This window comes from Cupressus sempervirens, chromosome 1 (genome assembly GCF_028749045.1).
Source record: "Cupressus sempervirens isolate cs-2001-9-10 chromosome 1, ASM2874904v1, whole genome shotgun sequence".
NCBI classification, from domain to species: Eukaryota; Viridiplantae; Streptophyta; class Pinopsida; order Cupressales; family Cupressaceae; genus Cupressus; species Cupressus sempervirens.
In genome coordinates, this window is record NC_143118.1 from 668,602,736 (window position 1) to 668,746,914 (window position 144,179).

Genomic DNA, 144,179 nt, shown 5'->3' on the forward strand with positions numbered 1-144,179 from the left:
CATAATCAACATTTAAGGACATGTCTTTGGTTAATATGATGAGAAAAAGAATTTCAAATTTGAAGCTTATAAGGTCAATAATGATCACTTGACAAAGATAAGAGATACGTAAGTGGCTTGTAAAGAGTGCTCAAGAATTTATAGCACTGACAACTCAATCTAAGAGAATGAGCAAGAAGCTTGATAGCAAGTAGCTAGCATAGAGAGGTAAGCATATTTTGACAAGTCACCATTAATGACATTTTTAGCTTACATCTAATAGAATAAACCCATATTCTTAACTTAGAATAGTACCTAACATGGAAATTTCATACCAGACTTGGGTAGGATGAAGTAACTACACCCCTAGATCAGCTAAGATGCCATTTTGACTCCATTTTAGAAGCAAAAAAAACAAGGCGATATTTCTTAGAGAAGAAGATGATATTTGATCAATAGAATATATCGTATGATAGAGTTTATAGTAGCTAAGCGATACTTTTGTTTTAGATGACAATTTTTCCTAAGAAGGGTGATAGAGTTTATAGCCTCAATACGATATTCAGGTGATACTTTCTCTAGTACAAGATATTGTATGATATTCCTCAAAAGACCATGCAATAAAGGGTCAATGACCTAAGAAAAGTGCAGTTTAGAGCTTGAAAATCCTATGTTTTGGGTTTCTTTTTTGAACATTTCAAACTATAGGGTTGTGTAGACAACATAGAACCTCAATTTACAGCAAAAAATATCATGGTTTGAAAACAATAAGGGAAAATTTACATGTCTCAAATAGTTGGACAAGGGACAAAGCAACCTTGCCAACATGCAATTGGGATATCAAAGAAAATTGCTACGAATGCTAACAAGATTTTTTGCTTATGAACATTTATAATAGTCTAGAACCTTCAAAAATATATGCCAAGCACTACTACCTAAGGTCACGATTTATTACTCAACAACCTGGCCCATGTTTGATGCCCCTTCACCTCACACCAAGTGGTCACCCATGAGAGATATTGGCTTTGTCATGGAATCACCATTACGTCAACCAAGGGGACACAACTAGTTAGTGTAAAATCTTGGGGTGATTTGGGTAATCCACTAGGATTGATCCTTGCACCAAGACTTTGAGTGGAAAGATAATGTAGTTTCTAACCTAGGGTGTTTAGAAAGGGCTTATGTTTATAGTACTCTAGTACCCAATTACTAGACACCTTGCCTTGCAGCAAGTAACAGACCTCGCAGTCACAAGAGTACCTTAAGAATTCTTGTTTAGATTTTTTCACATGGTCCCGATTCCATAAATACTCACACTAAGAAAAGATAAGCACTATGTCTACCAAGATTTTATTTCCTTGATAATCTTGAGTTTATAGTGGGTGGGAATAATCGGTTTCACTTGTCCCCGCTTGGGTTGTTCCTTTTGATTGCTCAAGAGCAGGAGCTTTAAAGGATCTAACTACAAAAAATAGATCTGCTCTTGGAGATCAAGATTTATAATCCACCACAAGGGTGAAGAGCATACTCTCCTATTCCAATCATTTCCCCCAAACACACCAAGAAGCTCAATTACCCCATTTACTTTCAAAATCTAAAGGTGGGTCAAGATTTTTGGTGAAGAGCATACTTTCCTACCACCAAGAGATCCTAATTACAATTTTTAATGTGCCTATGAAAGATAAGAAACTAGTAATATTGTCACACATGAAAATAAGGGAAATACAAGCACTTTTTTGTAGCCCTGCAAACAACTATTAGTATCCTTTTTGCATTTGAAGCTTTGATACGTGTTCTTTTTAAAATAACTTTGCAAGTGTTTAGAGTGACCCTATAAGCAAAACATTAATCCAATCGAGAAGGTTAGTCCAAAATAATGCAAAAAGGATTGTAGTAAAACCTTTTTCAGAAAGCAGTAAACCCAAGAAATCTAAAAAATAGAATGTCCAAGACCTGGAATTGATAAAACAACTCAATCAGCAACAAGTTTCAGGTTGAGCGATAGTTTTCTACTAACAAAATATCATACAATACTTTTTAGTATAGGGGTACGATACTTCTATTATGTGTGATATTTCTCCCTATAGTTGTACAATAGGACTTTGTATGTTGGTGTGATGTAGTTTTTTATAATTATATGATACTTTTGTTGGAAAAGTATTGCACAATAGTACTAAGAACTATCATGTGATACTAATAAAGTATCGCATGATATTCGTGATTGCTAAAAAAAATAGATAGAATAGCAAGCATCAAATACAAGATAAAAGTACATATTAAGAGGCAAAGCTAGAATAATTTTCCCCATAGTGGGTGCCAAAAATGTACACTAAGTGTATTCACTTCTCTAAACCCTTCTATCCAAGATATCTCATAGATTGGAACACTCAAATGTCAACTTAGAGCTCCCTAAATATGGAGTGTAAGAGGTATGAAATAAGCATGGAGTGAGATCTCAAATGAGTCTTAGAGATGCAACCCTTTCTAGTAAACCATGAAATGGGAGGTTCTTGAGACAAAAGCAACAATGAAAGTTTCCAAAAGAACTCCCAAATATACAATGCAAGAATGAGCTATGCTAACATGGAGTGCAAGAATGCAACTAAACTAAGCAAGATAAGCATATTACAACCATTTTAATTAAGCTGTGTGATCTATGCTAGTGTAAATAGAAAAGATAAGCTATTGCAAATGCAACTAAACTAGAATGAGGATGGAAATGAGAGAATGAGACAAGCAGAAAGAAGTTCTCCACAAATCTCTAAGAAAACTTGTCAAGAAACCTACAGCATAACATTAGCTCAAAAATAGGAACCTTAGAGAGGGAGAGAGCTCTCTCTTTTAAAGAGATGTGGATGTTTGAGATCAAGATCAAGAAGTGAATGATCAAGAGTGGGGATTGACTTTTTCCATGATCCATGTGTAAGAGCAAGTCAACCAATGAAAAGAAGTTGACTTTTCATCTAAGACAAAAAGCATTTTCCTTAAATTTGTAAATAGGGAAAAAAGGCTTTATGTGCACACATTGAGAGGGTTAGAAGAATGGGATCTTTAATTTAATTTTAAAAGGAACATGTTCTTTTAATCAAATATGGACTTAGGATAGGCAAGAGCCTACAACACAATGGTAAATTGTGAGCCTCTTATTTGGGAGGTCTTGAGTTTGAATCTATTCAAGATTAACAATAAGACAAATAATAATTAATCACAACATGTAATAATAATTAATCTTGGCTTTAGCCTCTAACTGATAAAAAAAATGGACTGGGGATATTATTGTCAAACTATAGGTTAAAATCAAATAAATTGATTTTTAGCAATTTGGCCTAGGGAAATAATTAATTAATTTAACCAAAATGTTGAGAAGAAGAGTAATAATCTAGATGACCATTTTTGAGTGATTACACATATTAGGGACATAAGTTCAAGGTACATCTAGAATTGACTTATAAGGGTTCACAAATTTGGATCAACCTCGAAAAAGAAAAATTAGGGAAGAGGAAAGGGTAGGAACAAAGGCACTTCGGATTACCTAACCGATGCTATGCTAACTCAATATAGATCCTACCATAGGAATATGGAGCACCAAGTGACACATAAATCAGCAATAACAATCTAGAGTTGAATATATATATATATATATAAGAATCATTAAAATGAGAATTAACCCTAAATCTTTGACAACTTAGGCCAACATCATATGCAACTGAAAAGAGAATATTGTTAATCAATGATAATTTAATAACTTAAATAATAGAATGAGCTAATAATATCATTCCTATCTCTTTGAGGAAAAGAGTAAGATTTCGTCCATGTCTATATTATGTTATTTGTCCTTAAGATATATACATAAGATCTCAAAAAGAAACAAAAGGAGCTCATCAAAGCTAAGCCTTGCTAAAAACCCACCATTTTTCCCTTATAATTAGATACATTGATGTATAATATGTCTAGAGAAAGCCAAAAAAGACCTACTATACCTAGATAAAATCCTGCCCTACCCAAAATGGACAATAGTCAAAAATTGGTCCTACTACGAAATTAATAGGTAATAAAGTATCTAAAGGAACTATAGATAGACAAACTGGGAAGGAACAACCCACATAGAATTTCAAATTTTGGCCTTCAACCTTCCACTATACCATGATGAGGTTATCAACCTCGTCAATATCAAATGCCCTTGCTTCTAGTGACAAGATGAAGGTCAATTTCTCCTGGTTGGATTTTTTGTACTTTGGTGGAGAAAAGTCTATATTGTCAAAGTTAGAAAAGTCAATGTCTAGCTTGATGTAGGAGTCATAGATCCTAAGGTAGTTCAAGAGACTATCTCTATTATAATCTTCGATAATGCCCCTCCACCTGGGCAAGAATGTGGTGTCTTCTTTCATTTTCAGCCATTCGTTGTTGAAAAGGGTTTGATCTCTAATGTGTAAGATAGGGTGCCTAGGCACAATGGCATGAGTTAAGATACCAGGGGGTATGACATGTAATCCTTTGGATAGGTAATTTTCATATTCTTATTGATGCTAAGGACCGCATGTTCTAGCCCTTCTAACCAAGTTGGATCAAACCAATTGTAGCAAAGTAGTATGATTTCCCATTGATCAATTTGAGCTCTAGCTAAGAAGGCTATGAAGGAACCTAGAATATATTTATTAGTACTCCATGTGAAATCCTAATTAAAGGTTTTCTCTCCTAAAACCATATTATTGGCTACCCTAATCATATCATCAACATGGTTAAGTAGCATATTCCAACATTTGGCTTCACATTTCTCGTGAATGTCATCATTCTTATTCCAATAGCATGGAATAGGTTGATAACTAACTTCATCCTATCCTACTATTCTAACTTCTAAAACACCTGTCATTGTTACTAGTTTGTTATGCCAAATGTTGTGGTTTTTAGAAAAAGTGGAATAATTCTTCTATATGTATTTGTGTTCTAGATGTTCTTAGAACCATCTAGATGATATTAAGTTCATCAATCATAGTGTGATGCTTTCTTCATAAGTAATTTGTGATAATAAATATTCTAGATTTGGAGTGTGTATCAAGCCATATCTTTTAATGATTATGGTGGAGTTGTCCTAAATCTCTTAAATGATTAATTTGAGGGCTAATGTGGGATTTGTGTGAATCATAAATATACTAATGTAGGTTTGGACTAATCCATCCTCAACCTAGTGTTAGACTAAGTTGATTTATTCGTTCAAGTCAAGGAGCTCCTTTATATTGAGAACTTTGCGAATAAGGAAAGTGTTAAATCTTTTATAAAGGTGACTAAGAAAGGTTATTTAATTAAGTGCTTCTTAATTTAAATTTCAATATGAATAAGATATGTGATGTGATTCAAGGTTCTAAAGTAGTATCTTCCCCCCATAACCCCATTATTGGCTAAATGATCAGCTTCTTTATTTCCCTCTCAGTAAATTTGTTGGATTCTAATCTCTTCGAACTTGTCTAAAAGTGACAATATTATTTCAAGCTTAGAATTGATGCTCCAATTTTGGGTGGTTCATTTTCTCAAAGCATTTAAGATCATTCGGGAGTCTCCTTCAATTAATAACTTCCTTATACCTCGTTCCAAACTTAGTTTTAAACCTTCCTTAAGAGCTTCTTATTAGGCTTTGTTATTTGAAGAGATTCCAATAGGTTTTGATCATTTTACAATCTATTTTCCATCATTTGCATGTATGATATCGCCTATTCCTGCCTTGTCTGGATTACCTTTTGATGCTCCATCAAAGTTGAGCTTTGTCCAATCTATAGGGGGTGTGGTCCCACATGCATTATTTTCATTGCAGGGGGTTTCCACATGCATTTTAGTATACATTAATGGTAGGTTAACTAGATTAGTCCATCTTTTCTTCATCTTTGTGTCTCATTCTATAAATGATCCCTCTTCTAAGGTAGTCTTTCTTAGATAATTGTTCATTACTTCTAGAATACATTATTCTATTTTATTAAGGATGGAAGGGATATCCATGTTCAAATTATGAAAAAATTCCCTATTTCTTTTCTTCCAGATTTCCCATAATAGAATAGATGACAAGATATTTCATAGTTTATTGTATGTTTTTTTCTTATTATAATTAGGCCATCTTTTTAGGTGCTTCTCTCAATTTTCTAGGAGTAGAGAAACCCAATTAATTTTTGCACAAGCCACTCTCAACATTGTGTAGTGTAAGGGAATTGATATAACAAATGTTTTGTATTTTTTGAGTAGTTTTTACATAATCTACATCTTGACAGACCTTTGAATCTCAGTTTTTCGAATCTACCTATAGTTAGTATCCTCTTCTATATGTCAGCCCATAAAAGGATTCTTGTTTTGGGCAAGCATGCTAGATCTCAACATAGATTAAGAGGAATGTAGGTGTCTTCTAGGTTGTATGTATTGTTTAAGATCTCATATCCTTTTCTAATGTTGAATTCCCCATCTTTAGATGGTCCCCATATTAATTTATCTTGTTTGTTCTTAAAGGAAACTGGTCTTTGATTTAGATGATTTGTGAATCCTCTATTTCTACTTGAGAAAGGATGGTCCTAATGACCTCCATTCACATACAGGTTTCCCATTCACCAGATTAATATTCTATAGTCAGATACTTGCTTCACCTAGAATTGTACTAGAGTGCTTTTTATATTCCTAGATAAGTTATAATTATCAAGAGAGGGAAGACCATCCCAAGAATCTTCCCAAAAGAGAGCCTCCTCCCCTTTTCCAAGATCCCTAGTTATGTTATTGCTAATGAGTGGACCACATTTAATCATAAAATTCCAAGTGGTAGACCCTTTTGGAGGATTTTTTACTCAAAAAAGTGAAATAGGATTGTTGATACCCAAGTATTTATGATAAAGGGTTTTTGTCCACTTACTTTCATTTTCTTGATACATGCGCCAAATTAATTTTGCTCCAAAAGATTCAATTTTCCAACTTGATATATTCCTAACCCTCTTAGTTATTTAGGCCTACATATATTTTCCCATTTAATTAAGGCTAGTTTTTTCTTCTTGGTTGTGTCACTTCTAAAGTATTTTTTAAGTTTACTTTCTAGTTGCTTAATGTCTTTAGGGAGAGGGAGGTAAGAAATTTGATATGAAGGGATGGCAAAGAGAACAAATTTACTTTTTGTAGCTCTACTATCTTTGGTTAACCATTTCCCTTTCCAATTAGCAATTTGATTGTCAATTTTTTCTTACATCAAGTTCTAGGTTGTAGGGTTTCTAGAATGCTTTTCTAATTGAATACCCAAATATTTGAATGGAAATGCACCCTTTTCAAAACCCATTAGATTGCAAATGTCATTTTCAAATATTGGCAAAATGTTAATAAAAAAGGTTTCTATTTTTTTGGCATTTACCTTCTAACCTAAGGCTTTTGTGTAATCTAATATGATTGTTTTGAAGTTATGGGCTTCTTCTAAGGAGCATTTTCTAGGTAAGATCGTGTCATCTATAAATTTTTGATGGATTTTATTAGGGATATTCTCTATTACTGTGCATCCTATAATTTTTCCTTTTTCTTGAGATTTTTCTATGGCTCTACTGAAGGCTTCAGCTAAAATGATAAATAGAAAAGATGAAATCAGGTCTCTTTGTCTAATTCCTCTCAAAATGTTGAAGAATCCTTATGGAGTGTCGTTTATGAGGAGGGAAGTTTTGGGAGTGGAAATGCAGTTAAAGATGGGGTTTACCCATTGGTGTGAGAAGCCGAAAGCTTCTAGGGAAACCTCCAATCTACCATATCATTTAATTTTTGGATATCTAGTTTCATGAGCATACACGCTTCTTTATTGCATTGAATTGAATGAAGGATTTCTTGGATAATAATAATTCTGTCCAAAATGGATCTTCCAAGAACAAAGCCCATTTGTTATTCTAATATGAGTTTAGGGAGAACTCTTTATAATTTGAGTGCTAGAGATTTTGATAGAATTTTACAAATAGTATTACAAAGCGCTATTGGTCTAAAGTGGCCTAGTTCATCATAATCTAATTTCTTGGGAGTAAGCGTTAGGAAAGTATGGTTGATTTATGCTAGCAATGAGTTGGCATTTCTAGTTGCTTCTATAGCCTTCCATTGATCCTCTCTTATTATCTCCAAACATTTTTGGTAGAAGAAGGCTTGAAATCTATTTAGGCTTGGTGATTTATCCAAGTTCATCTTAAATAGCATTATTTTTACTTCTTCCATTGTAAAAGGTTTATTTAGCATTTTATTGTCTTTGTCTAAGATAATTTTGGGGATAAAACAAAGCATTTTCTTTTGTGCTAGAATATTTTAACTCTAAAAATATTCATGAATATTTTTCTAATATTTTGCCTACATTTCAACTATTTTTTTGGGTTTTCTTCGTAGATTCTCTTGACATTTTTTATTTTAGCTATTCTATTGGAATTTATGTTGTTTAGTGTACTATAATGAAACCATTTAGTATTTTAATCCCCCTTTGATAAACAAGTCTCTCTTGATTTTTGTTTCCAATAGGTTTCTTTTTTGGCTAAGATATTTTCCTGTTTTCCTAATAGTGCTTTTTCTTTTAAGTATTTTTTGTTATCCATGTCATTTCTTATTATGTCTTCATTTTGTTTTGTAAGTTCTTTTTCGGTGTCTAATTTTTCTTTTAAAATGTTATTAAAATATATTTTGTTCCATTTTCGTATTTTTTTCTTTGAGCATTTTTAGTTTTGACATGAAATGATACGTTTTGGATCCTCCAAATGAGTCTTTATTCCACCATTTCTTTATATTTTCCATAAATTTATCATCGAAAAATCATATTTTTGCATTTAAAAGAATTTCTAGACGGCCTGATTGAATCCAAAAATTCTAGTATGGTTGGATAATGATCTAAACTTGTGTGGGGGAAAATGGAAGCTTGTACCATTTATTCCATCATGCTAAGGTCTCCTTTAAATAAAAATATATCTAATCTTTGGGCTATATTGTAAAAGTCTAATCTCCTATTGTTCCAAGTATAAGAACCATTATTGGTGGGGATATCCATTAAATTATAAGTGTGTATCCACTCTCTAAAGTCAATAGATGCTTGAGATACAGTCTGAGATCCTCTGAATTTTTCCTCCAAGTTTATAATTGCATTAAAATCGCCTCTGATTAGGAAGTTATCCTTAGGCTTATCTTCCATGAATTTACTAATTTCTAATGACAATTTATTTTTTTCTATTGTATGTATAGGTCCATAAACATTAATGAGTGTTAATTGGATATTGTGCCTCAAGCTTTTAAGCTTTCCCCCATCTAATTTATGGTTGTGATTAATTTGATGTATTCTATTTTTCTAGGATTCTATATGATCTTGATTCCTCCTGAAGCACCATTCAATTTTATTTTTTTTTCCAGTTTCTTGATTTATTTTCTAATTTAGCTCCTTCATCTTTGTTTGGTTTGGTTTCTTGAATTAGTATTAGTTTTGAATTGAATAGAGTTAAATTGCGCTTTAATTAGCTCTTTTACTAGGGGCATTGAGACTCCTAGCATTCCATGTAGTAACCTTCATTTCTCTGTGGGAAAGACCTTCCCCTTCCCAACATTTAGAACATTTTTTATCTTAATCTGGTTATTTTCTTGTCTTATTGTATTTCTTAGATCTTTTAGGGACTTTCTACCTTGCTTCATCTTTTGTTTGCCGCAATTTGGAGTCTTAAGACCTTATTGGTTCATTGAAATGCCTACATTGTTTGTGTTTGCTTGAATATTTTCTTTAATTGATGAGAGAAGTTATTCCTCTGATATGTCTTCTTCAACCTCCAATTCTTTCATTATCTGAAATCCAATCTATGTTTTTGATAAATTTGAAATGCTTTCCTCTATTTGCTGATTTACAAATTCAGGATTCGTATTGTCTAAAATGTCATGTTCAAAGGTTTCTAGAACTCAAAATTCTTCACAAGTTTGATTATTTTCTAAATCATAATCTTTCTCTGATGATGTTGTTTTGGAATTTTCTTGAACTTTTGCTTCTACTACTCCTATCTTATTCATAATGGAGTCAATTTCTACTAGAATGTAGAGATTGTCCTCCATGGTTTCCCTTCTTTGTTTCCAATCTTGATCTAGATCTTCAAAAGGATTTTGTCATTGTCTAGTGTTTGTCAAAATTTTAATGCTCTTTTATTTGCTCTCTTCCAAATTGTGATATTATCCCAATGCTCAGATGTGGATGGAGGGATTCTTGATAAAAGATATTGATCATCTTTATTGGGGTCTATTGTTTGATCTTCTTGTTGATCTTTCATTGATGAGTTAATATTAACAACTTCTAGACTCTAACCAATTAATTGTTCTTCATTAATGTTTATAAATTCCTTGTTGGTTTCTTGTCTTGATCCTTCTTCATATATTAGTTGTGCTTTGTTGCAAGTTGGAGTATTGTCTGAGCATAGATTACTTATCACCTTGTGTGTTTCTATGCATCCATCAGTCTAGAAGTAAAGTTATATTTTCCATTGTCCTTTTGTAAATCTATTTGTTTTTCTATAATTTGAGGTTGCTTAGCATAGTTCTCATCTCTACTTCTAGTACGTTTTGACAGATCTGCATACTTTGTATCTTGGTTGTGAGTAAGGTGATCCATATGATCTGCATATTCCATTTCTATCTTGATCATATATGTTGTTCTGGATGAGAAATAAAGAATGTGATAAATTATGAAACCTTTTCATACTGGAATTTAGGTCGAAGAGAAGATCCAAATTTTCCTAAAATTGATTGCACTATTTTAAGATACTCATTTTGTTGTCTATATCATCCTTGATCTTTTTATGGTCACTTTCTTTCCATTTTTTCAATTCCTCCTAATCTATCATACTGATTTGTATAAAATTTTCTTCAAGATGTCTATTTTTATCATTAGACATCACAGTTTCTCCTTATGGATTGATTCTATCTTGGATATGGTATTCTATGTTTGTGTCTCCCACTTTTTTCTCTAATTATTTTGTTGTCTCATAATTTTATTTTTTACTCAATTTATATATCTTATTTAGAATTAGTTTGAGGTTAGAAGTTCTTTCTATCTGATAAGTTTCCCTATTCAAATTGAATCCAATGATATTTTTTATTTCTTTGTGATATCTATTAAAATCTAGGTTATAAATGGATATGTTACTAATAATATTTTTTATTTTAGTTTCTTTATGTCCTAGCTCTAAATTAATGAGAAAGTTGATATTGTTGGAATTTCTTAGGTTGTTTTCTATTCCTGTTAGATTACCTAGATCTAGCCCTATTTTACTAAGAATATGCCTATGGTTTAATTTAGGAGGTATGCTTTCACATTCATACCACAAAGGAGCTTCAATTTTTCTTGCACAATGTTTGCTAAAGTTAGGTTCCCAAGCTATAAATTTCACATAATGTCCTTTATAAAAAAAATATATGATGCTACAATCAGTTCATTTTTAATTTCTTCATTTTGACAATATAAATATAACAAACTATCTGAAAAGATAGATATACTTACATGTTTCTTGCATAAATCCTTTAACCATCTCAACATTTTCTTGAATTTGTTTTGAGTGCCATTCTAGAGAGTGAATACACCCAAATCTTAGAAATCCTTCCATCTAATTTCAATGTCATCATTGTTGATTATCAAGATGTCTTTATATGGGTTTTGCAAAGATTTGGGTGGATCATTGATTGAATTGCTAGTAAGATGTAGCTGACTATTGCTTGATTCCTTGCGGAGGTGGAAGAAACCATTTAATTTCCAATGAGGAGGGATATATGCTTGAGATCTTTTGGAGATGGAAGTACGGTTGATGGGTTTAGGGCTAGAATCGAGGTTAGCGGTGATCTTCCCAGAGCCGATAGGTATGCAGTTTATTACAAAAAAAATTGTGGGTTTAATCGAGATCAGGTTTAGATTTCAATCTATGGGGGGGAATATTAGAGATTGGCTTTGACAGAAAGTTAAAGAAATTGGCTTTGACTACCTAGTGTAGTGGAAAACCTCTTTTTGTTTACTGATATGCTTGTCTTCACTATAACCTATGGAAGTTGGTCTATGAAGCAAATCATTTAACTTAGCTTTATGTTTATTTGTATTTTGTCACCTATTTTGATTTCTTACCTGAAACCATCCCTCCTCTGTATTTTCTAAATCTATGCTTTGTTTATCTTTTATTTTACTGGCTCCTCTATTGTTGGAATTGTGTAATCTGACTAACACTTCAAATGTGTACATGGTTTTATTGAACAATGTTGTAGGATGCTCCTTTTCTGTTCTCTTACATGGATCTAGCTTGGAAATCTCATGTATGTTTTGATAGTCAAGTTTGTTTTTCTTTTGCTCTGAATAAGCAATTTTCCCTAGCTTAATGGGCTTAATTGATTCTGTTGCTGGAAGATTTATGTCGAATGTCGAGTTAGGGTTTTGACAAAACTCTTCATATAGTTCTGGGCTCTCCTCTAAATAGACATTTAGGATATCAAATATGTTTGTGATAGTAATGGAGGTAAGGGAAGCATATTTCAATTTTGAAAAATGTGTTGCCTACTTTTTCACTGGGTCTATTGCTTTTCGTGGCAGACCCATAATTTTATAATTAGTGCTTAGGTAACTTAATTTATTAAATATATTTGTGCACACACAAAACAATTTAGTTTAGAATATTATTTTCTTTCTTTTCTCCACTTTATTTATTTTGCGTGATACTTTTAAAATTATTATTTTTTATTTTAATTATTAATAATAATTAAAGCTCATTATTTAAATGCAATTCTAATTTTATTGTTATTAATTAAACAATTATAATAAATCAATATTATTTTACTTTATTTTTAATTGGTAAAAGGCTTATTTTCCTATATATTATATTTAAAATAAATTATAAAGATTTTCCCCATTCATAGTGTGGGAACCAGGGAAAAGGAACGTAGAAAAAAAAATAGTGTTGCCCGAAACATTTTTGTCTTCTCTTCATAGTACATATGTCTTTGAGTTTTTCTCAAAGGTCTCTGAAAAGGCATACCCTCCCTTACAATTGAATCAAATTTAATATTTGCATTATCCCAATTCTTCCCTTAGCAATCTTGAATTAAAATATGGATACCCCTTAAGATATGGAAACATGGGAAGGAATACCTTCCTTTACAATTTATGTACCTTTTAGAGGAACTTTTAATATCTTTGAATGTGTCATTAACAATTGTTTTGACTTCAGAATATATCTTGATATCCCCCATGATTCCCTACAACTTTAACATGAATTCCAACTTGCAAAATAGGTTAGTTAATTAAATCAATCTACTTTATTAGCTAATAGTAATCCTTTCATATGTGTTTAAGGTTGCATCTTTCTTGTTATCCAATATTAATTCCAAAGGTTATTAGAATGTTTTTTATTACTACTTCCTTCTATCCTTGTAGATATCTATAATTAATTTGATGAACATTTCGAATCTTCTTGCTAATTTTGTCTAAGAATGTTCAATTATATAGGATTACTTTACTATTAGAATCTTCTTGTTTGTTTTATTAATTTACTTAATTAAAATAGCATAATTTTTCACTTTCTTTGACACACATAAAAAGTAGAAGTTTTGAGCATTGAGTGTAGCCATTGATAGACATCAATTTTTGTTACTTATGTTGTTCTATTTTTTTAATGCCAATTTGTGGGAGATTGGTCTTTATCCTTGCTTATTGTCTTGAGATCATTGTTTTGGACTTTATTTATATCTGAGTTCTTCAAATTAGGTATGTTACTTCAATTCTGCCTCTTTAAAATATCATCTTTGTTGGTTGTTGCAGAATCAAAATCTATGTTTATTCACAGTATTCCCTTACTTTGCCAATTCATTTTATTACTGAATAAGATTTAGGATAATCTTGTATCGACCTTCATCTGGAATCTTACTCTACCTTTGAAATTGCATCCTTGCTAAGCGATAAATCACTTTAGATTCATAAAAAACAAATCTTGCTCTTTATAGAGCAGATGTAATTTAGGGAGATCACTACGTAATTCTTGTGTTAACCATGATATATCACTATGAAAAAAGGTTGGTTTCTTCTATTTCCATTTACAATCTACTCGATGCCAACGAGATTTAAATTGAATTTTTGCAGTAAATCCCCTGAAAGAATATCTCTCAATTACGCACTGAAAATGCTGTATATATTCCCTTCTATTAATATTCTTAGTATTTACATAACCGTAAGGTAGAGAGAGATATTTGCCAACCATACTCTCAAGACTATGAAAGCTAGTTGATTGCTGAACCATACTATCTACAGAGCTGCGTCATTATACATAATATAGTCTATACATTCCTATTCCAAAGCAAGGGAACACTTGCTCAACCTAAGATTGGAAACAAATTGCTAATTCTTAAGTCAGTGACTTGCCCCTAAAATGTCATTTCCCTCTTCCCATGCCACATGCATATTGGAGTACCCATACCTAATTCACAATACACTGCACCACTCTACCTGACGACTAAAGCTAAAACTGCATAGCTTTCTATGATCAAAAGACAAGCTTGAGGGATCGTTTAAGTAAGGAAATTGTCATCATGTGAGCGACATCAGAGGAGTGTGCATTAATGATCTATTTTCTTTTCTGATCTTGTTGTTTACCACACCTTAATTTTATTACTACTTTTTGTACTTCGGGCTTGAATGAAACAAATATCTTGGCAATTTAATGGTTATCTTGTTTAATCTTTCATAATGTTTATGATTAATCCACATATGGGAAAGTTTATTTTTAAAATTTATGGATGTAAGGGCCATATATAATAATAATGATTAGCTTCCATATCACTTCTGACTCGTGATAGCTACATATTTTTAGACTTAGAATTTTGCAATTTTGAGTTTAGATCCATCCTAGCATCTCAATTATGTGACTTTTATACTTCTAGATTTTCTAAAAGTATTAGGATTACCCTAATTTTAAAGGGGTTTTCTAGTGTATCAAAACAAGTAATGATGGATTCTATAGGGGACCTTACTTCAGAAGAGAACACTTCATTTAGACTCCTAGCAATACCTTCTCTTTGCTCACGTTAGATTTTCTTGCTTGGTCTTTTTTAGTAAGGATGTCCTTTCCATCTACGCCTAAATTGGTCAATTCATCTACTATTTTATTACCTTCTTCGTATATATGTTGTAACCTAATTTCATGAAATTTTCTTATTAAGGATAAAGCTCCTTCTAATCGTGAATTCAATTTCCAATTAGGTGTGTATTTACTTCTAATAGCATTTAGAATAACTTGTGAGTTGCCTTCTACGATTAGTTTCTTAATACCTATATTCTGACTCAATCTATGTCCTTCTACAAGGATCTCCATTTCTGCCATGTTGTTTTAAAAAAAAAACTATGTATTTGGCCCATTTAATTTTCCAAAAGTTATGTGTTTTATGTATAACACATCCTATTCTTTCTTTTTGTGGATTACCTCTAGAAGCTCCATCAAAGTTTACCTTTGCCCATTCCTGAGGAGATGATTCCATCTATAGTATGGTCTAGCTTGTTTTCTTTCTTTTTAACAAAACATTAGGGGATTAAAGAGATTTCTCCATTTTTTTCTTCTTTTCTACATCCCATTCCAAGAAAGTCCCTTATTTAATTGAATACCTTAAATCACTATTTATTACTTCAGCTATCCAAACTTTTATTTTGTTGAGGGAAGATGGAGCTATTTTCTTTGTTTAGGAATATTCTCCTATTTCTCTCCTTCCATATCTCCCAGAGGAGGGTGGATGGAGCTATTTTCCAGGTGTTACTCTATATCTTGGAGTTTCCATATTTAGACCAGCTATTTAAACGATCCTATAGATTTTCTAAAAAAATTGTGAGCTAGTTTAGTTGCAGACATAACCATTGCCAACAAGATTTTGTATAAGAACATTGGTATAACAAATGTTCGGTTGTCTCCTTATTACTTTTACAAAGTGGACATTTTGAGGGACCCTCAAATCCAAATTTTGTGAACCTTTTTGCAATTGGAATCCTCTTTTGTCTGGCAACCCAGAGGAATATTCTTGCCTTTCGAAGACATTCTTTGTCCTGACACAAGTTTAGTGGTTATCTATTTGATTCTATCTTTGAAAGCTTATTATCAATTTGTAACCCTTTTGTGCATTGTATTTTCCATTTGGTGGAGCTGCCCAAATCAATCTATCATGTCTAACATTGTGGTTGACTTGTCTTTGGCTTATAAGATGATTATATAAAGTTTGTTCATCTTCAATTAGGTTTGTTTTCTCTATAGCTTTCCATTCTGCTATTTCATATGATTGTCTTCTACATAATAAAACAATATTTACTCTTTAGTATTTTAAATCTCTTTTTACTCAATTTTTCAATTTAAATTTTTTAATTAAAACCCGCATTTAATTTATTTCTAATAAATTAAATATCATCATATTTTAATCATTTCTTTTTTAAATCAAATAATATTTAATAATTTGAATATCATAAGATTAATCAAAGCATTGTATTAAACTATTTATCAAGTGAATCACATAGTCAAACCCACATAAAAACAGCATAAAAGAAACTGACCAAAGTCAAAATCAAACAACACACAAAGAAAACTCACGAGTTTCAAAAGGGTAGCATGTCAAATAAATGTCTTCCTTCTCAAGACAGGTAATTGGGCTTTGGTTGGGATTGAATATAAACACTATCACCCCATTCTTACCATTGAGTTATTGCAATAGGGCAATGCTCAAATTGACAATTCAAGGAAGTTGATGTCTGGAACCTACAACTTGCATAAAAGACGAGCATGTACATGTGCATATACATCTATGCTAAAAAGGAAATGGTGGAGAGTGGTACATCATGTAGATCTCAACTAGCAAGTGACTACAACTCCCTCTCGCAACCACATCAAGCACATCAGACAGAAATATAAAATAGACATGCATACCATACACATGCAAGTATGGGGTAAGTATAATCAACAAATCACAAGTATTTAGTACCATTATGTTCTAATATAAACAACTTGTCATCATCGTTTGAACACATTACATATCACATCATTATGGAAGCAATTATATTTACTAATAAGAGTAATTAAAGCATCATCATTATGAAGGTAATCATAATCGTCAAATAGACACATAAAAGTATCATTGTTGCAAGTAAGTAACCATTACTATCTGGTATAATCAATTACCCTATATATCAAAGTATTATATTTCAAATATCACTTAAGGGTTAACTTGTCCATAATAGAGTCAAATAGAACTTTAATAATGAAGTTTACAATTATAGTAAAGGAGGGGTATTACAGAGGTGGAGATCTTCATTAGAGGAGCTAATGTAGTCATGCACCTAATTTTGAAATTTTCCCTTAGTTGTTGCTAAAAAAATTTGGGTAATTTTTATGGCTTTTAATCCTATGGAGGTGTTTTCAAAAGAGGAGTTTATTGGGGTCTTGCCTCAGAGCTGGATGGTTCAAGATAGAACATGGTTCTGTGGCTTGTGTTAGTGCATTTTATTGTTTATGAATTTTATTTTCTATTATTCTTGATCCTCATGAATTAGTTTGTATTGTAGAATTCATTAGAGTCTCTTGATGTTCCTGCAAAGTCTCATTTTGATGAGGAGAGTGATTTTCCAAACTCTAGACAGAGTTCTAGATTTCTTTTGGTATAGGTTTTTGCTAGTGTTGTAAGTTGTGACTATATAGATGTTTTAAGGGGCATGATTTGACATGTCTAAAAGAGGTATGTCTAGCCTTGTTTCTCAATCATTTGTGTGCAATGTTTGAGCCTAGTTGTAAGACTATTTGACTCTTCTTGTGGGTTGTTTTTGGTTTTCATCTTGTGTTATTAGTTGCTTGTTGGCTTGTGTGTTGGTGTTGGCATGTGTAGCTTCTATATTATCTAGTGGCATCTTGGCCTACGTGTATGTTGTTAGTAGCCTTTTTGGTTGCAAGTTTCTTTTGGCATGTTTTCCATATGTGTAGGAGTAGTTTTTTTTGTTGATGTGTTGTCAAGGTATTGTAATTTTGGTTTCTTTAGACATTTTCGAGATGAGATGTTGCAAGGAACAACATGCTAATTTCAAGCTACCTCTTAATATCAAAAATATTAATGATATAGTATCATCACAATATATAAGCAAGTAATATCACCAAAAATATTTTATATTTTAATTTTGGTTTGATTTTTCTAACTTTAAGTTTTAGGGTTGGGGGGAATCTTTGAAATTCAAATTTTAGTAGAATTAGATTACCATTCCTATCATGTTAGCTAATTGAGAATTCTGAAAATTCCCTCATGACACTAGTATGTTGATAAAGTTTATGCATCTTTACTACCTACAATAGTTGTAGTGCCTGCCCCTAGTTTGCATTTCTGCTATCATTGTCGAGCTCTATTAGGCCAGTTTTATGTGTGATTACTAGTAGTATTATTTTGAGATTATTAGATAATGTTTTACATTCAGTTGAATATATGATGAGATTACTTGGTACTCTATATTTCATGTATGCATCATGATTATGGTAGTGCTCTCAATTATTGATGATGATTATTAGATGGTTTATTATCATATGTGTTTTCTTATGGATACTTACCCCATACCTGCATGTGTATGGTGTGTGTGTTTGTTTTCTTTATGTATGGTGTTTTTGATGTGGTTAAGGAAGGGAGTCGTAGTCACCTGCTAGTCGAGATCTACACAATGTACCACTTCCTGCCATTGTCTGTTTAGCTTAGGATATTGTGCTTGTACGTGCGTGGATTTTATGCAGGTTGTAGGTACCGAGTATCGACTTCCCTGAATTGTCAGGATGAGGTACCTTATCGCATTAGCTCAATGGTAAGAGAGGGGAGATAAATTCTTGAGTCCAAATCCTAAACTTTTAAACCATTTGTCGTAACTGATAATTAGGACAAGTATCTGAGTCAAGTACCCTTCGAATGCATTGAATGACGTTAATTCATGATTTTAACCCTTTAGTTTGATTTTGTATTTGTTGTTCTATGATGGGTTTTCGTATGTTGTTTTATGAGTCTTTGGTAAAAAATTTGTTAATTAAGTCTAATTAAAAGATTAAACTAATGATTTAATTTAATGAGAAATTATTATGATATTTAATTATATTTAATTGATTGGAAAATAATTAAATAAAAAGAAATTAAATTTGGAGATAAAAGTTATAAGTATAAATTTAGAACTTGATAATATTTATTTAGTTTAATAATAATATATTTAAAGTTCATTTTTGAATAACTGCTAAATATTATTGTTATTTAAGTTAATAAATATTTATCAAATTAAGTTTTGAAAATAAATTTAAAAGTGAAAAGATATTAAATTATTAAACATTTTAAGTTTGCATGATGCAGGCATGAAATTAAAATATAAGAAATTAATTAAAAAGATTAAACATTTGAATTTTATAAAGGTATTTAATTTCATTAAGTGCGCATGAGATTAAATTTAATAAATTAATTTAAAAGTGAATTCAACTGAAAAATCAAATAAAGTAATTTAATAATTCATAAATGTGCATGAAAAGATTAAAGAAAATACATAAAAGTTAATTATGAGTTAAAAGTTGTGAGTAAGGAGTTCTCTCGAGTGAACGCACAATTAGTGCCCCGATTTAAGAAGAGGGCTCTTTATCACAATTAGAGAGTTCATTTTTAAGGGGAGATGAATTGGGATGCGAATTTTGGAAGCAATTCATTGAAGGGAAATTTTGGAAAATTGTGGGAGAGAAGTCCTTGGATAGAAGTGAATTCTCTCGTGAATCTTTTGGGCGTTGCGATTATAGCATTAGAACCAGGTAGGTTCTTGAATTTTGTTCACCTAGTTAAAATTATGATTAATAGATAATCTTGTTTCTCCGTGATTGTTGAAAATGACTCTTTGAATCTTGTGTGAATCTTTCACTCTCTTTTCTGAATCCACGAATATCATCTGTATGATATGATTGAAAAAAAAAAAAATCAATTTGGAACCTTGTCCATAGGTAAAAGAAAATTAGAATTATATTCAAGAAGGGTTTGATTAATATGAAAATTTTATATTGAAAAACTCAATTGGTTCGCTATATTCATCCTATTAGAATACAGATGGGGTTTTATGTCAAACAAAAAGAAGAGAAAAAAATAAAGTATATAGACATATATATTAGGGGGTTGGATTGTTTATTTATTAAAGAAAATTCTTTTCAAAAAAAATAATAATACATATTACATTGAGGGGGATCAATTTTAAAAAATAATAATAATAATCATTAAAAATTTCATGTGGGAGGGTGGTTTGTTTTTATTAAAAATTAAATTTAAAAAATATATAATCGGAGGGCGAGGGTCTTAACCTCACCCCACCCCTTCTTAACTCTTGCCAGCGGCAGACTGCTGACGTAGTCGTACCTGCATCTATGGTCGCAGGGCTGACTGCAATAACAGCCGTCAGCATGGCCCTTTTAATTTAAGGCAGTGGCTTTAAAAGCCTACGCCCATATGTATATGCGACTTTGTTTTTTAAATTTTTAAAAAAAATTATTAAAATTTTGTTATGAATTTTTAATTTATTATAAATAAATTATATTTAATATAATTTGTTAAATGTTAATATTATTTAAATTGTATTTAATTTAAATAATTAATTATTAATGTTATTAAATTTAAGTTATAATGAATTCAAATTGTTAATTATTAATATTGTTAATAAGTTTTATTAATACATATTAATAATTAATTAAATAATACCGATATAGTTTTATATTTAATAATTAACTTAATTAAATTTAGTTTAATTAAGGGTAATTAATAACGAATGTTGTAGAATGAAGTTTTTAATTTATTTAATTGTTATTTAATAAATTAAATAAATTATTAACTTTGAATGTTTTGGAATAGTAGATGCGAATTATATACCTTATTAACTAATTTAATTAAATGTAATTTAATTAGGATTAATTAATATGGGAAGTTGTTTAACTTAAGTTTTAAATTTATTAAATCTTTATAATATGGATTTAATTAAGATCGTAGATTATTTTTCCTTGGAAATCAACAAGCATTATTTTATTAATTTAAATAAATATTTATCTTGGGATTATTTAGGAAACCAACCTAAAACCAAACAGGGATAACTTTGTAAGTTATTTATAAACAAGAATGGGTTAATTATAAGGATGAAAGTATGAAAGCTATCTACTTGAAAACTTACACTGAAACGAAAATTGGAAATTTAATCCTTACTGTTTATCTCAACTACATGTTTTCAAACTCAAACCAAATAATAAGATTATTCTGTTTTCTATGTGATGTCTATGCTTTGGGGCTTCGGGTTGACCAGTTTAGGTTGTTACCAAAGGCTCGAGGGCTGTGAGATTGTGATGTTATGATGTTTTGGTCTCGATCTTTTTAAAACCCAACCATGGTAATGTGATGGCATGCTCTATGATGTGTGTGGATTATTGATTGTTATTGCTTTCCAGTCTTCTTGTATGAAGCTGAGGTGTATGTTTATGAGATACTTGACTTAACCATCATTGAGTCATCGATCAGTTATATTTGATTGCCTTCCAGCCATTTTGAGAGAACTGAGATGTTTTGATTGATTTGTTCTTGATGATGTCATGTTGTGACATGTTTGACTTGACCATTTTGGAGTCTTCGATCAGTATTATTTTGGGATGCTTTCTGATTACTCGTTGAGAACCAATCAATATTGTGATTTACTTTGGGATACTTTCCGGTTGCTCATTGAGAACCAATGGATATTGTGATTTATTATTTGATGTCTTTCAGTTGCTCATTGAGAACTGTTGTCATCATTATAATTATCTTTTGGTGCTTTCCTGTTGCTCGTGGAGAACTGGTGTGATTATTGTGGATTATCTTTTGATGCTTTCCAGTCGCTTGTATAGGGCTGACATGATTTTACTATGATTCTTTGATTTGTGATTTCATGAGCTTAGGGTAGGTTATCTATGTGTAGTGTCGGGAAGTGGCTTGCAATGGGGGCCAAGGCCCTAAGAGGCTACTAGGGGAAACCCATTGTAAGTTGTTTTAATAAGTGAAAACATTTACACTAAATGAGAGAAAAATGAACCTAACAAGATAATTATATGTTCTCTCCCATGCCTCGAGTGCTAATACAAACTAGGGTGGGAGTTGGGAGAACGCTTGGTTACGACCTTGCATTCCGTAGTATGCCTCGTCAGTACGAGAGGATACTAGTGGCCATATAGGGATCACTAGGGACCCTAGAGTCCTAAGCTAACTGCCAAGGTAACTCCTACATGATTCGTGCGATGACACTTTTCCGCTTACATAGTAGGTTTCTTACGTGTCTTATGTGAATCTGGGTCTAGATGTCGATCTATGTGTTGGAACCTTTGAGTTAGTATACTTTTAAGATTTCCTGGACTTAGAGAGTATTTTTGTTATGTGATTTGATATCTTGTTTGGGACTTGAGACTATCTCCTCAGTGCGGTGGGAGTGGGCCGTTTAGGTCCCATGCGGTCAGGTGGTAGTAATTTTTACTTTTACCATTGAGATATGTTCGTAGTCACTGTGGCTGGAGCTTCTTGGGATGCTTGTTTATCATGTTTAGGTGATGTTATTTACTGATGCATTTCCTTATATTGATGATTATCATGTGATAGGTGATGTTATCTACTTTGTAGGATCATCTTATGCTTTATTCTAGTATGTTAAATTTCCTTATGTTTATGTTGTAGTATGTTTAGTAGTGACGTCCCTATTACTATAGTACCGATGATCTGATCGGTGGCTTGGGATGTTACGCGTGGGGGATAACTAGGGCCCACGATGGTCTAATGATGCTATTGACGGTTGGGAGGAACTGTGTACTTAGTTAGTTATGTTTTATGATGGATAGTTGTATTTCATGTTGGATGTTTATATCTTTTATGATGGAGGGATGTATCATGTATGGTAGATGGTTTCATTTACTTTATTTTACTTGTATCATGGATCCGAAGTGGATGATGTATTTCTATTTCTACATATGTATATTCTTTTAGCCTTTCGTACCCTGTGACATGTACAGTGGATGATTGAGCATTCCAAATTACTTTGCCAAGAGGCATTCGGAACAAATGTATAATATGGACATTGGATTTTCTAATTATTCTTTCATGTGGTAGTTGTTAGACTTAGAATTAATTAAATATAAATGTGACTCAACATCATGGGATCCTTAAGGAATGTAACCTATTATGTATGCTTATAATTGATTATATGTTATTGCTTCCGCTACTATGTGTTTGATGTGCATGTTATACTGTCTTACTTTTTAAAAAAAATGTTTGGCAAACTTAGTAAAACTTTAGGTTAATTCTTTTGGATCCCTTGGCGAGGTGTTACAATAGTCATTGCTACATTTAAGAGCATCTACCAAATAATTAATGAGAGCTTACATTAAGGAACATCTTTCAATAGTTTAAGTCAACATTGGAGTTTGAAGTATTTTATTTGCAATTAAATACATGTTGATGCATGATCTTACAAGCATGCAATATATGTAGGGGAGGGTACTTTAGCACCTAGCTATTTTTCATCTAGTTAAGAATATCCTTTATCATGGAATTAAATTGACCAAAAGTAGATTATGGTACCACAATTCATGGGAAAAATATAAAAATACAACTCTATATCATATAAATTTAGTTTCTAGAGTTTTTTTGTATTTAAGAAGCCATAAAGAGTAGTGGGTACATAAAAAAATTTAATGGTCTTTACTAAGGTTTTACAAATCAAGGTTGAGTTTTCTAGGTTCTTGTAAGTTTTGGAAATCTACATTGAAATTTGTCTTTGATTTTTTATCATATTCTAATATGATATGAAGCATTTAATTAAATTATACTTATTTCTATTTTTTTGTCATTTCAATTAGTCTATGTGTTCTTGAAATCGTACTTAAATCTTAGTTTCATGTTATTTTACTCAAAGGAACATTCATAATTTTGTGTTCATTTTTCTCCTTGCCTTTATTTTCTTAATATGTTATCAATTAGTGGTTTTAGTCATAATGGGGAAGTGGGTATGTGATTGTCTTGTCCAAATTCCAAAAGTAGAGTTTGAGGTTGTTGGCTATAATGATTGTGAGGTGTTTTGTTCCCAATTTCACCACAGTGAAAATTGGAGATAACCCTGAAGAAAACATCCATTTTTGTATTCTAAGGCTCTTGGCATGCACTTCAAGGTGTAATTTTAGGTTTTAGGGGAATTAATGCACCATCATTGCAAGTAACTTGCATTACAACTTACAATGTCAAGTCCAAGACCCGACTTTACGAGTAATTTGCCTTGATAACATGTCAAAACATGTTTCTAAATTGTTAGAGCAAATTGTGTTGTATTATAACTTGCAATTTGGGCCCTAGGGCTTGAATTGCAAGTTCATTTAAGTTGCACTTGAGGTCAACTTCCAGGGACTCAAGGTTGTCGAAGTCCATGTTTTTGTTCAATTATTTTGTTTTGCACATGAAATTGGGTTTTAGAACTACCACTTTAAGTGTTTGCACTCATCCCTTTGTCAAGTTACTAAGCCACTGGTGCAAGTAGTCTTACAAGTTGTCATTACAAGTGCATAAAATGTCAAATTGGGTCTTAGACCCATCACAAGTCATGTGCAATGTAACGTGTAACTCAAGCCTCAAGACCCAAACTACACATGTACTTCGGGTCCTTGAGTTGCTTGTATAAGTGTCTTAAGATTTGACTTGCAAGATCATCTCCTTAGTAAGTTGTGTTTTATTACAACTTGCAATGTGGGTCCTAATTGTAAGTCTACTTAGGTTGCAATTGTAAATAAATGCTCACGTCCTTCCCCACTTGCAATTTAACTTCCAAAACACAAAATTTAACTATGACCCCATATTTTATTTCCATCATTTCCTTGTAATTCTTGATTGCACACACATTCATCCCTCATGAATAATAAGGCATGGGCCTTTTTGGCAACACTCTCAATCTAAAGAAAGTGTCATGGGTTCTCAAAAAACACATGATGATGTTCTAGCTCTTTGGACTTCTCACCTCAACTTCATGGAGAAGACTTCCCCTAAAGAACCAGTACTATCCCATACAAGAAGATGAGGTTTCATTTCATCAAAGATCCAAGATGGTGTTCCTAAACAAAGTGCCTTTGTTGAATATGAATACTTCAAGTATCAAACTCTCCTATAGTAGTATGAAGATTTAATAAAGGATGATGTTGATAGGAGTCATATCTTACTAGACATTTAGTTTGCTTTTAGTTGTGCATATACAATTTAATTTTGACAAATTACATGTAAAATCAAAAAATGTATTTAAATGTGAGCACATTACATGAAAAGATGTAGCTTGTAGTTACGTATAATCTAATTGCTTGTTAGAATAAGTTAGGCTTTGCAATGTTAAATAAGTCAATGGCAATTGATAACAATACTCCCACTATCTTCTCACCTCTTCTATAAATACAAGAGGGCTCGATGTCAGTAAATATCTTTTGGAAATGCAATAAAATTATGCCAATTTGTTGAGCACCTTAAGACTTTGAGCATTCAACAAAAGAGACAAGTTACTTTCAAACGTTGTGATGATTCAAATTGATATGTGACAATGTTTTCTAGAGATTGATTGTGAATTTTGTTTGTTATTAAATATTTAAACTCAATTTGGCAAACTTTGAACTATCGATTGGTTTAAAGTTTAGTAGGTTTTCAGACTTGATTTTGTAGACTTTAAGTTGCTTATCACAATTGAAATTAGTGTATAATTCTCAAGTGAGGAGATAACTTGCAAACTTTGTGTTGCTCTTTTTTTTTGTGTTTGTAGTATAAGGTGAAAGTATTGGAGACTTTGAGCTACACATGTTTTATCTTTGCTCCTAAATTCACAAAAGAAGTCATGGAAAGACATTCATAAGCTTCTAAGTTACTAAAGTTGCAGTTACATTTAAGGTTATTATTATGTCTAATCTTTTGTTTATTAAGATTAATACTTCAACTAATATTTTGCAAGTGAATTACACTCGAAATTAGAGAGTACTATAAAGGTGACATCTATTCTAAAATGAGAGAATAAGATGAATATTCTAGCCTATTTTAACTTGTGTAAATAGAAATAGTAACTATTTAATTGGTTCTAGTTGCAATAAGATAAGCAAGTCTTCCCGTGGAGAGACTAGGTTCTAATTGCAATAAGATGAGCAAGTCTTCCCTGGAGAGACTATATTCCCATGGAGAGACTATCTCCCACCTCACACAGTAAATAGAACCATTGTTTTGCAATTGATCCCAAAATTATTGGTTACAAATTATCCACCCAACAAAATTTTAAAAGGACTAATGATGGACCCTGAAAAAAAGATTAATGTTTTCAGAGCCCTAACCGTGATTTAAAAAGGAAAAAGTGAAAGGTTTTCATATTTCTCAAAACTTCGAATCAACAAATCAAAGTGTCTGGCATGCTCAACCTATTCCAAGAGATCATTTGTTCTGCTTTATTCAATCGATGCTTCCCTGAAAAGAATGAAATTCATTAAATACTCCACCTTCAAATCAAGACCCACTACAAAAATAGGTTCATATTTCCATTTGATTAATGTGAACTAAAATAGGTACATTATTTTTGTACATATAGGTCTGTTTTATTAACATTAGTAAAACTATTTTTCTTTAATTTTAATTTATATCTATTAAGCTTGAGTCATAAACGTATGAGAATCTCTAAATTTCACATTTTAACAAATTTAACGTCTTTTATCTTTATTTTGGTTATCCCATTAGGTGGGATGGCATATGTAGGACACCGCTTCAATGAGGGTCTACTTATGCTAATCATTCCCTCCTACAAGAGTATCTATACCATTTCAAATATGAGGAAATATTTGTAAAGGGTAAATTTGACTAGTCCAAGTCAACTTTGAAACTTGGAGCACTCCATTAAGTTCTAAAGCCATTAATTTTGCATGTTGCCAAATGCAAGGGACGGTGTGGACTAACTCATTTTGGCTAGTGTGTAAGATTCTTCTCCATGGAAAAAGTTGCATTTGAGTGAGAGCAACTCTTCTTAATCCACTTAGATGCATTGACAAGTGTAGCTTCCAAAAATAGTTGTGGTTTGAAGAGGGAGATGTTGAGTTCATTTTTAGCAAGTAGCTAAAAGCTCTTATTTGGTCCATATATTTGATACTATTTTGTAGGTTTCAACTAAATCCTTTTGGCAAGTGGGTAAGATTTTCCTTCGTAGAAAGAGTTGCATTTGAATGAGTGTTACTCTTCTTGATCTTCGCACCACTTGAAAGCAGCAAACAAATTAAAGTTTACATTGACAAGTGTGGCTTTCAAAAAAAGTTGTCGTTTAAAGAGGGAGGTGGTGAGTAAATTATCTGCAAGTAGCTAAAAGCTCATATTTGATCCACATATTTTATGCTACTTTCTAGGTTTTTGCAAGACGAGTGTGTTACTATTGTTGTTACAAGAAGTGTGTTACTATTGTTACGAGGAGGTTGTAATTCATTTGACTCTTTATTCTTCGTTATGGAATTTTATATTGTTAAAGAAAAATGCAATAAACACAGCCGCCAAAGCACTTCGTGCAAGCCCACCTATAAAATTTACTATAGTAACAAAATTGAAGATGCCGAACATTTCCTATTAACTTGCCCCCCCATCAATGATTGAAATGAGATGTTTACCTTTATTTTTATTATTTTAAAAAGTAAAAAAAAATCATATCCTTCTTTTGCTTTTAAATTTACGGCTACTATCATTTCTCTTTTCCTCTATAGATCATTCCACTCACTGGAGGAGTCAACTGCGATGAAGAACGATGACGAGTAAAATATTAAGAATAAAGATATCCAAAAACAAAAAGCATTAAAAATGTGTAATCAAATGTTTTAATAGGCCGTACATACCAAGTTGGTCTCAAGGGAGGTTAAAGCTGCCGCCGTAATTTTTATTTTAGGTTGTTAAACATACTCGTTCAACCATCCCCTCTTTCCCCATCTTTAAAACTCCAAATAATATTAGAGTCTCCTATATGTGTGTATACATATATATGTATGCATGCATTCATATTGGCTTCTCTTGCAAGTACCCTTCCATTACCTTATTTTTATATAAATATTCAACTCTTATATGCTTGACCATGTTTTGCATTAATAAATTATGCAGTATCTCATCTTCTCGTGCAATAGTTTTACATCGTTTTTATTACAAGCAAATACGATGCTCTTGTATGCTTGAAAAGTTGTATTTTTATCCAGTAGCAATGTCTATGGAAAAGTTAATTGTAATAAGAACTTAGAAAACAAAAAATTATCATTCAAGTATAGTTTTATCCAGTAGTAACGTGTCTATTGGTATTCATCGATGTGTTCGAGTACGGCAATCGCAGGTTCGAATTACTATTTGTAGTAGGCTCTTGCCCATTATTTTATCCAGTAGCAATGTCTATGGAAAAGTTAATTGTAACAAAAACTTAGAAAACAAAAATTATCATTCAACTATAGTTTTATCCAGTAGAAACGTGTCTATTGGCATTCATGATGTGTACGAGTCAGGCAATGGCAGGTTCGGATTACTATTTGTAGTAGGCTCATGCCCATTGCTAAAGAGACTTTCAGACATAAGCACAAACAGATATAAGATATTTTGGGAGGAATGTCTGCTGCAGAACCAGCCATTTCAACAATGTTAAAATCTTGGATAAAATATACATAAAGATGTACTGTAACCATCTTTGTATTTGGCTGTGCCAACCTATATCTTTAGTCAATAAGTCACACCAACTTAGATACGAACAACAAAACCTTCAATTTAAAAGTTTCATTTTACAATTAGCTTCAATTTCACGCCCCCTCTAAAATCAGCACATTAGGTCATATTCAAAAAATGAAAAAGAAAAAGAACCCTCAAAAGCTCAAATCTCCAAATGAGAAGATAACACCAGCAAAATCAAACAATTGAAATTAATGAACCAAATCATTCCCACTAAATCTACATACTCTTTTGAGTTTAGGGCAAACCTATGACAAACATGAAACCTTTCAAAATTAGAGTAAACTGAAGTTGCTATACATCTGAAGGAGAACCAATTTTCAACTCTCAAACTTTGACAGCAGCCCCAAAATCCGCCCAAGCAAGTATGGTATGCGTACCCGTGAAGTTGCCATGTCAGCATACATCAAGAAACTTTATCTTCAGAGCCTGATTTTGCAGTCATGTCCCTGTGAAAGCATTAAATTTAGAACCATACTTGAATATTTACTTTCAACTAAAATACAATAAAAATAAGCAAGAAATTTAAGCACACAAAATTCTCAGCATCAACACATTTTTGTCTAAGATTGCACCTAACAAAAACAAGGCATTCTGCTAATAGAAGCATGTGCAAATCTTACATTTTTGTTACAAAACGTTTTGTGATTATGAAGAGCTGTTGTTGAATGAAATTATAAATATCACCTAAATTTCTCCGAGTATAAATATCATACTTCTATAATTATTCTCAAACTAATCCAAGCAAAATATCATAAATTTACTAACCCACATCTTGTACAGTGGCAGAAAACATGACCTCCATCATGCCATCATCTGTGGATAATTGCTGCAAAAAAGACAGTTCCCAGTGAGCGATCAAATCATTCCTGCATGTGAGATTAACTGTAAGTTCTTATTATCTTTACAGCCACAGTTGTGGTAGTTATTTTAGCAGAGGCAGCTAGGTACAAGTTGGTAACCCCACTTGTGACCTAGTAACCTCTCGTTAATTTTTTGGCCTTTAAAGAAGACTGGATATTTATGAAAATGGTAGAAAAGTAGGATGTAAAACCGGCCTTGGTTTTTTGAACATGGCACAAAAGCGAAATTACAACAATAGATTTTTTTGAGTATATAGAAGAGTGAATAGGAGGAATTTTGTTACTTGTATTCCAATGAATTTATCAGAATGCAGAAAGGAGGAATCTCCTGTGTCAGTACATGAAGAATGAACCCCTAATGTCAATTGGAAAGCTCTTAGCCCATTTCTACAAGTGAATTGTTAATGACCAATGAAACTCCATATATGCATCTTCAACCCACACTTGCTGAATGCATTCCATCAAAAATCAAGCACCAAATGGTCATCCTGTTTTGAAACTAAGCACGTAGACAAGCATATAAGATGACTCTAGGTAAAAAAGCACTTTGGTTAAAAACATAAAACAAAAACTTGGAGTGAAATTGGATAGGATCAGTCATCTGACAGAGAGACTTTGAAAGTTAAGCTTCAAGATAGTGTGCTACTTGAATTATATTAATGTGTGCTACATCTCCTGAAGGCGCCAATTCAAACTTGTAGACAGGTCATAATCGCAGTTACGATGGTGACAGAAATGATTCTGTTTGTCTATATAGCTCAAGCCCAGAGGTCCTGTCAATAACTATATAATGTTTAGCACACAAATTGTCCTCTTCAAAATATTACCTATCTCTCAACTCTCTCCGTCGTAAAAAACTAATTGATGATTATAATCTACCAACATTGTGTGGGCTACTCTATGGGAATAAAAATTATCGAATAATAACCAGTTGCAAGACAAAGGAAAACATATACTTTATATAATCACCTGAAGTGCTTCAGTCTGCTTTGAAACATGGTGAAAGGGACTATGTATTGCACTCCAAGCTCTTCAAAATAAGTTTGTGCTCTACAAGTTTGGAAATCAAAGAGCAACACAAGGAGGAAGACCAGCAGTAAATAGATTAACGAAAATAAAAATAAACAGAAATTGGCAGAAGCCTGTCCCTGTCGCACAAAAACTTATTATATTGAACACCTGATACAGCAATTTTTTCCTTGGGTACAGGTATGGCAATACAAAATGCATATATACACACACACACATATATTACCACCTCCCAGGTAAGGATTTTGTTGGTTTCTGATGTACACTTCTCATCCTGAAGCACTGGAACATAAACAATCTTTTATTAATGCAATCAGATTTCCACAATCCATAGTAGTTATTACTTAGTTTCTGGATTAGATTGTGTAACGATTTTTGCCATCAACGTTTCGAATCACACTACGTGATCCATCATCAGGATGAAAGAGCAAGAGATGTAAAACAGTGTAAGTTACAGATTTAACAAAGACTCACCATATAAAGGAGACCAGGGGGAAGGGATTGCACAAACCCCAAGGCAGGAGAAACAATAAAAACCTAAAAATAAAAATAAAACAAAACAATTGGGGTGAGTGACTAAACCAAAACACAACTCACAAAGCAAGTTAAAAGGTGAAGGAAAGGCTAAAAAGGAGAGAAAAAACAAAAAACCAAGAACCAATCTAGATCCCGCTGAAGTAAGCAAATAGATTAAGAAGGGAAAAAGAATATAAATAAGCTATATATATTATAAGTATATAAATATAACATATAAAACTATAGAATATTACATATATATATATGTAACATGTGTAGCACATATATATAGATTATATATCATAAATATGTACATATTAGATATATATATATATATGTATATCTACATATGTATATATGTATATATGTATATATGTATATATGTATATATAATATTCTATAGTTTTATATGTTATATTTATATACTTATAATATATATATAGGTTATTTATATTCTTTTTCACCTTCTTAATCTGTTTGCTTACTACAGCGGGATCTAGATTGGTTCTTGGTTTTTTGTTTTTTCTCTCCTTTTTAGCCTTTCCTTCACCTTTTTACTTGCTTTGTGAGTTGTGTTTTGGTTTAGTCACTCACCCCAATTGTTTTGTTTTATTTTTATTTTTAGGTTTTTATTGTTTCTCCTGCCTTGGGGTTTGTGCAATCCCTTCCCCCTGGTCTCCTTTATATGGTGAGTCTTTGCTAAATCTGTAACTTACACTGTTTTACATCTCTTGCTCTTTCATCCTGATGATGGATCACGTAGTGTGATTTGAAACGTTGATGGCAAAAATCGTTACACAATCTAATCCAGAAACTAAGTAATAATCTTTTATTACTTCCAGACTTCCACGATTGTTGCTATCGACTCCACTTTCGGGTGTTTTGGTGATTTAAGTGCCAGCAAGAATCACGCAAATCCAACAGGGCAAAGCAGAACATTTTTCTGTTCAGCTATAGTTCATCCTCAATATTGATGGCACTCCTTTCAACCCACATAGTTATTTCTAGAAGCTTTTAGAAGTTTCTTTGAGAATTCTCAAGTTAAGTTTCACTTGAAGCCGCAACAGGTTGAAACTATTCCTGAAGATGTTTCTAGTGATGTTCCTAAGCAAAAGCCAACCACAACTCTTTTAATTCTAACATCAGAAAATTTCATAACAGCCAGTCTTTCATTACTCAAAAAATTGGCTGTAGCTTTATACTATAAAATCTCGGTTGAAAGTTAGAAAGTATATGTGGTACATCCCCGGTTTACCCAAGGTAACCCAGGTGCCTATGTGGCATCCTGGATGAAACCTGGGGACACACATGAAACAGAACAGGACCCAGGTCTAATTTGGAGACACACCCAGCCTCCGCTAGCCATACCTGGTAACTTAGCAATAGCATAAAAAGAATGGGACGGTCAATAAAAATCATCCTATCCCACTGGAAAAGGCTCACTTATTTTTGTTTGGTCTGCTCACCTTAAAATTTGTCAAAAATAAAACTGGCTAAAGTGATAAGAAGAAAGAGGGAAACAGAGCAACTGTAGGTCAACAATAGAGGGATGTCCTATAGATTTGGTGTGGGTGTGCAAGATACAATGCACCACTATCAGCAGGAGGCACTAAGGTCTATGAGGTCCTTTTAGCAGTGTCATGACCTTTCAAAGGATGTTAGTAATCTCTATGGCCGTGGGCATGCTCTTCAGCAATTTGTAGAATGAGAATCTGCGTCTAAAAACCTTACAGCATTAGCTGACATCCCTTTTTGCCCACACACGAGCAACATCTGCACACATGTAGAGTTGTGGGATCCATATATTGAGTGTGATTAACTGACCTTGTGCTCTTTCTTCATGACTTTTACCCACAGGGATTGGTTGACCTTCTTCCTTAAAGAGCAGACCTTCATTTCTGAACATGATTTGAATAGAAATATATGAAACTTCTCTATAAAGTTAAAATGTTCATTTGATTAGAAAGATATGTAAATTTGTATCAACCCATGCCTAAAATAAATTATTACTACTAGGTTCATTTTGTGCCTGAAGGATAAGAGACTTAGCATCTAACTCTGAAGATTTTCCAGTAAGAAAACATATAACAAACCTGTTCCTTTGATTATTGTAGCATGATATGTTTACCATGGTTTCTGTTTCCATACAACTGTAAGAATCGTTTTGAAAAGGCTTAGGTCAACCACACAAAAACAACATTAAAAGTTGTATTAACACCCCAAGGATTTCAAAAGTAAAGAAGTAGATACCAGAGCCAGAAAATTCAGTAATGTGTTACAGTAAAGATTTAACTGTAAATTGGTAAAAAGGAAATTTCAGAAAAAATCAGTTTGAACTAATGGTAGATCAAGAAATGAGGGTGTGGTTCAATTGATTTGAAGACTTTATGTTTTGATACCTTGCAAATGCATGTATGCTCTCAATTTTCTTAATGTGCGTACTGTTCTTGTTTCTCTTTTACTTTCCTTGCTATGAACATATTTAAAAGCCATTGGCTGTACAAATTGAGCCTCTCAAATGGACTTTGATAGCTCTCCCCTGCTATGTCTCCCAATAAGACATATGCTCCTCCCTATTTGCTCATTCTAATGGAGTTAATTCCCTACTTGCTTTTTTCAACAGAATTGACCTATAAAGGCGATTTGGGAGCATTTTTGGAGGTACTGATCATACTGGTGAATAAAATTCAATATCTGTATAAGCATCTTATTCGCAAATTATGCGGCTACTTAATCCAAGAGTCAAAGCACAATTCCTTAACACTGCACATAAAGTCTGTCCTCTTTATGTTAATCAAATCTATCATTCTTGTAGGCCCTTTTCCCCTTTTTATTGTGGATGCTGCTGTTTTCTGTAAGTTTTTCTGCAAATTCTGCTACTAAATCAGATTGAGATAATACCTTCTTTACTGCTGGATGTAAACTTTCTGCAAATTCTGTACTAAATAATTCAGACTTGTATAATATCCTTTGTTGCTGAATATGATCTTCTTAATATTCTTAAGTATGGAGGAGTTGTCAACTTTAATTCTGATCTGAATATTATTTATCTCTGCAACAAATTCGAACTGGTATTATTGCTTGAGGAAGCAGACTTGTGATTATTGTGTGTCCTCAAACTACAATAACACCCTCCTTTAATATCATGACCAAAGGGTATGTCCCTCAAAGGGACATGACCCTCTCTAGGTCGGCTCAAACTACTCTCCCAGAAATCGGCAACTAAGAAGATGTTTTAACTATAAACAATAACTAACACAATGTGTTAAGTTAGTGTTAATATTAATCTATCTCAGAAATTGCCGCCCATCACAAGAGGTGTAAGGTTTATATTTAATGCCTTAAATGATACTAGAAAGGAAGAAGACTAGGTGCGGTCTGCACTCTCAGACCAGTAGATTATCACTGTTATAAACTTAACACTCCCTCTTAACTTGATAATCATACTGAGAGATAACATATCTAGCATCATCAATTACAATGAATAAACATAGATTGATACTCTATATCTGTCTAAATCTTCTTGAGAAAATAGCATCATGGAACACATGATACTGAGTCATATAACCATCCTGTGATATGACTCATCACTTATACTAGTGATGTCATTATTGCATATAATGCAATACAATACACACAAGATAAAATCCGAAGAATGATTAAATTCTTCATTTATATAGGTTGTGACTCATTGGAACTCGCAATCCTACATCACAACTTGATCTTGAGTTAAGATATACCAAAAAACAGGATAAAGTATGAAGAATAAATTTAAAATTCTTCATTTATCCAAGTTGTGATGCTTATATCACACATGATCTTGAACTCATCTAGATCTAACAGTAGTTTTATATTGTTCAATACATTATCCGTGGGATCGTCATCTCTCATAATGTCTCATAATGTCTTTTATACAAGTATTCATTACCTCAAAGATCGTCACCTCTTAAATAATGAATACAAATGGTGGAGCCCATAACAGTCAATAGCCTAAAAAATAAAATTATTTTATTAATAATTTAAAGAATACAAATGGATTACAGTTCAACCATACCAAGTCTTCTCCTAAAGTGATCTATCTTCACCCTAGATAGAGGCTTGGTGAGTATGTCTATTGTCTGATCTACAATGCAAATGTATTCTAATTTTACAATATTCCTGTCTACCATATCTCTTACATAATGGTAAGGAATTTCAATATGCTTGGACCTGTCATGAAAAACTGGATTCACCAAAAGCTTGATGGAACTCTGATTATCACAATGAATAATCGTAGGATTCATGGCTCGCCCAAATAATCCCACAAGTAACTTCCTTAGCCAAATTGCTTCTCGAGAGGCCATCGCTGCTACAATGTATTCAGCTTTTGTGGAGCTTTGAGTTACTGAAGACTGCTTTCTACATATCCAAGATATCATTGCTGATCCTAAATTGAAATAACATCCTGAAGTACTTTTCCTATCTTTAACACTTCCACCCCAATCTGAGTCAATGAATCCATGTAAATCTAAGCCAACTTTCTCATATTTGAGCCCAAGATTAAGAGTGCCTGGTATCTCATAATGTGTTTGACTACAACTAGGTGAATCTCCTTTGGCTCACACATAAACTGACTTAAGGCATTAACAGCATAGCAAATATCAGGCCTTGTATTTACTAAGTACATAAGGGACCAAATCATATGTTTGTAAAGAGTAGAATCTATGGAAGGTGATTTTGTTGCTGTTGATTAGTCTGCATTGGAGAAGACATAGACTTTCAATTCCACATTCCAAATCTCTTCAAAATATTTGATGTGTACTTCACTTGATTAATTATAATGTTGTATGAATTTTGTCGTACTTCCAGTCCTAGGAAGTAATGAAGGAGTCCCAAGTCTTTCATCTCGAATTCTCTAATTAGATCTTTCTTGCATTGATCTATGAGATGACCATCACCTGTTATTAGTAAATCATCAACATACAATATCAGAATTACCATATCATCTTTATCTCTTTTATAATATAAATTTGGATAAGTTTCATTTTTGGAGAATCCTAAGCCGGTAATATACTTATCAATTCTTTCATACCAAGCCCTTGGAACCTACTTAAGCCCATTGAAAGCTTTCTTGAGCCTACAAACAAAAACGTTAGGATCATGAGTTTCAAATCCTTCAGGTTGCTCCAAACATACTTCTTCTGTAATCTTTCCATTTAGAAATGTTGTTTTTACATCCATCTGATGTACTTTCCATCCCTTCAATGTTGCAATTGCTAGGACTGCTCTTACAAAGGTATATCTAGCAACAAGAACCTGCTCTTATAGAGGTATATCTGGCAACAAGAGCAAAAGTTTCTTCATAATCAATCCCTTCTTTCTAAGAGAATCCTCTGGATACAAATCTAGCTTTATATTTCTCAATGCTACCGTCAGCAACATGCTTTATTTTAAATATCCACTTGGAAAAAACAATAGATTTTCCATTAGGTCTTGGAACAATTTCCCAAACATCATTCTTCATGATAGATTGGTATTCTTCTGTCATAGCTTCTTTCCAAGATGTATGTTTAATAGCATCTGAAAGATTGGTTGGTTCTGTTTTGGACAAATCATTCACGTTTGTTGTATAACTAGAAAATCTTTTGGGTCTTTTGCTTTCTCTAACTGTTCTAGAAGGTGTAGCGAAGTCTTGTGCTTCCTTGACTGTTTTAATGGCCCAAAGTGGTCTTTTCTTTGAATTTTGAGTTTCTCCAAGATTTAGATTTTGAATTTCATCTTCAATTTCTTCTATGTTCTCCCTCTAAGACTCAAACTCAATATTTCTTTCAGAACTAGGTAAAGGAGAAGGTCCTTCAGAACTTAGGGCTCTTTTGAATGCTACATCTTCATCAAAAATTATATCCCTACTAAGTTCAATACTTTTATGTCCAGGTATCAAATCCTATATGCTTTAGATGTTTCGCTATACCCTACAAAAATACCTTTTCTCCCGGAGGGTTCTAATTTAGTTCTCTTTTCTTTTGGAACATGGATATATACAGGGCACCCAAAAATCCTAAGATGACTTATATTGGGTTTAACCTTAGTAAAGACTTCTTCAGGAGTTTTATCTATAAGGTAGGAGTGAGAGCTTCTATTTTGAATATAGAGAGCAGTACAAGAAGCTTCTGCCCAAAAATAATATTCTAGAGTTTGATCAAATATCATAGTTCTAGCGGCTTCTATAATTGTTCTATTTTTTCTTTCTGCTATCCCATTTTGTTCTAGATTATAAGGAACCGTGTACTCCCTCTTAATTCTTGTTTCTTTACAAAACCTTTTAAACAAATCTAAGATGTATTCCCCTCCATTATCAGTTCTAATAGTTTTAATTTTATGTCCTGATAAGTTTTCAGTTAATGTTTTGAATTCTTTGAATTTTAAGAAGTAAATCCATGTTTTCCTAGAGAAGTCATCTATGAACAAAATATAGTACCAGAATCCTCCAAGAGAACGAACAAATATAGGTCCACATAAATCTGAATAAATTAATTCCAAAACATTGTTGGTTTTTCTAGTGCTATCATGAAATGGACTTTTTAGTGTTCTTACCCAAAGCGCAACCTTTGCATATGCTTGAGTAGTCTTTATTTAGTTTAGGTAAACCAGTAAAGATCTTCTCCATAGTTGATAAGGTTTTGAAATTTAGATGTCCTAACCTTCTGTGCCATATTTCACTTATGTCTGTAGCTTCATGAATTAAAGCTTGAATAGGTTGACTAGGTTCTCAATTTAATTCATACAAATACCCTTTTCTCTAACCAATCAACTTCGCTTTCTTAATTGAGAAGTTCTTTGCCCAGGTTATTACTTTATCGTCCATGAAAGCAACATTATGTCCATCATCTTCAAGTGTTGTAACCGAGATTAGATTTCTTTTTATTCCTGGTATGTGGAGTACTTCTTTGAGAAGAAGAGAATTTCCTGATTTTAATTTCAAGGTGCAATTTCCAATTCCTTCGACAGAATGTGCTAAATTATCACCAATGGTGACTTCGCCATTAATCTTTTCTGATATTGAGTCTAGTGCTTCTTTGTATCCTATTATATGTCTAGAAGATCCACTATCAATTGCCCATGCTTTACTTGAGATTTCATTTGATAGTGACGAATACAGTACATGATTCTCAGGATCATAGTTATCTTCTTCCCTAGTAACATTTGTACAATTCACTTGTTGTTTAGAATTCTGAGGACAATTAGATCTGTAGTGTCCAAACTTTTCACATCTGAAACACTTTATTTTGGATAGATCTTTCTTGGGTTTGCCATTCTTTTGATTTCCCCTTTTCTTCTTGAAATGCTTATGCTTGCCCTTATAGGAGATAGTATTAATAACATGAAGTTCTTCATCTTCTGTTTTCAGTTTCCCTCCTTTCTTTAATTTTCTGGATTCTTCTTGAAGACAATCCCCCTTAAGTCTGTTGAAGTCGAGAAGTTTATCTCTAGCACTCATTCCTTGTGCAAAAGCTTCCCACAAATCTAGTAATCCATTTATAGCCATCAGTTTGAGTTCCGTGTCACTAATGATGGTTCCTATACTTGAAAGTTCATCTCTTATACTGGCAACCCTTAGGAAGTAAGAATTCATTGATTCTCCTTTCTTTATTTGTATGTGATTTAATTGCCTTTTCAGTGCGAAAACTCTAGTTGCATTATTGACCTCATATGCATTTAGTAGTGCATTCATCATAGCAAATGTTGTTTGATGTTTTGTAAGCATGGGTACGATATCATTTTTCACTCCATCTAATATGATTTGAATGGCTTTCCTATTTCTTTTGATCCAGAAGGATTTGAGGTTCAACTGTAGGTTGTCTGTATGCTGATTCAACAAATTGTTTTACATCATTTTCTTCAAAAATCATCATAATTCTAAATTTCCAGGCATCAAAGTGTTCTTTCCCATCAAACCTGTCCTCGGGTCTGATTGTGTATGCCATTGAAGATAGGAGAATGATGCTAGATATATTTAAGGTCTGATTACTTAATTTGTAGAGCCTAGGTTCGACTAACAGAGCTTTGATACCATGTAAACTTTCTACAAATTCTGTACTAAATAATTCAGACTTGTATAATATCCTTTGTTGCTGAATATGATCCTCTTAATATTCTAAAGTATGGAGTTGTCAACTTCAATTTTGATCTGAATATTATTTATCTCTGCAATAAATTTGAACTGGTATTATTGCTTGAGGGAGCAGACTTGTGATTATTGTGTCCTCAAACTACAATAACACCCTCCTTTAATATCATGACCAAAGGGTATGTCCCTCAAAGGGACATGACCCTCTCTAGGTCGGCTCACACTCCTCTCCCAAAAATCGGCGACTAAGAAGATGTTTTAACCATAAACAATAACTAACACAATGTGTTAAGTTAGTGTTAATATTAATCTATCTCAGAAATTGCTGCCCATCACAAGAGGTGTAAGGTATATATTTAATGCCTTAAATGATACTAGAAAGGAAGAAGACTAGGTGCGGTCTGCACTCTCAGACCAATAGATTATCACTGTTATAAACTTAACATTGGAAGATGATGTTTTTCTTTATTCAGACTTGAAGTAAATTTTCAATAGTGTAAATAATATTCTGAAAATATTATTGATCTGCAAGGATTCGAATAAGGTAGTAATGTAGAGGAGCAGACTTAAATTTTTTGCATGCTCTCTATCCTCAAACTTACCCTATATTTATAAAGAAACCAAAAGACATGTTCTTTCAAAGGACATGTCTCATCTAGGTCAGTCCACACAGTTATCCAAGATCAGCGTCCTTTAGGAGATGATTTAAATAGTTAACAAACAATGCAAACTAAACATAAATAATACTCCTAAATGAGATGCCGATAAGATAATAACCTAAGGGTTATAAATAAGCAAATCTTCCAAGAGAATGTCCATGCTTTATCTGATCATGTACGATCAGATATTCAGACCAGTATATTGTCGAAGTTATACAGAATTAACATTTTCTAGTGCCACTTTTGAGGTGAAAACAATGGAGTTCCCATATCCCAAACCCAGTGGCGTTCCAAGGACTTAAAAAAATGAAGACTCTGACTAAGTCTTCTTGAAGCCTTAAGGATTTTCTCTTCGCGTGTTCTTAAAGATTGGATTCTCTTTTTTTAAATGCTTGACAACTACCACATGGATGCATATCTCACAATTCCTCTGCTAAATGGCTTCCCTCTCTACATTGGAAAGAAAGAATGGGAGACTTCTTGTTTATAGGAAATAGGAGTTTGTTATTTATATTGATATCACTGATTACATTGCATTGCACAAAGCATAGTTCAAACCATAGAAGTCAAAATCGTTTTGGGAAAATTTTGGCAAAACTAAATAGTAGAACTTTTTGAAAAACTCGGGAAAATTTTGGGAAAAAATCGGGAAAAAATCAGATTTGCAAAAAAGGTAAAAACTTGAAGTAAAACAGTAATTTCCTTTTTCTTCTAAATTAAAGGGCATTCCGCATCATGGATATATTGAGAGTAAATAAAATATAGATTTAACTAGTAGATTGTACATAATAGATTATCACCATTTATAATTTTATATAGATATCGCTAATTTCATCGCACAAAACATACCGCAATAGCATAAAAGATAACTAGATGAGACAATTGTCAAATGTCAATTACAATATAGTTTGTGACTATGTACAAAGTCAACCTATAAACTAAGCACAAAGTTCCCGAAACTCAAAAGTAGGCAATGGCATGCTAGGCCCTGTTGATTAAATTGAAACAAATTGGCACTCCTTAGTAATAAAATAGTCAATTTTATCCAAGAACACAAGGTCTCAAGGAAACATGAGAAGAGAACTTCGCATCTACATAATTATTAGTAGAAAATTCAAATTTCTCTGCATTTCCTGAGATCTTACTAAAAGGACATCCTTAAAAGGGTTGAAGAGATGGTCAAACACAAAACAAGATATTAAACACGTCTAGTTTTGGCAAAAATTAAAATATAGATTTGTAGATTCCTGAAATTTTTGTAAGTGCTAGCTCAGGCCCATTTCACGATAAGCATGAGAACTTAAGTTGGCTAATTAACAATCCTCTCTTATCCTGCAATTATATTCTAGAGGCTTAATGTGTATCTATATCTCCGATAGGAAAAAGGCTTTAATATAACTGATATTATCTTCTTTTTGTTAACTATAGTTACAAAACTTACAATTTATCATAATTGACATATTTATGGTGTTGATGTCTAAATTATAAATGATCATGACTGACTCCACGTGATGTTCGCAAAACTGTTAGCTCGCTGTATTTTTACTGCATAATAGATGAGGATTTACATAATAAACAAAACATAATAAAATATAGCAACAAAAACAAATACAAAAAATATACGTCAGAGACAAAAATTTACAGCTAACAACTGCCATGTTGTAAACTAATGTATATTATAGATTAACAATATAACAAAAGAATAAAATTTATTGAGAAAAAATAATTCCCAACCTAGCAAAAATTTGATTAGTCTGGAGTCGATGGGCTTTTCTCTCACCACAAACGCAAACAAGAAGCTGAAAGCAATTGGATTCTCTCGTAACCAACAAATGAACGATTTTATCCCTTTATGGCTCCCATGACAAACAAATTATTTACTACAACGGCTCCCATTGAAAACAAATGATTTAATTCTTGTCTACAATAGACTCCCAAGACAACTGAAGATATGTCATTCAAAGGTCATGCGACAACATTAAATAGAAAAAGAAGACTTTCAATTGGCATCATTTAGATTTTCCTGATAGCAAATTTGTGCACACCTTCAACAATCAAGGAAAACTTATACAATAATAGCTAATGTATAGAAATTTAAAATATTAAATATAACCATATATAGTATATATGGTTATGTATATACTTCTGATTCCCACTGATTACACAGTTGTCACTAGCCTACTTTCTTTTCATCAAAATTTTGAAGGCCAATGCCAAATTGAAGCTCCAAAGCATCACACTTGATAAGCATCTGACAAGGAAATTGGTCCCAACCTAAACTTAGAATCTAAACAACCTTGGTATTATTGTGGACGGGTCAAATGATAAAATTCTTCTCAATAGTCACAATCTCAAGATACAAGAAAACAAACCTCTTTAGGTTGATATCACGCCAATAGAGTTTCAATTAAATTTGTTCTATCTTTTTATATTTACTTTTGGCAAGTACTCTATCAGGTTCAGATATGTAAAGAAGTTAGGAAAAGAGCTTACTTAGTATTTATGATTGTCTACCATTTCCCACAAAATCGTGTCCTTTGGATTTGTTCACATGTAAAACATTACTATGGGCCTAACAGTTTTGAAGAATATTAAGGAAAAAACAGCACATCTCTCAACTGATCCATGATAATATCCATAGTAGCAAATGTAGAAGCATACCCAAAAACATGTCTTTATTTTAACGTTCTTAACATCTATCTTAGATATATGTCTTTTCAAGGTTGCATACCAGCGATTTTCCTCAGCAACTTGATTAAAAATGGTGAATCTTTGATGGTGAATCATGTCACAGTGGCTACCACATAGTTCCATGCTAAAAATCGATGAAAGAATCCGGTTAGATAGTGATCTCGTGTAGTTAGGGTATCATGAGAGGTTTATCTGTAATAAATGCATTTCCCAGGTGATTTTTTTCACTTTTTTTATTTTACTTTTATACCTTTGATTATCAATGAATATTGTTGAAAATCGCGGCTGAGTAAATCAAGATTGTTATGAGAAAATATCATTTCGGTGGAGGATTTTTTTAGAATCACGAAAAATTGGGATTTTTTTGAAGATCATGCTTCTCTAGGTTGCACAATAATAGGTTATATTTTAGTGTAATTATAAAAGGTGTTTTAGAGTAAACCAACCAAAGTATCGACATTCATAGTGCAATGTGCATTAAGTATATGGGATATTGCCCTATCTATCATTCATTATCTATGTGCAATAGTGATAATTAGTATACGCCATGTACCATCTATCATTCATTATAAACACAATTCTAGATCACCCATCCCCCCATGTCCATAGGATGTCTATTCAATCAGCATGTTGAGAGGAGTTAAAATAAGCCATACCATTTCTACAATATGAGAAAAGAATGACATATATATCTTACTGTGCAACTCAAAATACTACAAGACTAATGTTATATGAATGTAGGCATGTGCTAATATTTCTTGAATTACGGCAATTGCCTTGCAATTCATGACAAAGGCTCCAATTGATAACTGTTGTTCTCAAAGATAGTTTTGGAGCTTAATAGTTCATTACATTAGTCCTGAATAGATCTCTAAATTCTCAACCAAAATCCTTATTTTCCAACTTCCAAATTGTAAAATTTACTCCTTGCTTTATAACTTATCTGTTGTTCCAAAACACCAGTGAATACAATTGCTCCTCCATGAATTTGTTTGTTGGATTTTATGCTAAACAAATACCATCTGACAACTACAAAGCCATGAAAATGCTTAGTGTCACCCATTAACTTCTACAACCCACTGTCCTATTTTAGGCAGCGAATTCATCTGATCTACCTGACAGACTCTTCCTTACCAGCCAGACAGTTAAGTTCTCCATCCTGTCAAAAGATGTCCATAAACAAATCTCCTAACTTGACCTTCAAGTCTTGCAAACACAGCCTGATCCTACATTCTCCAAGTTACAGATACAAGATTAAACACCACCATCAAAATTAACAACCACTGTCAATGGAATCTCCTCTATATGTTCCACCATACAAGGCTAATTTTCAATTAAGCAATCCCATGGAATAATGTTGAAAACGTAACAAACCTTATTTACAACTTCATATATAATTAGTGAGCTTTCCTTCTCTATTCCAAGGCTTACTAGGATGTATCTTTTTAAGGCCAATCATGCCACGCTGTAGAATTTTTAGAATTTATGGTTCATAGAACTATGTTATATTTAAACTGAAAAGTAAATCTACAGCAATAGATTCATCTGGAAAGTACTACTTCTTGTATTGATAGTCATTTGTAACTCTATAGTTCATAGGTTTCGCCGCCAGCTCTCTAAGGATCGAACCAAATTGCTTGCCTTTATCCTAAATTGTCTTTTCATGTCAAGTTGGAGATTTTCTAGATTGCCTGTTACCATTATTTCTCCTCCAGAACTGATATCTCAGCCAGATCCTAACTGCCAGTTCGGATTATGTTACAGATGCGGATTTGAGATTCCGCTTCAAAATTCATCCAAAACTTTTTAGAGTTGGGTTTGGATTTGTTTTGGGTCTGTCCGTACAATCTTATATGTGTGCGTGTGGGCGTGTCTATGTATGTATGTATCTTATATATATATATATATATAATATCTGTATGTATGTATGTACAGCAGCAAATAAATTCATACACAAATTGAGGCAAGAAGTTTTTCTTTCCATTCACAAATGCACAAATGACATATAAAACAAACCATGTGGTCCTTTCGGTGGTCACTTTTAGGGTTGAAGGGTCGAATAGACCTAAGTTGGCCAGGAAACTTTACAAAAAAGTCAACGAAAATGACGTTCTCAGTCAAATTCACCACAAATTTGTTATGGGTTCCTCTGTTCAAATCAGTCTTCCAAATTCATCTAAGAATCTTACAGGGTCCTCCTCGGAGAATTTTGAGGAAATTTACCAGACTGCCAGAATTTTGAGCGAGTTTGAACCGGATCCGACTTTGCAATGAAGCGAATCTTAAATTCTACCTTCCACTAGTGAATCTGGTAACTTCGACCAGATCCACTGTATTATTATTAATTCTCACATAAAGATGGCATCTTTGTTGCATGTAAAAATGTAGAAATTAGAACTGCTATAATAGCTGTTCATTGCACTTGAATTCAAATGCTTTGTTCATGCTAGGTAATCAGGCCTCACTATTGCAACATTCAGCAAATGAGTAAATGAAACTACGCTGCATAAATAGTGACAGAATCGTAATGGCCATTACGCCATGCTCCACCATGTTTCCGGGACAGCAAGAGATGGGGACGGCGGGGTGTGTTTCAGGAATGGGATTTTCCAAGGGCCTTTTTTTAGGACAGCAGGGGACGGCAAGGATTTTTCATGTTCTATTACATATTTGTTTTAAATACAAGGAAATTTAAAATATTCATATGACAACATTGATAAAGCATTCACCAAATTGACATATAAATTATAGAATACTTAAACACAACAAGAGAGTTAAGATGAGAGTCAGACAAATTAATTGCTAGAATGGAAACACAGAATTGAAGGAAGAAGTTAAGAATTCAATCATAGAATTTACATACTTGAGTTTTGAAGGAACGAAAGTTAAGAATTTAGTGATAGAATATAAATACTTGCATAATTGCTGGAACGGAAATAGCATGCAATAAATCAACAATTCAACAAGTGAAGAAAACAAAACAATATAATAGAATACGAGAGACACAAGATATACTACAAAGAAAATGTGGGAAACTCCAGCCAAAAGTAGGGTTTTGTCTCCTGTCAACTGGGATCAGCACCAATTCTCTCACAAAACCAACCAGAAACATGTGACTAACTCATCTGCCTATCACATTGGCAAAAACATTTCTTGGACTTCACTCAGCAAACCAGAACATAAAAGAAAATTCAAGTAATCAGGAAATTAAAAATCATTGAAGATTTTAGAGAAACCAAGTACAAATGCCGTTTTTTAAAAGTCTGCAAAATAAATGGAAAAAAAACATTGCATTTTTTTTCCTCAGCTCTGGAAGATTAGGGAGGGCCGGCAGCCTCCACTCAATCCCCCTGCTGTTTGGCCATTTCGGATATATTTCCAGGAATCTGGTGTACTTTAAGAACAGATGGGAAATGTCCCTGAGCTATCCACCATCCCCAAACCCAAAGATGTCCCCAGTGCGGGGACACAGGTGAAAAAAACCAAACAGGCACCCACATGTACCCTTGCCATAATGGCATAATTCTAGCAATCTAATTTAAATGTGGACATTTTATTCAGTAAAATACTAAAAGAGCTTCAAGACAGACAATAATCTATACAGAAGGTAAAAATTATGTGTAATTTTCATGGTTTTATGTGTCATATTAGCAATAGCTTTAAAAAATTGCAGGTTGCAGCAGCAGTTTCAAAATCAAGACCGTATAGAAGAAATCCGTGCAGGCAGCAAAGTCATCAGAATTGCATCCAAGAATACACTAATTACAAAAGAAAGATTGTAAAAAGTAATTGTATATGTTCTGCAAATCTAAGAGATTTTAAAGAATTATCATATTCTAAGTATACTGACTGATTGCTTACTTATTGCCAGGCAATGTCCTATCTCCTAAAGCTGCAGCTGGTAGATCTGGCATGATTTCCCAATTCTCACTTCTTCTCCCCCAACTAGACTTCCTAGGATGTGATCTGATTCTGGTGTCAGAGCCCTCTAATGAAAGTGGTTGCCCTATAGCTCGTGTGAAAGCATCTTCATAGCCATCTTTGATGTCCACAGCAGGGTCATGACCATTGCTCTTTCGGTTATGTAATTCCTCACAGGCTTCTCTTTCTGGATCAAATTCATCTCCTATTGCAGCTTTCCTACCTGCTTCCAAATCCACACTCATTTTTGCAGGAAGATCTCCAACCACATCTCTAATTTCTGCAGTTTGAGAAATAACTCCCATTTGTGTAGATGAATCCTCTTGAACCTTGGCACGAAACTTGTTCTGAGAAGGTTTTATCTTCGTGCAAAAAATTGCATTAAAATTATTGATGATCCCTTCATTATAAGGATTAACTTTGTTGTCACATCTATAACGGAAATTTTCATAAGTTGTCTGCAATAAGAACAAAAGTTACACAAATTAAACTTGAATGAATGCAGAACCAAAGGCATCAATAACAATAATAGCAATATTTCTTTCACAAATTTTTTTTTACAAACCATCATATTGACATTATACTAATTATTGAACATATAATAGTTGTTAAAATCAAAAAGCAGTCAAAGTCCTTCCAAATATGTGTTTCGAATCAATAAATCTTTATATTGTCAAAATCTAACCTGCACCGTGATGAATCTTGAACAATAGTGACAAATGAAGCAACCCAAAAATGTGTTTATCTTGTCGTATACACCAAGGCCATTCCATTAGATATAAAAATGAGGATAAATAGTTGTTTACAGCACCGTGGATATCAAGGACATTACATTATATATACAAATGTGGATATTTTCCTGATCTAGAAGAATGGTTCAAGTACCACCTGGAAGTTCTCTTGCCATGAAAAAGGCTAGCTAGTGCAAACAATTTGGATGGGTTTTATACAACCTCAGCATTCATATAAATTCAATATAACAATTATTTATGACAGAGAGGTGTGTAATTCAAAAGAAAGAAATGTAGAGTTGCAAGCGTGAAATAAAAAGAGAACAAAATCAGTTATATTACTATCCATGAAAGCCCAAAGGAGGTCAATGTGATTTAAAGGTACAGAAAGTCACCATAAAGTGTCAAAGTGAACTCAAAAATCTAGAGTACCTTAAGGGGACAAGCTAAAAGAACAATCATAAAGAATTCTAACCAGTGTACTCTGGGGACACATCTCCACAGTTCTTTACCCATCTGCTAACATGGGGGCATCCCCATCCTACCATAACCCCATGCAGAGACCCCAATAGCAAGCCATTCACTAGATGTCTTTATAGTTTTAGTTTATATATTAAATGCTCACAAATTCAAAGCTTCAACCTGTTTTCATCTAAGTTGCCAACTCCAATTTTGGTACGGATGCAGGTTCAAGATCCGGGTTCGAAAGTTGTCCAAAAGTTTTGGGGGTTGGGTTTGGATTTGTTTTGGGTTTTCCCGTACAAGTTTTTCAAAAAATATGTGTGTGTGTGTATATGCAGCAGCAAATAAGTTCATACACAAAAGGAGGCAAGAAGTTTTTCTTTTCTTTCACAAATGCACAAACAACATATAAAACAAGCCTTTTGGTCTTTTTAGCGGTCACTTTTAGGGTTGGAGTGTTGAATAGACCTAAGTTAGCCAAAAAAAATAACAAAAAAGTCAAATGGAAATGACGTTTTCATCAAATTTGCTCTGAGTTCATTTTAGGTACCTCTATTCCAATCAAAAGTCTTCCAAATTCATCTAAAATTCTTACAGTGTCCTAAGAGAATTTAGAGTGAATTCGAACCAAATCTCAAATTCCACCTCCTGGAAGTGAATCTGGTAACTTAGGTCTCCATTTGTCTAAGTTGGTATTAGGTGTTATTTCCACATTTACTTTTAATAATTTAAATATTATCTTTTGTATAATATTCTAACAGCCATATCCCCCTTTTGTCCCAAAATCCAGAAAAAAGTTTGCATAGCCACAACTTGAACAAGTGCAATTCTAACTAGGATAAATCAATCTAAAACAGGTAAAAATAAACAAGTCAGAAAAACAAAGGTCTAAAATACCAGTGCAATACAAGCAGAATTAACACCTTGCATACCAGGAATTGGTCGTGATGTTGTGGACGACATGAGGATAGAGATGATAAAAGAGATAAAAGGGAAGGGGGTTGAAAGCATAAAAAAGAGATGCACCTTTCAGACATTCCCTTTTTTTTTTAAACTTTCAAAACAATCAATATACAGGATGAGTTTCAATTTTTCTCTATCCCTGAGTGTTTTTCATTGTCCTATACAAATTGCACCATCCTTCCATTCAAGTTGTGGTAGGGTAGTTGCCAGTTTGGTGATTTCATGCACTGCTGATTAAATTTCACCAGGCTCGATGAAGAGTAAATTACATTTTATTTCATGTTTTTCCTCCTCCAAGAACTAGTCGATAATGTATTTCTAAACTCTTCTTTAAAGAACTTCTAAGTTGATAATGAATTTATGAATTCATTCTTAATTAAAATCTGAACTCTTCTTTTGTGTATAACTGATTTACTCTATTTTGGAATAGCATACCAATAGGTCTCTTGTTAATAACATAATCTGCAAGGTTTGCACCCTTTACACATGCATTGGGTCCAGGTGTGCAGAAGGTGCGCCCCAAGTGCATTTGGTGCATTGTGGATACCCTCCTGCATACCCAGAGCGTACTTGGGGTGCTTGATGCACACCTAGGCCTACGTGGTGACATTTTTGGAGTACCTACAATAGGTAGCTCTAGTGATCAATGTCTCCTGAAACCAAATTGCCTGTATCTTTTCTCAGAAAACCTCAAAAGCTCACAAATATATATAATTGCTTGCTCATAGAATACTTGAATACACAAGTATAATATGCAGCCATTGATATTCGCCAAAGGAACCGTCTCATCACTGTCTTCTGAATTGATAGGTTTCATGCCACCATGACTATTATTCCGATCATAGTCATGCACAATGATTTACTCATGTCGTGCTTATTAAGTCATCAATCCCTATGAAATAGAAATGAGCAGTGACTTTTTTTTTTCCCTGATATCAAGAATATCTCCACTTCACTCTTTGGTGCCAACGATATCCATAGTCCTGAATCCAATAATAAAGTTGACGTTGCATTTTGGATTTTCATGCCCAATTGATAATTATCATAGTGACGGATTTCATAGATAGTATGTGTACTACTTCCACCACCAAGTGATTCTCTATGAAAATATCCTTGCTACAAATATTTATAGCTAGAGCGAGAACCTTAAAATAAGAATTGATGTACTGCGAAAGTTAGAGGGACCAATATTTCTTCAAAAATTAGTTCCCATAAATCTTTTAACTTCAGCACTATTAAAAACTCCAACAGCTACCCATGAATGGGGCTTGCCGGGCTAATTCCTCCTCTCTTTCTACTCAAAACACTAATCCAATGGGAAAAACCACAAGAAGGATGGTGGAAATGCAATTTTGACGGTGCCTCAAAAGGGAATCCAGGACCATCTGGGGAAGGTTTCGTAATCAAAGATGCAATTACAGACCTTATAGACCTTATGGAACTAATCATGTTGCTGAAGCTGAAGCACCTTTGTTGGCTATTAGAGCATCAAAGAAGTTGGGGATTGAAATAAAATTGTTGAAGGGGACTCGTTAATTATTATCAACACCATCACTAAAGGGGGCATGGATGCATGGCATTTACAAAACTACATCCACAGTATAAAATTTGAGCTGACCACCCTAGAGGACTTTAGAATCACACACATAAAAAGAGCTGGAAGCAAGGAAGCAGACAAAATGTCGAACTAGGCTCTAACTCCCAACCATGTCCGAGATTGTTGTGGAAGATTTTAATTATGTCAGCCAGGAAGATTAAAGTTTAAACATCCCTAACATTTACTCTATTCCACCTCAATCAGACACAGCTACAAAATCTTTAATGCAACATGCAATCGGGGATCCCGCCTTTCCCAAGTAGTACTGCGTTGTATGTGACCGGCATTTATTACATTTCATCATTCACCACCCTTATTTTTAGTTATGTGAGCTTTCCTTTTATGCTCACATGCTCCTCCAGTTGCAGAGCATTTACTGTTTTAGATTGTTTGGTGAAGTGAATATGGAGTGTTCCTTCACCCTGCAATGGTGAAAGCAACAAAATCCATTCCATGGCTATAGTAGGAGAATTAGAGTGGACAGATGTTTAAATTCATCCACCCCAGATGGGCAGATGTGGTTGACTGGCTTTACGGTGAAATGCTTTATCACTTGTGACCTAGAGGACCGTTACAGAAAAAACACAGACATCTACTCAATGGTTTTAGCTTGGGCACTACAATTGGACAAGAGCAAGGACATTGTGTGTTTTGTGATGCATCAATTGATACCAGTGGAAGCCTTGATAGGACTTGAGGAGATCTTAGCCACCGTTGATCTTGGCATTGGGATTAATTAAGGGGAAAGGGCTACTGGCATTGAGAAGATCCCAGGCACAAAATACACACCCTTCATGTGGAGGTTTGTGGGAAATCCGAGGCAAAAGCGTTTTAAAGAAGCAAGGAAGGCTTGGTTTCCCCTAAAGTTATTGGTTGTGCAGGACATCATTGATCAAGACATCTCTCAAATGAAAGCTAGGGTTGGATGGACAGCGGCAGATGAGGCTCACCTTGGCGAGTTGCAGAGAGCTCGAGAGGAACCAAACAAGGCAGAGGAAGATGGGTCTGAAGCCAGAATCATCGCAATGTTGTGAGCAAGGATTGAGGGCTTCATCCACCCCCTCTCCATTGCCTTGCATTGATTGTTGGTGGGGTTGTGGGTAATGTGTTTTTGATTATCTCTTTTTCTAAAAATGTTCTGTCTCTGGTGGCGTGGAGGGTTAGTGGTTTTCTGGGTTTTGCTGGGATGCTGCCATTTTAAGGGCAGTTGTTAGAAATGTTAGTTTTGAGGCCAGAATTTGGGGAGCATGGATAATAGAAATCCTATAGGCGAAAGCATGAATCTATAGCGCTCTCCTCTGTTTCAACTTTCAGGGTAAATAGCAACTGGCTTTTTGTTGTAATAATGGCAGACAATGTTTTGTGTAGGGTGGTAATGGTTTCAGTGTACCTGGTGGATGATTTTGTACTCCCTTTGATTTTCAAGTAGAATTCTCAACATGCACATGTGTCTGCAATTTTTGGGGTTGTAAACATGGTTAGGTGAAAAAATACGTTTGAGCAGATTTGAAGACCAATTGAATCCAACTGGACACATTCTTGGTTCTTGTTTTTGTTGATGGAATTCACTGGAAGAATGGCAGTTATCAGGACATGCAAAGAACATCTCATATTGGAGTTACAGTTATGTTTCCATGCATTGTCTCTTTTGTTTTATACTGGTTTTGATCCAGAGGTGTTAATGCTCCTTGGCTTTATCCTTTTCTGTTTTGAGGAATTTTCGCTGGCTCTTTGTATGTTTGTAAGTTTGTAAAGATTATTTAAAAACAGTTACAGGCATTGGTTATTGAGCCCAGAAAGATGGTTAGGTGGTAGAGCTCATTTAGGATGGATTGTTCACTAATGAAATCTATCGTACTTATACTAGCTTCTTTTGATGTACTCCCTTATGTAATGTTCTTTATGCCTCAATAAAATCAACTTGTTACTGAGAAAAAGAAAAAAACTTGAATGACCCTGACACAAAGTAATATTAACTATATAATTGGGCTGCACTGTATCAAATATATCAAATCAGCCTCCCAAAATAACACTCCTTGGAAACCACATACAGAATACCCATGATAATCTTGACCAATCATATTATTCCAATAAATTCATCAATCATATAAATCGAATGCCTCAACTTTGTGTCTGTAAAATAATAAAATACAGTGATCACACTTCAATTTTACAATTCCATATATTTCTATAATTTGTTGTATATATTGAAACATAATATATATCCAGTGTACACACACGTACCCAAACACAAAAACAATTTATTGTACCCATGTACTGGGTTCTCGTACCTGTACCAGGAACTTTGTTAATAACAAGACATCAGTCACTGAAGCTATCCTACCATAGATTATACCTGGTGATCCCAAACCTGAGCGAGATCTTCTTGGTCTTATTTCAAGTGAGGAAGCATATCTTGATTCCTTTTAACACTGATCCATGTCAAACAACTAGCTAACAAAGGCTTTAAGATTAATGTCTGGTAGAGACCAGGCTGCAAAAACTTAGGATGAGTGAAGTGCATTTTCTTATCTCATAAGCTATGAGAGTAGACAATTAAAAAGGATAAACTCACTCTAGCAAAGAAGCCCCATATAACAATTGAAATTACACAAAGGCCCAATGATGCTGTGGATGCTTAACATTAACCTTCTTTGGCATGTTGCTAGCTCTTCTTCTGTTGAGAGGAAATAGCACACATATAGCTTCATTTACTCTACCAAGACAAACAAGCTTACCTCCAGCAAAGCAGAAACTCTTTTTTTTTTTTGTACTGCCTTGGGCCTTATGGATTGCAAGAAAAGGTCCGAGACTTGCACACAGTATCACATGATCGAAAAAAATGAGATCCCCATATATATTTAAACTTTAAAGAAATCAAGTATTGAAGTGTCATCTCACAAGGTTTCCCAAGACACGACTAAATAAAAGAAAATTAGAATGTGATATAATGTCTTAGATGTGTGTGTGTGTACACATACATACATGAATAGCAAATGCCATTTAAATGGACCTCAATAAGAGTAAATAATACTCTACTGATAGTAGCATAGTGTAATGGTTAAGTTCTAGGTTGTTATTATTACCTAAGTCACAAGGTTTGAATTCGCAATCAAGTTTGGCAACAACAAAATTTGAATAAAATTCGGCAATGGAGACATTCAGAGAAGAAAAATGGCATTAAATTCACCTTTTATTAATTTAACTATTTTAATTAGCTTTATAAAAGCTAAATTTAATTTATCAAATGATAATATTAAAAGAATAAAGAATACAAATAAATATTCAATTTATAAAATCAACTTAATATTAATAAGCTCATTTAATTAAATATTTTAAAGTGCTAATTTTATAACGTATTAAATATAGTATATTTGATATAGACATTAATGAGTAATCAAGGATAGAGGAAAAAATGTATAGACTCACAAAAGACTTGGAATCCAAATGGAAATGATTTTCTTCGATACACAATTTGGCACAAACAATTTATCAAATGAAGCAAGCAAGGATGTGGGCATGTTGGAGGAATTAGTTAAAACGTTTTTCTTCGATACACAATTCGGCACAAACAATTAATTTATCAAATGAAGCAAGCAAGGTTGTGGGCATATTGGAGGAATCAGTGCACATTTGCCAATTCATTCATCCAAGATCTGAAACAAAAAAAAATTAAGAGGTTGGGTTCATGAAAACTAGAAAACAAAAAATATGATCAAGTTCCTTCCCAGAGGTTTTTTCGTGGATTTCTCTTGACAAAGGAAAGGAAGCAAATGCCCGTAGAGTCTATGGAAAATAGGCAATTGAACCTCCAACTAGAAAGCCAAAGGAACCTCGTAAAGGAATTCATTCCTCATCTCCGAGGAGCCAAACATCAAAAGCGATTGGTATTGATAGATTCTTTGGGCCAAAGGGAGATTCTACCGGTCTTATTGAAATAGAAGGAACGGTGATTGGAGCAGATTCGAAAGCACAAAGGTGGAGTTCCCTGGAATGAGGCAAGCCCTAGGACAGTGAATGAAGCTCAACAAACTATTTCAAATAGGGTAGTGAAGATGTGATATGTGGTGGAAAATACACCAATCAACAACAACCAAGTTGAGGAAGTTGAATAGACCGAGAAGGCAAATTCAGAGGTGGATGAATCGGAGGACAATTCTATTGATTTTGATGGCTTGGGGGCAATCGACACTAGATCACTAGATGTATAAGTCAGTCAGGAGCTAGGGCATTACGAAAAAACTCAAGGGAGAGAGGAAGAAAAACAAAATAATAAGAAAAGGGAAGGGGAAGCTAATGAAAATGGTCCCCTTAGTATCACGAATTCCCTTCAATTCAAGGGAACCAAGCTCTCCCTTGGAGGGCAATAAAGGTGGCCAATGGAATGTCAAGGGCTTATCATCCCTAACAATGTTTGATTAAGCAACATATTGACAAGCCAACAATAGACATCATTGTGCTCCAGGTGCAACGTTTTTTAAATTTTTGTCCTCACTGGGCAAGCTCCTTCCATAATGCTTGAGGTTGGGCCAATGAATTAGGGATTCTGTGGTCCCCAAATAGTGTTGATATAAAAGTATTAGAAGTCGACCACAACTTGTTGAAACAATTGATTAATTGTGTATTGTCCTTGATGTTACACAAAATGTCATATCATCACCAGTTAGTGTATGTCGAGCTCTCTCGAGCATTGAAGACAGTTTTCTATGTCTGTCGAGCGTTCCAAAGTTGGCCTAGTTCAGAAGGCAATATCTACTGAGTTCACTCGAGCGCCAAAGGAAAGTTTGCAGAAGATGAGTGTTAACTGAGCTCACTCGGTTAATGAAGGAAATGTTGGATGGAACCAGTGTTAACCGAGCTCACTCGGTTACCAAAGGAACTTTGCGAATATGCAATGTTGACCGAGTTCACTTGGTTAACTCAGGAAAATCGTTTATGAGTTAGTGTTGACTGAGCAGGGTCGGCTAACGAAGGATTTTCTTGTTTGGCATATTAAGTTCAATTGATTTATCTGTTGGTTCTAGCCGACTAAGGAGATGAATATTAATTATTTGAAGTTATATTCTAGCCGACTTGACAATATGAAAGATATAAATATATGGTCAAGTTGAGATTGAAGACGTGTGAAGGCATGGAAGATAATTGAAGATCTAATGATGCTAAGAGGAAGCAAATTAGAAGGATAAAGCAGATTATCCTTGTGAAGCTGAAAAGATATATTCGATCAAGAAGGATCAAGTATACAAGCCAGAATTGAGATCTGTAATCAGCAATTCAATTGCATCAGAAATTAAGTCATCTCATTGTTACTCTCTAACCATTGTAGCAGTGATCTAAATCTCTTAACAGAGTTCGCTTAACAGCTATTTGTAAATCCTCTAACAAGGTGGCATTTCTATTTAAGTGTCTAAAGACCTCTAACAAGGCCGCTCCTAACAGGATGATTAAATCATCTAACAAGGTCACACCTAACAGTGTGTTTTGTAACCTTTAACAAGGTTGGCTCCTAACAGGGCTCACTTCAAAAGAGTGAAAATCAGTAACTAGTTGCAATTGGTGATTTTGCCCAAATTGGGTTTCCACGTTAAATCCAGGTGTCAAATGTGTTCATGCTATTTCTCTTATGTGTTTGCAACTAAGTTAAAAATAATATTAATCACAATTAACATCTTAAGATTTGCATGTTAAGTATTTGCTGAGCATTTCTTAGTGTTTACCGAGTTACAACATTTTTGTGTGTTTGTCGAGCATCAGCAGAGTTCAGCTTTCATAGTTAATTTTGTAGTGACATCCAAGGGATCTAGGATTTATTTTAGTGGTAATTGATTCACCCTTCCCCTCTCAGTTACTCCTCTTATATTTCCAACACAACTACATTAAGTGTTTGGTTAAAAGTAGGATTCTAGATATTCAATTCCCCCTATTCAATGTTTATGGCTAAATCTAGAATGAGTAAAAATAAACGACATGGGCTTTATCAAATCTGGATCTGCAACCTAAACAACAATAAGGGAATTCTTGGAGATGATTTAAATGTCATATTATAGCTAAGCAAGAAAAGTGGACTAAATAAAGTGATATTGCACTTCAGAAAAATTATTGACAATATCATGGTGGTAGATAGTATCCCATAGGAAGGAAGGTATACCTAGACCAATGGAAGAGAAGATTTTACAAATATTTTAGAGCATTTGGATAGATTTTTGCTTGGCCTCTGGTGGATAGGAAATGATTACTATTTTGAGTCAAGCATGTTGCCAATTTTTCAAACCACTTTCCTGTCCTTTTGGATTTGTGATTAAGTTTAAAGCAGGCCAAAGCCTATTTAAAATTTGAATCTATGTGGTGGCAAGACCCTTCATTGGTCAAAAATATCAGGCAAAGCTGGCAGGAGAAAGCCAAGGTGATTGGCACTGTTAACTTCCGTTTTATTTATAAACTGCAACATATAAAAGATAAGCTCTAAAGCTGAAACAAAGACTGTTTTAAAAACATTTCTTTTGAAAAAATAATTGGAAACGAAACTGGGAATTTTAAATGACAAAGTCATCAAATATAAGATAATAGAAGATGTCTACTAACGATTTCCAAACAGAGAAAGAGCTTAAGGCTAAATATGCAGAATGGCTCACGCATGAACAGCTATGTTGGCAAGATAAAGCTCATAAACATGGCTAAGTGCAGGGGATGCCAATTCCAGATTCTTCAACACACTAGATCTAGGCAAGTGAGAAACTTTGTAGATGAAGTTAAATTAGCAGATTAAAAGGTAATTCAAGATAAGGACCAAATTAAAGGGGAGGGAATACATTATTTCAGTTCTCTATTGGCAACACAGGACCCCGCACTTCATGAGAGGAACATGAAATTCTATCAAAAATCCTGTTGTATATCAGAAAAGAGAAAAATTGCATGCTCAAAGCCCCTTTCTCAAAGGAGATCAGAACAGCCAATATCATCTCAATTTTGAGGGGATCCCTGCAGAATTCTATCAAGTATGCTGGCATTTTCTTAATGAGGATGTATGGCATTTGGTTGAGAACATTAAGAAAAGGGAAAGATTTCTGAGAGATATTACTAATACCGCTGTTAACATGACATATTAGATGGTAGCAAAAGCACTGGGTAATTGACCTAAGAAGCTACAGGGACTGGTCATCTCAGAAGAGAAAAATGGGCTGATACTAGAAAGGGAGATCACTAATAGTATTATTGCTGCCTCTAAGGCCTTCCACACAATCACTTTAAAAAAAGATAAAATGTATGCTTATAAAGCTTGACATCAGCAAAGCATATAAAGAATTCATTGGCACTTTCTAATGGCTATCATGAGAAATTTTGGTTTCAAAAAAGACTAGCTGGATATCACTTACACTTGCATTTTGATCCCTTGTTATTCGATTTTGGTCAATGATTTGATGTGTTGTTTTTTTGAAGCCACATATAGGGCTTCAACAGGGGGATCCATTGTCCCCATTTCTCATTGTAATAATGGCTGAGGCCATGGGATGCCACTTTAAACACCTTGGCTCAGCAAGAATATGGAAGCATACAAGGATTGTGGATGGCATCAATTTTTTCACACATGACCAATTTGCAGATGACACCTTGCTATTGAGGGAGACAACTTTAAAAGAGATCGAGGTTGTCAAATATAATTTGCAGACTAACACTTTGGTGTCAGGCCAGATATTAAATAAGTGTGAAATCTTTTTCTTCAAAACCAAAAGGTGTGACTCAAAAAAAGATTTTGAATCTATTGGGATTCCTAATCTCAGAACTTCCCTGCAACAATCTGGGAGCTCTTTTATTCAACGGTGTTTCCAGGTCAGTGCACTAGGAGGAGACAATTATTAACAAGAACCAAATAATAGCATGGAGAGTCAAATGGCTTTTAATAGCAAGTAGCATCCTTATGCTTAAATCCTTGTCCTAATATATGTGATGTCAAGTTTCAAAATCACAAGCCTGTGCAAGCATGAAAGATTACCTGAAGAAAATTCTAATGGGCGGGTCTAAGGATGCAAAACAAATACCGTTAATCCATTCCAATGACGCTTGTAAAAGTAGTGTTGGCACTGGAGTTGAGGAATATAGAAAGACAAAATTTGGCTTTGGGGGCCAAGTTGAGTTGGAAAATGTACAGGGAACCCGAAATACTATGGTGTAGCATTTTGCAAAGAAAATATTTGGATAATCTCAAGCCCTGAAGGATATTGCAATAGCAACACAACGAATCTCCCATTTGGAAGTTTCTACAGGACATCCAAAAGGTGATCATTGAATATCTCTCATGAAAAATAGATAACAGAAAAATGGTTGATTCTGGTATACTCATGGAAAACTTGTGCTCCATTTTCAAACTCCTTTGTCTCAACAAACTGGATTGGTAATGTAATCCAGGTGTTTGGGACATAGGTAATAGATTATGTAATAAAACAAACAATTGTACCAAGGATAATTTTGATTGGAAAAGTTTTGATTGTCTCACAATACTGGAGAATGATAAGTTGATTCTTTCCCAAATTTTAGCTGAGTGTAGACTAATGATATTTGAGGATGAAGATGAGGTAATCTAGTGTAGCTATTAAAAACGTACAAGGGGAATTAAGTGTATGGCCAACAAAGCTGTGTTAGCATAAAAGCATTTTGTTGAAAGTTGGAGCATTCTTGTGCATGATGCTCCACAAAAAGATTATTGTAACATATCAAAATTCAGAGGTCAAACAGGTGTATACTTTGTCAAGAGAACGAAGAAACTACAAACCATTTATTATTGACATGCCTATCGAAGTGGTTGAATTGGATACAACAGTAACTCGCTTGGAGCATTCTGTGGTATGTCTCGGTCTGCTAGAATTTTTTCTTAGTTGGCTGTGTAAAAATGGTAGAGATACCTTGTGGATTAGGAATCAAGAGAATCAATGGGTTGGTCTCAACCACATTGTGAGATAACTTGGTATTCCCTTCTCTGTTGAGCCCTCTCTGAAGGACATGTGGAACTGGGTTTATAATAAGATTGAGAACAAACATTTAAAGTGGCAGACTCGTATGTTGTCAATTGCTGGGAGAGCTGAAGTTGTTCAAAAGGTCCTTTCCTCTCATACTGTCTACTATGATTCTTCTAGGTTGTTTGCCAGATATCAGAGTGAAATTTTTGAAAAGACTCTGAGACACTTTCTCTGGTTGGATGGCTTGGGGAATAAGAAGAGACACGGTGTGAATTGGGAATGGTGTTGCTACCCTAAGATTCTAGGGGGTTTGGGCATGACAGATATCAAAAAGCAAGGAACTGCTCTGGCTGCCAAATGGATTCTCAACTCTCTTGTTGGCAATGAGCCTTGGAAAGTCTTGGTTAGAAACAATCTAGTTAGGTGTGTTATTAAGAAAGGTAAGCACTGGGGGAATGTTCCTTTGATAGACATTGCTCTAGGGGATTCTGAGGTTAGAGTGGCTGGCTCAAAAATCTTCCAATCTATTTGGAAAGCTTGGACCTAGGTGAGACTGTTGATTCATCCAAGGTATGTTGTAGGCAAGAATCCATATTACTATTCTGTCAAGGACAGATCTTTATGGTGGGCTGTTTATCTTAATGATAAGCCTTTGGTCTTAACTCAATGTTGTTCAGCTAAAATTTGGAACAAAAAAGGCATTTCTCTGCTACAGGATGTTATTATTAGCAACCAGATGGGTTCTTGGGAGGAGATTCAAAGCAAATTCAATATTCCTAACTCTCAAAAGAAGACCTATACTCTAGTTAGTAAAGGTCTTGGTTCTCTTTTTCCTGGTAAAAGTCTCATCATTTTTTGGAGCAGGTTCGTTGGCAAGATGGTAAACTTCTTGGTGAATTTTCTAGCAGGCAGATTACAAACTTCTTAATCATAGTTTGGATATCCGATAGAATTAATCAGGTGTGGGCTATTGATTGGTCATGTTCTAGATGGCAATTTATTTTTTAACTTTTTTGGCACTCACATGTTGAACCTAAAAAAGTCTGTTTCAGAGGGCTCCTCATACTTTAAAAACTTCCTTTGGGATCTTTCCTTTCTAATACTGGTAAACAGTCCATTGTTTGCTCCTTGTGTCATTGTTTTGAATCTTTTGAGCACCTTTTTTTGAGTGCAAATTTGCAGGTAAGGTTTGGTCTCTCTTTTTTGGCAACTCTTTTAACTGGAATCATAAGCCGGGTCCTTCTTGGCATGAAATTCTTGCTGGTTCTGTTGAGGTATTTGATATGAAGTTAAATGCTTTTTGGTTTGCTCTGTGGTTCATATGGAAGCAAAGGAATGAGGAAATATTTCAAGGAAGACAACGTGACCTTACTGGTTTTTTTTGAAACTCACCCATACTCTCATTACCTCACAGGTCATTGCCGTAATAGAAGTGCCATGGAAAGATTCCTGGAGTTGCTGAGAGAAGGCAACATGTTGCTGTTCAAAGAAGACATCCAGATGTCCAATTCTGTCTCTCAGGAGCAGGATGCTGATACTGACGTTGCCACCAGACCTACTCACCTTGGTGATCTTTCCAGTCATGAACACCCTGTCACTGCTCAGCAGGAGGATACTCAATTTGATTACAACAACTACGAGGAAGTCAAAACCAGCAACCCAGTGGAAAGTGCTTTCTATGGAGATGGTTAGAATTTGAATAATGTTAGTTTCAGAAGCAATGTTAATGATGGATGGGACTGATTGTTGAGTTTCTTTCGTGAAGATCTTTTTGCCCTTTATTACAGACATGTACAGTTGGTCTTTAGTTGTCACAGTGTAATTACTTACGCCTGTAACTATTATAGTGTAACTGCAGTACCATTTTATTCATAAAGGCTGTACTTGTTGTTGAAGTCTCTTGTCAGGATGCTAGAAGTTGCTAGATGTAGTTTGGCATCCAGTTTTTGAGTTCTTTGCATCTGTAAACAGTTGATTCTCTATCTCTAATAGAAAAAAAAAAATGGTAGAGATAGTTGAGGAGATATTTAACTAGTTGTCCCTTTGATGCTTGTATGGCAGATTTGGAAGGAGCTTAATAGGTGGTTTCCGAAAAATTGAAAAGGACATTTGTGAAGTGGTGAAATCAAACGTATTACATAAAATTAGACACATTCAACAAGCTGGGATAATATGATACAGAAGAGATAGGGCAAATTAAAACCTTTTTGGAGGGAAACATATTGAACAAAGCCTCAAGAACAGATGAGGCTAAATGGATTGTGCCGGATGAAGGGAGATAAAAACTCAATTTTGACGGTACAGCTAAAGTCAATGTATGCCCTGTGGGAGCTGGTTTCATCATCAAGAACAAAAAAGGAGAATGTTTGTGGACCTTGTCCAAAAAATGAATTCTTTAACAAAAGATTTGGCAGAGATAGTGGATAAGGAGAAACTACTCTCTTGCAACTGATCTTAGTCTAGCTATGAAAAAGCTGTCGTGGCAATGTTGGGATGATCCAAATATTTTGTGCACCCCGATCAAGATGCCAGTGGGGTGACAAGAATTTCTTGGGGCTGCATACTGTCCATTTTGGGCAGTCATGAAACTGCTATTTGGCTATACACAACAGCCATTCAAAGGCCAATAATGTTGGATAGTAAGTGCGTTCTCTCCTACCCTTTGTTTAACCTTTAAACATGTACTCTTGTTTAAAGAGGGCAGAGGCAATAGGACAATGATTGGCTGTAAAATATTAGGTATTTATTATATCTGCCATGAGATAACAATGGAGCAGCAGTTCAGTAGGTAGTTTAAAACAGAGGAAGAAGGAATAAAAATTACAGTAAAACAGGTTATTGGAGAACAGTCCCTTTGGGGTAGAGCACATTCAAGATGGAGTGTTAATGGAGCTTCTCTTCACAAACTCCACTTGAGCCACAGCATTTATACATTGCACCATGGTATTTCCTAATTTCTTGGTCAAGCTAGAATTCATTCGGGATGTGGTAAATGCCATATCCAATTAGTTTCATTGCAAGTATATTTGATGCTCTAGCCATCAAGAAGAAGCAGATAGTTGTGCAAGCTCTTGAGCTGATTAGTGAGGGAATTGGAAAATGTGATATGTGAGCCTTTGGCAAATTTATGGGTCTATGGAGATTTATTTTCCTGATTTGAGATTGAAAAAGTTCAAGAAATGGCAGATGGAATAATCTCCATCACATGCAATGTAGCATTTTTTTCACAAATTGATATAGAGAGCTACCCCTTTGGTGGTCCATACCCCAAAAAATGTGTATTTCATATAGATGATAAATTTATTTTTGAAACAAAACAAAAATTGATAGGTAATGGGCCAAAGCCTAGATTATTTATTATTTATTTTTTATTATTTGTTGAGATTAATTATTATTATGTGTTTAAGCTTGAGTAGACTCAAACCCAAGACCTGCCAAATGAGAGGCTCACAATTTACCGTTGTGATGTAGGCTCTTGCCTTATTTTAAATATATTAAATTATACATAGTGCCCTACGTCTCGGAGACCAACAGAGCCACCAGATTCCGCCACCTCCATCAAGGATAGGAGGACGTCCCAGTGTTGACTATTTACTCATTCAACTATTTATGTTCAATGTTCGATGTTTCAATTCAATGCAATGTTCAAGTATTTACTCTTTTACATTTTTATGTCTTATATTGCAATACATCATTTCATAACTAGCATTTTAACTACCATATGTATAGTATATAGTATATACAACCCTTCCCGTCCCCCACCGTCCCCAAATTAAGGCCCCTTTGTCCCCCTATTCCATTGTCCTTCATTCCCTAGGGCAGTGTAACTAAGATTAAATATTAATATAATTGCTAAATTTTAATTAAAATACTTTATATTTATTAAATTTTATATGTAAAATAGTTTTAAAAATAAGATAATCATTCCACCACGCCCCAAAAGGGAGAAATTTTACCTCATCGAATTTGCACAAATTGTCAAATACGTAAGAGAAATTTGAAAGAGAGAAGTTGTGCCTAGATGTTACGAGAGAATATAGGGTTGTGTGGATGAGATATTTTGTAACAAGCAATTGCAATGAAGGACAAAAAAGTTCAAAAAGACATCGCCCTTAAATGACATTTAAAGAATTTGACACAAATAGAAATTGATTGGGACTAACGAATAATGATGTCACCATTAATGATCTAAATAATGCCTTGGTACGGAAAGGTTTGCTTTGCACTACCTTTAACAGCATTGCAAAAAATTGTTTTGCCCAATACATATTTCAAGGTGTTGTGAAAAAGGCGATAATGGACACGCTCGTGTATTTGGTCTATACGAAGACACAGATGACCTTCATTAAGGAGGTCATAGAGAAGAGTTTGAAATGTGTCTTTTGTACAAAGCATTACTTGGTTCTCCTTCTTGTTAAAATGGTTTTAGGAGAGGAGCTTCTAAGGAAAACTCATTGCTATCATGTAAATACAAATATCTTTGTGACGTTTTCGGTGAACTTGCTAAATGTTGTTAAGTAAAAAGACATGGCAAAGTTCTTTGCCAAGGGATCATCCAAAAGGCATTTTTGGCAGAAATTGGCAAGTATTAGACAATGTGGAAGGCAAAGCCATTCAACCGCCAAAAGACTATTATATAGTAAGGCTTCAAGGCAAAGTGGTAGAGATAATGCCTCTCAACATGGGCAAATATGGCACTTAAAAGAAAACCATGAAAGATTAGGACTCATGCAACAAATGTAACTTGATGATGCTCTACTCCTACTGATGGCTCAATCTTCTTCACACAATGTCACTGCATCTTATTTTCTACAACCTTAAAAATACTTTTCAAGATCCCTTCAAAAAAGACTTTCAAAAAACTATTTTAGTAAAAAAACATGTTACATGCTTTTTGTACAAATCTCCAGCTAAGTTTAACATTTTATATATCAGTTTAATGTTTGCCAAAATTCACATTTCATGCTTGAAGCTTAGTGAATCTTGTGACATGGGTTCATTCCATCAAGTTTCATATCCTAATGGGTTGTTATAGTTTAATTGTATATCATGGATGACACCCACAAATTGTGACCTCATCAGTTCATAGCTCTACGAAAGAAGTGTTTAGCCGTTACCAAAAAAAAAACACTGAAGAAAATAATTCTCAAAAACCTCAACCATTTCCATAGGCTTTACTTGAGCTATTTGCAAACCTACATACCATGATAACTAGAAGCACAAGATTCAACATAGTATGACTCATAAAAAGGGCCCCCAACAAATTGCTTGAACATGGCATTCACCTAAGGATTCATAGATTATGACCAAGTTAACTCCAAACTAATACACAAAACTTACAAGCCATGCACCAACCTTAACTACTTTAGTAAATTCATTACATATTTAGGTTAGGAGACTAAAATTCTCTCTTCCATCTAAAATCATGAGTACAACAATAATTCTAAATAAAGCCCAAGCCTACATCCAAAAGACATTCTACAAATCAGCCTCAAGAATGTGTATAAAAGAGATACTATATGTAATAGTAATCTTGTCGTCAACATAGAGCACACCAACAAGCACGATACGATTTTCAAAGTTTGGAAATGGTGCTTCCAAGCTGTGTGAAGTCTTTAGAGCTCACCAATAGGGTTTGGGTGGTGATCAGAGGGCGTATAATGGCGGACAGGGACCTACAGAGGAGGAGTTAGACAGCAACTAGAGAAGGGTTGGTGGATCGTGGCCGAATGGTAGACTAGGTTAGTCTTAAAATCCACATGGAGAAACCAAGCCTTCAGTTTTTGAAAGGGGATTCGTCCAGGGCTGAGTGTCGGCTTGTTGCTGACCTTGGGTAGGGTTGGAATTTTTTGCAACCGCAAATGGAGGGGGTGGTGCACATGTTGGGTTTGTCAGGCAGAAGGGGCAGTGGCCTCACCACACAGGCATTGCGATTCAACCAAGATTAATAGACCTTATGGCACTGTCAAATAGGAATGCAATGTTGGGCACAAGTTATGACCACTGCACAGGCAGGTCGGGGCTACAAATGGGCTTGTAGGATAGTAGATCAAACTCTTCTATTCATTTGTCAAGGAAGAAGATATTGATAGATGTAAACGTTGAGGAGGCGTCAATTATACATAATCTCTCTATTTTTTCTGAGTTGGGCTTAATAGGGCATTTCCAAGACATATGGGCAAGTCTGCAAGCACTTCATAATTGGATTTCAAAAAATTGGGAGCCTATTTTGGATCGGGATGTTCAAATCTACCATATGGCGAAAGGATTTTTTTTGTTGTTGTTTTTGAATCTACTCAGGACAGAAACAAGATTCTGTGTGAACATTTCTGGAGTTGGGAGAATAACTTTGCTTTGATGTTGAAACCCTCGCATCCGAACTTCTGTCTAGTTAGGGAGAATTTTGATAAGGTTCATATATGGGTTTGTCTCCCTAATCTATCTTTACATCTCTGGTTTGATTCTCTTCTTGAAACTATTGGCAATTATTTGTGTGAGTTTTTTATGATAGATGATAGTTCTGCAAATCTCCTTCATTCTACCTTTGCCCATATTTTAGTGGATATGGATGTTTTTGAGGGCTTTCTGGCAAAAATCTCAACCAAATCTTTAAAGGGATGCTGGATCTAAATGGTGGATTGTGAAGGGATTCCCTTCAGATGCGAGAGGTGTTTCTAAACAAGGCATGTAGCAGCATAGTGCTTGATGGAGAGAGCTATAAAGGCATCTTCATGGTGGAAGAATGCATCTATTCAGCATTACACAATGGGAAAGAAGACCGGAAACAACGAAGTTTCTCTAAGGTTGTTGTGGAGGATAGATCACAAAATTCAAAGGCTCCTCATGTTCTTCGTGTAAGGGAATTAAAGGAGAGCGGCAACCCTTCCGCATAATATGGGTATGACTGTTTGTGGACACGCCTGCTAGAAGAGAGAAATGCAAAGTGAAAGATCAAACAATGCAGGAGAATCTAATGCAAACAGATAGCGCTAAGGACGAGGTGGTTTCAAGTGAAGAAAATGATGGTTTTTGTTTAATGCATTGGCAATCAAAGGCTGCAAAAGTTGAAGAGGGTTCGCAAGTAGTCAAGCAAAAGAAGGATAGATGCCCAAAGAAATTGGGAATGGTCCTTAGGTCACATTCTAAGATAGGCAAATAGATCTTATTCGTTTTTTTTTTCTTTTGTTGGGAGGGGTGGGGGGGGTGTCTTTATGTTCAATTTTCAGTCTTTTATGGACTTATGATAGGATGATAGAACCCTTGTTTCCATCCTTGCTTAGGGGCAAGCCCCTCCCAGTCTTAATAAAATCAATCTTATTGCAAATCAAAAAAAAAAGCATGATACAGTCATCACATTTAATGTGTACATTATGGACCGTCAAACTTTCACTTGGGAAAGCCACAAAATAGAAAGGAATTACATACCTTGCCATAGCATTCTCACGGTACTAACTTCACCCCGTTCACTGATTTCCTATGCCTTCACAAAAGCTTCAATTCTCATGCTTCTCAAATCCAAGTGGTTATTCCTTATATATCTCCTCCTAAAGATCAGCACTTAGCAAAGTATACTTAAACATCTACCAGATGCATCTCCCATTCAAATCCAACTACAAGAACAAGAACAATGCAAACTCATCGTGTCCAAATAACAGAGGCATGTATCCCAATAGTCAACACCTACTTTTGAGAGAGTCAAACAGAAACCATACGAACCTTATATCTCCCAATATAGTCATCTGAAAGAATTTGCTCCTGCAAAATTACTTTGCGTTTAACAATTATTATCTCCTTGCAAATATTGCTCCAACTCCTAGGTATCACACTTTATCAAAGAACTATGTTTCTCTTTCATAGTCTTTTGTTCATCTCTATTGTTGATCTCCTTATAGCATTGTGGATCACAAAACTCAATAACCCTAATAAAAAGTGCATGATTGATCATTAATTTTGCACTTTTTGATACTCCATGCAGTACTTTCATTCTACACCTTGTGACTGATAGCAACTACATAGGAAAACTAACATACCCATAGAATTTGAGTCATTATGGCAAGAACATAGTTTTAAAACTTGCGACTTGGCAAATGCCAAAACTAAAGAAAACAAATTGTCTCAAGCTCAGCAACCCATTTAAATCTCATTGATACTTGGCATTTTTTTTAAATACTCATTCATTAAAGAAAATCTATGCAAAATAAAATACAAACATATGATAAGCGACTAGAGAATGCTAGGAAAATGTTTTCTATTATATTTAAATAAAAAACAGCGCACCACGGCGTCAACATTAAATACAGCAGTTGACCATAATGTTATAATTTCCAATGTACAATCATGATAAGATTTTATTATAGCTTTTATCAAGCATGAAACAAATAAAGCAAAAAAAATTGTATAGATTATTTCCAAATAGACAGCAACTCGATATATTACAATACATTAATGGAAGAATCAATCATTATCTTTTTGTATTCATTTCATTGAACATCAATAAGCAAGCAAGCAATGGCTTTGAAAACTAAAGGAAATATTCCACCTCGAACAGCGTGCATTCAGAGAAGAATTTAAGATGAGCATAAAGATTTTTTGCGCAGACATAATTGCAAACCTGATTTGTGCTTATGAGGTACAGATGAAAAAGGGTAAGTCCACCAACAAACCAAACAGCAACAAATGTGTAAGCCATGAGAACAACAGATGCTGGAGAGTGTTTCAGAGCATGCCAAACGCTGCGGTGATCATCCTTGAGAAACTTGATATATAATGCCGACATTGCAAAGACATAAATGCACAAGACAGTGGACGAAGAAACAAACATGAAGAAGAAGCGATAATTCCGCTGTAAAACAAAAGATTATAAATATCAAAACATGAATTAAACAAAGAACAAACAGGCCAAAAATTAATAAACGTGAAATTGCATTAAAGATGAAGATTCTTCCTTCGTTAACTTCTGCATCCCAAAAAAAATATCATATGAAGAATCAGTAAATCGCTAAATATTGCACATTGTACTCACTTTGCTAGGCTTGGGGTATAACAAAAATTACAAATAATTAATGATAATCCCTATATTTTACTTCAAATTTTTGGAGACAATTAGTTAGAAAAACCAAAAATCTTGACCACAATGTGATAAATGCTAGCTCTAAGCAACTTGAAATGCACTAAACCATCTAAACATTCATGAGATGCTCAAAAAAATACAAAGATGCCTCATTTTAAGTACATACAAAAACATAGGTCAATATCGATTTGTCAATTTGAAATTTGAACATGTTCATATAAAGATGCATTAAATTACAAGGAAAAACAATGAAAGAAGGGCTCCATAAAGCATTCAATAACAACAATGGCAGACCCGTTAATGGGCTCAGCTGGGTGCATCCAGCCTCTAAGGTGCGTGATGATAATGAAATCGAATGGATTCATCCTGATGAGGGTTGGATAAAGATTCATTTTGATGGTGCCTCAAAGGGCAACCCGGGACCATCTGGGATTGGATTTGTTGCTCAGAATTGTTGAGGGAGCATCTTGAGCTTGGAAGCGAAACGTATCAGGGATGGGGCAGATAATATAGCTGAGGCTATGGCCACACTACACGCTATTTGAATGGGATGAAGGATGGGTGTCAGATGGTTACACTTGGAAGGGGACTCTTTAGTAGTAGTAAATGTGATCAATGCAGGATCAATCCAAGCTTGGCAGCTCCAAAAATTTATCAATACTATCCAAAGAAAGCTACCATACTTTGAAAAATTCAAAGTTTCTCACACACTTAGACAAGGCAATGAAGTGACAGATGTACTATATCCAAATGGGCTCTAACTTTTGAAGTAGGCGAGTGGTGTCAGAAAAATTTCCATAATCTCAATTTTGCATCGGGCAGCGATGGCATATATCACACCAATGATGAATTTAATGTGGCAGAGGGAATGTAATTATTGAAATGCAATTCTCAAGGCATACAGGTGATGACGTTTTCTGTTGTTTTAAAGGAATTTTACCTTTGCATGTCTCTGGTCTGGGTGTGACAGTGAGGATGGAAACCACATTTACCCTGCTAACAACTAAGCAGCAGCAAGGATTCTTTCGTGATGTGAAGATGCCAAGGCTGAAGCGAATGTGTCGACGCAAAAACAAGGCAGTTCTGAAAGTTCTTTTGAAGCTGTTGGGGGAGGAATTTGTCATGGCAAAGCACAGGTATTGCATCAACCTTGACATCATCAGTCAGGTGTTTGGTTGGCCACTGGTAATTGCAGAGGACGCCATGTAACCAAATGAGCATCGTAGAGTTTAGTCATGGAGGACATGCTCCAGGGGATTGAGCACATTTTCGAATGGGCGGTCCCAGGTCGAGGTTTTGATGTGTCGGAGAGCATAGAAGATCCTCAGATAGCACAAGAAATTAGGCTCATCCCATTCATCTGTTGGCCTGTTATTCTGAACAAGAAGTACCTCCAGAAAAGATGGGTCATAGAAGATCCTCAGATGGCACAAGAAATTAGGCTCGTCCCATTCATCTGTTGGCCTGCTATTCTGAACAAGAAGTACCTCCAGAAAAGATGGGTGGCATGTGAGGATTTGAAAAAAAAACAGGAATAACCAGCTCAGGGCACTGGAATGGCAAACAGGGAGGTTGTGCAACCAGTGGTGCCAGGGCGAAATAGGACTTGGCGTCGCAATGGAGTACGTGTGCATCTTGCAACTGAAGCTGGAAAAGGTGGTGAAGAATGATGATGGGTGTAGAGGCAGCAATGGTGTTTTGTGGGTGGTGTTTTGAAGTACTGTATTTTGGAATGGCAAGGGTAGACAAAGGTGGCCCTTAGGCTATGGACAACACTAGTGTTTTTGGTAAAAAATTTGCAACTCTGTATTTTGTTCAGGCAGATAAAGTAGCCGATGGTGAATAGGCTGCATTTTGATATGGTACGTGTATGTGGGGATAGAAAATCCCTTTCTTTGTCACTCTGGTTTTTGCTTAGTTGAAAATCTGTATCGGGATGGTTTTGGGTGGCCAAATAGTGCTACTGGTTTACAGGGGGGTTGAAGAAAACCATTAACAGAGCACTAAGTGTATTGCTGTAATGGGGGTTAGGGTTTAATCTTTAATTTCTGAGCTTGGCAATGTACAAAATACTACATATTATTATAATATTATAATCCAATTATTAATATTTTAATAATAATCCAGTTATTTAATACTACATATTAAAAGCAAATTTAATAATGGATTATAGCTCTCACTAAATTTTTTCTGCAAGTAATGCTCATTTAAGATTATAAAGCTGCCATGCAGCTTCCATATTTAAAAGTGATCTTTATGTATAATCTCTTATATTTATACCATATAAAAGTTACCCGACTATTTTCTCATCTCATATGTCTTTATTATCCTTGTATGTCTGAATCACTATGATGTCTAATCCTTCCATCTCATTCAGGAAAACCACTATGTAATTAATTAATATTTATCAGAATATTAAATGAAAATAATAAATACAATTTCCTAGATATCAGGATCTTTGAGAAATGTCAATGAAAATTCAGTTCAAAAGATCTTTCAGAAACAAAAACTACTTTCTCTAGAATATAAGTGGTATCACTTTCTTTTAAGAAATCTGTACAGGTAGATGGAGTATTGTCAACAGTTCACCTTGTTCTAAATAATGCAATTGGAAGTTGGTCACCATCTTTCTTGACGTCCTATAACTAAATATTTACTTCAATCAGTTCCTCTTCTACCAACAATGATCAGTCCCTTTTCACATGCTAATCTACAATTATTTCACAAACTTCCCCTCCAAACCTTCAGATGAAGTGACTCAACAAAAGAAAAAATCCATGATCCTGATTTCTACATGATATGGTAGATGTAAGAAATTTGTTCTTAAATTTGTCAATAAAAAGGTTTTCCTATGTTAAGAACACTCGGTTTATTCAGAATAGGCATTATCTTGATCAATACCCAGATGACTAGTTCAACTGTATTTTGATCTAATAAAGAAATCAACGAGTGTGCTGAACAAACAGAAGAGAGTTTCATCTGCTTTTCATGCAAGTAAAAAGGCGTCAGAAAAGGTAAGCATGTAATAAGGCATACAAGTAGTTCCTTAAGCCAAAAACATAAAATTCTACCAAATTTTAAAACATGAAAAAATTAAAACTAAAAAACAGAAAGCGCACTTTTTAGCATGAGAAGTAATCATAAGACTAAGAGTGTCTAATAAAAGATGATAGTGTCCCTTAAATGTCAATTGACTGGCCAACAATGCTAGTTGAGGTCAAATACCTGTCCAATGCATTGCCCAACCCAAGGACAATGGTGGTCGAATCTTTCAACACAATTATTACAAATTGAACAATGAGAGCAACGTGGTGGGCGATATAGCATACAAGTATCACAGTACTTGACTTTGACAACCACCCCATTGACAGGCATGTCCTTTGTTCGAGGTAATCTTAATCGTGGTGTCTGTCCACCACCCCATTCAGCAGGTGAATTTGCAGAATCCATAACATCTTCAGGTTCTGGTGGATGTGGAGCACGTGGAACAATACCAGGATCTCTAGCAGAGGTAAGCATCAGCACCACCAGTACCTATTTAAAAGACCATTCGAAGTTATAAACAGTTTATATAAGTACATGCTTACTGCCAATGGAATCATGAAAAACTTAAATATAGGCAACTTGGGGTCACTTAAAAATAATTGTTTAATAGCACCGAAGTGTTTTCAAGTCCTAACTTCACTGAAAAATTATAAAAAAGGTATTCAAGGCCATGACTGTGAATAATCAGAATTCTGAATAGAAAAGACCCAGCCTTTAGCAGCATGAATCCAAGAAGAACTAGATTGTATTCTAATTGCTTATAAACAACATAATATAAAAAAGTAAATTCCTGAGGCTAACAAAATCATACATGGAACTTTCACAGAGTTCGTAAAATCAGAATGAAGAGCTTGACCACACATATTACAGATCATATTATCTAATGTTGACAGGCTCCTTGTGCCTTGTTTTTTAATATATTTTCATTAAAAGATTGCTAATAGAAGTGAGTTAAAAGAGAATCACAGTTGATAGTGTGAGGTTACATTATTTTTGGGAAATCATCTATCAATTCATTTGTCATGACCCTTCTTGCAAGAGCCTGTTTTTAATTTTTCACGAAAATTAGTAACAGAAAGAAGCAATGCAACACAAACACAAGTGTTAGAGAAACAAATACAAATAGCTATGTGGATGGAACAAAATCTAAAAGAAAAGGCAGATGAAGACAAAAAGGATAGGATAAAAATTTCTTCAAATAGGGCTTCAAAGGGATAAGTTTTTGTTGCCATCATCAATCACTATAGTAGGACCGATACACGATCTGGTAATGCTCATCAAGGAGTGTCAAAAGCTTGAGATGTCCAGGCATGGTAGCACAATGAGGGGGTGAAGCAATCCCTCAAGAATCTCTCACAACATCCAAGGCCAATGTAACTTTTGTAGTGGTGAAGAAGCTCCTAATGTGTCTTTGAGGTCGAGGGGAAGTTGCGAAGAAGCAAAGCCATGTCATCAAGGAGCAAAACAACATTGTCAAAGGGGAATATGCAAAGGCATGTAAGTAGAAGTGGTATACTAGGAGAAACAGTCTCTCAGAAGTCAGTCCACCTCCATGTGTGAAATGATATGCAAAAATTATTTACTGTTTCAATCCCTTGAATGGGCTAAGAGCAGGTGGTCAACATGGGGACTCTTGGGCCAACAAAAATTCCCTATAGGGATTCACTAAAAATCTCATAGCAAATGGGACACCTAAAAATGGAGTGTTCCTCGGTCTTTACCTCCTAGAAGGAGCAAAAGCAGCATATCTGATCCTAGCAAACATTATGATGATCAATTTAGACTTACAAATATGGAAAGCATACCCTCAATCAGCCAAGTCAAAACCACAACGTACAAGACCACTCCATCCACCATTTGTAGGAAATGTTCAACATAAGAAACCCATATGCACTATCTATGAATTTCCTCTTATGAATTTTTAATGGTGAGCTCCTTCAAGGGAAGGAGTTGACAAGAAGTTTCCAAGGAGTACATCAAAGGAGGTAGCCTATAAATAGACAATATGATACATTAAGGAGCAAGCAACACTCATAATAATGTTAATGTCTAATAAGGTCCAAATATGCAATCATCTCTAATGACAATGAGCTATGCATAAGAATATATCACAATTTACAATAGAATCTCCCATAGATATAAGTTCATGGATGTCAAAGCATGAAGGTAATCTCAAAGCATATAGAGGTTGGGTGGCATCCTGGTTTAGACAAGTTCACTAAGGAACAATTCACTTGCAATACAATGTGAAGTGCAACATGAGAGTTTTGACCCTTACAATATGATCCTAACCCCAAACTAGGTCCCCAAAACTCATACACATGTAAAAGGATATCTTGAAAGCACTCCTAAACAAAAAGAGAGGCACCTGGTATATCCCTTGCAAAAGTGTGAACAATAAGCAATCTTCATGCTAAACGATGGACCAAAAGGTGATCCCCAAGTAGGTGTATGTTGATGTGACTCCAAAGCTTCCTTGTTATAGAAGAGATCTACTCTGTAAAGAGAGAATTTGGAGATGTTTAATACCAAGAACTCAATTTTACTAAGGTTTACAACAAGTCAGTGAATCTCACCAAAATAAACAAGATTATCAAGTTCTCGTCATAAGTCGTTGGCAATGAAAACATCATCAACAAAAATTAATATGGTTTAATTACCCTGTATAAAATACAATAATCATCAATGTCAATATGTTGTCAAAGAAACTCATCAACCTACATGCTAAAGAGGGTTGTTGAGACAAGAGAACTCTGCTTAACCCCAATGGTACTCTTCATAAAATTACAAATCTTAGGAGAATAATGCCTCCAACTTAGGGTAAGGAGAGAAACTAGAATGTCAACACTACACAATTTCTAGACAAGAGGGTATCTTGAAGCTAAGACAAAGGCCATTTTAAGGTGTATAAAATAGGAAAATATTTTGAAAGATTGGTTACAAGCCTCCTCATAAAAGGCTTTGTCCAAATGTGTTCAATGGTCTAGTACTCTATTCTAAAGTCAATCTACTCACCAACTTTGAGATTACCTCTCTACAAGAGCTCTAAAATTTGCATGTTTGACGCTAAGGCATAAAGCTTGGCAAACATATGCCCAATCATAATAGTACTATACTTGTCAAGGTTGGAGACATCCCTAGATTAATGAATAGAATGGATTATGCCTTACAACTAGTATGAAAGAAAACCTAAAAAATGCCTAAGGGAAGCCAATGGGTCCATGTCATATTTGAGGAGCTCAACTTCGAGAGCCTTTACAATCTACTACTTTTGTCACACAACTTCAAAATAGCCATGTTGATGCTACAACTGGAGAAAACAATTGCCGATGGCAAAATAAATGGGACAATGATAGTAGGTTGGTAAAGAACCTCATCGAGAGAACTAGGATAGTAGATCCTATGGCTAGAAGACAACAAGCAATTAATATAATACATTCAATCTCGATTTCACAACTAGCTTCAAGATTGGAATAATTGTTTCAATAGTAAAAATGGTTAACAAGAAAATTTGTTGCAAGATCTAGACAAATTGAAGACCAACATTTATATCAAGTGGAGGCCCATGCCATACTTGTGAATGGTTAAGATAGGATAAGATAAGATAACGATATTAATGTCCAACAAGAGACCAACAAAAGGATCCAAGGGACTGGCAGATTACAACAAAAAGGAAAAAAACAACCCAGTAAGAGCACCAAATGGTGTCCGAGAAAGAGCAAACAAGAAAGCAAGGAAAGAGAACAACAACAGACGAGAGGACTAGATATCCTTTTTCAGTAAAAAGATATCCAACATCAAAGGATAAGGCTCGGGACAACCAAGGTTCTAGGCACGTCTCTAAGTGACACTAGAGATAGGGAGTCGCTCTCTGGTGAAACCATGACGAGGTCTAACAGATCAGGTATGCCCGGAGACGAGTGTAGCAAACGGCCACTTCATGCCCTTCAAGTGGGTCATGGACGGGGGGAAAGCGGTGATGAGCTGATCCGAGCCCTGGCTCTAAGGAAACATGAGCTGTAAAGTGTGGTCGCAAAGCTGTGAAGTCTCCCGGAAAAAAGCGCTAAACATCGTTGGTCGGAATAACTAAAGAAGGTCGAAATGGATCTGCAATCTCTAAATAAATAGTGGAACCTACCTCTGATCTCATAGTAAATGGGGCACTGGAAGATGAAATCGATCTCAGTCTTTATCTTTGACAAAGTGCAAAGGCAACAAGTCTAGTCATCTCTAGTCAAGTGGTGATCCGTCTAGCACCAAAGCCAATGAGAACCAACTCTGAAAGAACCCAGAGAAATGCAGAGAGCATGACTCCAACGCTGTCTCAAGTAGAATGGACGCGCAATAATCCCATCACAGATCTCTAGAAAGTGCTCAGAATAGAAGGCTATTTGCGGGCACAGACCCTAAGGAGGGTTAATCCAAGAGGGTTAATTTATATATGTCCAGTCTGACATGCCCATTCAACTTTTGCTACGAGAGGAGACAGGTGGGAGCATCCAATGAGAACTAGTAAGGCAAGAGACGATCAATCTCAATCTCGATCGAGCCTAACAAGGTAGTGGCTTGGGTATAGCAGCAACGAACCTTGGTCACCAAATCAGAGCTGGCAATACCCACAAAGGAGCAGTATGTGAGGTAGGAGTATTTGTGGCGACCCTCAGCAAAGTCTGCAAAGCCCTTGAGGCGATGAAGGAACCACATCAAATCGAAGATAGCGTTAAGCTTGAAAGGGTAATCCTAAGCTCAACCAAAATAATATTGTGCAAAGTGTACCAGTGACATCTGATAATACGACCGAGAAGCATCTAGACCCGCTCGACCGAGGCCCAATCCGAATCCAGAAGGGAAGGCCCCCAAACCACAAAGTCGTATGAAACTGTCAGTCTGACCAAAGAGTCCAAGAGAGATAACTTTGCCTCAATGTCCTAAAAGTGATGTCGGAAGCACTATCTCTAAAAGGGTAAGGGAACCCATCCCCTTGAAAACCCTAGGTAGGTAAGCGGGCCTCATGCTGAAGTGGGGACCACAGAACTTGACCCCGAGATAAGTCTACAAAAAGAAAATCTCGATCAGCTGACCTTGATAGCTAAAGTGAAGATGTGAGGTTTTCAAACAGTTGAAGACCATAACCTGAGTGTTGCTCGAGTTCACAACAAACTGGCGTCAATCATAGAAAGACGCCAACTCGTCAATAAGCCTCTAGATCCCCCCAGGAGATATAGCTAAAAGAACCACATCATCAACAAAGAGGAGAATGGAGATCAAAACCTGACGTAAATAGCAACCATCTCCGGAGAGCGAAGCCTAACTGAGGAAGGCCTCGAGCTCATCAATATAGATACCGAATAAACTGGGGGAGAGCGCATCCCTACTGCACCCCAATGGTGCTCTAAATTAGATCGGAGAATCCCTCAGGAGTCCTAAAATTACCAAGCACTGTCTCATAAAGTCTTATAATCGTTGTCCAAAGAATGTTAGAAATACCAATGTCTCTAAGCCTCTGGTATAGCAACCCTCGAGGAATGGAGTTGAAAGCCTTACAAAAGTCTACAAAGTAGCAGTAGACTTTTGTAGCACGATGTTGAACCTCCTCAATGATAGCTCGTAGTGTCAATATTTGATCCATAGTTTGGAAGTTGCTATGGAACCCGGACTGACCGAAATGTCAAGCTTAAAAAGCTCTACCTGAAATCCCTCTTCATCGGCAACTTTGTTGCATCTCATGACTATGATGACCTTGCAAACGAAGAAGTAAAAAGATGGCAGTTTGGGGGGAGGAGAGCGGAGGGGGTGGTAGGGTGAAAGGGTAGCTGGCCAATGGACATCGTAAAGAGTGGAGGTAAGGGGCACCAGAGAGTGCCAGTCAGGGGTGGAGGGCGGGAGATGGAGAGGAGGGCGGACTCCCAACTACCGGCAACCAAAAGGTCAAACAAGGAGGAAGCCTAGGAAGAATATGAAAAGCGGTCAGGAGGGAGAAGTCGTTTGAGGTGGAGGGTGAAGAGGTAGAAGTCGCACTCAGAGAAGCAGAAAGTGGTATGGGGGCCACAGAACAAGGATGGGGGATGGAGCGAGGAGGGTGAGGGTGGGAGGCGAAGAAAACAATGAGGCTGAGGATAGAGAGGGTGGCTAAAGGGAGATGGGTGATGGTGAAGCGGCTAATTGAGGGGACCAAGGAGGCCAATGCAAGAGCATAGTCGACCACACTCACACCCCCCCAATGGGACTAGCACGTTAAGTGCTTCAAACTAGGGAAGCAAGAGAGGTCTTTCAGGATCAACAAATCGGAAGACTCACAAAGCTAGAGGAGATGGTGTGCATAGCATGAAAGAGGCCCAAGGCAATCCAAGAGTGTCATTGAAAACCCATATTGGCGATCATGGAGAGGTTTCTAAAGATCTCTAGTCTATGCATTGAAGTCACCCAAAATGATGATGTTGTCCAAGCTTGAAAACTTGGAGATGCACTCCTATCAAGTCAAAGAAGGGATCTCCATCCCCCAAACTATGAATGGCATACAAAGAAGTTGCCGGCAGGAAATAGTGGACTGCTAAAAAGATGTTTGGGTGATCTAGATCCACAAAAATCTAGCTGAGGTGTCAGAGTGAACCACCACTGTAGTACTGACAAGGTCGTCTCGAATCAAACAAGCCATACCCCCAAGAACCACAAACACCACTAGACGCCCAAACCTTCTCTCTACAACCAAATACCCACTGATATCCAGGAAACACCGAGAGACGGTGGATCAGCCTCTTATGAGTCTTCGTGACAACCAAAATATCCGCAGAACCAAATGCATCCGAAAACAAACCAAGTAATGACCAAAAAGTGCCATTACCATTCCAGTAGTTGACATGAAGAGAACCGGAGGAGGGTTCTCTTACATGCGACTGCTGGCAAGACTGTCATTTGGCTAGAGGAGTTGGTCTCTATTCCCACCCGCTCGGAGGGGAATCCCAAATAACCGCTCTATGGTTTCAAATAACCGCCCATTTCCCAGCCCATCTCGCCTCAATGACCAAACCCCTAAAGTGTCTCAACTCTACAACCTACACTTTAGTGAGGTCCTCATCCAAAAAGATCTTCAAAGGAAGAGGGAATGGCCTCCTCTTTGATCTAAGAGATCGTAACCTATCAAAACGTGAGAGGAACTGAAGAAAAAGGGTACCATCTGGTCCCACCCAACACCTGTCTAAATTGATATCTAAGATGCCTAGCTGATCTAGGAGGAAGGATTGTCCAGTTGTCATAGGATCAATGGTGAAACTAGGGAAGCCCTGGACCCTAAAGTTTAGCCCACAAGTGTTTCTCCAACGCTCCTCGGTAATCTTCCCCTAGACAATCTTTTCCACACCTGCAAGAGGAGCAAATTTGGGATTGGTGCAAACGGACACCCAAGATTTGGCCTTCTATTTAGTCTTAGACAAAAGATAAGTGTGCTTGGCCACGAGTTCATTTTGTTATTCTCTAAAAGTGTCAAGGTCCCTGGGTTGCTCCATGACTATGTCAAATTGGGTTTTGATATCTGTTGTTTCGGAAATGAGTGTGGCAGAGAAATTGGCGAGGGTGGGCGAGTTGGAATCAACCTATATTTTAATAGCAATGATGCTCTTAGAAAGTGACTGGACTGTATCCCTTAAGCATTGCTGCTCAACCTACACCTTGATTAGTCTATCATAAAGCCTTTGGTAAGTTAAAGATGTCACATGCATACGAGAAGGGCAAGGATTGAGATAGAGCTAGGCAAAAGAGACACAGCGGACCCATGGAGAGGCCAACAACAAAAACACAATAGGAGGTAAGTTTGTCCCTATTCACAAAATATGGAAAAGATCAGTAAGGCCAATTTGCCTAGTTATGTTTGTCCCCACTCATAAGGTGTTGTAGACACAATTGTGTCCCTCTTTGCAACTTTGAAGAAGGATAGATACTTTAGTCTCTTTCTATTGTCGATCAAGAGTTCAAAAATATTCTATTGCACTAAGAAGGTGATATCTAGCCAATCCCAATATTAATAGTAAATATGTGTTGTGTGTATGTCACAATCAACATCTATATAACTATTCTTTCCAAGCTTCCAACCTTCGATGTAATAAGTGGGAATGTTATGGTGTATATCCTTCAAAATAGGATCATAAATAAACCTATTCTACTTAAAGAAATCTCATAGTTTCACAAAGTTTTATAATATAGGCCCAAAGGGGCAAGTATACGAATATTGAAGACTAAGGGAAAAGGGGCCTAGATTGGGGGGTGGTAAGGGAAAAAGGTAAGAATAGTACACATAACATATTAAAATAAATATTTGAATATAATTAGTAATAAATTATTATGCATAATATATGATATATTTATTAATATTATAATACTAAATAATGGTTTTGTTATATAATAAATATTAATATTATTAATAAATAATATTGTTAAATTAATATTTTAATTAATTAATATCATATAATTTAATTATTTATTGAATAATAAATTAATAATAATTCAAGGAAACCTAAGGAAGCATTCCCAACCATTTTGGATACATTGTCGTTTCCTAGTTGTTCCAAGGATAATGAGACACGTCAAGAAAATCCTTGCCACATTCCAAAAATCAAAAACCTTTGAAATTGTCTTTGATACGTGAGGATCAAAGAAAAGAGAAAAGGGGTGATCACGGCTGTGACATCATCCAGCTATCCTAAGGACAACCAACAATCATAGGGTAATTGACAAAACAATAAATTGATCCTTTTTGGTGGGCACCATAAACCCCAATTCATCCTCGATAGGCAAACCCACCTCATTTGAGCGCCAATTGATTTCATTTCACGTTTGACTAATAAATATTGCAGGCAACAGTTGGGTTTGAAGTTGAAGGAGAAATTTAAAAAAAATTAAGCAAAGATTGAAGTTGTAAAAGAGGCTGAATCTAAGGCATATTTGGTAGTGAAAAAACAATTTCTCAAAATAGTTAAGTCATTCTATCCTTCATTTTTATTCTTTTCAAATTGTTTTGAAAACTTTAAATTAGAATTTTTTCAAAGAGAAGAGAATTCGACAATCCATGACAGTCGTATGTAAGTATTTCTGGATTCATTTGTGTTGGATAATTTTGCAACATTTTGAAGCACACTTAGTGATCCATCATCAGGTCTTATGCTCATCCTGATGATGGATCACAGAGTGTGATTCGAAATGTTGATGCAAAAACATCCAACGCAATTGAATCCAAAAAACTCCCATATGAAGAATTTTATTTTTTCATTTTTCAGTTTAAAGTTTCATTATATCTCACAAAACCAACATGAGCAGTAGAGGGAATGACAATAGTGACATTGAAGTGAAAGAAGCTCGAACAAATAAGAATTTCAATCCAATCGAAGTGTGGAAGAGTTCATAGTACACATGTTTACTACTAAGAGGGGGAGTGGATTAGTAGTAAATATATCTTACACAATTTTATCCAATTCCAATCTTCAAATAGTTACTTCAGATTGCATAGCAAAAATTAAGGTATCAATTGAAAGACATAAAAGAAACACCGTAAGATTAAGGGACACTGCACAAAAATATGACATGGAAACCTAAGAAGTGAGAAAATTGTGGTGAGCATGCTGCTAGGATCTACTATCCTAATCCAGCCTCACAAATTTAAATCCACTTACAATGTTTAAAGGGCTCCAACCCTAACATCATCCTCAATTTTTAGAGTAACAAATCTATTTAAGATGAGCACCTACTCAACCAAGAGACCAATCTTTCTTTTGACAGTCATATTTAATTCACAGGACCATCTCAAACAGTTTAAGCACCAACTTTAACACTTTTTAAAATTCACAACTATTATGATACCTGTGATCAAACACTTTATAAATTCCTGATTTTTTAAACTAAAACCCCTGCAAACTGAAGGTTATCAAAATGCATAAAAAATTTGTAAACAAATGCTACAGAATCCAGATACAACAAAACACTTCTCCTTCTGTAAACTGAAATCTGTTCTGAAACAACAACAGCAATTGCTCTGCACAGTGAATTCAATCTGATACAATAATCTCAGTAATTCAAATCCAATCTGAAACAATATCACCACCAAGAGATTATCTGATACAATTTTGTTTTCTCATTTGACAGACTGTTAATCAGATATGTACTTTAAGCGAGGTCAAACCAAATTCAAAATTGAACATCATTAACAGTGGTTGGAGAGAGCTACATTTAATAGTATATCAATAGAGAGACAGAGAAAAGTTACTGTTATTGCTGCCTCTGTTAAAGACAGAAATAATAGACCACTGTTATTGATATACCTGTCCTTCACTTTCAGAATGTCTTTAAAACCATTAAAGATTCCAACACTGTTCTTTTCTTCACATCTTAGAGCAGACATGCATATCCAATCTCCAGCTATAACATGTGTTCATACCTCCACCCTGTGTTTATCACTCATTCTGGAAGCATTCCACCGGGCATGTTATTTTCATCTTAGAGCATTCTAAAACTTTGATATATTGACACCTTCTCTGAGTCGGTATTTTGTTTATTTTTTCTTTTACAAAGAACACGACTTCAAATAGTTGTGCATAACTATAATCTATGTTCAACACTGCAAGGAAAGTTGCACTAAGTTGGTTTTGATTCTTGAGCCAGCTTGAAAATTGCTTTGTCTTACATGATCCTTACTGTCCTCAATAGGACCACTAATTATTTTATGAATTCTTCAACTGCCTCTGTCAATGCATAGTGTAGACAGTCGGTTGGTACAGGTGGCCAGTCAAACTATATGTTGAACCCGACACCTATCTAGATTTGAAAAGTCAGAATACGAAAATTTTATTAATGTAGTCTTAATGTATTTGTTTATTAGTTTTTGCTGTCTGTTACCAAACTGATGTCATGGCTAGTTGGATGCCAGTGATTATAGCTTACATAGAGCCTGAGATATGGAAGGATTTTATTGTTTTCTTGTATACATTCCTGATTTTTGTCGACAACCTAGAGGTATTTCACCACTCACCACAAACAGTGCAGCCTGAACATATATTATTTATTTGATTGCTGAGGTCCTCTTATATGTTTCCGGACAAACATGTCCATTTAATCGATCCGATGGTCCATTTATATTTCAAATACCAATGAAGGCAGCCATATCTGGTTGATAAAAATATTGTCAATGAAGACAATCATATCTGGATAATAAAAGCACTGCATACAAATATCAAACTGAAGCGAGCGGGTTCTGAAGACCTACAAGACCTGTAAATTTAACATATACAGAAGAAAACATGAATACGTGGAGTTCACTGTATTTTGTAGGTTTTATTAAACAAAGTGTCTCTATCAGCTATTTCAAGATTTGTCATTTGTTACATCATATTTTGACATAAATGACAGTTAGTCTAACCGAGTTATGGATGGAGATGAACAGCCACCAAATCCATTTGAATGCCCTCCTATTGTCTTGAAACCTTATACAAAAAGCCCTTTTAACAAAGAAAACCTCTTCTCCAACTTGAAACGTCCCTAGATACCAAAAAGAAAAATTCAAGGTGGAGTAGGGTGTGGTTGTGTTACATTTGCAACACAAATTATAGAGGAGCCTACACAAGGGTGTGATCTCATTTCTATGTGATGTAAATTACTCGGGAACCACACAAATTGTCATGGCACACATCAATTTCGTGATTTTATTAGAAGCACACAGTATTGACAAAGCCTGAAAAATAGAGATCTTGTAGTGCTTTGCCAAAGGATATCGACTAAGGAAGACTTCTGCAGAGATAAGTAGATGTTTGTTGTGTAATGAACTGTAGTGCTATTCATACGTAGGAAAGGTGTACCGCTCCCATATGAAATTCCTACCTTGCTCATAAGTTATAACATTGGATGCTAGCCATGTCGTACAGTACAACCAAGATATGGCTGTATGCTGCAAGCCATCATACAATGAAGACAGACATGTATGAATAATTCACAGGTATGTCATACAATATAGAATGATGCTTTCAAGGGTGAAGAATATTGTATGGTGTAGAGTGATGCTATCAAGAGTAAAGGTTGTACAGTGCAATTGATAATGTTTGGTAAAATTAGGAAGCCGTGCAGACAAAGGCTTCATAGGTCAAATGTTGAGAATATCTACCATAATCCGTACATTGCAAGCCTCCTCACGAGAGTCAATAATACAAACCATGCAAGGCAAAACAAGACTGTAAAATAGGACTAGATTTTAAAATTGCTCTGCAAATAATATCATACAGTGTGCTGGAGGTGGTGGCGTCTGCAAACTAAAGGTTGTATGACTAGACAACTCTATAATTTATCATGAGCATGTCGTTGTTCCGAGGGTCGTATGATGCCATCATGGAGTTGTGTGAAAAGTGTCAAAGGTGAAGGTTGCACACATATGGTACCTTGTATTTACCATATAGTACAGTACGATGGAAATCATTAGCCACGAGAACTAAGTTGTCATATGTTGATGGTTAACCAAAGAATGGAAATCATGCCTTAAAATTTGCCAATGCCTTGCTCTCGACAATGTGAGGAATAAACAATTATTTTTTGTTTCCAGTCTCCCTTTTATAACTCCCTGTATCCATCCCAGCCAAACTTTTATAATTTCAAAAAATAAGTTTTCTATGTTGGCCGCTTTTAATATATTTAAACTTCCTTTGATGTTTTTGGCCTTCAATTTTCTCATCACCATAAACTTCCTTATTTTTACTTTGCACTTCATAATATTTACTGCTATTCAACTCGAGAGCCTTACTAGTTTTCTCCTTAGTACTTTGATAATTTTTCTCCACTTTCCAAACTTTTTTTCATAATTAGTTTTTCTCAGCCTATATTAAATCAATCTATTTTCAAAAGAAATCTCACTAGTCGTCTCTCCTTCAAACTTTCTAACTTTTCCCAACTCCTTTATTTATTCCATTTTCCAACCCTCATAATTTTCTCTTTCTTTTTCTACAAATTTTCAATGAAGCTGATTTCCCTTGACAAATATTTATATGCTCAATATTACTTACTCTTCTCTTCATACTATTAGATGTATCGTCCATAGTTTCACATGCTTTCAACAATTTCTCTTCACAGAGATTTATAGCTCGAAGAAAATTACATGTTGACGGAAATAAGTAATATCCCTTCATTTGCTAATGAAATAAGCCACCAAGAGAATTTGTTTCATCCTTTAAGCATAACTCAACTCCAAATTGCTTTGCCATTCAATTCCATCCAACCTTGACTCTTTGTACATTAATCTTTGAAATTTAAAATTAACGAATATGAGGAAGTTGCTCCGCTTAGTTCTACAAATCAATTACATACTTTCGACCCTTGTTCTCAATTGACATTATGATTGGCTTTGGTTGTTACTAATTGTCTTCTCCCAAGTAATGCATCACACACTTTCTACTGCAATGAGATGACCACAAAATTCAAGAGAAACTGTCGAGTCCAAATTGTTACTGTTTGTGTCATCAACTTCAGCAACAGCGATTTGTCTCCATGGTAGTTGGCACCTACCAAGTGAAATGTTGGTACAAAACAGTTGGTTTCCCAAGGCACCTCCAAAAATCTTCTAGCAATATGTTTACTCTAGAGCATCCATCAACAAAGGTATTTGTGATGTGACTTCCATCTAAATGACAACTAGTCGCTTCCTAATGTTCATGGTCGTCAGCACTAGGTCAATGACTTGTTTGCTTTCAATTGGCGGCCCTACTACCATGTCTTTACTTAGGTCTTCACATCGCCAACTTTGGTCATCACCAACTATGTTGGCGATTGCCACTCTCAATGGTAGTATGATTTGAAGAAGGTTAGTCATCTTGATGAATAAATTGTTTGTAGCACCTATTGAACTATGTTCTCTAACTGTGATTGCAATGATGTTCTTGCAATTCCATTGGAGGTTCTTCATTCCTTTTCCATCACTTGTTCTACTACTATGGCTTCTCATAGTCATTCTTTTTTGTACAACGATCCAAGTACACAACCTTCTTCGCCAATGCTCTCGTGATTTCCATAATTGGCTCATCTTGTTCCTTCATGTCCAACGTATCAATAGTCTTTTGCTCCGGGCAATTAGTTTCTTAATGGTCATCAAACCTACAGAATATGCATAATAATTGTGTGTCGTCTTTTTTATTCTAGATATTTCTTGCAAGGTTTCCTCATTCACTACACTAAATGATAGAACATTCTTCGAACACATGTTGCATTTGATTTCTGCCTTGTTGATTTTCATAACCATTTAGCAATGCATTTAGATGTTTTGATGGAGTGGACTCTCCCTATGTGAAGACTACTTGTGTGCTATTGGTATTCAAATCGTGTTGACACGCCTCTATTAAAAGACCCACCACTTGAAAAATCTCACAAAACATCTTTCAACAACAATTCCCTTTCGTTTGCCCCTTAGTTTTGTACTCCATACATCATAATTCATTGGATTCCTTATTGGTTCCTTTCTCTACCTTCAATTCCTTTATCATTCTCATCATATCGCAATATACGACTTCAATTGTTTTTTATTCGTCATCACTACTACCTTTATTGCTCTCTCATCGTCTATCCTCCTCTTCCCTTGGGAGGATGTATTATTTTCACTCTCAATGTCCATTATCTGATTGTAAGCATCAATATACGTGGACAAGGCGCTACTTTCATCTTCTTGCCCGACGAAGGGATTAGTCCCTTGATGAACCATTTATTCTTCAATACCTTGGTTGGCTAATTCTCCAACTTAACTAACAACTCCTTGAGCCTACACTTGTAAACTTGTAGTTTGCAATCTTCCTTTTTGGTGTTATGATTTTGTCAACAATCTCATTATTGTTCCCTAGCAATATAATCTCAACATCTTCAATGAGTCACAAACTCACAAGAGATTATAGATTCATCATCAAGCTCTATGAATCGATCAATGGTTATACCCCATAGTATTGTTGGAAATGCTCTCAACCAATAGTATTTGTCCACCTAACTACTTGTTATCCAAATAGCTTTGTGCGTCTTGCAGTCCCTTACTAGGTCCTCTAATCCATTACCCACAACTTGGGGAGTTCCTACTTGCCAACATTTGGAAGATGTTGGATTGTTTTGCTCTCAACCAATGCATACCCTATGCCTTGCACATGGTTGGATTGTTTTTCTCTCAACGTTTTGGCACTTCAATTGCTATCATGGCTATGTACCATACCTCTACACATCCGCCCTTACCATCCCTTGCACTTCAATTACCTTTCCCTAAGGATCTTCAGCTCAGTCTTCTCAATTCTCGAATCTTCTTAGATGGATAGTTATTCTATGCAGTATAAATTACTCGAGTATCTTAGCGAACTCATTCTCAAAATTTCCTTCTTCCTCCTCTCCTAGTGCTAACTATATGGATAGGTTGCATGTCCAATCAGAAAGTGTTAGAAATAGAGGTTTAGTTGGCACTTGGATATATTATTTATGTGTTGTATAGATGACAGGTTTTGTCACTGATGACAACATATGTTTATGTGATCATGACACAGAGATTATATATATCGCAGGGAGACTGTTGGCACAGTGAAGTTGGCACATAACAAGTTAAGCTATTCGAACTTAGGATGATCTTCACGGATGAGTATAGATATAATATCCATGTTCGCTAGACTTTATATTGAGTTTTGGTTATGATACAATCCATCTAGTGAAAACTGGTAGCAGACCACTATACAGGAAATAATGTCAGAGACAGTTTGTAGCATATTGGCTATTTCTTATCAGCAAGGTTGAAGTAACGTCACCGAGCTTGGATTATGGTTGAAGACATGTTAATGACAGCAAGGCGTAGAGATCATTTTGGATTGGTCGTTGTTGTGAAATGTGCAGTATGTTTTACTGCCAGCCGATTGGGTTGAGGAAACATGTTGGTTATCATTGTAAAATGTAATAATTATATTGTAACATATGGGGACCTTAATGTAATAATTGCAAGGATGCTTAAGAGGGCATGCGTGCCTTGGTATGGTCTTATGTAATTAAATGTACATTGGGGAAGCTCTAACAGGCCGACCTAATAAATTATTTGTAAGGGTATAAAGGAAAGATGTTTTCCTTGATTGGGTATTCTCATGCATGTAATGTATGTGGTCAGTTGATGCAAGCTTAAAGGCTGGATGATCATTGCATAACAAAGATCCATTGGTTGATTGTATTGGGCTTCAAAGGAACTGTTTTGGCAAGTAAGTTACAAATCAGTCAGTTCACTTGATTTGGATTTGTTATCCTAAAGTTTGATCTTCACAATTGCTGGAGCAATTTAGATAGTGGGTCGATTTGTTTCCTTATTAACCTTTAACAAGATTAGAACCTTCTAGCAAGGGTTCAAAGTCTCCTAACAGGAATTTGTCCTCTAACAAGGACAGTTATACTGAATGCACTTTAATTGGCTCCTAAGGCTCCAACAAGGGAAGACATCTCAAAACATCCCCTGATTCTGCAGAGCATCCTGGAGTCATTGCCTCTCTGTTGGTGGAGATGGGAGGTGACCAAAGAAGTCTTCAAAATGTTTCCACATTGTAAGTACATCTCTGTCCCAGAAATATGATGACTTTGGAGAGGTAAGATGGTGACCAAAGGAGTCTTCAAAATGTTTCCACATTGTAAGTACATCTCTGCCCCAGAAACATGATAACTTTGGAGAGGTAAGATTCTCCATGGAAGGCAGAAATCTTCATAATGTTTAGCAAAATATACCCTGATACTTTTGTGCAATTGTCTTATCAGAGCTTTGTCGAGTGCCTGAAGGAAAAAATAGCTTTCCATGGATAATATAACTCATCAGGAAATCACATTTTTAGTTCTTGGAATCTGTTATAAAATCCAGGCTAGGTAAATGATATGCTGTTATAATTTAACATGGTAGTCAGCCATTGGCACCTAGCACCTACTAAGCATGTACACCATACAAATGCATTGCTTTCTCAGAGCAGTGACAACACCGTAAATATGCAATTGGAAAATTTGAAGAGTGGTGAACTTGCATCAAGTTTTGAAAAGATCAGTACAGCACAGATTTGAATTTTTTAGTCTATTAACTTAATAATAGAATCCAGTAAATATAATACCAACAGCAATTTCAACCAAAGGAACAGATTAATCACACAAAATCAAAGACCTCTAAACCAGAGAAACATCAATTAATGAAGTAAAATCCACTGTACAGTCAATTACATATTGAAATAGAATTCACAACCTTAAAGAACTATATAAATATCATAGCACTGTTAATTAATCTGGAAAATGGGAAATTAATATTAGCACTATCATGACAATGATTATGTATTGTTAGCTAAACGGGCTGCACTAATGCTTATGAATTGTAGCTGTGCATGCTGTAATTAGTATTCAAATCAACGTATTAGCGATCAGGCAATTTGATAACATCTCCTTTATCCAATGAATAACTTTAATTTATTAAATAAAGCTTATACCAAAAAACTTTTCTGTATTTAGATTCCTTCAAAGTCCCACATAATGCATTTCTACCTCCAACAATCAAAACTAATGGCCATAGGGTGCTAATGTAAAAGATGGCGATTCCATTGGAAGTGACAAAGTATAAACCAATCACAAAGTCTTCAAGAATCTCAACTACAGGGTAAATGTCATCTCAATGGCAAATATTAAGAAAACAAGACCAAAAAATAATATTGCAAGTGACCTGGAGGTTCCAGTACAATACAACTGCCAAATCAAAATCACAGAAATAACAATCGTAAAACCAACAGATCACAAGAATGTTAACATATGAAAAAGTAGTTTATATCTTAACAATTCACATTATTAGTGCAAGAGAGAGGATGCCAGAAACTAACATAAAATGTATATACAATTGTCACCGCTAGAATTGCATATCCACTGTTATATCCTGAAAAACGGTGCAAGAGATTCCTGGCAACAAATTCGCAAAAAACTACAACAGGAACAACAATTAGGAACACTGTGACAACCAAAGACCGAACATCAGGTCCAAATATCAGTCTTCCACAGAGAAAAAATTTCTGCAAAACAGAAGACAAAAGATGATAACCCATGTTAGTTTTGTGTCACATGTATCAATTTCTTGCCAAATAGCAATAACACAGAAAGACTCCCACAATGCTTACAGCCTAAACAAGCTCAAGGCACTGTATAAAGTTATAAACAAACAGGATCAAACATCAATGCAATAGTCAACGATTCAGGACCTGGATTTCAGCTTATCCCAACTGTTATGATTCAAGTGTAAATAAAATTTAACCATTAGTGTTTATTATTTCCCAAAAGAAATTCACATAACTTTACAGACCAGGAAGAAAGCATTCTACAACTCAAGTCTATAGCATTTCTGGAATATTTTGCCTACCGGTATGTGTAATGAACAAGTTCATATGGGGTGCCCACATGGAACCATTTCCACGGCAAAACCTTAGCCATACACATAATTGTTTAAATAATAACTAATGTACCGTATACAATAGCTGGCTAGCCATTTGCAGAAAGTCGATGGCAGCTTGAACCCTGAATTTCCACAGGGACTGAATTTTTTATAGTTTGAAAAAACACAATAACAATGCTATGATATAAATGAGATTACAATATATTGTAGTTAATGTTACAATATATGATGAAATTTGATCTTGTTCAATCCAATAAAAGTGTTGCCACATGTGAAGACAATCGGGTTGAAAGTTATTACTGGGAATATTCTGTAAGGATGTCATTATCAATTTATTTGTTTTTTGAAGAAATCTTTCTAATATTACCCCGGAGAACAAAAGATTACATACGCTGAGAATTTTGTTTCATGGACAAAATCTGCCTACATAGAAATGAAAAGACAGCATAGCACCTTGGCATGTGCCCCAATGGGCAGTAAAGTCACATCCTTCTGAAATAAATCAATTAATTTCATAACTTCCCTAAATCAAATCCATTTTTTTCATAATTACATGTGTCACATAAAGTCCCTGACTGGATAGAGAAATATCTTCTTGAGAAGTAACTTTACATCTTGTCCTCCAGAGGAAACTGCTAGCTGCCAACTGAATTCTAAATTAGCTGCCCCATATCATCCAGGAATGCCCTAGAAGAGATTCCCGCAACAAGAAAGACGCAGTAATAAAACAAGTAAACTGCCAGAAAAACTCTAGCACTTCAGCACATCTGGAAGATATGATCAACTTTCTATTTCCACAATGCAGAACACGTCCACATTACTCCCCCTATAAGCATTTCTTCACAGATAAAACTTCATGCATTTCAAATTCTAACCATCCCAACACCTTATCTTTAAATGATGTTCACATTTGGATCTAGCTTGGGCCCATTCCACCAAGAGTGTCAATGCTTATCATCATTGTTTCAAACATCTCTCCAACAAAACAAGTTCTTTCTTACCTAACTGTTGCTCGAGAAGAACAGCCAAATCCCATCTTGCTCAACTAAAAATGGAAACTCTGCACTGGCCATGCAAGTAGATCAAACCTCATAGACTACAAAACTGCCAATGAAGTAAACCCAAGATAGCCTAAGAAACAGTCTAAATTTTCTTTGAATTGTGCTGACCCAACAAAATGTTGTCATATTACCAAGGTGTGTCACCTTCCACCATTCCTACAATCAACTACTATGTGTGAGCTACTTCTTGAGATCTTATATCTAGAATCCACATTCCACCCTGATCTCTTAGAGGAGCACAAATATCAAGTAAGCATGAGGATACCCCTTCCCAGCTCCCTGTTTGCCTTATAGAAACTTCTAATGCTTCTCCCAAGCACTTTTTATGATATTTGATAAGGTAAAAGATAAAGGAGTATAACATATGTCGCACTGCCATAATTTTATCAGCAAGCGTAACCTTCCCATCAAGGGGAGTAGTATCTTTTTAACGTTTCTGATATCTAGTATCATAGCTCATCTGTGCTACATAAGGTGCCAAACAGAATACCTAGTCAATGTATAAAACTGCCTGGTTTTATTTCTAGATATATGTCAGCAATTATATTTTTGAGGATCACAGTTAGAGTAGCAACTAAACTCATACTCAAAACAAAATGATAAGAATATGTTCTTAAACAAACGGCTGAAAATAAAATCAGACGCTGTTCTGGGGGCTTCTTCAATTATGTATTAATTGGAATGCAAGTACAAATATAACAACTGTTATATTTGAGATGTTAACATTCGGCAAAGGTGAAATACGCAGGCATAAACTGAAGAAAATCAAAGAGGATCCCTAGAAATTGCAACAAGAAAAGAAAGAATTAAAGAAATTTTATTAATATTAGCAGACAAAATAAGTCAACAAGAACTAAGCATCCAAGACAAACAATAAAAAACATGAGTTTATAACACGGGAGCATTCCATTTACATGGTATTGACAGTATTGTAAAAACTTTAATGGAATTCAATTGCTCAGGTTTAAACACGAAAATACATGCCCAACAAATGATCCAACACAAAATAATCCAAAATCCAAAATGCTATCTCCTGAGCTGAGAGGTTGCCTTCAATTAAAATTCCCAACTTTCCACCATGTCTCCATAAGGAGACCCACAGAAAATCCAGCTTTACTTTAAGACATGCAGAAGCTAAATCAGAACACCTTAGGTAGCAGGAGCGATGGACATAAATCTAAGTGAGGAGTTGCCTGTGTTTTTCAGGGAGGAAGGAAGCCAGAAGTAATAAGAGAATTCGAGCATTATTTCCCTAATTGGGGCAAACATAAAATTTTCTATTGAGGGATTAAAACCTGGGAACCAAGAATTTACAAAAAGTGAAGCATTCTTTTTCAAATTTGAAGTTATATTTCTATTTTTATAACTCTGACTCTCTAACTTTGCCTTCATAGAATGCCAACAGATATTAGATTCTTAATTTAAGCAGAAATGGAGGACATACTCCTCCATCCACTTAATTAAGCATAACAAATTGGGATCACAAAAGGTAAAGAAACTTTACATGAATTCTAACTTGTGCTTTCTTTTGGACAAATAAAATAACTTCAAGAGGCAACAAAGTTGTGGGATACAAATCAAACATGAATGACTTAAATTATAAATACATTCATTACCCAACAATCTTTATTTTTTGGGGAATCAAATAGTCAACATACTTTTATGTAAATATTCTGCAAATTCTGCAACTAATCTAACTAATATAATTCCTTCTTTGTACTGGAGATTGTCTTGATTAATTTCAGATTGAATATTGGTTCTTCTTTCAGAGATAATAGTTCTACAACAATATGTATATCCTGCTGTAAATTCGTATGAGGTAATGTATGCTAAAGAAGCAGACTTAGATTGTGTTGTGTGTTCTTTATCCACAAACATAACCTCCATAAATATGGTGCCCAAGGGGCATGTCCCTAGAAGGGACATGTCCTTCTCTAGGTCGGCCAGAATTGCCCTCTCAAAATCAGCGCCCATTAGGAAATATAATAATTAGTAATTAAACTAACCAATCCTGTTCATAGTTAAACTAAACAAGATTGCCCTAAGGGAGATGCCGATTATGCTTGAGAATTGAACAATTATATTTATAGGCCCTTTCAAAGGCATCATATGCATTATCAGATCTGTACAATCTGTTTCATCAGACCAATGTGATTACAATGTTACAAAATTAACACTCCCTCTTAGCTTGATAATCATACTGAGAGATAACATATCTAGCATCATCGATTAATATGAATAAGCATAGATTGATACTCTATATCTATCTGAATCCTCTAAGTATGAGGTATCATTGAACACACGATACTGTGTCATATTACTATACCTGTGATATGACTTATCACTTACATGATATTGCATTCATACAAGATAAAATCCGAAGAATTATTAAATTCTTCATTTATCCAAGTTGTGATTCATAGGTACTGGCTTTCCTATATCACAACATGATCTTGAGCTAAGTTCTACCAGAACACAGGATAAACTCTGGAAAACAATGAAATGCTTCCTTTATCCAAGTTGTGACTCATAGGCATAGAAATGTCTACATCACAATGTGATCTTGAACTCATCTAGATATAACAGTAGATTTCTACTGTTCAGCACATTATCTAAGAGATCGTCATCTCTCATAATGTCTTTTATACAAGTAATTCAACCATACCAAGTCTTTTCCTGAAGTGATCTATCTTCACTCTGGAGAGAAGTTTGGTCAGAATATTTGTTCTCTGATCTGTTGTGCAAATGTATTTAATTTTACAATATTCCCGTCTCCCATATCTCTTACATAATGGTAAGGAATTTCAATATGGTTGGACCTGTCATGAAAAAATGGATTCACTAAAAGCTTGATGGAACTCTGATTATCACAATGAATAATCATAGGACTCATGGCTTGCCCAAAAAATCCCACAAGTAACTTTCTAAGTCAAATTGCTTCCTGAGAGGCCATCGATGCTGCAATGTATTCGGCTTATGTGGAACTTTGTGCTACTGAAGACTGTTTTCTACATATCCAAGATATCATTGTTGATCCTAAACTGAAACAGCATTCTGAAGTACTTTTTCTATCTTTAACACTTCCACCCCAATCTGAGTCAATGAATCCATGTAAATCTAAATCAACTTTCTCATATTTGAGCCCAAGATTAAGAGTGCCTTGTAAGTATCTCATAATGTGTTTTACTGCAACTAGGTGAATTTCCTTTGGCTCACACATAAACTGACTTAGGGCATTAACAGCATAGCAAATATCAAGTCTTGTATTTACCAAGTACATAAGGGACCCAATCATCTGTCTATAGAGAGTAGAATCTATGGAAGGTGATTTTGTTGCTGCTTCTTTAAGTTTACATAGATTAGTCTCCATTGGAGAAGACATAGACTTGCAATTCCACATTCCAAATCTCCTCAAAATATCTGATGTATACTTCCCTTGATTAAGTATAATGCTGTCAGAATTCTGCTATATTTTCAGTCCTAGGAAGTAATGAATGAGTCCCAAGTCTTTCATCTCGAATTCTCTGACTAGATCTTTCACACATTGATCTATGAGATGATCATCACCTGTTTTTAGTAAATCATCAACATACAGTATCAGAATTACCAAAATATCATCTTTATCCCTTTTATAATATAAATTTGGATCTACTTCATTTTTGGATAATCCTAAGCCGGTGAGATACTTATCAATTCTTTCATACCAAGCCCTTGGAGCTTGTTTACGCCCATAGAGAGCTTTCTTGAGCCTACAAACAAAAACGTTAGGATCATGAGTTTCAAATCCTTCAAGTTGCTCCAAATAAACTTCTTTTATAATCTTTCCATTTAGGAATGTTGTTTTTACATCCATCTGATGTACTTTCCATCCCTTCGATGCTGCAATGGCTAAGACTGCTCTTACAGAGGTGTATCTGGCAACAAGAGCAAAAGTTTCTTCATAATCAATCCATTCTTTATGAGAGAATCCTCTGGCTACAAATCTGGCTTTATATTTTTCAATGCTACTGTCAACAACATGCTTTATTTTAAATATTCAGTTGGAAGAAACAGATTTTCCTTTAGGTCTTGGAACAAGTTCCCAAACATCATTTTTCATGATAGATTGGTATTCTTCTGTCATAGCTTCTTTCCAAGCTGTATGTTTAATAGCATTTAAAGTATTGGTTGGTTCTGATTTAGACAAATCATTCATGTTTGTTGTACAACTAGAAAATATTTTGGGTCTTTTGCTTTCTCTGACTATTTCAGACGGTATAGTAAAGTCTTGTGCTTCCTCGATTGTTTTAATGGCCCAAAGTGGTCTTTTCTTTCAATTTTGAGTTTCTCCAAGATTAAGATTTTGAATTTCATCTTCAATTTCTTCCATGTTCTCCCTCTGAGACTCAGATTCAATATTTCTTTCAAAACTAGGTAAAGGAGAGGGTTCTTCAGAACTTAGGGCTCTTTTGAATGCTAGATCTTCTTCAAAAATTATATCCCTACTAAGTTCAATATTTTTTGTCCACGTATGAAACTCCTCTATGCTTTAGATGTTTCAATATACCCTACAAAAATGCCTTTCCTCCCAGAGGATTCTAACTTAGTTATGTTTTCTTTTGAAACATGGATATATACAAGGAACCCAAAAATCCTAAGATGACTTAGATTGGGTTTAACCTTAGTAAAGACTTCTTCAAGAGTTTTATCTCTAAGGTAGAAGTGAGGGCTTCTGTTTTGAATATTGACAACAGTACAAGAGGCTTCTGCCCAAAGATAATATTCTAGATTTTGATCAAATATCATGGCTCTAGCAGCTTCTGCAATTGTTCTATTCTTTCTTTTTGCTACCTCGTTTTGTTTCGGGTTATAAGGAACGGTATTCTCTCTCTTAACTCCTATTTTTTTACAAAACCTTTTGAACAAATATGAGGTGTATTCCCCTCCATTATCAGGGCTAAGAGTTTTAATTTTATGTCCTAATAAGTTCTCAGTTAATGTTTTAAATTCTTTAAATCTTTTTAAGATTTCTTCTAATTCCTTGCATTTTAAGAAGTAAATCCAAGTTTTCCTAGAGAAGTCATCTATGAACAAAATATATTACCAAAATCCTCTAAGAGAAGGAATAGACATAGGTCCATATAAATCTGAATGGATTAATTCCAAAACATTGTTGGTTTTTCTAGTGCTATAATGAAATGGACTTTTGGTGTTCATACCCAGAGCGCACCCTTTGTGTATGCTTGAGTGGTCTTTATTTAGTTTAGGTAAACCAGTAACCATCTTCTCCATGGTTGATAAGGTTTTAAAATTTAGTTGTCCTACCCTTCTGTGCCATATTTCATTTATGTATGCAACTTCATGAATTAAGGCTTGAATGGGTCGACTAGGTTCTAAATTTAATTCATACAAATATCCTTTCCTCTAACCAATCAATTTTGCTTTCTTAATTGAGGAGTTCTTAGCCCAGGTTATTACTTTACCGTCCATGAATGCAGCATTATGTCCATCATCTTCAAGTGTTGTAATTGAGACTAGATTTCTTTTTATTCTTGGTACATAGAGTACTCCTTTGAGAAGAAGAGAATTTCTTGATTTTAGTTTCAAGGTGCAATTTCCAATTCCTTTGACGTAATGTGTTGAATTATCACCGATGGTGACTTCACCATTAACCTTTTCTGATATAGAGTCTAGTGCTTCTTTATATCCTGTAATATGTCTAGATGATCCACTATCAATCACCTATGCTTTACTTGAGACTTCATTAGTTAGTGACGAATACAGTACACAATTCTCAGGATCATAGTTATTATCTTCTTCCCTAGTAACATTTGTACAATTCGCTTGTTGTTTAGAATTCTCAAGACAATTAGATTTGTAGTGTCCAAACTTTTCACATTTGAAGCATTTTATTTTGGACAGATCTTTCTTAGATTTGTCATTCTTTTGATTACCCCTTTTCTTCTTGAAATGTTTCTTCTTGCCTTTATAAGAGTTTGTATTAAGAACATAAAGTTCTTCATCTTCCGTTTTCAATTTCCCTCCTTTCTTTAGTTTTCTAGATTCCTCCTAAAGACAATCTCCCTTAAGTCTATTAAAGTCAGGAAGTTTATCTCTAGCACTTAACTCCTTCTACGAAAGTTTCCCATGAATCTAGTAATCTATCTATAGCCACCAATGTTAGTTTCGTGTCACTAATGATGGTTCCTATACTTGCAAGTTCATCTCTTAGGCCGGCAACCCTTAGGAAGTAAGAATTCATCGATTCTCCCTTCTTTATTTGAATGTGATTTAGTTGCCGTTTTAGTGCGAGAACTCTAGTTGCATTGTTAACTCATATGCATTGAGTAGTGCATTCATCATAGCAAATGTTGTTTGACATTTTGTTAGCATAGGTATGATATCATTTTTCACTCCATCTAACATTATCTGAATGGCTTTCTTATTTCCACTACTCCAGATAGATTTATGAGGTTCAACAGGAGGTTGTTTGGATGCTGAATCAACAAATTGTTTTACATCATTTTCTTCAAGAATCATCATGATTCTGAATTTCCAAGCATCAAAGTGTTCTTTCCCATCAAACCTGTCCTCGGGTCTGATTGTGTATGCCATTGAAGATAGGAGAATGATGCTAGATATATATCAAGTCTGATTATGTAATTTGCAGAGCCTAGGTTCAACTACCAGAGCTCTGATACCATGCAAATATTCTGCAAATTCTGCAACTAATTAAACTGATATAATACCTTCTTTGTACTGGAGATTGTCTTGATTAATTTCAGATTGAATATTGGTTCTTCTTTCAGAGATGATAGTTCTGCAACAATATGTATATCCTGCTGTAAATTTGTACGAGGTAATGCATGCTAAAGAAGCGGACTTAGATTGTGTTGTGTTCTTTATCCACAAACATAACCTCCATAAATATGGCGCCCAAGGGGCATGTCCCTCTCTAGGTCAGCCAGAATTGCCCTCTCAAAATCGGCGCCCATTAAGAAATATAATAATTAGTAATTAAACTAACCAATCATGTTCATAGTTAAACTAAACAAGATTACCCTAAGGGAGACACCGATTATGCTTGAGAACTGAACAATTATATTTATAGGCCCTTTCAAAAGCATCATATGCATTATCAGATCTGTATGATCTGTTTCATCAGACCAGTGTGATTACAATGTTACAGAATTAACATTTTAGTGCAACTACTAATGGCACTTGTTGTGGTCGTTCTAATGTACCTACATAATCTAATGTCAATGGTGAGGAGGAGGATCCTTAAAAAAGACTCAAATGATGCTGATTGCTAGTTTTATTATTATTTGAAAACAGAACAGAGAATTTCTCTTACAACATTCTCATCTGACAAATTGACATTGATTGATCATTGAAGTAGTATTTTTTAACTTTTATGGTTGTTTTGTTTTATTATACGCATGCTATGTAGTGTTATGAACTTAATTTACATTTTTAAGCTGCATATATATGTAGTAACAAACGGACCAAAAAAATTTGCATTACTAATTTGCCCAATCCAAAAATTCGGACTGTTCTTGGGAGATGCTAAATAAGTCAAAAGATCATAACTGCCTCACCAAGCACCCTGGTTTGGCGCATTGGTGTGGACATACATTTGTAGGGAAATTAAAAACTGTTCTACCGCATAATTTATTTGACTTAGTTCCTATTCACTTTAAAGTTTTAAGCTCAATCTCTTTGCTACCCATTCTCATTACCCTTCATTAATAAAAAATTGCAACAGTTGAATCCAGAAGCAAAATCATATACTATATAAACCTTTCCATTTGTGACACATTGGGTTTCTGAACATTTGTGTCTTGTCCTTTGAATAGCTCCCACAATCTGAATCAATGATATCAAAGCGTTCAATTTGGTCTTTACTCATCTTGTCTATCAGATTACACAAGATCAAACTACAAGAAGATGGATATCAATGTGAATGATCCTTTATATACCCTCCTTGCCATTTCAAATGAACCTACATTAGATATCAAGACAAAGACACAATTTAAAGGTAAAGAGATGGGAAAGAAATTCCATTGGTAGAAGATAGTTTGTTCAACTACGTACCCTATATTTGCTAGTACTAACATCCACATTAATCTAGACATAAATTTACACACCATAACGGTACAAAAAAAATCAGGCATTCCTTTATCTGTAAGAAAAAGGCTGCAAATAGATAGTTTGTTAAATCAAAAAAAATCCTATGCCTTAATAATACCTTCTCTAGACTCAAAGCCTTAATAATACCTTCTCTAGACTCAAACCACAAGAAAAATACATTGGCACATTTAAGAGTGTTAGTAGTAGGCACATATTGGTGAGAAACATACAACTTGGTGATGAATCAGAAAGCCTTGGATATGCTTTGCTCTGATTTTGCAAGATGCGTAACACCCCATTTAAAAGTAGATGACGAGAACTAAAGAAACAGCAGATGTTTCAAGAACATGATCAATTTCCTCAAGAATACCAATATTTTCCATTGGATAAATGCAAAATTGAGGGTGTTGGATTCCAAAAAGAGCACACTCTTCAAAGGTAGAGCGGCTCTGCTCCCTTATATTCAGATTAAAATGGATTTACAGCATCTCTGACTTGATCGGCATATATTCGAATGTTCACAAAATTGAAGGACATAACAAAGGCAACCCTCATAGCAAGTCTAAAATCATGCACTAGCGTAGAAACTAGACGTCTAACACAACATCAAAGAGTGAACAAAGCAGCAGAATATGGGTTAAGTGATAAGGAGCTCACAAGTCAAATAATCATTCAAACAAGGATTGTAGTATCAAGAAATCCTTGTTTCCTAGGCTAAACACATTGGCACCCACACATCCCAAGAACGAGTGAAATACAAAAAATCAGAGACTTGTAATCAACGGCCAAATTGCAAGTACCCAAATAACACCTTCAAGACATGACTATAGAGGATAATATCGTTTCCATTCATAAATTTGTGTTACATGTAGAAAAGTATCTATTACATTTTCCTATTGATAGCAAAACTTCGAAGAACCTGATAACCCCAGATGTTGTCAATTGACTAAAACTTCCACTAAAGCATCACCTCAACCATACATAATTGGATGGTTGGGTCAAGGAGGGTTATAGCACTGTTCTTTACTTGTTTAGCAAACCCACTTTGAAAGCAAAAACATTCGTGACATGGTACTCTTAGATTATAGTGATGCTTTACTACCAAGAATCCTACATGTGCATGGTTCACTTAAGAATAATGAACAATAAGAACCATCATCACTGATGGAGATCAATACTACAAGATACCAAAGGTAAAATTGCTATGCAAGTTTCCTTGGTTAGGGCCAAACAAAGTCATGACCTAATTAATACACAGGTTTGAAAGTTCATTTTGCTTATGAAGAAAAAAGAGAATAACAGAAGACTATGTTTGTTACAGGACACATGTATACAAAGATGGGGCAGATGTTGACATTATAAAATAATATTTTCATGTAATCAACTGGAGTTAATTTTTTGCTAGCTGGCACATCTCATAGAATTCATCTCAGTTTTAGCTTTCTCTGTCACTCCTAAATATCATTGCTATCTTTTGGAGAATGATGAGATCAAGCACCAAGTCCAAGAGTTGATACATGTTGGGCATATACAGCCTACAGTCCCCTAGTGCCAAATAAAGGTGGCTCTTGCCACTTCTCAATTGACTATAAAAACTTGAATAAGATTTCTATAACAAATTGAAACCTCGTGCCTAAAAATGGAACATATGTTGGATTTATTTTGTGATGGAATTTACAAAACATGGACTACAAGTCAAAGTACCATCAACAAGAACATTGAGATGATTTATATATATGAATGTTTGTTCCTTTAGCTTGACAAATGCACTTACCACATTTATATTACGAAGTAATTGGTAAAATACTTGCTTAATATTAACAAAGACCGAGAGGTCAATATATACAAAAGAATTAATAATGTTTCCTTAGGAAAGGATCGTAAAGAATAGAAACATTTTATTTTAGATAATAGAAAACTAACAGTTAACTACAAGCTACCTAAATATTAGAAACATTCTACTATTTACAATAGATAATAATAGAAGCTATCTATTATCCCTTAATGGTTAATCTATCTACAACACCAAGCTGTCCTCTGAGTTTGACAAACTAATCAGGACCAAGAGGCTTGGTAAGAATGTTTGCAGGTCTAATCCATTGTAAGAACATACTACAAGTCTATTGTCTCCTCTTCAACCAATTGTCGTATGTAGTGATAATAAATATCCACATGCTTTGCTCATTCATGGAAGACTGGATTCTGTGCCAATTTGATATTGCCTTTGTTATCAACAAACAAAGTGGTTGGTCCTATTGGTGACATCTGCATATCCCCAAGCATCTAATGAAGCCAGAGAATTTCACAACCTTCCTTTATTGTCCCTCTGTATTTAGCCTCTGTGGAGGAGAGAGAAATTGCTCATTGCTTCTTATTGGTCCATATGATGGCACCAAATCCCAAACTGAACATATCCAGAAGTTGACTTTTTATTGTCAACAGAGCCTGCCCAATCTAAATCTGTGAACCCATTGAATCTAGGATTAGAACTTCAAGAGTAAAGAAGTCCATAATCAGTAGTGCCCTTCACATAACGAAGCACACGCTTTTGTAAAATCCCATTTTCCCGAGGTCTTAATTAACAACTAGCATACTCAAAGGAATACAATTACTATTTTAATTTCATAGGATGACAGTTATATTAGTCATGTTCATGTGAAAGGGATGGACGGTAAAAAAAAAACAGTTAAACAAAATTTATTAACTAAGAACTTAAAACACCATCAATGAATTTAATATAGAAAATAATATCCACATACCTTGGAATATGAATCGATAAATCATTGTAGGGATGCTTCTACAACCACCCAGGTTAGTCCACAAATACTACTATCAAATAACAAAATTTCTTCCAATACCGCTATATCAAAATCTAATGATGATTATCATTAATTACCACTATATAAAATTAGGGCATCACATACCAGTATAGCAATTAGAGCATCGATTACCATTGGATCATTTAGGGCTTCAATTACCACTGTATCAATTAGGGCTTCTGATACCACTGATTCAATTAGGGCTTCTGATACTACTGATTCAATTTGGGCTTCCGATACCACTGTATCATTTAGGGATCCAATTACCACTAAATCAATTAGGGATTCAGATACCACTGTATCAATCCTTTCCTTCTGATTACTTAACTGTGGCAATAACTCAGGATTAGAAATATGCTCATATTTGATATTCATACAAATGAAAAACAATCCATAAATCTATCTCTCGCATCTAGGTGTAAAATAACTATAATGATGAAATAACTCAATTAATCTTACCTTCTTGCATATACATCATAAAAGTAACAATACCTGTTTCTGACAACAATTGAATGTATAGCTTATCTTTATCTGTTGTACGTCCAACAACTTGGGGAGAGGAGAAACATTATCAAGGGCTTTACCAGCCAACCTCGGACTTTAACTTTTTCCCCACACAATCTCCAACAAGAAAGGCCCTCCCTACCCGGAATTGGACTTGGATCATCTGTCATCTACTGAGCATCTTGTTATCTAACCACACCACTAGACTCGATAGTAGGAGTTACATTAACAGGATCATGCATGAGCTATTAAATGATATTATTCTAGATTTAATGTATCATATCTGACTTTTATTTTTTAAGTCAATGCAAACTCCATCTCACCTCTTCACCCTTTCCATAGCTATACAACCAATGAATCCTAGGTGTTCGGATCTCAAAGTAATCGGCTTTGTCTATTGATTCCAACAATTTCATGAATAACATATATGTTCTAGCTTATCACAATTTATGATTTGAAAAGGATATTCTTAAGGATTGCAAAATTTATTGTTTAAATAATTAACTTAATCATATTTTATTTCTCTTCTGCGTTCTTGCAAATTCATTCCACCTTTTTACCATTTCATGGCTTCTTCGTCGATGAATTCCTCGGTATTTAGATTCTATGAGTATTCTGATCTTTGTTTCGGAAATTATAACAGCATGATCACTGATGTTGGTTTATACAAACATTCAAGTTTTTATAGCTACCATTATAATTGATGTTTAATCACAAGGATATTTGATGAATACCTTCAAGAACTCTATGCAAAGCAGGGAACCAACAGCAAGATATAAACTAATCTCAACCTAACATAACATAGCCGGCTATGGTTGAGCATCACATCAAGAAAAAAAGTAGTTGTGTATATGAAAACATATTTGCATTATTCTTAGCTCTATCAAAATGTAGTCGAAAACAATCAAAGAAGGAAGAACTATGAAACACAAACACATATGTTATATTCTTGTAGCCGACTACAGTAGGGCATATGCTCAGCCAAGAAGGGATTCTTATGAATTACGATGGCATTTAAAACATGACCTGCGTTTGTGATTGCAATCGGTCTGTATGTGGCTCCTCCCGTCCTTGGTCGAAACCTCTACTAGCAAGTTATTTCACCTGCTAGCTCTGAGACTTGGGTTGCAGTTTGCAAAGCGTTAGCAAGGCAAGAAAGAGAACAGTTTAACATAGGGTGCAAACTAAATGAAAGTTTCAACAGAGAAAGAGACTCACAACTTAGAAAGAAAACGTAGCAAACATGGAAAAGGTTGATACTGCCTTGGTTGATTCATGGCTTGTTAAAAAGGTTTGCCGAGACTCCTTGGCTTCTATCAATTTCCAAGATGTCCATTTGAATTCCCAAGTGTTTAATTCGATTAAAACAAAGAGAAGGGAAAATACTAGGTTGGAAGATAAAGTTGGAAAGATTATAAGACAATTCAAATTGCCAAATATTAAATCAATTTATCATGCCAAGTGTTAATCGGTTAAAAGCAAGAATATTAAAATGGAAAGAATAGAGTTGGAAGATTAAAATTTGAATATTATAATTCACATGTTATTATATTTTGAATATTATTGTAATCTTATATGTACATGTAAACATCACTTTATTAAATTATTAAATTATAATGGTGCCAAATCATTTTTATATTTATATGCACATATATAAATATTTAAGCCGAGAGGCTTTCTACAGTGGCAGCAATTTTCAATGTAAACATTTTTCATTTTGAAAAAAAATTGACGTTCATTTACATGTCAGAGAAACAAAATAGAAATAGACTAAATATAATTATAATTAAAATCGCGAAAATTGCAGAAGAGGAAATGGAAGTAAAAATGAGGCAGATCAAGAGTCATTTCCTCACGCCTCTTAGGCTCACATAAATATGCGATGATGAAAATTATGAGATTATGAAAATAGAAGCCTCGAGAAGGATATCTCTCGGCTTATTTTATACATATATATAATATATATATAAGCTAGTTATTAAAATAATATGATGAAAGATCAAAAATCCTTAAAGGTACGTTTTACATTTTAATTATTTTATGTTTTTTCAAATTATTTATTTATATAGCTCATGCAGGTCCCACAAGTGTATCCTGTTTCAAGTTGCTAGATCCTCAACCCATCTGCCCAGTGATGGTGATGCTCCTGTGCCTAATTCTTTTCTCACAATGCTTCCACCCCTTCGACGTGTTTCCTGTACGAAAATTCTCCGTAATTAAATCATATTATCATAACAAGTTATAAATACTTAACGGCTAACCACCTTTTCAAATCCTTGAATTTGTGATAAATAATCAACTAACATATTATCTTCACATGAAATTATAACGACTAACCTTCTTACCATTTTGCAAGATTATAACAGATTAAACTATCGACTGACTTCACGTGAACCTCAACGGCTATATTTTAAATTAGGTCAAAAATTGGGATGTAACAGCTTTGCTGCCATCCAATGATCAGCCTTGGGAGTGTGAGATGTAGTTGATTGCAAAGCTAATATCAAGACTAGTAGCAGAGAGGTAGATAAGGTTGCCTAATAATTGCCTATATGTAGTATCGTCAACACGAGGAGAATCAAACTTCGCTGATAACTTGAGACCTTTCTCCATGGGTGTAGATGCAAGCTTGCAATACTGCATACGGAATTTGTCTAATAGAGCCCTGACATATTTGGACTAAGAAATAAATATACCAGAAGATTGTTGCCAAACCTCAACACGTAGGCAATAATGTATGAGCCCCAAGGTCAGTTATATCAAAACACTAGAATAAACTCTATTTGATTCCCTAAATCAAAGATGTTGAACTACCAATGATGATCAAATTGTCCACATAAATGACTAGAAGGATGATGTGACTGTCAGTACTCTTGATGTACAAATTTGAGTTTGAAGAACTCCTCTGGAGGCCTTGGTCACTGAGGTACTTATCAATTCTCATGTACCATGCCTGAGGGGCCTGCTTCAAGCCATAGAGAGCTTTCACTAATATGAGAACCTGATGTTCTTTACCGACAACCTTGAAACCAAGAGGTTGTGTCATGTAGACCTCTTCTTGTAGGTCACCATTCAAGAAAGCACTTTCAACGTCCATCTGATGGACCTTCTAGCCAAATCCTGCTGCCATAGCTAGGACTAATCTAATTGTGCTCATCTTCGCAGTAGGAGGAAAGGTCTCCTCATAATCAATGCCCTGACGCTGAGAAAAGCCCTTTGCAACTAAACGATTTTTGTACTTATCCAAAGTACCATCAGATTAGTATTTGATTTGTAAACCCATTTGCAGCCAATGGGTTTCTTCCCTAGTGGAAGATCAAAAAGGACCCAGGTGTCATTCTTCAGCAGACTCTAGTGTTAAGATGTTATGGCCTTTTCCCACTCTGGAATTCCTTTAACGTCAAAATATGTTTGAGATTCAAACACACCGTGAATGTTGGCCATAAGAGCAAAATTAACTAACTTTGTAGGATTGCTCTTTTTCCGAGCAATTCTCCCATCAATAAGCTCATCATCTCAAAGATCGGCAAGTGTCTTAGCCCACCACTTAGGCCAGAGAGGAGAATGACCAACATTAGTATCAGGGGATGCTCTATGATCAGGGTCGTCATCAAAAGACTTTGGATCAAACTCAAGCAAAGCATCGACAAATCTAGGTGATCTTGCAGGATAAGTTGGAGATGTCTGTACAGGGATCACTAGTATAACTGGAGCTTCAGAAGCTCTTACAGCCCTCCCATCAAGTGCACCTCATGGAAGCCTAACTCCCAAATCATGAGCCTTCTTAGGCTACTCTACTAGATCAAGACCAGGAGAGGAGAATGACCAACATTAGTATCAAAAGATGCTCTATGATCAGGTTCATCATCAAAAGAATCTAGATCAAACTCAAGTGAAGCATCTACAAATCTGGACGATCCTGCAAGAGAAGTTGGAGGTGTCTATACTATACAGGGATCACTAATATAACTGGAGCTTCAGAAGCTGTTGGAGCCCTTCAAGTGGACCTAATAGAAGCCTAACTCCCAAATCATGAGCCTCCCTAAGTTGGTCTGTTGGATCAAGAACAAGAGAAATAGGCATGAATGGTCCTCACTGCTCATCAAAGACTATGTCATGACTATACAACAGATGAGATGTCTCAATGTTGATTAAGCAGTAGGCTTTGTGAAGACTATTGTATCCAACAAGCATGAGTTTTTGACTCTTGGCATCCAAGTTGATGTGTGACGCATCACAGATCCAAACAAAAGCAAGAGATCCAAAAACCTTCAAGTGGTTAATTTTGGGCTTGCAACCTGACCAGGCCTCTTTCAGAATCTTACCTTTGACTACCACTATGGATGTCTGGTTCAAAATATAAACTGTAGTGTTAACTGCTTCTGCCCAAAACTTCTTCAAAACATGTATGTGTTCGAGCATGGATCCAGCCATCTCGGTGATTGTTTTGCTCCAACGTTCAACTAGACTACTCCGTTGTGGTGTGTGGGGTATGGTTAACTGGTGTTTAATGCCATGAGCATCCAAGAAGCTAGAGAATTCATTAGAACAAAATTCCCCCCATTGTCTGACCTAAGAGTAATAATAGATTTCCCAAAATCTTTTTCAACTAAAGAATTCAACTTCTAAAATACAGTAAATGCATCTGATTTCTTTATAAGAAAATGTACCCACATTTTTCTACTGAAATCATCAACAAACAACAGAAAATACCTAGACCCAAGAACACGAGTGACCATAGGGCCACAAATATCAGCATGAACAAGCTGAAGTACCTAAGAAGCTCGCCATGAATCACCATTGGTGAAAGGTGTGCAATGTTGCTTCCCAGCCTGGCATGCATCACAAACTCCAAGCTGTTGAGTTTAAATCTCTAGTAAATCGAGGGCAAGCTCTTCCCGAGCAAGCTACAAGAGATAATGCACATTTAAGTGCCCATATTGTTGATCCCAAAGTGTGTTGATAGAAGACCGTCGAACATTCATAGCTAAGCCCTGAGAATCACAAAATCAATAAGTCGAAAAAGACCATGATCATAAAGATCCACTACAACAATAGACCGGGTCGCCCTCCTAGTGATGGTAGACTAATGTGAACTGAAGGTAACATCCAACTATGGAGAGTGTCACAGCAAATGACTGACTAAGAGTGGATTTAGTTCCATCCCTGGAACAAAGTAAACATTGAGGAAAATGAGATTCCTCCCAGCAAACTGAATCTTAATGTTGCCTTTACCGACAACGGGTGTACTCTTCTTTGCCACCAAAAATAATGCTCATAAAAGTAATGCTTGAATTTGATAATGTCTTTCACTTCCACTCTATTGTGAACTCTCAATTTAAATTATTTAACAAAAGCATTATATATTAAGGTGTTTCTAATATTTACAATAGATTACAAATGGATAACCATTAAATAATAATCTATAATAATAGAAGCTATCTATTATCGTAATAATTTATGCAGATAAAGATGGATATAATCAGTGTTACCTAAGGACACATTTCCAACATAATGACCTATCCTGGAAACAGCTATCCCAAAAACTCAGAAACATCCGAAAACTCGTCCCCTGACTGCTTATTAAAGTAATGCTTGAATTTGATAATGTCTTTCACTTCCACTCTCATGTGAACTCTCAATTTAAATTATTTAACAAAAGCGTTATATATTAAGGTTCTATAATGCATACAAGCATGTTTTACCCAAGTTTTCATGACTATTTAAAATTCCCCTACAAATTTTAAATTTTAACCTATTTTTTATATGGTTGTTCCCACAGTCGTCCCCTACTCCAAGAAAAAAATTCGTCCTAGAAACTCATTTCCCTATCCCCCCATTCTGGAAATTTGGGGTAACAGAGGATATAATGTACCCCTCCACAAATTTGTTCGTTTAGTATCTTGATGACATATTGATTTTTGTAAAGATAATGAAGTGCATATGAGCAATTTTTAGAAAGTTATCCAAACCATATGCAAATATAAGCTTTATACTATGTTGCAAAAGATTTCATACCATGTTGGAGAAGATTTTCTTTGCCATGAAGTAAGTTCGCTGCTTGATCTACATTTTAGTTCAAAGAGTATAATTCATGTTTATCAAGACATTTTGAGCAATTTAGGAATGGCTAAAACCAAGAACCCTCAAAAAGTATAATTTCTAGTTATATTTTTGATAACTATGAATTTTTAGTTTTATTATTTATAGTTTTCAATATATAATTCATGTTGACCTATAAATAATAAAAATATAAATATAAGGTTTTCAAAAATTACATATTGTCAATGGGCCCTTGGTCTACCAATCAAGTTGAAAGGTTCTTAAAGAGCCCACTATTGATCAAGTCTCGTTGACTACGGTGGCTCCGACATTGAAAAGGGATGAGGCTAGGATCGTGCCCTAGGCGAAATTGGCGGAATGGATACCCCTTAGTCCTTGGCTCTTAGCCGAAGAGGTTCAGCCGTAAGGCTCGTACTCCCATATCGGGTAGCTACAAATATTTTGTGGAGGACCTCCATCAAAAATATATATATATTGAGTTATCATTATTAAAACTTGAAAGTATTAAAATTCAATATTATTGAAATTTTGTAATTAAAAGACGTACCCAACCCAAAACGAAAAACCAAATAAACACAAGATCAAAACAAAAATAGAAACCTAAAAAATGGTATAAAAATATAAACTAAAAAACAAGGACAAAGACAAGCAGTCAAATAATCTTGAGGCTGGCTTTTAGGGAATACATTTATGAGCTCATCTAAATTTATTGAGAGAGAATATTTACATTGACTAGCTTAAACAAAAAGTAAAATCTGCCAATTCTGCCATTGCCAAGTTGTCTAAAGCTGATGCATATCTAAGTGTGGACATTGAGCTAAAATAGTAATTAGCTAGTCCCAATCCTAATGCAAACCCATTGCCATGTTACTTCTCTGGCCACCTCCATTTCCTTACACAGCTTATCCTTCAAAATGTACTCTAACATGATAATGTACTAGAGATGGTCTAGATAGTGGCAATAAAAATGAAGCAGGGCTCAGAACAAGTAGTGATGGAGGCAACCATGGTAGATTAGCAGATGGTAGTGTTGGCTGGGTTGTTGGCAAGTGGGCTTGTCATAGTCATGGGCTACTCTAAGAAGGCCACAATGTCAATCACTAGGCGAGTAAGCTCCAGTCTCACCTGTTCTTGTGTTTCAGTTTTTGAGTTGTCTCTCCATTAGATTTTTAGTTTTTAGTGGAGATTGTCCTTACTCTTACATGTCCAAGCATTCAGCCCATAGTGACACAATTTACTTCAGTAGCTACCCAACATAGGCCCTCCTTTATAAATCACACAAAAAACATGCAATACAAAGTAGTCTTCTAACGTCAACCCCACACTCTATCTACCAAGTAGCCATACAACATGGAGGCAGCATACTTACCTCTGAGAATTTGGACAGATGGAACTAGTTGCTAACAATACTCACTAGAAAGTACAATGGAAATGTTCTAAAAACAAAGCAAAAAAGATAATAAACATCAGAAGAAAACATAAGTCCCCAGACCCCCTGCTTTTTATTTTTTCTTTCTGTTACACCTAAAGAAAGAAGATGACATAATTACTTGCTTTAGATTGCACCATACATCGTTCTGTTATGTGTTTCCACTATGATTTATTTTAAACAAATATTTTATATATTACTATCATATATCAAACGATACATGAGAGAGTAAAGAAACCAATTCTTGCGATTTTCTCACTTGAGTTCTACACACTGCAACCTGAAAACCATTTCCCCTGGATTGCATTCCCAAATCCAGAGTTCCAAAATCTTGAACCTTTCAGAAACTCTTAAAAATGAGCTGGAAAATCCTAGATCATCATTCTCCCAGAAGTTCCATGTGCTGGAACTCAACTTTCAACAATATTTTATAAGCTTCAATCCTCTTTTTAGGAGGTTCTGGAAGATTTCAGTTTTCACGGGAGCTTCTTGCAGTTTCTTTAACTCTACAACAAAGCTTTGACCAATTACTGACCTTGTCAACCTGTCTCCAACAATTCAGTTTCTTAAGTTTCCCATTTTCAGATATTTTTGAAATCTTAAGCTTTGGCAAACCTAAGCCCGTCCCAAACATGATAACAATTGCAGTCACAACAAAGAATCCGATAGAGCTACACTGAAAACTTAAAACCCAAAGATGTTTGGCTTAGTCTCCTTGTTTGCCGCGCCTTTCTTTGCTTGTATTTGTCTAGCATCCATTCAAAACTTTAGGGGTGGGGATGCAGGTGGGTAGGGGGGTTTCTGGGTATGTTCAGGTACGTGTGTGTAGAGACACAGACACAGAGATATATACACATACGAAAAAATTAGAAATAAACAGCATTGTGAAACTAAATCATTTGATAGTATGATACTTTGTCATTGATCAATTTCAAATGCCAAAGCTAAATATTAAGTGTCAACTTAATAAACCTTAAAGACACAATAACATCATGAATTACACATATTATGCAAACGCAAAGTTGTAGTGTACTTCAAAAATCAAACAGGGGTTTCAAAGGAACGCCCCCGGCAGGGTTGAGGCACAATGCCCCTCATGGGATCCCAGGGCAGCACCTAGGGCGTATTCATTGTCACAATACAGGGCAGGGTCAAGGGGCAGAACCCTGCTGCCAAGACCGATTAAGACCTTCAAAACCACACAGAACTCCAAGGCGCACATCATTTATTGGCCTCATAAAGGGGCTGTTTTAGGTCCATGAAAGGACCCTTCAAAAACCAATTGCCCTTCAAAATGCCAAAATGGAGACAAAATGTCTTGCAAACAAAATAGCAAACAACGTAATATGCTTTTAGGTTGAATGGCCTCACTAAGAACTGTCTTAGGGTTTCGACTAAAAAAACACTTTTAATGGGTTTTTTAAGTCACTTTTGGGACTTGCACATGGATGTGCACCGGTGCACTCTAGATGCGCACATGGTGAGCACCACGAACTGTGGATAAGCAGGTTGCACATCCACAGTTTGTGGTGCAACAAATGAGAGGACCCAGAGTGCACTGAGTGCATCCACAGTAAACATCCAAACTGGAGTGAATCCACATCTGATGCACACCAGCAAGGTGTGCATCCTGCAACTAAGGATTTTTACATCAGGCCTCCCAAAGCAAGGCTTGCAGAAATTAAAGAACACAGTTTCATGCAACTGCATTGAACAATGAACAGAATAGCCCTACAAATCCATCTTCTTATAAAGTTCTCAAATGATCAGGGGGTTGGGAATTTTATATGATATCAAAAGCAAAAGAGGAACCCTTGACACTGAAATGGAAGGTCCTAGGTTTGGGTCCTAGCTGTTTCAAGGAAATTTAACAATTCACTATTGGCACCAAAACACACACAGTTATCATACATAGTTGAGATCTTTGGTGGCTGGAAAGTCGACACAAGAAATAAGAATACTATTCTCAGAAGCTTCCAACACAATAGCATAACTACTTACAAAGTCGATGACAAACAAACTTTAAAAAAAGCATTGGAATTATTTTTTAATAATATAAGAACGATCTGCAACATTGCAGCGGCTTTTAACTTTAATCAAATTTGCAACCAAAATTACACAAATTTAACTTAGACCACAAAAAAAGTGCAACCAATTCTATACAAGTTCAATACTAGATGACACAAATCTACAAACAATACTAAATGACTTAAAATAACAGAAACTTGTAATAATTACAACATTGAGATAATTTAAAACAACTTAAAAGTGTAATCAAGATTTACCAGACAACACTAAACAAATCTGACCTAAAATAATATGAACTAAATACTTGAAATATTGTTTTTCATTTTTAAACAGCAGCGGCTCCACTAAAATAGGAAAAGATTCTAATTTATCTTTTCCGGCTAATTATATATTTGCGTGGAAACACTCCCACTGCTTAAAATTAAGCCAGATTTGTCTTTAAGCAGCTGCATGGGGACATGGGGTAACAGTCCATAAATGACTGCAACAAGTTCTCTAGATGAAATTGTCTGAAGGATATTATAGAAGTATACATGACTGATCTTCAGTTTAAAAAAATGCACATGTCCAATTTCACACAGAACCACAAGAAATTGCACTAAATGCAACTCAAAATAAGAGAAATCTGTGAATCACTTATTAGAAATTAATTTAAATAAATATCCAACAATATTATAATTACAACATTTGGTTAATTTAAAGCAACTTAAAAGTGCAATCACGATTATCCAGGATAACACTAAACAAAGTTAGCCTAAAATAACATAAACTAAGCATTCTATAAATGGCTGCAACAAGGTTTCTGGATGAAAACTTCCTTCAGAAAACAATATCATAAATACGCATGTCCAATTCCACACAAAACAACAAAAAATGTACTCAATGCTACAAAAAAGCAACTTAAAATAAGAAAATATTGTAATTGGTACTATATAAATTATAAATAATAAACTCAACCTAAAATGACAGATATGTGCAGCTCACAAGACACAAATTGTTACGTTCATAATAGATATCCAATCCATCCTAAGCAATTTTTAAATAGCAATTTGTAATTAATGCTGTAAGCGAAAAGAGTAATCACCAATTCAAGGGTTTAGCTTAGTTGGTTGAAGTAATGAGTTCTCGTTGTAGAGGCCCTGGTTCAAATCCTAAGAGGGACATCTTTGTGGAATTATAAGTTGTGGCTCTTGGTATTCCATTGGTTGTATTTGTCTCATTGCAAAAGATGGATTCTAAGTTTTGACTTTTGGTCTTCCTGTTATTGTTTCTAGTGTGGTTGCTCATAAGGAGTTTGTATTTGTCCTGAATAAGCGGTCTCGTATTATTGCTCAAATGAACACAAAGTTTGTAAACGATCTATAATATAAAAAATGTGCAATCACCACAACACACATTTAACCTAGACCGACAGAAATTTGTAACAGACGATACACAAATTTAACCTTCAATGACCGAAATTCGAGACCAACGATACCAAATTTTTCTTTACATGACAGATGTTTGTATCATTTCATCAACAGTTTTACCTCAAAACAAGTAAAAATTGCAATTATCAAAACAGTGATACACATTTTGTTTGACAAAAATAATTGGCAAATCAATCGACATATGCAACTTAAACTTAAAGAAAACTGCAGTTAGCAACCGCAAGAGAAATTTGAATAGCTGTTACACTTATTTAATTTACAGCAATTTGCAATCGACGATATACAAACTAAATTTTAAATTTCAGGTAATTGCGGCCTATTCTACACAAGCATGACTAAAAATATTAGAAATTACCAATCGGCACCACACAAATATAGCCTTAAAAAACTAAAAATTGCAGCCCACACCACAAAATAGAGCCTTAAACAAAAAAATTCAATCGCAACAACGCTTCACTTCTATACTCCAAAATGATCAAATTTGCAACCTTCAACAGACAACTTTAAATTCATATAATTAAAATTCGCAACAACTGATAACAAAGTTTAGCTTCAAATCAGATTCTTACAATCGTAGCTCTACAAATGTAACTTATAATGGCACAAGATTGCAATCGATCCTATACAATTTAAGTTGCCAAAAGAAGGAAAAAAAATCGAAACCTACTAATGCAAGACTAACTTGAAATGGAAAAACTTCAATGCATCAAATTTACTTCAAACGACGAAAAGTAAAACCTATTCTACCCAAAGTCAACATAAAAAGCCTTAATGTGCATTGCGTACCACAAAAAGATTTGCTCAAATGCCTGAAAAATGAACCTAAAGCATGAATCACTTATAGCTAGACATACTATTTTTGAATAAAATCCAAAAAGAGCTCAAATAACATTACATTGCTCCCCTTCCACACTTGATACACGCGCTTGGCCATCCGCCTCCGCTTTAATACTAATCTCACTAAACAGTCTTCCAAAACCGCTAAAATTCATCGTTCCTTCATCCTCCGCTGCTCCAAAATCCCCCGCCTAACTCCTAATCGCATTTCTCGCAATGTCAGTTACCAAAAACGCTGTCGGTTTCCCTAAGCATCGAGCGCCGTATTGCAATACCAGCGCAGACACGAACTTTCAGCCGACTGTCAAGTGCTGCGAATCTTTAGGGGGCTTGCCAGATCCAGGCAGAGAGATGGAAGAGAAGGGCTCAACAATGGCGGTTTTGCTCTGCGAAGAACACGAAAACCGTGGTTTTCTTGAAACTGCTAAAGTGAGTAGCTTGGCCTTGAAAAAAAGGGAATATTTTCTCTACAATGCAAGATGCTCGTTATTATTATTATTGCTACGTTGCTCGAAATGCTCTGGCGTGGTGTTTTGATATTGTTGTTCAGGTTGCCTATATTTTTGTAAATGATTTTCTTCTGTCTTTTTTCCTAAACACGGTACTTGACAACTAGGTGAAGTAATGACTGTGGACTGCGTCTTCTTTTTACAGTATCTTTGTGACCACTGTCATGTCATTTCTATTTAAAATTGAGGACTTCTTTTTAAATAAATGTTGTTGAGCGACTAATTTTGTCACCTATACGATGAAATTGGTTTATTTCACTATTTTATGTTATTTATAGTTTGATTTGTTTTAATGTATTTCATAATTTAAAATGTCTAATAATCATTATGAATCATGAGTTTATTATGAACAAATATATAATATTTGATAAGGAAATTGTGTATCTAATTATTATTATAAATTATTGAATTTAATATGAAATGATATAATGTTTGATATCTAAATTATTTTTAATGTAAAACTAGTATAGATATATTAAAAAATGTATGTAAAGAAATGGTGATCTATTATAAAATGATTAAAACTAATTATCTAAAACCATTTATATTTCTATATTTTCATTATTTATTTTGCACTCACATAAGATTTTTATTTTGATCTCTAAAAAATAATTATTTATATCTCCAAAGTTTATAATATAGGTAGTTTTTATTAAATTATTTTTTCAAAAATACTTTATTTATAATAAATATTATGATTTTGACATGATCTCATCTCATCTTTTGTTCTTCTTGTTCTCCGGCATAGTGATGATTTAAATGGTTGTCAAATTTAACCTAAAATGATAAATGTTAGCATTAACACACAAACACCATCCCACTCCATCAAAATATCTATTGGCATTAATAATCATAACCAATATTAGAAGATTTAATGAATTTGAACATTAGAATATCTAATAACTAGCTTATATATACCTCTATATATATTACGCCGAGAGTAATCGTTCTCGAGGCGCCTATTTTCATTTAATCCCAAGGTTATTTTAATCACAGTTGGGATTTATGAAAATGAAAATAGGCGCCTCGAGAACGATTACTCTCGGCGTAATATATATAAAGGTATATATAAGCTAGTGGCAGTCGCGGTGCAATAGGAAAAATATTTACTTTTTATTTTTTATTTTGATAAGGTTACTATAAAATTGTTAATTAATTTTTAATTAGAGTTGTATGAAGTTACTATAAAATTATGCTTCAAAAAAAAATTTTTAATTTAATATAAGGAGTTTAACATAGAATAAAAAAATATTTTTTATTTTTGGGATATTGTAATGTAAAATGTTATAGTCATACATAGATATATGGTTAGGGACAAAGTTACCATTATAGTTAATGTTAACCTTAGGGATAGAATTAGGGTTAGGGTTAGCATTAGAGTTTGGGTTGGAGTTAGGGTTAGGATTTGAGCTATGGTTAAGGTTAGGGATAGAGTTATGGTTATGGTTATTGTTAGAGTTATGGTTAAGGTTTAGATTAGAGTTATGTTTATGGTTAAGGTTAGGGTTAATGTTATGGTCATGGTTAAGGTTAGGGTTAGAGTTATGGTTATGGTTATGATTAGGGTTAGTGTTAGGGTTATAGTAAGGCTAAGGTTAGGGTTAGGGTTAAGGTTTGAGTCAAGGTTAAGGTTAGAGTTTAAAGGGTTAGGGTTTGAGTTAGGATCAAAATTAAGGTTAGGGATAAGGTTAGAGTCCAATTATGGTAGAGTCAAATCCAAAGTTAGAGTTATGCTCGTGGTTAAGGCTAGGGTTAGACTTATGCTTATAGTTAGGGTTAGGGATAGGGTTAGAATCCAATTATGTTAGAGTTAGAATTAGGGTTAGAGTTAGGGGTAGAGTTATGCTTATGGTTAATGTTAGGTTTAGAGTAATGCTCACGGTTAAGGTTAGGGTTAGAGTCATCATTATGGTTATGGTTAGGGTTATAGTGGGGATAGGGTTAGGGTTAGGGTTTGAGTCAAATATATCTTTTAATTTAATATAAGGAATTTAATTTAGATTAAAAAAAAAAAATTGGGATATTGTAATGTAAAATGTTATAGTCATACGTAGATATATGTTTAGGGACAAAGTTAACGTTACAATTAATGTTAACCTTAGGGATAGAATTAGGGTTAGAGTTAGCATTAGGGTTAGGGTTGGAGTTAGGGTTAGGGTTTGAGCTATGGTTAAGGTCAAGGATAGAATTATGGTTATGGTTATCGTTAGGCTTAGGCTTAGGGTCAAGGTTAGGGTTAGGTTTAGGGTTAGAATATGAGTTAGGGTTAGAGTTTGAGTTATAGTTAGGGCTATAGTTTGAGCTAGGGGTAGACAGAGTATTAGAATTCTAGTTAGGATTAGGGTTAGGTTTCGGGTTACGGTTATGGTTATGGTTACGGTTAAGGTTAGAGTTAGGTTTAGGGTTACAGTTATAGTTAGGGTTAAAGTCCAATTATGGTAGAGTTAGATTTACAGCAAGAGTTAGATTTACAGCAAGAGTTAGGGGTAGGGTTAGGGTTAGGGTTAGGGTTAGAGATAGGGGTAGACAAAGGGTTAGGCTTAGGGTTAGGGTTAGGGTTAGGGTCAAGGTTAGGGTTAGGTTTAGGGTTAGAATATGAGTTAGGGTTAGAGTTTGAGTTATAGTTAGGGCTATAGTAACAAAACAAGCTACTATATTGAATCCAATTTTATAATAAGCTAATAGATATGCATCTCCATTCTGATGCATCGTCATGCCTCATTGTTTCTTCAATTCTCTAAAGCCCAAAATTGCATCATGCTACCATGCATTGCCTTTCCAACATTTCCTCACTCCACAATGCTTTCATGAGTCTCTAAGACCCAAAATTGTGCCACATGGAGGGGGTTCACACCTTTTGTGCTATCTGCTTCGTTCGTTGGGAGGAATCTCTTCACTACATCTTAGTCATCCATTGGAAATAAAGCCAATCTTGATCGACGAATGTGACTTAATTCTTCATTGGGAGGAGTTTCCTCGTTCCATCTCAATCATCCTTTTTGAGGGGACAATCTACATCGACGGTGTGACTTAATCCTTCATTGGTGAGGATTCACAATGCATCTATGCCGTCTATTTCGAGAGGAAGACCTTCATCGATGACCATCATTCATTTTTGGGGAAACGAAATTCCCCCTTATGGTCAACCTTACATTTTTTTGTGGGAGGTTAACACATCATGTTATCCCTTTTCGCAGTTTTCTGCCAGCGACATGAAAGTCTTTCCTCTTCTTTCCATGAGTCTCCATTCTAGCGCCTCCTTACGCTGCATTGTTTTTTCGATGCTCTAAAGCCCAGAATTGTATCATGCTACCACATGTCACCTTTCTGACATTTCCTCACTCTATAGTACTTTCGCGAGGCTCCAAGACCCAGAATTGTGCCACGTAGCGGGGGTCCCCACCTTTCGCGCTATGGTTACAATTTAGATTTTAGGGTTATGGTTAGAATCAAGGTCAATTCTAGAGTTTATAAAATATTTAGAGTTAAGATTAGGGATTAAATATACATGAGGGTTAGCATTGGGTTGTATAATAGTTACAGTTAGGATTATAGTTAGATATATCATTTAGATTAGGTTTTAGTCAAGGTTTAATTAGACTTAAGATTAGGGTGAGGATCAAGGTGAAGTCTACATTAGGGTTCATATCATGGTAGGATTGAAACTAATGTTAGGGTTAACATTGAAATTATGATTAGGGGTAAGGTGAAGATTTATATTTGGTCATGATTGTGGTTTGTGCTAGGATTAGGGTCTAAGCTATGATTAATTTTATGATTGTACCTTTAGGGTTAGGGTTTTGTTTAAGTTTATGATTATGGTTACAACTATGGTTTATGGTTCAAGTTTAAAGTTGGGAATGTGATTAGGATCAAGGATTAGTAAATTTTTTAAGAGTTCGGTTATAGGTTTACACCATGGTTAGGACCTTGGGACTAGATTTAGAGTTTAATATCATGGTTATCCCTATAGTTAGGTTTAGGATTTTGATCAATATTCTGGAGTTTGTTTTTACATTATGGTTAAGGGTTAGATTTTAGGGTTAGGACTATAACCAATATTAGTGTGTAGGTTTTTTGTTTAGATTATGGTTTGGGCTGAGATTTTCGTTATGATTAGAGTTTAGAATATCAATAGGGATATGTTTTAGTGTTATAATTATAGTTTAATGTTGGATTATAGTTAGATTGTACATCATTGTTGGGGCTAGGGCTAAGGTAGGGGTTGTTGTTAGGGTTAACTAAGGATGACAATTAGGATGGTTTATCTTTTCAAGTAGAAAAAAAACCTCATATTGATTGAAAAACAAAGAAATTATACTTCGAAAATATTTTTCTATGTCATAATAGATTCATTTATTTTAATTATTCCATTAGTTAATTAGTTGTTTGATGTTTCAAAGTAAACATGGCTTATTTTATTTAAATTTAAATAATATTATTGTTTTGAACTGAATTTAGCTTAATTGTTAATGATCATATTTATATTTCTAATATTAACTCCAATTTGGTCAAAGACCAAATATATTTTTGGTATTTTTGTAAATGAACTTGCATAACACTTCCGTATTTCAAAGTTAATAAAATATCATTTCTATTGTCTTAGATTTGAGAGTAAGTATATTAAATAATTAATAATAAATGAACATTATGATTAATATATTTCTAAAATAAAAATATATTACTTAAAAACTTGTTTACTTTAAATGAGTAAAGTACTCATTTACTTGTAAATTTTTAAAATAGATATTAATCTACATATATATAAAATATTTATTCTTTTTCCTATTTGCATACAAATTAATTAAAATCTAAACTTTAAACTACATAAATATTTTTAAAATATATATCCATCAATAATTAGTTTAGAATAAAGTAAAATCTAAAAATTAGACAGAATCTTTTTAATTTCTAGATACATGTTTTTCTAATTTATTTCTACAAACATGCAACTGATATTTCTATTATCCATTTTTTTCCATTCTAAAAAAATCTAGATGTAAATAGAATTTTTTTATATGCATGCAATCTTTCTAATTTTTTCTACATACATATATTAACATTTCTATTTTATATTTTGTTTTTACATTATGGTTATTTCAATCAAAATATCTAGATGTAAATAGAATTCTTTTCAAAAAATCTAGATGTATATAGAATTATTTTAATTTTCTACATACATAAAATCTTTCTAATTTTTTTCTACATACATAAAAGAATAATTTCTATTTTCTATTTTTTATTTTCTATTTTAAACAAAAGCTATCTTAAAGATTGATAAAAAAATTGATTGCATATGCATTCTTTATTTTGTGCACTAAATGCATTAATTTTTTTCATTTATCTAATGGTTTTGAACGAACATTGTCTCATCTTGGCATTGCATCTTCCAAAGATGAGTAAGCAATATCAAGATATAAAATATCAAAGTTGAAAATATTAAAATGAATGACTAAAATATCAAATGCTCAAGATGCAAGGCAGAAATAAACTGTGTTGAAGTGTATTTCATTGATTAAATGATGACTTTTATATTGAATTACTAAATTACCAAATCTACCCACCCCATTGTAAAACTTAATTGCTTTGTTTCAAACGTGATTAAATTAAAAATAGAAAATCTACACAACATAGATCTGTTCTGCATAATGCAGATTTTAAAATTATGTAAAAGATTTGTTGTTCTGTATAATACAGATTTTAAAACTATGTAACAACAATTTATTCCTGACTTCCAACTATTTGTATCTTCTCTAATATAAATTATTTTGTTCATATCATACATTATATAATGAAAGTAAATCCATACCAATTAATATTAATGTAAGTGGGAAATATTTTTTTTTCACATTGATAGAAGAGTATGATGGAATCCAAAATGGGTTTGCAGTTGATTTGCATTCTTGCATCAATAGTTTAAACTGATTTCGTACTCATGAATCACACTGGCTAAAATACACTGAAAAATAATCCATTGCAGGGAGGCGATAAAGATTAGTAAAGAACTTAAAAGAAGACACATGGGTATACTACGAAGAGTTTTTAGAAGTGAGCATCTTATTAGCTGCAAGTTGGAACCTCACAGAACAATCTATCATAGAACAATCTAATATTCATTTAGAATTTTTTTATAAAAACATTACAAATACTATATTTTCAAAACAGAGAGATTGATGCTATCAACACTCAAATGAACAAGACTCATTCTTATTAACAACATTTACAAAGAAATAAAATCTGAGAAGACTGAGCAACTCTGGAATTTTGTCCAAATACAATGACCCAAATCAAAGTCAAATAGAAATTGAAATCAAAAGGCTCCAAAAATTCAATGTTTCAATATCTCATGGATCTTCTGAATTCTGCAAAGATTTTAGTGCGCTCAAAGAATGGAAGATCTAAAAAAGAAAGCCTTCTCCTCAAATTCGTCATACCCATTTCCAAAACCAAAAAATTCGTCTTCATATTCCATCTGCACAAATCGTCAATATTTCACTACAGTCACGAATTAGCTTTGTATTAACCAAAGATTAAATTACAATAAAGAAATCCACAGCAGAACCCACTAAAAATTAATTAAAATTGAAATCTAAATCAAAGTAGAATATAATAACTAATTTTGAATTTCAATTTACATCTACATCTAAATCTAAATGAAAATGTAAATAAAAAATAGAAATCTCACCTGCAAAAATATTACTCCAAAACTTCAATTTACTCCTATTCAAAAACTCCAATCTAATCCTCCAATAACCTCCACCTCTTCCTTCTTTCAAAAACATGAAATGAAAATGAAATGAGGAGCCTTGGTTTTATAACTTCTGAGAGGCTCCTCATATCCCCCAACAGACGTCTCTTCACATTCCACGAATTTGTTTCAAATTCCCCCACTCCCCACAAAAAAAAGCATGAATGTGCATGCAAAATTATATTTAACAAAAAAAAAAAAAAAATCATATTGAAATTATTTCGCCCCTATTTTTTCGGGCCCTATTTTTTCGGGTCCTACTTTTTCGGGCCTATTATTTCGACCTCCATTTGGCTTCCTATTATTTCGGCCAGCTATTATTTCGGGAATTCTTTTTTAATATTTAATTTGCAAGTTTGTAACCGCTCCCAATTCTTTTTTATTGACAAAGAATCTTGGCATATTCTCGTGCTGGGCATTTGTGCTGCCGTTGTATAGAACGCCTCTCGGCGTAATCATCCATCATTGAGTTTGATATGAAATAATAATATATAATATTTGATATTGAATTTATGTGTCTAATAATTACAACTCGTTGAGTTTAATATGAAATGAAAGATAAATTTGATATAAAACTTATTCTTAATGTTAAAATAATAATAATCATAATATAAGAATTAAGTATAATTGTAATATTAAATATATTTTTAATTCTAATACCATGAGTTTATTACAGTTAATAACTTAATTTTATTTAATATTTAATCAAATAGTTAATTATAATTTACTCTATATAAGTATAACTAACAGTTGCGCATTTATGTATGTGCAACTATTAGCCTATAAGAATGAGCTATCTTGTACTATGTAGTTGGACTGGTTCTTTCCATACTTAACTTGCTCTCTAACAACATTGGATTCAAATTAAATGGAACTAACATTCTAAATAATTAAAGTTGCTCTTTAAAAAGAACTCAACAAATCAATATCTAATATTTAGAAATCCAAGAATGTGCTACAAACTTACTCTACATGTGTTAAAGGTGAGCCAAGACCTCTCAAAATATTTCTGGGATCAATAAAAATAGACAATTTTGTAATTGTAATTGGTATCAATTCTCTCTAACAATACGCTAAAATGAGTTTGTAACGCCCCACCAAGGGATCCAAAAGAGTTAACCTAAAGTTTTACTAAGTTTGCTAAACTTTTTTTTTTAAAGAAAGTATAACATGCACATCAAACACATAGTAGCAGAAGCAATAACATGTAATCATCATCAAACATACGTAACAGGTTACATTCCTTAAGGATCCCAAGATGTTGAGTCACATTTAAATCTAATCTAAAACTAAGTCCATCAAATGCCACATCCATATGAAAGAATAATTATAAGGTCCAATATCCATTTAATATACATTTGTTCTGAATGCCTCTTGGCAAATTAATTCGGAATGCTCATTCATCCACTGTACATGTCACAGGGTATGAAAGGCTTAAAAGAATATACATATGTAGAAATAAAGATACATCATCCTCAAATCCATGATATAAAGTACAGTAAAATAAATGAAATCATTCACCATACATGATACATCCATACATCCATAATAATAAAACAACCATCATAAAATCTAACCATCCATCATAATAATCCATGAATAGAATGAAGGTAAATGTCAATCAAGAAAGCTCTAGCCATAGTGACCACGGACGAATCTCAATGGTAAGAGTAAAAAGCACTACCACCCAACCGCGTGGAACCTAAATGGCTCACTCCCACCGCGCTGAGAAGATAGTCTCAAGTCCCAAATAGGATATCAAAACACAAAACACAAGTACTCTTTAAGTCCAAGAAATCCTAAAAGTACACTAACTCAAAGGTTCCAACATAGATCGACTTCTAGACCCAAAGGCACACAAAGACACGTAGGAAACTTACTATATAAGCGAGAAAGTGTCATCGCAAAAGTCACGTTGGAAGTTACCCAAGCAATCCCCTAGGAATCCCTGTGGTCCTGCGGCCACTAGTATCCTCTCATATAGACAAGGCATACTACGGAATGCAAGGTCGCAACCAAGCGTTCTCTCTACCCCATCCTAGTCTGTACTAGCACTCAAGGCATGGGAAAGAACATACAGTTATCTTATTAGGTTCATTTAAGTCAGTATTTAGGTGAGATGTTTTCACTTATTAAAACAACTTACAATGGGTTTCTCCAGGCAGCCTCTTAGGGCCCCGACCCCCATTGCAAGCCACTTCCCGACACTACACATAGATAACCTACCCTAGGCTCATGAAATCACAAATCAAAGAATCATAATAAAATCACCTCAGTCTTATACAAGCGACTGAAAGCATCATAAATATAATCCACAATAACCACATCAGTTCTCCACGAGCAAATGAAAAGCATCCAATGATAATCATATTGATCACAATAGTTCTCTATAAGCAACTGAAGGCATCAGTGATAAATCATAATATCCAGTGGTTCTCCAACAAGCAACCAACAAGTATCCCAATAATAGATCACAATACTGATCAAAGACTCCAAAATGGTCAAGTCAAACATGTCACAACATGACCTCATCAAGAGCATAGCAAAACACTTTAGTCACATCAAGGTGACTGGAAAGCAACCCAAGTATAATTGATCGATGATGCAAAAATGGTTAAGTTAGGTAACTCAAATATATACGCCTTAGCTTCACACAACGAAACTGGAAAGCAATAACAACCAGTAAATACAAACATATCATGGAGCACTCCATCACATTACCATGGTCGAGTTAAGAAAGATCGAGAACAAAACATCTAAACATCACAATCACACAACCCCCAAGCCTTTGGTAAACATCCTAAACTGGTCAACACTAGGACAAACCCCAAAACACAAATAGCATAAACAAAACAGTACAGTTCATAGTTTGGGTTTGATTTCAAAATACACAATAGGGTTAAAGGTAAAGTTTCAATTTGTGTTTCAACGTTCATTTTCAAGTTCAAAGATTTTCTCGTTTTACCCTTTAGATAACCCGTGAATTTGTTTTAATAAAACAAGTTTTACTCCTATATATTTCAAATCTATCTTTCCAAAATTTACAAAAGGGTAAATACTATATTAATATCGCAATGATTATCAGTTAATTAGTAATTAATAAAATTAACAATAATTTCATTAATTAATAATTAATTTATATTTAATTATATTATTATTTAAATTGTTAAATAATTAAAAAGTTTATAAATCCTATAATATAATAAGAAGTAATATTAGAGAATCTTAAAGTAATAATTATCAAAATAATATTACAACTTATTATAAAAATCATTAATAACTTTTAACTAAATTTTATAATATATAAATTAATATAAATTAAAACTTTTATTAATTATTAACAAAAACTTTTATTAAATCTATTAATAACTAATAGTAATTTTTTTTCTAACATTTCAATCTTTAAATAACTAATAGTAATTTTTTTTCTAACATTTCAATCTTTAACATTCTTTGCAAAACATATGCAATTTAATACAAATTAATAATATCATGCAAAGTCGAGTTTTAACTATTAAAAAGGGCATACATATTAAAGTTTTTTTTTTTTTTAAACAAAATCAAAGCGATTTATAAATCGCTGTCTGCAATGTACGTAGAGCAGACTACTGTCGCAGTCGTCCTACGTCAGTAGGTACGACTGCGTACAATAGTCGCCTGTTGTATATGCATAATGGAGGGGGGCAAGGGGTGTTTAAGCCACCCATCCCCAATCCACCTTTATTTTTATTTTTATTTTTTAATAAAACTTTATTATATGTTAGAATTTGTTAACCAATTTCATTTAAAAATATAATTTATTTAGTTTATAAAATTTTATAAATATTTAAAATTATTAAAAAAAATTCTTTAATATATAACTATTTATTTTTATTTATTTATTTATTTATTTTTAAATTGATTTCATCTATAATCTGATGGAGAAAACATTATCAACCATCCAAATTTTTAATTTTTAATTTTAAATTCAACTCCTTCCCGATTAAATCCTATTTTCTTTAATCTAGAAAATGAGGGTTTTTTATTACTTTTCTATTTCCCATGTATACAGAAGTTATTGACAAGCCATTAATAATTCACAATATTGAAAAGTTTAAACTTTCATCACGGAGAATTCAGATTTACAATCCACAGTCATGAAGAAGATAGGAAATGATAATTGCAAAATTAATCAGTGATCAAAACACAAGACCCTACCTGAGCCTGATGCTAATACGCAATCTCTGAAAACTGTGGGAGAATCCGCTCCTCTCCAAGAACTTTTCTCTAAAAATCTTTCCTAGAATTCTCCTTCTGAAATTCGCTTCCAAAATTTGTCTCCCAAAATTCGTGTCTTCAAAACTCCTCTCCTCGAAAATGAACCCTCCAATGATAATAAGGAGTTCTCTCCTCAAATCGGGGCACTAATTGTGCAATCACCCGAGAGGACTCCTTGCCCACCAGAGTTAACTCTAAAATTAACTTTTATTAATCTTTCTTTTATATTTTCATGCACGTTAAGTGAATTATTAAATTACTTTATTTAATTTTCACTTGACTTCTATTTTTAAATTAATTTATTACTTTTAATCCCATGTGCACTTTATGAAAATAACATTATTAATTTCACTTATTTTATCTTTTTTTAAATTAATTTCTTTATTTTAATCTCATGCTCGCATCATGCGATCTAGAATCTTTTAATAATTTAATATCTTTTTACTTTTAATTTATTTTAGAAACTTAATTGATAAAATATTTAATTAACTTAAATAATAATAATATTTAGCATTTATTTAAAAATGAACTCTAAATATATTATTATTAAATTAAATAAATATTATCACGTTCTAAATTTATCCTTGAACTTTTATCTCCAAATTCAATTCTTTTTATTTGATTAATTTCTCAATTAATTAAATATTAAAGATATCATGTTAATTTTCCATTAAATTAAATCATTAATTTAATCTTTTAATTAGACTTAATTAATAGAAAATACGCCAAAGACTCATAAAGACAACATACAAAAACCCATCATATCAAAACACATACTAAATCAAACAAAGGGTTATAATCACGAATTAACATCATTCGACGCATTCAGAGGGTACTCAACTTAGATACTTGTCCTATTTATCAATTAGGACAAATGACTAAAGGGTTTAGGATTTGGACTTAAGATTTATCTCCCCTCTCTTACCATTGAGATAATGCGATAGGGTATGCTCATCCTGGCAATTCAGGGAAGTCGATACCCGGTACCTGTAACCTGCATAACATCCACGCATGTACGGACACAATATTCTAAGCTAAACAAGCAATGGCAGGAAGTGGTGCATTGTGTAGATCCTGACTAGTAGGTGACTACGACTCCCTTCCTTAACCACATCAGAAATGCCATACATAAAGAAAACAAACACGCACACCATACACATGCGGTATGGGGTAAGTATCCATAAAAAAACACATGTGATAATAAACCATCTAACTAATCATCATTAGTAACTGAGAACACTAAGTAATCATCATACATACATGATATAGAGTACCAAGTAATCTCACTATATAATAAATTGAATGTGAAACAATATATGAAAATCTTAAAACAATACTACTATTCATCAAACATAAAACTGGCCTAAAAGAGTTAGGCAATGATAGCAAAAAAATGTAACTTAGGGGCAGGCACTACATCCACCCCCCCTAGACTTAGGCTTACTCCTGGAAGCCTACAAGAAAAATAAAGCTAAGGACTCACTATGCGGGTCCCCTTGGACCCTTTCCCCCTATAGGAGGATATGACTCCACTGAGTACACTCTTTGGGCTCTACCCATGTCACCAACTGTAGGTTCAGAAGTTGCGGGTCTCTGTCCTGAGAACTATGGTTTCCCTTGAGGGCAACGAGATGACTTGTGTCCACATTGTCCACATGAGAAACACTCTCCATCGAAGCTCCTCTGAACTCTAGGTGCACTAGACTGTTGGAAACTACCCCCACTAGGATAAGACTGAACACTCTGAGATGGCCGATCATATTGGTTGTGCTTGTTGCGCTGAGCGTTGTGATAGCTCCTAGCATTGGAACCACCACCACCACTCTGTGTTGGAGGGTAAGTTCCTCTTTGCTACTGATTACCCCCAAAAGGAGGTTTCCTATTGCCACCTACTCCCTGACCACCTTTTGACCCTGATGCTGAAGGTGCTCCTACAAAACCCCCATGTCCTAAGTTCACACTCTACTCTACAAGGATGGCTCGATGTACCGCATCCTTGAGGGTTTTAGGTTCAAACACCTTAACACCCCCAATTAAACAGTTGTTCAAACCTCTGATGAAATGGTGTGCCAACTGTGCTGGGTTGTCACTGAATCCTGAAAAGGGCATGAGCTTAAAGAACTTGCGCTCATACTCTATAACGGTCATAGTGTACTGTCTCAGGTTATGGAACTCATCAGCTCTATGCTGCTTCCATTCCTTTGGTAGGAATTGCTCATGGAAGCTCTCTAAGAATAACTCCCATGTGCCACTGTTCATGGTTAAGCCTAACTTCTTTTCCTCGATTGTCCACCAAGTGGCCCCAAAGAACTCTAGGTTGGTGATAGCAAACCTCGCTTTGACATTACTGTCAAAGTCCTACATAGTAAAATTCTTGTCAAGGGCAATAAGCCACTACTCAACTACATATCCAAAACCCTACCCATTAAAGGGCTTGACCTTGGACCTTTGAAGGTCCTTCATCTGTGAAGATATAATGGATCTATGTCGATCCCTCGGAGGGCTCCTAGATCTAGGTCTATGCTCATGTCTTGCCCGATGTGCTCTATCCTAATCATGAACAAGAGGTAGGCGATCAATGATGGTTTGCATCATTTGCCTCATGTCAACCTCCTCCAAGTTAGCATGCTCCTCTCTATGGTTCTCTTCATGATGCTCACTGACATGCTCTTCCCTATTTTCTTCTTGATTAAGGTCTTCATGGACAGACTCATGGACACTGATAGCTCTGCCTCGTCCATGACCACTACCACAACCTCTAATGGAAGACCTCGTCCCAAATATCATCCTACAACAAGATACAAGATACTATAATAACCATAAAACATACTACTGAAAAGCATAGATAAAAGAAACATGATTTGCAAATAGAATAATTTCAATTTTTAGTTTGCCTATAATTTTGATTTAAGTATAATTTTTTTTTTGAAGTCTAAGTGTTGAAGTATGAAAAATATATAACTAACAGTTTAAGTTATGTTTCAGTTCAACTAGTTTCAAGTTTCAGTTTGAAAGAGACACACATAATAGTTTAAAGTTTTTCGTTCTTGTTCAACTAGTTAACACTAGTGGCATTCCAATATGCCCAGAGCTCCCAATGTAGATACTCAAGCTCTGATACCAGATGTAACGCCCTGCCAAGGGACCCAAAAGAATTAACCTAAAGTTTTACTAAGTTTGCTAAAATTTTCTTTTTTAAGAAAGTATAACATGCACATCAAACACATAGTAGCGGAAGCAATAACATGTAATCATCATCAAACATACGTAACAGGTTACATTCCTTAAGGATCCCAAGATGTTGAGTCACATTTAAATCTAATCTAAAACTAAGTCCATCAAATGCCACATCCATATGAAAGAATAATTATAAGGTCCAATGTCCATTTAATACACATTTGTTCTGAATGCCTCTTGGAAAATTAATTTGGAATGTTCATTCATCCATTGTACATGTCACAAGGTATGAAAGGCTTAAAATAATATACATATGTAGAAATAAAGATACATCATCCTCAAATCCATGATACAAAGTACAGTAAAATAAATGAAATCGTTCACCATACATGATACATCCATACATCCATAATGATAAAACAACCATCATAAAATCTAACCATCCATCATAATAATCCATGAATAGAATGAAGGTAAATGCCGATCAAGAAAGCTCCAGCCACAGTGACCACAGACGAATCTTAATGGTAAGAGTAAAAAGCACTACCACCCGACCGCATGGAACCTAAATGGCTCACTCCCACCGCGTTGAGGAGATAGTCTCAAGTCCCAAACAAGATATCAAAACACATAACACAAGTACTCTCTAAGTCCAGGAAATCCTAAAAGTACACTAACTCAAAGGTTCTAACATAGATCGACTTCTAGACCTAGAGGCACACAAAGACACATAGGAAACCTACTATGTAAGCGAGAAAGTGTCATTGCAAAAGTCATGTTGGAAGTTACCCGAGCAATCCCCTAGGCATCCCTATGATCCTGCGGCCACTAGTATCCTCTCGTATAGACAAGGCATACTACAGAATGCAAGGTCACAACCAATCGTTCTCTCTACCCCATCCTAGTCTGTACTAGCACTCAAGGCATGAGAGAGATAATATACAGTTATCTTATTAGGTTCATTTAAGTCAGTATTTAGGTGAGATGTTTTCACTTATTAAAACAACTTACAATGGGTTTCTCTAGGTAGCCTCTTAGGGCCCCGACCCCCATTGCAAGCCACTTCCTGACACTACACATAGATAACTGATGCAGGAGCATCTAGAGGTATAAGGGCAATCCTGTGTCGCCCAAAAAAATGTACTTAGACTTAGTTTCTGTTTCATGTCTTTAAATTTTTGGATACCCATTTGGCTCAAATAAAGGTTCCAACTCTCATAGTTCAACTATCAGTGTGTTTGAAAATCCCAAAAAAATAGGAGCATGTATTTGGGCCATCATTTCGGTAAACTAAAAGGTGTGAATTGGCCAGATGAATGTAATCATGATTTAGAGCATTCCAGAAAAAGAATCAGGTCAATAGGCCCCACGGTTTGAAAGTTATTGCAGTTTTTCGGGTTTTGGAGACCTCCTAAGAATGCTTCAAAGTCAGGTTTGGGGCATTAAATGACCTCAAAAAGGGTTGAAAAATGGGGACGAGTGAAGCTTGTCCATAGGTCTATAGAGCACTTTGAGAGCTTTCCGAAAATGTAAACAGTTCGTCAATCGGAGCTACGGTTCAAAAGTTATGCCTCCCGAAAGTTCGACTACCGTTTCTGGATTCTTCTAGATTTGCACCGACTTCTAACGCAGCTTCTGGAACCTTCTATTTTGTCGGTGGATGCCTACTAGCACTTTCTAGAATGTACTCCTAGTCCTTAACCCTCCGGGGTCTATTTAAGGAGATTTCTGGCATTATAAAAGGCAGTTCGGATTGGAGCTTGAGAGGAGGTGCTAAAAAGGAGAAATATTCTCCAGATTTATGCTATTGTAAGCCCGTAGGGCATGTTTTGAAGTTTATTTTCTCTACACTGTATGTACTAGCTTATCTTCTCAGTTAATATAATTTCCCTTTTCTATTGTGTCCATTTTGTTCTTGGGTTGTGTCCCCATCAATAACCTACCCTAGGCTCATGAAATCACAAATCAAAGAATCATAATAAAATCACCTCAGTCCTATACAAGCGACTGAAAGCATCATAAATATAATCCACAATAACCACATTAGTTCTCCATGAGCAACTGAAAAGCATCTAATGATAATCATATTGATCACAACAGTTCTCTATAAGCAACTGAAGGCATCAATGATAAATCACAATATCCAGTGGTTCTTCAACGAGCAACCAACAAGTATCCCAATAATAGATCACAATACTGATCGAAGACTCCAAAATGGTCAAGTCAAACATGTCACAACATGACCTCATTAAGAGCATAGCAAAACACTTCAGTCCCATCAAGATGACTGGAAAGCAACCCAAGTATAACTGATCGATGACTCAAAAATGGTTAAGTCAGCTAACTCAAATATATACACCTCAGCTTCACACAAGAAAATTGGAAAGCAATAACAACCAGTAAATACAAACATATCATAGAGCACTCCATCACATTACCATGGTCAAGTTAAGAAAGATCGAGAACAAAACATCTAAACATCACAATCACACAACCCCCAAGCCTCCGGTAAATGTCCTAAACTGGTCAACACTAGGACAAACCCCAAAACACAAATAACATAAACAAAATAGTACAGTTCATAGTTTGGGTTTGATTTCAAAATACATAATAGGGTTAAAGGTAAAGTTTCAATTTGTGTTTCAACGTTCGTTTTCAAGTTCAAAGATTTTCCCATTTTACCCTTTAGATAACCCGTGAATTCGTTTTAATAAAACAAGATTTACTCCCATATATTTCAAATCTATCTTTCCAAAATTTACAAAAGGGTAAATACTATATTAATATCGCAATGATTATTAGTTAATTAGTAATTAATAAAATTAACAATAATTTCATTAATTAATAATTAATTTATATTTAATTATATTATTATTTAAATTGTTAAATAATAAAAAAGTTTATAAATCCTATAATATAATAAGAAGTAATATTAGAAAATCTTAAAGTAATAATTATCAAAATAATATTACAACTTATTATAAAAATCGTTAATAACTTTTAACTAAATTTTATAATATATAAATTAATATAAATTAAAGCTGTTATTAATTATGAACAAAAACTTTTATTAAATCTATTAATAACTAATATTAATTTTTTTTTTAACATTTCAATTTTTAACATTCTTTACAAAACATATGCATTTTAATAAAAATTAAATACAAATTAATAATATCATGCAAAGTCGAGTTTTAACTATTAAAAAGGGCATACATATTAAAGTTTTTTTTTTAAAACAAAATCAAAGCGATTTATAAATCGCTGTCAACAATGTACATAGCGCAGATTGTTGTCGCAGCCGTCCTGCATCAGCAGGTACGACTGCGTACAATAGTCGCCTGTTGTATATGCATAATGAAGGGGGGCAAGGGGTGGTTAAGCTGCCCCTCCCCAATCCACCTTTATTTTTTAAATTTATTTTTAATAAAACTTTATTATATGCTAGAATTTGTTAAACAATTTCATTTAAAAATATAATTTATTTAGTTTATAAAATTTTAGAAATATTTAAAATTATTTAAAAAATTCTTTAATATATAACTATTTATTTTTATTATTATTATTTTTAAATTGATTTCATCTATAATTTGATGGAGAAAACATTATCAACCATCCAAATTTTTAATTTGTAATTTTAAATTCAACCCCTTCCTGATTAAATCCTATTTTCTTTAATCTAGAAAACGAGGATTTTTTCATTACTTTTCTATTTCGCATGTATACAAAAGTTATTGACAAGCCATTAATAATTCACAATATTGAAAAGTTTAAACTTTCATCACGGAGAATTCGGATTTACAATCCACAATCACAAATAAGATAGGAAATGATAATTGCGAAATTAATCAGTGATCAAAACACAAGACCCTACCTAAGCTTGATGCTAATACGCGATCCCCGAAAACTGTGGGAGAATCCACTCCTCTTCAAGAACTTTTCTCTAAAAATCTTTCCTAGAATTCTCCTTCTAAAATTTGCTTCCAAAATTTGTCTCCCAAAATTCATGTCTTCAAAACTCCTCTCCTCGAAAATGAACCCTCCAATGATAATAAGGAGTTCTCTCCTCAAATCAGGGCACTAATTGTGCAATCACCCTAGAGGACTCCTTGCCCACCAGAGTTAACTCTAAAATTAACTTTTATTAATCTTTTTTTTTATATTTTCATGCACGTAAAGTGAATTATTAAATTACTTTATTTAATTTTCACTTGACTTCTATTTTTAAATTAATTTATTACTTTTAATCCCATGTGCACTTTATGAAAATAACATTATTAATTTCACTTATTTTATCTTTTTTTAAATTAATTTCTTTATTTTAATCTCATGCTCGCATCATGCGATCTAGAATCTTTTAATAATTTAATATCTTTTTACTTTTAATTTATTTTAGAAACTTAATTGATAAAATATTTAATTAACTTAAATAATAATAATATTTAGCATTTATTTAAAAATGAACTCTAAATATATTATTATTAAATTAAATAAATATTATCACGTTCTAAATTTATCCTTGAACTTTTATCTCCAAATTCAATTCTTTTTATTTGATTAATTTCTCATTTAATTAAATATTAAAGATATCATATTAATTTTCCATTAAATTAAATCATTAATTTAATCTTTTAATTAGACTTAATTAATAAAAAATACGCCAAAGACTCATAAAGACAACATACAAAAACCCATCATAGCAAAACACATACTAAATCAAACAAAGGGTTATAATCACGAATTAACATCATTCGACGCATTCGGAAGGTACTCAACTTGGATACTTGTCCTATTTATCAATTAGGACAAATGGCTAAAGGGTTTAGGATTTGGACTTAAGATTTATCTCCCCTCTCTTACCATTGAGATAATGCGATAGGGTATGCTCATCCTGGCAATTCAGGGAAGTGGATACCCGGTACCTACAACCTGCATAAAATCCACGCATGTACGGACACAATATTCTAAGCTAAACAAGCAATGGTAGGAAGTGGTGCATCGTGTAGATCCTGACTAGTAGGTGACTATGACTCCCTTCCTTAACCACATCAGAAATGCCATACATAAAGAAAACAAACACGCACACCATACACATGCAGTATGGGGTAAGTATCCATAAGAAAACACATGTGATAATAAACCATCTAACTAATCATCATTAGTAACTGAAAACACTGAGTAATCATCATACATACATGATATAGAGTACCAAGTAATCTCACTATATAATAAATTGAATGTGAAACAATATATGAAAATCTTAAAACAATACTACTATTCATCAAACATAAAACTGGCCTAAAAGAGTTTGGCAATGATAGCAAAAAAATGTAACTTAGGGGCAGGCACTACAGACTTGATCATATATGGGCACATTTGTATTACTGTCATACATAATTGCACCTATATCAAGGGTCTTCAACATTCAGTATGATATCTATATCAAATTTGATGCAATGTTGTTTTGTCGTTGATGCCTTCTTAGGCCATCAAAGCTCCCAAAAAAATCAATCTACTATAACCATCCAGCATTGTAAGCATATATAATCAGGAAACACTTAAAGAAGTATGCATGCATTTATGACCAAGTATTTGATCTTTAGAATTCATGACTCTTGAAAAATAATCCTTTGATAAAGGAAATACATATGACCATTCAAATGTTGTAACATAATAAGAAAAAAAGGTATAAAACTCAACTTAAAGGATATACTTATTTGAGGCTTGATTTTGCTTTGGAGTTTGAAATGGGTTTGATTTCTCAAATTCAAAGAACCAAATCTTAGTTTGTTCAAGCATAGATGTAAGGTGTGTGTTAAAATAAATACATCTACTGTGGAACAAAAACCACTTAAAATAGGTATGACTATAGCATAATTGATTCTTGGTTGTCCTCGAATGCAATTTAGTTATCCAATGGCATATTTAAATTTCATTCCAACATATGAAAATAAGATGCTCAGTATTTTTGGGTGAAGTGGATCACTAAAGACATAATCTAATAGAGTTTTATCAAATTTTTACACAAATAAGGAATTTCATCATGTGATATCTAGTGCCAAGAAGGCAAGAAAGGACTCAAGTACAAGCATTGATTGATGAAGTTGATGGACAACTCAATTGAAACATTACTTCCTAATTAAGTAAGGGATTTTGTACTGGTCAAAAGAAAAAAAGAAAAAACACTTCGTAAATGAACCTTGCTTTTTCCTAAAATGTGAAATAATAAATTATGATCAATTGTACGATAAAACCAACATTATAGCTCAATGGACAATGATAAGTGAAAATATTTGACTTGAAGAATTAAGGAGTAAAAATGCAAACAACTAATATTAAAAGTACTTAAACCTTATATAAATTGCCAAAAATAAATTACTTCATGTATAGGAGAAAATTAAACTTGGCCTTTGTCATTTGCATTAACCATTAAGATTAGTTGAATGCATTAGTTTCTCTCATGGTTTTCAATGACATCTTTTTCCATAATAGTTGTTATTTAAGTTGTCTTAATAGGGTTTATAGTATCACCAACACATTGTTGACATTGTTGAGGGTTTGTTCAAGCCCTTCTTTTGGTGTTTGACACAATATCCTGTATGAAAAGAGAAGTAATGTAGAAAAATAGATCAATCCATAGAATTAAGTTATTTTTTTGAAAATCCTAAATTGAACTTCAAATCAATTAATAGAGTCGAGTTACATTGATGCAAAATAGTAGGTTTCTTTTGAAATATGTTGGGCCTAATACAATTTTCATACTTCTAGAAGCCATTTATAGTTAAAAAACATATCAAATAAGTGTACTGATAAATTAAGACAAGTAATATGGAAGGTGTAATGCCCCGGCAAGGGACCTAAAGAATTAATCTAAAATATCACTAAGTTTGCCAAACAAATTTTTTTTTTTAAACATGAAAGATAAACCATTCACAACTTATACATAGTAACGGAAGCATTAGCATCAATTTAAGTAAACATAACATACATAACAAGTTACATTCTTTAAAGATCCCTTAACGATGAATCACATCTAACATAACTAATAACGATACCATCTAGTACTGCATCCACATAAAATAATAATGAAAAGTTCAACATACTTAAATTACATTTCTGATTGCTTAATCATCCTTTGTACATGTCATAGGGTATGAAAGGCTTGAAAGAATAAACATCCGTGTAGATAAACTACATCATCATACTAACTTTAATTCATGATGCAATAACATAAATGAAACCATAAACAATACTTGATACATCATCACAAAAGATATAAACATCCATCATAAAAGATAACCATATATCATAAACATAAATAACTAAGTGCACAGTTCCTCCTAACTGTAAATAGCATCATTAGACCATCATGGATCCTAGCCATCCCTCCGTGCGTAACATTCCAAATCACCGAAGAGATCATCGGTATTAACATAGTAAGAATGTCACACCTAAACATACTACATCATATACAGAAAGTAATCTAACATGCAAATATAAGCATAAGATAACATCATCTAACATATGCTAATCATCAATGAAAGGATACATATCCACCATCATAAAGGACGCATCAGCCACGATGTCTTAGACATATCTCAAATGATAAGAGTGATAAAGCACTACCACTCGACTGCGTGGAACCTAAGTGGTCCACTCCTACCGTGATGAGGAGATAATCTCAAGTCCCAAACAGGCTATCAAAAAATCACATAGCAAAGATACTCTCTAAGTCCAGGAATCCTAAAAGTATACTAACTCAAAGGTTCCAACACAAAATCGACATCTAATCCCAGAGGCACAACAATAAGTACACCACCAAAGGTACACAAAATCTATAGAGGAGACTCAAGCTACATACTAGGGAGTTTCATCACATCTCATAACCCCTGAGCCTCTAGTAACAACCTAAGACTGGTCAACACTAGTCAACCCAAAAACCCAAAACAAGAAGCATAGAGAAAACACAATGCAAGCACATGTTTTGGTTTACTAAAATTACATAGTTGAATTAAGTGTAGAGGTTTTAGTTTTTTGTTTGAAAGTATACTTCAAGTGTATCAGATTTATCATTGACCTACAAGTCAACCCGTTTGTTCCCTCGATAGCATTATTTTTTCATTATTTAAAATAACATTATAAGAATAACTGAAGGATAAATATTTACTCATTAAACTAATCTTCAATCATCATCTATTAAATTTAATCAATATTAATATCTTTTTTCTTTTAAATCGACCTCATTTAAAACTCCATTTACTTAAATTAATAATTAATTACACTTCTTCTACTATTAACTAATCTTAATTAAATTAAATTTAATTAGATTAGTTAATAAATCATATAAAACTAATGCATAGTAATAAGATTCTATTCAAACTTGCTGCAGTGGCAGAGCAGAGAGCTTATGCGACAGGAAGTCTAGTGGCGACAAAAAGATAGCATACATAACTATAAATCTAGAATCGCATCGCAACAGGAAGTCTAGTGGCGACAGGAAGATAGCATACATAATTATAAATCCAGAATTGCATCGCGATAGGAAAATAACATGCAGAATTATAAACATTCACACACACACACACACACACACACACACACACACACACACACACACACACACACACACACACACACACACACACACACACACACACACACACACACACACACACACACACACACACACACACACACACACACACACACACACACACACATTTATGCAAATTAGTATTTTCAAAGAGAAAATATATTTACTTTTACACAAGAAGGGCTTTTCATTTCGAAGAATTAAGGTTTGTAATTGTTCTCTAAATTTATCCATTAATTTCTCTAATAGGTTTGACTGTAGATTTAGAAACCCTTTTCAAATCTATTTATCAATTTGATTCTAACTCGAACCTAAATCCGATTTAGATCTAATTCTTTCTCATTTGGAACTAGGGTTTCCTATTGTTTTCTTTGCAACCAAATAAATACATATCTAGATTCCAATTTCACGATTAAGGATTCATTCATGGAGTGTATTCAGACACATATAACAGACATGATGAAGATAGGAAGAGAAAGAGTGCAATAGAATAAGTGAAAATCACAAGTGCACCTGGACACTAATGCTAATTTTCCATGCCTCAGAAGTCCATAGAAAATCCCTTCCTTCTCCAACATTCGCAATTCCTCCAAGATACAAGCCAACCTGAAGCATATGAGCTTCTCAAATGCATGTAAGCTTTGAAGCTTGTTCAAACACACTAGGAGAGCCTTTATTTAAAGGCCTCTAAGATGCATCTAGAATGTCTCTAGAAACAACTAGAAGATAAGCATGACAACTAAGCACGAGTCTTCTCCAACCTTCTAGATGAGTCATAAGGTTGTAGACACCATGTGCTCAAATAATATGCTAACTCCTAAGTGTAGACAACTTGTGCATTCTTAGAGTGCAAACTCCTGTGTTGTCTACATGACAACTCTCGAGAATTCGCCAACTCCTATGTGAACAAACATTAAAATAATGCACATTAATTAATATAATATTTACTTTATTCTTTTCAATTTAATTTATTTATTATTTTTAAATCTCATGCATTAACTTTAATAACTCCACTTATTTAAAACTAAATATATTTATATTTTAATCACATGAAATCTAGAATCTTTTAATAATTTTAATATATTTTCCACTTTTTAATTTCATTTTTGAAACTTAATTGCTAAAATATTTATTAACTTTAATAATATTATTATTTAGTCATTTATTTAAAAATGAACTCTAAATATATTACTATTAAATAAATATTATCATGTTCCAAATTTAAAATTATAACTTTTATCTTCAAATTTAATTATTTAATTAAATTAATTTTCCAATTAATTAAATAAAATAAATATTAAAATATCATATTAATTTTTCATTAAATTAAACCATTAATTAAATCTTTTAATTAGGCTTAATTAATAGAAAATACTCCAAAGACTCACAAAGTAAAATACGGAAACCCATCATAGCCAAAATACATACAAAATCAAATCAAAAGGGTTAATATCACGAATTACGTCATCTGACGCATTCTGAGGGTACTCAACTTAGATACTTGTCCTAATTTCCAATTAGGAAAAATGGCTTAAAGGGTTGGGATTTGGACTTGATAATTCATCTCCCCTCTCTTACCATTGAGATAATGTGATAGGGTACGCTCATCCTGGCAAATTTAGGGAAGTCAATGCCCGATACCTACAACTTGCATAAAAACCATGCATGTACAAGCACAATATTTACTAAACTAAACAGACAATGGCAGGAAGTGGTGAATCGTGTAGATTCCGACTAGCAGGTGACTACAACTCCCTTCCTTAACCACATCAGAAATGCCAAACATAAGAGCAAACACGCACACCATACACATGCAAGTATGGGGTAAGTATCCATAAGAAAACACATATGATAATAAATCATCTAACTAATCATCATCAATAACTGCAAACACTGAAAATAATCATCATACATACATGAACTATAAGGTACCAAGTAACCTCATCATAAATCAACTGAATCCATAACACAATATCTGAAAGTCTCGAAACAATGCTGCTAACCATCAACATAAAATTGGCCCTAAAAGAGTTCGACAATGATAGCAAAAATGTGAACTAGGGGTAGGCACTACAGAAGGTATGCTTACAAAATGTGGAGCATGGGAAGGGAACTCGCTATGTATGAAAAAGTATCGGGAAAAATGGAGAACAACATATCTAAAGAAATATTAAGATTTTAAGGAACACTTTACCTTTTAGTGCAAAATGACTAAGGAATATGCTTAACCTTATTACTTTAATCTTGGAATTGGTTTCCATACTAACTCAAATTGAGAATTCACCATTCTAAAAAAGTCACTTTATAGAACCTAGTTATTGAAAGGATTCTTATCATTCATTTCAACTTTTAAAATAGTCTCCTAGGCTCTATTGAGTGTACTCATAAGACAATTAAGAATGCCTACAAAGGAGTTTTGATGTATGCATATTCTCTTAAATACATAAATGACATGCAACAAATAACAAAATATTTTAAATGGCAATGAAATAGAATAGTGCAATAAAGGAGTGTATTGTTTCAAAGGTTTGTCTCTTAGTGAAACAAGATAAATAATTCTCTCGTGGATATACAAAATAGAGAGTCAAGAGAAGTAAGAGGTGTTGCAACCACGATTTAGACTAAAAAGTCATAATTCTTAAAAGATCTCTTTAAACCAAGAATTCATCATTTAAAAAAAAAATCACTTTCAAGAACATAATTACTAAGTAGCAAGATCAAATCTCTAATGACAAACAAATGTTTAATGCTCATTCACCATTTCATCGTGTTGCACAAAAAAGAAAAAATATAAATCATTCACTGAATGTGTATTCCAAACCATCTGATGTTCAAAGCTTCAATGTCACTAACAACCATTTTAATGGTTCAATACCCAAATCTCTCTAGAACTTTCCTAAATAAATTTAAAAACTTAAATGAAAATGACTTGCTTACCTATGAGATATAATCTAGGTAATATAATCCAAGTAAATCTCACCTCTTCAGAGCGGCCAACAACATTTTTAAGGAGAATTATATTTTTGAGCCATGACCTTCATGAACAATGAAAATCCTTCAAAACAAAATTGTAAGATTACAATTTTGTTTTTAATATAAAAAAGCCCTCACAAAAATTAGAAACATGACACAAGAGTTAAAATTGAGAATGCTAAAATCATCTAAAAAAAGAAGGAAAGTTACATTATTGAAGAACATAAAGTGTTCTAGCTAATTAGTATTTTGTTCTAATTTAGTTCATGATTTTTATATTAAAAGATAATTTTGCATCAAATTTCCTTGCATATAATACATTTCAAACTATAATGTTTGTATATGGTATTGATAATAATTACGTATACAAAACATTATTATAAATTTTTATGTAGATATAAAATTGTTTGAAAAGTTCTCTAAAATAAAATGCTAAATTACACACAAGTTCCACTCGTTGTATGAAAAATGTTAAATATACTTGTGATTGTCATAAAGTTAAAATTACATAGAGTTTCATAATAGCAAGTGATGTGTCCCATGTACTTAAGAGTATGAAGAAAATCAAAGTAATCTTAAGGAAAAATATATGTAATTTATATAATGTACTAATTGTGCATTAATATTTTTTATTACATTTGTTTTGGATAGGTAATGCATCAAAGCCTACTTTAATTATTATTATTTATTTGAATTAATTTTTATTATGTGTTAAGCTCGAGTAGACTCGAACTCCAGACTTCCCACATAAGAGGTTCACAAGATATCATTTTTTTATAGATAATCTACCGAAGCCTAGATTATTTATTATTCATTTTATAATAGTTAAAAGGTCATGAGGCCTAACTATCTGAATTGGGCACCAAAGATCAGAGATGGATAGGTATCCTTGGTGTGACCCTTACATAAATATCTCAAAGTAATTTTAGCATTTTTAGTGCTTATTTTTTATTTCTAAGTTTATAACATTGCCCTTGATAAATCCATGTGAATATAACCCAAAAATTAAACTTAGCTACGACCAAGTTGTTCAAACGAAAAGAAGCATGCTTCATAATAAAAAATGAAACTTATCTCCTATTAACTTTAATTTTAAAATCAAATAGCATATAAAGAAAAGTTTTGAATAATCAAAATGTGTCACTTATTAACATTAAACTTTCATGATATCAGCTAAATTTAACATGTTTATTTTGACAATAAAAATTATACACCAATTTTGCTTCAAGAACAAGTGTCTAACTTATACTTATCATATTAGCTTGTCTTATTAGAATCTCTTCTCCATCTACTTCTTTGTTAGTGAGATTATATGCTTCTTTATTACCTTCCCTATAAATATATTTTTGAATTGATCAACAATGGCTAGGTCATATTGAAGTTTAGAATTAAGGATCCAGTTTGGGGTCTCTCTTTTTCTTAACACATTTAGGATAAATTGCGAGTCTCCTTTGATAACTAATTTGTTAATACCTATTTAGAGTTAAGCCTTCTACCAGGGCCTCTAATTCAGCTAAGTTATTAGACATTACTTCTAAAGGTTTGGCTTGTGTTAGTTAGGCATGATCCATTATCTGAAAAAATAATACATCCTAAGCCTCTACGACCTAGATTACTGTTAGATTGTGGTGATTGATCAGGAAAGTACTGTACATACTTCATTTTTTTTTTGCTACTATTCACCATTCGTAGATTTGCCACTAAAGTTATGGCTAATTTATGGCCGACATGTTATAACCCTAAAGTGGTTTAATACTTGCATAAAAGGGTTTAGGGTTGGGTATTTTCATTATGTTGTGATGCGAAATTGCTTCTTGCAACAATATTGAGCTGTAAGGGATTACAGATTGTAATCAAGTTGTAATTACTAGATTGTAATAAGATCGAACTCACTGTTTGGTGGACATAGCCTAGGGATTGGGCGAATCATGTTAAATCTTGGTGCCTTGTGTTCATTTCTGTGTGATCTATTATTTTTTGTTATTGGTTATATTTGCATGTATTTTTTATTTCTATCCATGGTTTATCCTAACAAGTGGTATCAGAGCAAGGTTGTCTTTCAGTTATCCTCTGCAGGAAAGTCTCACGGTTAAGTGGGAGTCTCACGGTTGAGTGGGAGCAATGGCAGATGAGGGTAAGCTGAGGGTTGATAGGTTTAATGGGTAGAACTTCTAGTTATGGAAGATGCAAATGGAAGACTATCTATATCAGAAAGATTTATGGAAGCCATTGGAAGGCAAAGCTAAGAATCAGGGAACTATGTCAGAGGCTGAATGGGATCTTTTGGATAGAAAGGCACTCAGAAGCATTCGGTTATGCTTGGCACCATCGGTGGCATTTAATATCACAAAAACAAAGACGATAAAAGATTTGATGAAAACCCTAGCGAAACTGTATGTAAAGCCCTCTGCTTCAAACAAGGTATTTCTCATGAAGCATTTGTTTAATATGAAAATGGAAAAAGGTGGATTTGTTGCAGATCATTTAAATGAGTTTAATACTATTAGTAATCAGTTATCTTCTGTGGGTATCAATTTTGATGAAGAAATTAGGGCTCTCTTGATTTTGTGTTCTTTGCCTGAAAGTTGGAATGGCTTGGTAATGGCAGTGAGTAATTATGTTCTTGGATCTAGTACCCTAAAATATGATGATGTGATTGGTGTTGTTTTGAGTGAGGAAACTCGTAGGAAATCCTCAGGTGGATCTACATCAGGAAGTGCTTTGAATGCACAAAGTAGGGGCAGAATGAATGAGAGAGGAAGTAACTCTGGAAATCATGGGAAATCAAGAGGAAAGTCAAAGGGGAAAAGGTCTCAATCGAGAGGACCGAACGATTGCTGGCACTGTGGGAAACTAGGTCATAAAAACAACGATTGCTGAAATCACAAGAAAAATGAAGGAGATAAATTAGATGGAGACAAGGAGGAAAATCTGGTAAGTAACAAATCCGAAGAGGATGCTTTGCTTCTATCTTTAGAAAGTGTTGATGATTCATGGGTTTTAGATTCTGGTGCTTCATTTCATGCTACACCTTATAGAGGTTATTTCATTGATTATGTCCAAGGGGATTTTGGGCTTGTTTATTTGGGGGATAATGAACCCTGTCAAATTGTTGGAAAGGGAAAAATTAAGATTAAGTTGCAGAATGAGAATCATTGGCTACTACATGAGGTAAGACATGTTCCAAGGCTGAGTAGGAATTTAATTTCAGCAGGGCAACTCGGTGATGAGGGTTGCGTAGATACTTTTAATGATAAAAATTGGAAGGTTTCAAAAGGTTACCTTGTAGTAGCAAAAGGTGTGAAAGTAGGCACCTTATATCTTTGTACAGGTCATATTGTTCCTTCTACTTTAATTGTTTAAGAGAAAAATGAATGTTTAGGAACAATTGCTGCAGTTGAGCAGGGAGAACAGATAACTGCTATAGATTCTGATACAGCACTGTGGCACAACAGACTTGGGCACATGAGTGAGAAAGGTATGAAAGTAATTCATTCAAAGAAAGTTTTACTAGGTCTGAAATGTGTTAATATGGATTTCTATGAAAGTTGTGTGTATGGAAAACAAAAGAGAGTGAGTTTTGTAAAGACTGGGAAGGAAAACAAAAAGGAGAAATTAGAGCTTGTGCACACAAATGTATGGGGACTAGCTTAGGTATCTTCCCTTGGTGGCTCTCATTATTATGTTACATTTATTGATGACGCAACTAGAAAAGTATGGGTTTATTTCCTTAGACAGTAATATGATGTATTTCAAACTTTTAAGAAATGGAAATGCTTGGTTGAAAATGAGACTGGTAAGAAATTAAAATGTCTCAGATCTGATAATGGTGGTGAGTATTTCAGTCATGAATTTGAAGATTATTGCTCCACTAAT

At 34.3% G+C, this 144,179-nt stretch overlaps 1 protein-coding gene across 3 annotated transcripts; it reads right to left on the minus strand.

Annotated features, from left to right (window-relative positions):
• Positions 1–28,618: 28,618 nt before the first annotated feature.
• LOC149579649 (protein S-acyltransferase 8-like) lies at positions 28,619–114,257 on the minus strand. 3 transcript variants are annotated; one of them, XM_089786326.1, is made up of 7 exons: positions 114,105–114,257; positions 89,204–89,389; positions 71,532–71,840; positions 67,848–68,078; positions 46,473–46,990; positions 29,519–29,575; positions 28,619–29,195 (listed from the first exon to the last, which is right to left on the minus strand). In XM_089786326.1, the coding sequence occupies exons 1-6, from the start codon at positions 114,141–114,143 to the stop codon at positions 29,551–29,553; spliced, it is 1,308 nt and encodes a 435-aa protein (XP_089642452.1). In that variant the 5' UTR covers positions 114,144–114,257; the 3' UTR covers positions 28,619–29,195; positions 29,519–29,550. The 3 variants fall into 3 exon arrangements, with proteins under 3 accessions (XP_089642452.1, XP_089642441.1, XP_089642432.1); XM_089786315.1 differs by having other exon boundaries at positions 29,515–29,575; XM_089786306.1 differs by lacking the exon at positions 29,519–29,575.
• Between the last annotated feature and the right edge of the window lie 29,922 nt (positions 114,258–144,179).

What these genes read in the sequence shown, in the direction of transcription:
- LOC149579649 (XM_089786306.1), bottom strand. Translation starts at nt 114,143, where the DNA reads ATGGCCAAGCGCGTGTATCAAGTGTGGAAGGGGAGCAAT. An exon ending in AAGTGTGGAAGGGGAGCAAT is followed by an intron (nt 89,390 to 114,104) that starts GTAATGTTATTT and finishes TCTGTTTTGCAG; the next exon opens with AAATTTTTTCTCTGTGGAAG. An exon ending in AGGACATTGCCTGGCAATAA is followed by an intron (nt 29,196 to 46,472) that starts GTAAGCAATCAG and finishes ATGCTTTCACAG; the next exon opens with GGACATGACTGCAAAATCAG.